This window comes from Schistocerca serialis, chromosome 1, assembly GCF_023864345.2.
Source record: "Schistocerca serialis cubense isolate TAMUIC-IGC-003099 chromosome 1, iqSchSeri2.2, whole genome shotgun sequence".
Lineage (NCBI taxonomy): Eukaryota > Metazoa > Arthropoda > Insecta > Orthoptera > Acrididae > Schistocerca > Schistocerca serialis.
The window spans coordinates 863336208-863480386 of record NC_064638.1 but is presented as its reverse complement, the minus strand read 5'-3'; positions in this window follow the sequence as shown (position 1 = coordinate 863480386).

Here is a 144179-nt window from a genome sequence, read left to right as displayed (position 1 = left end):
TTTACTGATGCAGTCATACTTATATCTGCGGTGTGCCTCACAGCCTGAGGTGATGGTCCTCCAAACTGCTCGCCAAAATCCCAGGCACTTCTATCGCTACGTTGACGATACTTTTGTGGTTTGGGAGCGTCGTAGGCAGGCACTGGGTGAGTTTCTGGACCACCCTAACAGCATCCATGAAACATCGCCTTCATTATGGAAATAGAGGAGGGAGGCTGTAACCCATTTCTGGTTATACTAACGAGGAAGAAGTCCATTCAGTAAACAGGAAGAAGACAGACCTGTACATACATGCAGCTACCTCCCACCACCCAGAGCAGTGGCAAATGGTTCTGTCCACCTTGATACACAAGGTGGACGTCATATGTGACGATGAAAGCCTCATAGATGAACTGTAGCACCTGAAGGAGGTATTTCGCAAAAAATGGTACAGGGAAGCGCAGATTAGGATGGCGTTCAAGACGAGACATGTTGCGGAAAATCGGGAGAAGAAGACAATAAACTCGCTTCACTTCCGTATTTGGACAGCTGTCGGCTGAAATTGGGAGGCTTCTGGAAAAATCGAACATAAAAACCGTCTTTTGACCACCGCCAAAGTCGAAGGTCTGGCCTGGCTCTGCATAAGACCCCATTAAACTCGACGTACCAGGAATTTATAGCATCGCCTGCGAACGCGGTAAACAGTACATTGGACAAACCCAGCGATGTATTTCTAAAAGCTGCGAGGAACATATCATGCATGTGCGGCTGGAACAGACGGAGAAATCGGAGACAGCAGAACACAGCAACAAGGAAGACCACACATTTGACTTCCGGAAGACCTAGGTGCTGCCGGCTATTGGAACAGCGTCATAAAAGAGTCCATCGAAATTCGGATTCACGAGAATCTAGAAAACAGAGACGAAGGATACCAGCTGACTGCACCATGGACTCCAGCGTTAGCAGCAGTTCGTCGAGAGCGCTCCCGCCACCGTTCTCCTCGTTAGACAGAGCAGGTATGCTCTCACAGAGCTGTGAACGGAGCGCCCGCTACCCCCACCACAGCGACTTCAACCCCTACCCCTCCCGCCGGCCTTTCTATGTCAAGCCTCCTGGAGCCAGGTGAAGGAGGGACACACAGCAGATATTAGTAGGACGACATCCGCAGTATTTCGACAGTTGCCAGAAAATGATGAGTATGTCACTTTCCGAAACGTCGCTGTTTTGTAATACTGTCACCAGGCTGGTTACCCGAGAGCTTTTCATCAACTATACAGGGTGTTACAAAAAGGTACGGCCAAACTTTCCGGAAACACTCCTCACACACAAATAAAGAACAGATGTTATGTGGACATGTGTCCGGAAAAGCTTAATTTCCATGTTAGAGCTCATTTTAGTTTCGTCCACCTACGCTCAATGGACCACGTTATCTTGATCTCATACGAGATACTCTACCTGTGCTGCTAGAACATGTGCCTTTACAAGTACGACACAACATGTGGTTCATGCACATTTCAGTCGAAGTGTTCGTACGCTTCTCAACAACAGATTCGGTGGCCGATGGATTGGTAGAGGCGGACCAATTCCATGGCCTCCACGCTCTCCTGACCTCAAACCTCTTGACTTTCATTTATGGGGGCATTTGAAAGCTCCTCTCTACGCAAACCCGGTACCAAATGTAGAGACTCTTCGTGCTCGTATTGTGGACGGCTGTGATACAATACGCCATTCTCCAGGGCTGCATCAGCGCATCAGGGATTACATGCGATGGAGGGTGGATGCATGTATCCTCGCTAACGGAGGACATTTTGAACATTTCCTGTAACAAAGTGTTTGAAGTCACGCTGGTACGTTCTGTTGCTGTGTGTTTCCATCCCATGATTAATGTGATTTGAAGAAAAGTAATAAAATGAGCTCTAACATGGAAAGTAAGCGTTTCCGGACACATGTCCACATAACATATTTTCTTACTTTGTGTGTGAGGAATGTTTCCTGAAAGTTTGGCCGTACCTTTTTGTAACACCCTGTAGATAGTCTGTTCAAAATTGGTTTAGGGTTGACAGCTACGAAAGAAGTGAGTGAGGTTCAGGTTAACGAGATGGGTACAGCACATGATTCAGCCAATCGCACAAGGCATGTAGCGGCAGCAACCTCCCGCCGTCGCCAGTCTCTTACCCTATCACTACAGGACTCGCCGTGTGCGCTGTGTTGTGATCGTTTGTTGCTCGGTGAGATTTTGTATGTTTTCTTTTTTTACAGTTGCCGTTTACTTGTTAATAATGTTGCTTTATGTATGTAGCGTGGATCTGAAAAATGTCAGAAGCAAATTTCATTCAGTGGAAGGGTTCGACATCGGTCTCGTGACCAGAGATTGCCGTACGAGGTCAGTGGAGAGAAATATTTTCCACTTTACATGCCCACATTGTCGACAATTGTTCTTGATAGTGCTCTAGAACACTCTGTTCTTGTTGACAAAATGTCCAGCATAGCGAAGTGAAAGAAGGCAATGATTGGTTTCAGCGTAAAAACATCGAAGTAAGCGATGTATATAAAAAAAGTGTAGCCCACGGATTATAGTATACTCCATAAACATTTGAGGCAATACTGACATTACGGCTTATCTTAGAAGAAAGATTAAGGAAAGGCAAACCTTCGTTTCTAGCATTTGTAGACTTAGAGAAAGCTTTTGACAATGTTAACTGGAATACTCTCTTTCAAATTCTGAAGGTGGCAGGGGTAAAATACAGGCAGCGAAAGGCTATTTACAATTTGTACAGAAACCAGACGGCAGCTATAAGAGTCGAGGGGCATGAAAGGGAAGGAGTGGTTGGGAAGGGAGTGAGACAAGGTTGTAGCCTCTCCCGGATGTTATTCAACCTGTATATTGAGCAAGCAGTAAAGGAAACAAAAGAAATATTCGGTGTAGGTATTAAAACCCATGGAGAAGAAATATAAACTTTGAGGTTCACCGATGACATTGTCATTCTGTCAGAGACAGCAAAGAACTTGGGAGAGCAGTTCAACGGAATGGACAGTGTCTTGAAAGGAGGGTATAAGATGAACATCAACAAAAGCAAAACGAGGATAATGGAATGTATGGCTCAAATGGCTCTGAGCACTATGGGACTCAACTGCTGTGGTCATAAGTCCCCTAGAACTTAGAACTACTTAAACCTAACTAACCTAAGGACAGCACACAACACCCAGCCATCACGAGGCATAATGGAATGTAGTCGAATTAAGTCGGGTGACGCTGAGGGAATTAGATTAGGAAATGAGACACATAAAATAATAATGGAGTTACGCTATTTGCGGAGTAAAATAACTGATGATCGTCGAAGTAGAGAGGATATAAAATGTAGACTGGCAATAGCAAAGAAAGCATTTGTGAAGAAGAGAAATTTTTTAACATCGAGTATAGATTTAATTGTCAGGAAGTCGTTTCTGAAAGTATTTGTATGGAGTGTAGCCATGTATGGAAGTGATACATGGACGATAAATAGTTTGGACAAGAAGAGAATAGAAGCTTACGAAATGTGGTACTACATAAGAATGCTGGAGGTTAGATGGGTAAATCACACAACTAGTGAGGAGGTATTGAATAGAACTGGGGAGAAGAGGAGTTTGTGGCACAACTTGACAAGAAGAAGGGACCGGTTGGTAGGATATGTTCTGAGGCATCAAGGGATCAGGAATTTAGCATTGGAGGGCAGCGTGGAGGGTAAAAATCGTAGAGGGAGACCAAGAGATGAATACACTAAGGAGATTCAGAAGAATGTAGGTTGCAGTAAGTACTGGGAGATGAAGAAGCTTGCACAGGATAGAGTAGCATGGAGAGCTGCAACTGCAGACCACAACGACAACAACCATATACTATGGTTCTCTAGATACGAAAACATGCGTGTGTAGTCATTAGTCTGTCACTTTTCACTGCCATTTTAGTTCTTAGAATTGATATGGCCCCATGGCAAACGTACGTTGGCCGCAATAACAGTAAATAAATAAAAATAAAGAGTGCAATAAGCTGTCTATAATTGACGCACTTTGTGGTGAAGCCATTGGGAGAGTCATCTTCCAGCAATAGAAGAAAGCCTTCAGTCATACCCAGTGCATCATGGAAAAGCGTAACAAAATGGAATTATCTGAAATAAAATCGTTACAGGAAGTGATACGTAATTACATAACGACAATGACAGTGTGACTGCCTCGATGTGGGATGGCGACGCCAATAATGTCAATAGAGTTTTTCCAGTATCGTCACAAAATAAGTGCACAGGCAGATTCGGCTGAACATTTAGTGAATGCGGTCTAAAAAACTGCAGAAGAAAACTACATTTCCTTAAATTTTGATTGCTAATAAGAAGGCTGTTTTCAGAATCGAGTCCAAATGAGGCTGCTCTCACGGACGTAGTCTTACTTACACGAAATAAATCTCTTTCACTGGTTACATTATAAATATTTCAACACTGAGACAGTGTATTTTACTACTATTTTTCTTTTGAATGAAACAACAAGTTTACTGTTACCATTCTCTGTTCGCTTGTATCGACAACGTGTTGAGGAGGTTTAAACTTCAATCACCAGGTGGATTTACGTGTGTTGGTATGACATATGTGGTAGTGTGTTACGATTTTGGGCTAACGTATGACACTATCTAGCGGAGAAACAAAACACTATTTCAGTTCTTGCTGTTTCGGGGACTTTTGATTAAAAACTAATCGTATACCTAAAGGCGAAAATAAAACAACTGAAACAGAATACCGCCAGTGATCACAGGCTCCTTTCTTTGTCGTAACAGATTACATGTATTGATTCCTCATAAGATAATTTTCATCATTTGCAGTAACAACGATAACATTTTGTTACGTCACAAATAATTAGAAAGTTTGACCAGAAAACGTAATTACCGGTTAATTACACAATTAGCGCTCTGTTTTTCTTTACATGAAAACAAACGCGCGATCACTGAGACTTTGGCGCGCGTGCACAGCGTCATTTGTCACATAAAACTCAAACTGCTTACAAGGGAACCTCCCCATCGCAACCCCCTCAGATTTAGTTATACGTTGGCACAGTGGATAGGCCTTGAAAAACTGAACACAGATCAATCGAGAAAACAGGAAGAAGTTGTGTGGAACTTTGAAAAAATAAGTAAAATATACAAACTGAGTAGTCCATTTGCAAGATACGTAACATTAAAAAAATGTAATCCCAAGAGCGCAGTAGTCCTGTGGTTAGCGTGATCAGCTGTGGAACGAGAGGTCCTTGGTTCAAGTCTTCCCTCAAGTGAAAACTTTAATTTTTTATTTTCAGTTTATGTGACAAACTCTTATGTTTTCATCACTTTTTTGGGAGTGATTACCACATCCACAAGAAAACCTAAATCGGGCAAGGTAGAAGAATCTTTTTACCCATTCGCCAAGTGTACAAGTTAGGTGGGTCGACAACATATTCCTGTCATGTGACGCACATGCCGCCACCAGTGTCGTATAGGATATATCAGACGTGTTTTCCCGTGGAGGAATCGGTTGACCTACGACCTTGCGATCAAATGTTTTCGGTTCCCATTGGAGAGGCACGTCCTTTCGTCTACTAATCGCACGGTTTTGCGGTGCGGTCGCAAAACACAGACACTATACGTATTGCAGTGAACAGAGACGTCAATGAACGAACGGACAGATCACAACTTTGCAAAAATAAAGAAAGTAAAATTTTCAGTTGAGGGAGGACTTGAACTACTCACGCTAACCACGGGACCACGGAGCTCCCGAGCTGAGAGCACCCTTGATGTTGCCTGTCTTGCACATGGACTACTCAGTTTGTATATTTTACTAATTTTTTTCACGGTTCCACACAACTTCTTCCTGTTTTCTCGATGGATCTGTGTTCAGTTTTTCAAGGTCTGTCCACTGAGCCAACTTATAACTAAATCTGAGAGGGGTTCGATGGGGAGGTTCCCTTGTTAGTGTTAAAAGTTTGCGAGAGGGTTCCGTTTGGAGCCAATGAAAATTTTATATTGATATGTCGCGCGGCTGGCGCCAGTACCTCTTTCTTGCAGTGTCATCTTAGCCAACGATTTCGTTTAGGCCGGGCGCGAGTCAGTTGGTCATAGCGGCTTCGGCTATTTAAGTCTGCAACGTCGAGGCAGCAGCCCTCACTGTGTGGTCTGTCGGTTGCGGTCACAACACGGTCGGTAGGTTGGGCCTTACTTGGTGCGCATGATGTTTGCGCGCGGTGTTACTGGAGTGCTGCGGCCGGAGACGGCGGAAAGGTTTTCGGTTCGGGCACGAGGCGTTGTGTTTGGCTTTTCTCCCCACGCAGTGAATGCTGAGAAGAAGAGTTTGCCGAAGCGTCGCCTGGCATTAACCGTCCGCCTGGGCATATGGTGTGATTGAAACGGGTGTAGTTGTGTGCTTATATATATATTGAGAGGCACCCACATGCCTTGCTCATACTGTGGCATCAAGCAGTCAGGCCTGCAAGATGAGTGGTCTGCCAAGCGAGTGGATTCATTCTTAATTTATCGAGTAACATGAACTCTCGTACTCACAATTTAAGTTACAACTTATCCTCCTATATGATTAATACGCAACGGAAACACGCATCTGACTATCAATAATTTGCAGAACTCTGACTGTACACTACGCACTGGCAATACCAAATTTTCTTTTTTGTCTTTTATTTAACGGCTTTTGTCAACACGTGGCCACCGCACACATTATAAATTCGGGACATTATGACAACATACAATTCGAAGGAAAAGTCCACCAATCTTTTTCTTTTCACTATCTTATTTATTCTGATAAATTCTCTAACCTAAGCACACAAATTCTACAACCTACAACAATAACACATAAGAAATTCCTCCCAGTGGACATGGCTTTACAATGGTGAATCTCTATATTATGGTCTCGTAATTACTTTTAACGCTACAGTGCACTTCCTGGATAGGATGGTGGATCTTTTATTATACCTTACACTTCGACTCTCACAATCATCATCACTAAACTTTCCTCCAGACCGAGCGGTACCGAAGGAATAAGCATAACCCACTAATCTTTTGAAACTACCTCGCTACTCTCCCATGCAAACCACACATACCCAAATTACATGACATACACCACACTACAACATGAAATACTACACAGAGAATAGTCACAACATTATCACTTTCAGCTTTCCCACTTCAATTAATATTTATCCCAGTTTCACACGACACTGGCCCACTTTGTAATTCTACTTTCCTACTATGAACTCTGGAGATAGTTGCACGTCTTCCTGTGCAATGCAAGCCAAGTGGCGTTGCTGGATAGACGGCCGACTCACCCTGCTTCTCTCTCAGAGTTTGAATCAAGTGTCACACGGAATCATATCACGCAAAGCAACATTAAGAACATCACACACGCGGGTCCTCAACTGATACCATGGACGAGTACTTCTCTTTATCCTTTGTCTCATACACAGATTGAGACTCACACAGTACTCACCACGTGGAAGTACTCGTCTCTAATTTCAAGTCCTGCACACGCTATTTCTTAAATATTTCAACTTATGGTACACACGCTATTTCTTAAATATTTCAACTTATTGTACACACAATTCAGCTTAACTTAAGCACACGGAAGTATTTCAACTTAATGCTACACGTGGTTTCATTGTGACCGTTGGTCACTTCCGAAGATTCCTACAATCCCTTTAATATTATCTGCCTGACATTTAATTCTCCCCACAAAAGTTCCTGAAATAGAGAAATTATTATTTCAAACTACTCTTAAATATTCCACATGCATACCATGTCTCCACTCTCTCATCATTACGAAGCACAACTAAAACAGGTCTTAACAGCACAAGATCCAGCGGCAAAGTGCTGAAACATGGCCGTTCTCGAGGTCCTCTCCCATCTCTGTCGAGGTGGGGGAAGCACCTTGCTATCGTATTGGTCAGCCACATTTCAGGCGCTCAAAGCTCTGGTAAATTTCATCTCTTTGGTCCCACCAAAGGTGGCCAAAGGATCGTCTCAAAGATGATCATATATTCACATTCACTATCTGCGGTTAGCAGACGACCATACGTTCATTCATTTCACAGATCTCACCAAACTGGATGTAGGGATTTACTTTGTGGGAGTGCACATGTGATCAATTAAATAAATAAATTGTCATTCTTTCCCACACTGGTATCCGGCTTCGCTGTATTAATTGAAATTGAGCTAGTTTTACAAAAAAAATATGTTGTTCTGACAAAAATAATGAAGTATGTTGTACCTATTTTCAATGTCGGGCGGTACTGTACCCTTTCACCACCGGCTACCCATGCAGAAAAAAATGGCACGGTACTATCCTTGCAATGCAAGGGTAGTTTCGAACATTTTTTTAAGAAAACTGTAGTAGAACAAACGTAGCAAGTCATCAAAATAACCAGGAGGAGACCTTAGCCCCTGGTGACCTCAAATAGCCGACCAAATGCTGTTACTTTACCAAAGTATTGACACAATTGTTCCATTATTGTACTCTCCACAATCCGGAGTAATGTGCACATACAAGTTTGCAACAATCCACATGACAAATAAAACATTACATCCCACAAATAAAAAATAATGTTGAGATAAAAATTTGCTTAGTTACTGGGATCTTCGTTATTTTTATGAGTAATCCAAACTCCACTAATTCTATGACAAAAAAAAAAATACTAATTGTACTCATGAAATTGTAAGTAGTTCACCGTCCAAACACAGAACAAGTAATCTGACATTCATAAATTGCGTTGTAATAATCTTTACACAGCAATGTCTAAATACAAAACAAAATCAACAAAAGAAAAAAAATTGCGTACACTAGTTACATGTAGAAGTCAGGCTCCATATCAATACACGCAGTAAATAGTTTAGCAATAAGTGCTTGAATCCACCAGTAGCTCTCGTATCTTACTCTACTGCTCATTTCTCTGTTGTCACACATTTAGACGACAAGAACTTGCATTTCGACTAGCCTTCGTTACACTTTAATGTGAAATATCACCACTGTGATAATAAAATAAGTGGCTTCAGTCAACACACCAACAAGATCATTACTGTCCACGACATCAAAATGCATCAGTTAATTCCTTGTTGTGCAATGCAAACTCTTGTCCCCTGTGACAACCTTACTGACCAATGCAACAAGGGCCGCTACGTTACTATTACACCACTGGCTAATAATTAGAGCATCATTGTACCAAATATTCTAATAAATATGCTACGTGAACTGATAACCCAGAACAAACAAAAAAAAAACACTAACTATTCTAAACACAAATGCTAATAAAATACAATTACACTTGCTGTCCCTTCAGGAATGAAACACATAAAAAACATTTACACAATAACAAATACATTATTCCCTATCTTGCGAGTCACACGGAAACATTTCATTCTGTGATTTTCTTGGGGTCAAAAAGTTGGTGATAGTTTTCCTAGAAACACTGTCTCGGTGTCAAAGCTCTCCCATGGTTACCCGGACGAAAGTCTTTAAGTCACTCAAATCGGCATTTTGAACACGCACTGAACAGTAAACTGTATCTCACATTATACACAAATGTCATAGTCACACTCAGCGTACCATCCACACGAATCTGGTCGTCCAGAAATGGCCCTACAACTACTATTACCCACGGTTCTGTCCTTTCAGTTCATGGTGTAATTAAAAGTCGTAAGTTCCAACAAACAGCACTTATTCCCACACCAATTAAAGAAATGTCTCCTACTACAGACGCAAATGTCAATGTCCCACTCTAGTTTCTTGCGTTCATACAATAATTTGTCACCAAACGAGAATTGTCCTCTTCAAGAATACCAAGCGTCCCACATGCAATTCACAAAGCACACTTAACAAGTCACTGCCAAAAGTTTAAGGATCCCACCGTTCAGTGGTCAAGACAAGACAAAACGATCGTCCTGTCTGCTAAAGACAAAATCTTTTCCACCACTCACAACGTGGGAACACCAGTCTTTCACTTTCCACCTTATGGAGACATACGAGCAGTCATCTTGCTTCACGGCTTCACAGTCCAGTACTAGTTAATAGTTGCTAGTAACAAATGCCCGCCGGGCTCTGCCGCGCGTCGTGCTTTCTGCCGTGGCGCCGCTGCGCGCGCCGTTGAGCAGAAGAAACCACCCGCTGTTGCCTCCGTGGGATACTTTCCCCAGTCGTAAGGGTGGCGGAACTTATGAATGGCCAGTGGTACGTGCGTGTCGCCCCAGGCCGTTGACCTGCTGCAGCAGGCGCGTGGAGTGTACCCCGTCCGGCAGTGGAGTGGGGAGTGCCGCAGCTCTGTCGCCCGTCGCCATGGCTACGTCAGCTCGGCCCGCTAGCGGTATGGGCGTTACGACACCCAATCGGTCAGACCCTTCCATGCATCTCGCAACATTACAGACAAAAGGATATATTTAAATACTCATTGATTACATGTATGATCTATTAGATACATTGGTAATAAAAGAATCTTTGTTCTAATAAACATAAAACTATACACCCTAGTTTTCTACACATACATCAACATTTATCCCTTTTCTATATACAGCTCACACTTGCGCTATTGATTGTACCTGTCGTCCCTCATACAAAACATGAAAGTGTAAAAAAAACAAAAGGAATAATAAACAATCTATACAACTCATAATTACAATATAAAATAGTAGACTACTCTAACATCCTATCACAGTGAAAATATTAGAAACTGTTGATTCTAAAACTACAATATGCAATGTACCTTTGTGCTTGTGACGGACTGAAATTAATACCCCTTGAAAGTGTTCTAACAAAAAAAATAAGAAATAATCTACACAGTTCACAATTACCAACCACATGTTATTAAATAGTAAACTACTTTAACATCCTAACACAATAAACATTTTAGAAACTGATGACTCTAAATCTACAACATACAATGCACCTTTGTGCTTGTGACAGACTGAAATTAGTATCTCTTTACATATTTTACCTTTTTTTTATTATATATAACAACATTTCTAGGACACGTATGTACCATCCACATGATGTCAGATCCTGACCTGCCATCGAGGTTCATCCAAATCAAACAATACACAATAATGTTTTAGTTACAGATCGGTAGCATCCCCTTTACAGGAGTGTGCGCATTGATCACACTACTCTACGACTCTCACTCACCAGACATCACATTTTCCTTCTCATTCAATCCATTAATACACTAACAGAATAGGTCTAGAAGTCAGCTAACCTTAACACCACCACACTCACGACAACATACCATACCTTTGCTCCCTTATACTCATAACACCACCACACTCACAGCATACCATACCTTTGCTCCCTTATACTCAACCACATAACACATGAAGCCGTTTCGGAGATAGCATTTCAGTCTCCGAATTCGTCCTTTCACTCTGGCACCTCTCTCCATCGGCTTACCTCTGCATTCGCTTTACCGACGATTCCTCCGGCTAAATATCACTTTAGAATTGCGACATTTCATCTAAGAACAAAAATACGCAAATTATTCAACCTGCAAAATAACTGTACACATTCTTGGTACCGTTTTGATTAGTTATACTGGTACCAGGCTTCAACAACAACAACAAATATTATTTTTGCCAAATCGCAAATGTTATGCTAAGAATTAGATCTACATTTATATTACATCTTACGTCAGTATTCCACAACGTTCACCATCTGGATCTCATACTCCCTTTATGTCCTTTCACATTGTGCAGTTGTCCTCATCTCTTCATTCGTATTTCGGCTCTCCGTCCGTCCATTACTCCATCATTTCCTGGTCTTCCTTCGCCATTGGCATCAATCTCTATTGCAGCATACACAGACCTCTCTGTAACATACATCTAAGACATCTCCACATTATTAATTCTACTCACCTTTTATTTACCACTGTTTCATCACGTCGAATCTCTATTTATTAATCACACTGCTTCACGTCGCTTCTCTCCTTAAATATCACCTTTATCCACTACTATTTATCACGTCGATTCTCTATCTACCATCTTTATCCACTCATTAATCATCACGTCGTTTCTACTTGATCCTTATTCGTATGACAAAAAATACGTACATACACCACTCTGTCGACTCCTGTTCATGACTCATTCAACCAGTCTATTCCGTCATACTTCCTGACATCCCGCCTGAAAATTCTTATGTTCGATTTGACCCTGCACAACGTTACACACCACAAATAAATACGCTGACTATCTACCATAAATCGCCTACTTTAGATCTATCCTTAACTTTTCCATAATTTGATGTTAGAAATGTGATGAAGCCCACGAGATTGTTTTCCCTTGATCGTCTCAATCAGCACAGCATTTTCATGGACAATCCGCCTCACTCTGAATGGTCCACTATACACAGTAAAGAATTTGCTAGTTAGGAATCTAAGTTTATATGAAAATTAAATGTGTGCAGAGAATATACAAGCTGGGAGAGATGGGTAGCCCAAGTGTTAGAAACTTTGGTGCTAGTGGCCTCTTTCACTAACACCAGATTCTGAACAACCATAGACAGCACCTCACTATAACTGTCACCACGACTATGACATACTATAGATCAGATGGCATCTAATTTAAAAAACTTCGGTCACAATGTTGACCTTTTACATCACGTGTTAAGTACCTGCCATAGTCAAATCGCACTATTTAAACTGGACTCATTGGCATTATTACATAACATTTTTAGCATCTGGTCTTTGAGGAAACAGTCCTTTTACTTTAGTGTTCCAAATAAAAATTTTCAAATTTTTGCTCTGAGAGACCAGCCTAACAGATTCCATTACTGGTGTTTTATTCTCTGATCAGAAGTATGGTATTTGCACTCCTACATATCAATAGAGTATGTCCGCTACATAGACAATTTTCAGTGCCAGCTGCATGTGTTTTAAGGCAAGATGCTAAGGGCTGATATGTTGGATTAGTTTCTCCTATCCTTCAATCCATTATGACAAGAATGAAATGCCAGGATTCCATGCTCTCCTGTCATTCTGATAGTTTCTACCGTTCCTATCCTCGACTCTGTCTGACCTATGAGTCGTGTCTCCATTCACAATGTTGCTCTCATTACCCAGTTCCTGTAACAAGTGTTGAAATGACGTGGAATCGTCTAAGCTTCTGCCTGCTATCACTATATCTCTGCGCAATTTCACTGGCAACTTCGCTATACAGATCCTAATGAGCTCCCCAGGTTCGTATGTCACATCCAAATACCTATTTCGTCTCAGCATTTCCTGATAGCACGACACTGGATCTCTTATACCACCTTCGTTACAATTTGGCATCATCAATATGCTTTGCTTAACCTGGTCCTGCTTACTTTTCGACCAGAATTCATTTAAAAACTTGTCACAAAATATCTCGTAGCTACTACACTCTTTAATAACTTCCTGCATTTTCGCTCTAGCCTCGTCCCTCAAATGGTTACACACAAACTTCGTTTTGAGGAGCGGTCCCCACGATAAAGGTAATGAATCTTGAAATTGAGACAGCCTTGGACTATACCCAGTTGGGTCTGCCACCTGTTTTATCCGACACAACCGTTCTTCTGACTCTCTGAATTCGTCTTCCTCTTTCTGCCTATTTTCGTTTTTTGAATTTATCTCACTCTCCCTCTGCAGTCTACCTGGTGGTGTTTCACCTTCACTTCTGCACGCTAATTGCAACTGTGCTAGTTCTTCCCTATGTTTCCTATTCGTTTCTAATTGTGCCTCTTTAAACTGTATTAATGATTGTATCTCCTCCTGGTCGGCATAAACCTCTCGCTGCGTACTGTCAGAGCCTGTTTCGCCTCTTATACTGATCTTTTCTACATCTGCGCTAATCGTATTCATTCTGGCCACTACCTCCGCAACTTCATCCCTGTCTTTATTTAGCGCCATTTCCTGCCGTGTGACTTGAGCTTCCACGCTGTCTAATGCCCCTTGTTTATCAGCAAGTAAGTCCTCCACTATCTCTTTGATTCGCTCATCCGGCCACACACCCCTATGTTCTGTAATATCGCTCTCTATTGCACCTATTCGTACCTCCAAATTATTGGCTTTTTCTTTCATGGCATCACATACTTCCTTCACCGCACCCAGATTCTTCTCCCCCTCATCTAACCGATTATTAACTGTGGACAGACGCTCATCGATAACTGTGTGTAGCTTCCTCATTGCCTCTTTATTTCCCTTATCCATTGCCTCCAATCTTTCCTTAGTCTCCCTATCTCTCTCCTTATTATCTCTATCCATCGCTTCCAATCTTTCCTTATTTGCTTCCAATCTTTCCTTAGTCTCCCTATCCATTACTTCCAATCTTTTCTTATTCCCCCTATCTCTCTCCCTATCTCTCTCCTTATTATCTCTATCCATCCTCTGTAAAAACTGTAGTATCACATTGTCATTTGCTACTTTCGACGCACTCACCTAGTTCGCCTGAGAAACCGTAACCTCGCTAAGGGTAGCTGCACTTTCAGTGCATACCTGACCTAGTCCCAGCTCGCCCGCGTCGTCGGGAAAAGCCCCCGATTGTGAACAAAGCCCGCCGCATAAAGGATCACCTAGCCGCGGTCCGCTGAACAATTCAGCCCCTTCTGAGTGCTTGCCGTCCCCGCTCATTAACCCGTGGTCAACAGCTACTTCCTGCTGCACTGCTACGTGCACCCCAGAATCGCTATTCTCCATAGTGGCTACACTTTTCGGCTGCGACCTAGTTACTACGGACATTACGCAAAAAAATTATACCACGACCTTCCAGCCCTGGACGATATAGCAATTAATTACATAAAAAAAATAAAAGATCCTCACCAATCCAGAAAGAAATTGCAAACAGACAAAAAATTTTACTTCCTATCGCTATCACAATACATTGCATAAAAAAATTCTTAACAGCAAAAAACCTAACAGCAAAATATCCTGCCAAAAACGGTATCCTGGCAAAATATCCTGGCAGAATATATCATGGCCAAATTATCCTGGCATCAAAATATCCTGGCAGGGTCGAAATTATGAGAGGCACCCACATGCCTTGCTCATACTGTGGCATCAAGCAGTCAGCCTGCAAGATGAGTGGTCTGCCAAGCGAGTGGATTCATTCTTAATTTATCAAGTAACATGAACTCTCGTACTCACAATTTAAGTTACAAGTTATCCTCCTATATGATTAATATGCAACGGAAACACGCATCTGACTATCAATAATTTGCAGAACTCTGACTGTACACTACGCACTAGCAATACCACATTTTCTTTTTTGTCTTTTATTTAACGGCTTTTGTCAACACGTGGCCACCGCACACATTATAAATTCGGGACATTATGACAACATACAATTCGAAGGAAAAGTCCACCAATCTTTTTCTTTTCACTATCTTATTTATTCCGATAAATTCTCTAACCTAAGCACACAAATTCTACAACCTACAACAATAACACATAAGAAATTCCGCCCAGTGGGCATGGCTTTACAATGGTGAATCTCTATATTATGGTCTCGTAATTACTTTTAACGCTACAGTGCACTTTCTGGATAGGATGGTGGATCTTTTATTATACCTCACACTTCGACTCTCACAATAATCATCACTAAACTTTCCTCCAGACCGAGCGGTACTGAAGGAACAAACATAACCCACTAATCTTTTGAAACTACCTCGCTACTCTCCCATGCAAACCACACATACCCAAATTACATGACATACACCACACTACAACATGAAATACTACACAGAGAATAGTCACAACATTATCACTTTCAGCTTTCCCACTTCAATTAATATTTATCCCAGTTTCACACGACACTGCCCCACTTTGTAATTCTACTTTCCTACTATGAACTCTGGAGATAGTTGCACGTCTTCCTGTGCAATGCAAGCCAAGTGGCGTTGCTGGATAGATGGCCGACTCACCTTGCTTCTCTCTCAGAGTTTGAATCAAGCGTCACACGGAATCATATCACGCAAAGCAATATTAAGAACATCACACACGCGGGTCCTCAACTGATACCATGGACGAGTACTTCTCTTTATCCTTTGTCTCATACACAGATTGAGACTCACACAGTACTCACCACGTGGAAGTACTCGTCTCTAATTTCAAGTCCTGCACACGCTATTTCTTAAATATTTCAACTTATGGTACACACGCTATTTCTTAAATATTTCAACTTATTGTACACACAATTCAGCTTAACTTAAGCACACGGAAGTATTTCAACTTAATGCTACACGTGGTTTCATTGTGACCGTTGGTCACTTCCGAAGATTCCTACAATCCCTTTAATATTACCTGCCTGACATTTAATTCTCCCCACAAAAGTTCCTGAAATAGAGAGATTATTATTTCAAACTACTCTTAAATATTCCACATGCATACCATGTCTCCACTCTTTCATCATTACGAAGCACAACTAAAACAGGTCTTAACAGCACAAGATCCTGCGGCAGAGTGCTGAAACATGGCCGTTCTCGAGGTCCTCTCCCATCTCTGTCGAGGTGGGGGAAGCACCTTGCTATCGTATTGGTCAGCCACATTTCAGGCGCTCAAAGCTCTGGTAAATTTCATCTCTTTGGTCCCACCAAAGGTGGCCAAAGGATCGTCTCAAAGATGATCATATATTCACATTCACTATCTGCGGTTAGCAGACGACCATACATTCATTCATTTCACAGATCTCACCAAACTGGATGTAGGGATTTACTTTGTGGGAGTGCACATGTGATCAATTAAATAAATAAATTGTCATTCTTTCCCACACTGGTATCCGGCTTTGCTGTATTAATTGAAATTGAGTTAGTTTTACAAAAAAATATGTTGTTCTGACAAAAATAATGAAGTATGTTGTACCCATTTTCAATGTCGGGCGGTACTGTACCCTTTCAATATATATATATATATATATATATATATATATATATATATATATATATATTGAACATCAGAGTCGTCAGTGAAGAGAACATTAGTTAACCATTAATATATATATTAATGGTTAACTAATGTTCTCTTCACTGACGACTCTGATGTGTATATATATATATATATATATATATATATATATATATATATATATATTAATGGTTAACTAATGTTCTCTTCACTGATGACTCTGATGTTCCAAGTATGCCACACGTGGCATGATAGTGGGGCTTGGGCTTTCCATCTTAGTTTCCTACCATTTGGGGAGGGATCTGCAGCTATATATAAGGAAACTCGGTGAGCTCCTTATTACTGAGTGATGGTATATCTAACATAGTTGTAACCTTGGTGATGAAGAACCAAAATTTGCACCTTAATTAACGAGTAAAGAAATACTGTGTTGCCTCGTTAACCTACATCAGATTCCATGAAAGTGTAGTTCAGGTGGGCTCATGCCCATGTAAAGTAGTACTCAGATGTTGCTATTACGTTTCAAGGAACAATCTTGTTTATGCGTGTTTTGCAGTGTTTGAATGAATTATTAAGTGTTGAGTTTAAGAAAAAATTTGGTGAGCCTTCCCGTTTAATGTTGTTTTATTCTTTAATGTAATATGTATGTGGAATTGCAAGTGTGCTGTTGTAGGTGATTCATGTTTCGGTTGTGCGGAGCGCAGTGTATTTCGTCGGTACAGTGGGACGTGGCATCGGGGCTTGACGACATTGCCGTTGCCAGTGGAATTGTGTTTCATTAGATTGGTTTTAATTTGCGTTTGATAAAATAAGAATAATACTTTTGTAACAGGTAGCATACCACTGAACTATGGTAGAAATAGTCTATGACGTATCGCTGTGGACTTAGGTAAATTGTGGCTGCCAGTAATGCAAGACGTAGTGAATGAAATCTAGCGTATCCGTTGGATGATGCAAGGCGCTCTCCACAGTTTCTTGTTTTCTCTGTCGGTAAGACGCCGCAGTTGTGTTTGTGAACAAAACGTTTGAAACTGTACGATATGGAGCCTGGGTAAATACATAAAACCTATATTCCAGAGCTATGAGGTTCGTAGAGTCAGATCATTCTCATTTTAGTTTTCTGCTACTTTCCATAGTTACTTCGTGCGAATACTGGAATGTTTCCTTCATCAGATTATGGCCTATTCTCTTTCTATCGCTATGCAACTGAGTCTTTACGCCATTTTTTGTGATTCGATATGTAAGCCTCGTAACGCTTAAATTTTGCTACCCTCCTTCATGACGTTTGAATTCAGAACTCACTTTTTCATTTCTAGGAAATAACAGCATACGAAGCTTTTCCACCTGGCGTCGTCGTTTCGTTTCAGAACCTGTAAGTACTGAATTTCGTAAAGATATATCTAGGTAATCCTGAGTGGTAAACACTCATTCCTATACGAAACACTCGTTTATCTCAGAATTTCACGCTCATTGCAGTTCCCAAGAGCAGGAGCTGTAGCAAATATGTCAGCCTCATGCTCTACCTCACTGACAGATTCCGTACATAATTACTGACATTGTAGAGTAAATATATTGGGATGAGGTTTCTAGCAATCGACGAATGTAAAACATGAGATAAAGGAGATACTGTTATGTACCTCTGAAATATTAAGGATTCACGTGGAGCGCATTACTGGTAAAATATAAGTGATGCTCATATGATCCATGTTAGTGAACCGTACCTGTACATTCTTACCACTTCACGGTCTTCTTTGCTACTAGGTATGGAGATGACGCCACACTGGCGCTCAACATGGAACCAAAATACACAACATTATTGTAGTATTGTAAGTATTTCAATTCTTTACAGGTGTAGTGTACCGCAACAAAATATTAATACGTATGTTATTTTCTTTTCATGTATGAATCTGACACGGAAGATATTACAAAAAGGTACGGCCAAACTTTCAGGAAACATTCCTCACACACAAAGAAAGAAAATATGTTATGTGGACACGTGTCCGGAAGCGCTTACTTTCCATGTTAGAGATCATTTTATTACTTCTCTTCAAATCACATTAATCATGGAATGTAAACACACAGCAACAGAACGTACCAGCGTGACTTCAAACACTTTGTTGCAGGAAATGTTCAAAATGTCCTCCGTTAGCGAGGATACATGCATCCACCCTCCGTCGCATGGAATCCCTGATGCGCTGATGCAGCCCTGGAGAATGGCGTATTGCATCACAGCCGTCCACAATACGAGCACGAAGAGTCTCTACATTTGGTACCGGGGTTGCATAGACAAGAGCTTACAAATGCCCCCATAAATGAAAGTCAAGAGGGTTGAGGTCAGGAGAGTGTGGAGGCCATGGAATTGGTCCACCTCTACCAATCCATCGGTCACCGAATCTGTTGTTGAGAAGGGTACGAACACTTCGACTGAAATTTGCTGAAGCTCCATCGTGCATGAACCACATGTTGTGTCGCACTTGTAAAGGCACATGTTCTAGCAGCACAGGTAGAGTGTCCCGAATGAAATCATGATAACGTGCTCCATTGGGCGTAGGTGGAAGAACATGGGGCCCAATCAAGACATCACCAACAATGCCTGCCCAAACGTTCACAGAAAATCTGTGTTGATGACGTGATTGCACAATTGCGTGGGATTTTCTCTGCCTCGTGGTGACTGGGTGTTGTGTGATGTCCTTGGGTTAGTTAGGTTTAAGTAGTTCTAAGTTCTAGGGGACTGATGACCTTAGATGTTAAGTCCCATAGTGCGCAGAGCCATTTGAACAATTGCGTGCGGATTCTCGTCAGCCCACACATGTTGACTGTGAAAATTTACAGTTTGATCACGTTGGAATGAAGCCTCATCCGTAAAGAGAACATTTGCACTGAAATGAGGATTGACACATTGTTGGATGAACCATTCGCAGAAGTGTACCTGTGGAGGCCAATCAGCTGCTGATAGTGCCTGCACACGCTGTACATGGTACGGAAACAACTGGTTCTCCCCGTAGCACTCTCCATACAGTGAGGTGGTCAACGTTACCTTGTACAGCAGGAACTTCTCTGACGCTGACATTAGGGTTATCGTCAACTGCACGAAGAATTGCCTCGTCCATTGCAGGTGTCCTCGTCGTTCTAGGTCTTCCCCAGTCGCGAGTCATACGTAGGCTGTAATGTTCCGTGCTCCCTAAGACTCCGATCAATTGCTTCGAGCGTCTTCCTGTCGGGACACCTTCGTTCTGGAAATCTGTCTCGATACAAAAGTACCGCGCCACGGCTATGCCCCTTGCTAATCCATACATCAAATGGGCATCTGCCAATTCCGCATTTGTAAACATTGCACTGACTGCAAAACCACGTTCGTGATGAACACTAACCTGTTGATGCTACGTACTGATGTAGTTGATGCTAGTACTGTAGAGCAATGAGTCGCATGTCAACACAAGCACCGAAGTCAACATTACCTTCCTTCAATTGGGCCAACTGGCGGTGAATCGAGGAAGTACAGTACATACTAACATGGAAATTAAGCGTTTCCGGACACATGTCCACATAACATCTTTTCTTTATTTTTGTGTGAGGAATGTTTCCTGAAAGTTTGGCCGTACCTTTTTGTAACACCCTGTATAGATATATTTTATCCGAAATGTTGCAAGAAATAACTAAGAACAATTGAGCTCTGCTATCCGCCAACCACCCGAGCTAAGGTAGGAACTGGGATACAATTTCAGTCATCGTGCTTCATGAAATGTTTTATTTGTAAGTTTCTTTTAGATCATTAACATCTGTTGTGAAATAAATGGTTCAAATGGCTCTGAGCACTATGGGACTTAGTTTCTGAGGTCATCAGTCCCCTAGAACGTAGAACTACTTAAACCTAACTAACCTAAGGACATCACACAACACCCAGTCATCGGGGATTCTCACAAAGGGGCACTCGCGCGCAAGGTAGTCACTCGCACCGCAACGAAAACAACGCTTGCGACCGGACCACTCGGATTCGAATCGTCATTTGTTACCACGCGGAATAAAAGGCAACGATGGTAGACTTCCACTTGACACACGCTGGCCGTCAGCAAAGGTCAGTGCCTCGGTAGGCTCTAGCAATTCCCGAAATTTATCAAAAATAGTCGGACGGCGCGCAAAAAGTAAACGAAACCGATCATCTGGAAGCATGCCTTCCAAATTATTGGAGACACTGTCAGATTCGACAACTCCCATACTAAGTGCTGACGCAGCATACGCACTTGTTCAACATACGGGCCCAGTGGCTCGGGAGCTGCCTGCACCCGCTAATAGTACTTCCGCTCAAGCTCATCGTGCATACGCGGCGACAGCGTCACGTCTAGGATTCGGGCTCTGAGCTCGTCTATGATGTTCTGAAGTCTCAACGTTTCAGGGACCAAGATACTCAATGTCTCTTTTATTAATAGATAAAGCAAAAAGAGGATTATTTATTGCGGTATGTGCTTGAGACTAAAACCGGACAAGCAGCACTTGTTTTACTCGATGCAAATCATCAACAGACGACGCAGATACACAAAAGAAGGGGCACATAATAGGATTGGTCAGTTTAGCGAAATGATCATGAAGATGCTGATTATGACTTTAAACTGCCTGCTCCGACCCCGCACTCTGTAAGTCCCTTACCAGATTCAGTAACTGTGTAATCCCTTGTCTCTCGGAATCCTTATGTTCAATATGACTGAAATCCATGAAGCTTTTCCCCCAATGTGCTAGATGTGCCTGGATTCTACAAGACTACTTACAGGTGGGTTGGATACCCTCTAGGAAAGACACATTACAGTGCACATCATCTAACGTGGCTGAAAAAACAGGAAAAGAGGCACCTCCATCCCAAATGGTACCCGAAGAAAGGCAAAGGGGACTGCCCACCACTGCGCACAACGTGGCTGCCAGTTTTGGGGACGGTACCTGCCACAAGCACCACAAGCAGGCGACGACCCTCGAATTCACACTGCAGGTGCTCCCTCTTAAGATGTGAAATCCGGGGCACTCCTTGGAGTCTGTGATACACAGTGATCTCCTGAAGAACAATCAAAACTATTAATGTAATAACTCAGGTAATGACAAATGTATTAGCACAATGACGCAAAAGAACGACAAATGACGCCAAAGGGTAGACAACTCCACCCCCCTACCAAATAGAACGTAACCATGCTGTGCGGCTACCAATTGAAACGAAGAACAAGGATCGGGATTAACTTATGGAAATTACGTGGAAGAGTGGGCCAACTTAATGCGTCATTTATCATTCCCAAAGAAATTTTTTGTTTAATAACAATTCAACCGTGATTCTTGCGGAATACATACAAATAGTGGGGAGGTTTAAATTAAATTCACAGTGTATAAAGACATTTGCGGTATATGTAAAATTACAAAAAATACTCAAAATATGAACTGTGGAACACAATGGTGGCACGACTACAAACAATTAATTAAATAACCTACGGTGGCGCTCTGTCTACAGCAGAACTTGAATATAATTTCAACAAACATAAAATAAAAACATTAAAATTCGCACATCTGCAGTGGTTACTCTGCTCTCATATAGACAAGATAGGCCCAAGCTGACCAAAGGTTACTCACAAGTAAAACTGAAGCAACAGTAGTACTTCACGGATTGGCCACAAGCCTCTTACACGTACACCACGTTCAGTTCTTAAACTAGCGGACCTCTAAAACATAATTAAAATGATAATGGCAACTAAACCCTTAATGTTTTGAAGGAATCAAGAGGTCAGTTGTCAGTTTGCCGAACGACTTTCATCAGACGCCCACAAGAGTCTTACAATAAACAGAATTACTGAGTCAGTTACTTCCCAATACGGCTACACCCCACCGTGGCACGATACCAAAAGAATAAGTTGAGGCTGGAACGGAAGATCGGCAAAATCACGTGTGACCTGCCAACAACTAGACCTCGTAACGATGACAGGAAAGCCGCCGAAGCAGAAGGAAACGCGTCCCTGTCGCGGACCAGCAGAACAGCGACGCGTGGACCGCTGCCGATACAAGGCTTTCAACAAACACCAAATAACAAACAGCGAAACAGGTTAGATAAAAATTAACAAACAAATCAGTACTTAAACGGGAAACTGAAAATTCAACTATTAAAATTTCAATATGGGAGCCGTCGGCTCATAACCATCCCAGCAATAACAAGAAGTAAAGTAAAAGGTCATTTTTAAAAAGAATAATTACATAATAACTCAAACAAGAATTTTTAAAAAAATCAAGGTATACCTTTACTGGGTCCTCTTGGGGGCTAACAGTCACAGTAGTTGGGATACTCACCAAATGGCAGCTGGATGATTAAACTGTACACCTGTAACTCGAAGGTCTTCCGAACACGGAGTAAGAGAGTGTGCAAATACAAGTCGCATACACACATGACCCACACGTGCGTATCTCTAGGCTGAGCACACACGGCTTTAGTTACAGGCCAAATCCAATAACTCACCCCAGGAGGGGCCACGAGGTCTATAATAAACAGAAATTGCAATCAGCAGTATCAAATACTCAATAACAGCAAACCATGATTTCAAGTATAAAATTAATATTTCAAAGTACTAGCTTGGCGCATACAGATACATCCAGTTTGAGACATACAGCCCCAAAGGGGTTACCGAAAGGCATAAAGAATTGGATTCCTGACCAGTTAACACAGGGCAGAATTAAAAGTCTTTAAGTACAGTACTTACTAAACAGTCTTCATACAGGATTTCAAACAAATGCCAAGGAAGCCGATGGCTTCAGCACTCCAAGCAAGCACTGGATCATAATGCCCTCTTGCTAACAAGTTGTTCAATACATTTTGGCGTATTTAGCACACCGCAATTGACTGATGCATGTCGTAACCAGGTGGCACGGGACGACAGTCGCTACGTGCCCACTAGATTGGCCAGTAGCAACAGTCAACGCTGCAGGAAAACGGCCAACGGTATTACCTCGTTGCAATCACCAGGACGCCGAATACCCAGGCACACCCGTCCAGAGCCTGTCCGACAGACCACTCACCACCACAGAACCCCGGAGGAAACACATAACCCAGCAAAGATGATACGACAAGCGCCTGAGTCGATGGAAAGCGCGTACAAGTGAGGCCACTAAGAGGACGCGCAAGTCCTCACGGAAGCCGCCACGGCTCAGTGCTCCAAGCAGAATACGGCGATCCTCCCGTGCGGTGGTCGGGCGTTGTCGACCAGAACGTTGACAACGGGTCAGGCCGCTCTCAATTCACAACCAGTACATCATCGGGCCACCAATACGGCAAAATGCCCCCCCCCCCCCCCCTTCTGAATATGGGTATTGCACTGTTCGACAAGCCGGCCAAATGGACACCCGCAATGTGGCCCCTTTCAATCTCAATCTCACTTGAGTGCGCGCCATCTGTGTGTGCTTCACCATGATCGCTCAACATCCGATGCAGTTCACTAGTCTTACATACCCTACCAGGGCTGGTAGCAACACCACACATGAACAACACTAATACGCTTGGTGGTTGATCTACCTGTCACGAAGGACTGCAGCTCCAATCATCTAGATAATCGCCTATGATGCATATGAATATGAATTTACAATTTCATCGAAACATGTCTTCTAGGTGCTTATCATTTTTTCTCAGTCACTAGATGATGAAGAACACTATGCATAACATGTGCTATAACGGAATTAAACTACACAATGCGTCTGAAAAGTACAGCAGAATTATGCGGTACAAGATGTAATACTGAATTAAACATCTTCAATGGTGTATGCCTCTGTTTGGACCTCAGAGGCATTAACAGTAAGTTATAAGTAACATCATTAGCTTTATAGACTTTTTTCCAATTATTAACTCGAACTACTGAGTATTATCACACCTGATAGGTACGTCTTTCTGTCATAATATTACTGCCCACAGTTCCACTGTGAACCCGACTTCAGTATAAGTCGCATTAACTCTCTGGATATGCAACAGCAGTATTTCTACTTTATCTGCATACTACGCTGTGTTTCGCTGGCTCTGTTTTGAGTATATGGACAACAGTTAACAAAGAATGTAATTCTTTATGAACCTTAGAAAACATCTCACTGAAAATGAATGACAATAAAAACGAGAGTGTCTGATCAAGAATGAATCGCGTATTGTCTTGTTCGTCCTGCATGACAACTGAAACTTAGGTGACAGCAAAGATATAAGTGTCAAGTGAACACATATCTGATTCCAAAAACAAACAAAAAGATAAAAAAGCACAAACGCCAAAGTGAATCATGCAAATAGAGAGTTACATTTTTATAAAACGTTTCAGCCTTAGGTCAGTCAAATGGCACCTTAAGTTAAACGATCTGTAAGCAAAGTTTCTTGATCGTTCTCTTTCTCTTAAATTTCATTTCTGGGCTGCAAAGAGCAGCAAGTAATTTCTTAAATAATTGTACACGAAATCGGAAGACTAGATTTAGAAATTTATGCATATTTATTGTCACATATTCTCGCGATGACGATCATATGTAAGTTAATGTTCATGCTTTCCATACAACAGAACAGTAAACTCACATGTACATTGCAATAATACTTTGCCTGTACAAAACTGCTGTTCAGTGTATGTGACTGTGTACAAAAAGCTCAATAATATGTTGGCATACACTGCTGGTAGATGAGTGAATACTAAACATGAACTGACTGCATGAACCTTTACTTAATGATTATGTCGACATACATGACTTGAAAGAATAAAGGTGATGACACGGAATTTAACATGATGCCTACTAAGAAACAACTGAGCTGACGCAATGTTTTTACTCTTTGAATACTATCCATGGCATGACTGTGCCTCAGTGCACAACATCTGTTTAAAGATGCGAGTAGGACAGTTATCACTAAATATTAAATTAAACACTTACTATATATGAGATCGTAACTTTAGTGGCAACAGAAGTTTTGTGTACACATACACAATAAGCATGTAAGTTACTTCGATTAACAATTTGCTCAATGTCCTCAAAAAGGTATAAATGAAAAGTTGTCTTTTAAAACACAGAAGTATGAGCACACTTTAAGGTTAACAAAAGCCCATCAAGATTTTTCTAGAAACTAAAATTTATCAACTTAAATATTTTCCTCAAGTTACAGGTTATCCAGACAAAATTATACTTATTTGGGAACAGAAAAATTAGGTCTAAGAGACTGGGACACTGCATTTTTTAAAGGATTGCTTAATCAGTTTCGAGAATTCGGGAATTCTTATAGCGATAAGAATTTTTAACGAAGATAACTTTTAGAATACATAGTTTTCAGAAAAAATAATCTTTTTATCCGAAAAATATGTATTCTCTGTAAACAAGACAGTTAGGACTTTCAAATAAGGTATACTACTTCCAAAACAGAGATTTATTTGTGTGTCTGAATCCTGCAATGTGCATGGTTCCCACAACTTGCAAATTTTGAATAGTTACTCAACTGAGAGCTTTCTACATGAATTATTTCTAATTTTGCTGTCGGTGGTCTGTAATCCATACAAAAAATTACATTTTAAAAATTGCAGTATAGGTAAGAAATAAGAAATGTCCTATTAGGGCCATTCAAAAAAAGACCAGCAGAAGGCTGCAAAATGAAAACTGCGGAATGATCACAATGTCATTGCTTGCGAAATGAAATGTGATCTCAACGAGAACGATGTGATATCATACATACGAAACTTGTAGCTAGTGGGACATGGGCGCACACCCATATGACGACAGCTGATAGAGGGAGCACTTGGTGTTGTCGACTGTCCACTGCATTCCATTTTAATTGTCTTGGTAGCAATAATATATTACTTTACAACTGATTACTGGTTTTGGCCGCCAAACAACTATCTTCAGATCACTCACACTAGAGACTCTATGTCTACTGACTAGTACACTGTGTCCTAGAATTTCAGTCATCTGATAGTGAATCCCAGAACTATGTGAATAAATGGAAAATACCATAGTCACAAATGAGCCAAGTTTTCAATACACTGTCAGTTAACAAAGAAGTTACAGTCTGCCATTCTGAGTGTCGTTATTAAGAAATGCACATGAGTACAAAGCTAACACATCACGAATTGTAATGCACTTTTTATATTTTACATTTGTACTCATGTACACTTCTTAACAAGCAAGGTACACAATGACGCTCTGTATCTTCGTTAGTACAAGGAACAGCGTTCTGAATGCTTGACTAATTCCTTATTCATGGATATGAAGTGAGAAAGTGTTCCTGAACTGTCGGAAGGTAGATGGATTTGCGATTAAGCCCGATTAACAGATGTGACAGGGCATCTTTGTGACTTGTCTGTGTTACTTCAAGGGAAGGACATTCTCACCAACCATTTCTGTGGAAAAATGACCAGAAGGTTTGTGTAAGTTCTTGCTCACTTTGACTCACTTCGTGAGCCAAAAAGTTCACTATGTTTTAAAAAAGTTACCCAGAACCTACACTAACTTATAGTCCAATTTTCAGGTCTAACTCACTTATTTTCAGTTAAAAAAAACCTGTTATTCTAAATACTTAGAAAAATGACTACTTTTTCTTATCACATTCACTTGTTACAAAAAAAGTTTCCTCACTAAACCTGAACATAAAGAAATAAATTCAATCTCAAAAATTCTAAAACAAACTGCACACTGTCCTCAATTTGGACTCCTCTGACCCTATATACATAGTGCTACATGAAGAGTACTTTCTGAATTAACAGAACTGTTTCATTTATACAGGCTGTTATTGAGTACATATGTGAGGTTGTTGTTTGTTGTAGCCAAAGGCTAGCTCTCTTCACACATTTTCATTCAGTGAACTCCGATAATATGCACTCTCTTTTGTCAAGTAATTTTTGATGGCTTTTTCTGGATGTAAATAAATTATTTTCATCATTTCTCATTATTTATTTGAAGAGATGAAGTGTAAATAACATATAATGATAGTTAAAATAGTCAAATTAACATTGGAAAAAATAATTGAAATTTAAAATCATGAATGTTGATTGATTTTCTAATACAAAACATGTCATAACAAATTCTACTGAGTTATAGTAACTTATGATATCAAGTGTAACGTTCTTTAAACAATTATTGTATGAGTGCATGACTGAGGAATGATACATAAGTGAAGTTTTTGTGTAGTGTGTTGTAATTGCAAGTGGTGTACTTACTCTGTGTTATTGTTAACAAAAACATTATACAAATGGATTCGGCAATGCATGTTCCAGTACTGATAAAGAAATACAGTCACTCCAAAACTTCTAATGCAGCAATGGAGGATTGCAATATATTCTGGTCTCTCTCTCTCTCTGCCACTCTCTCTCTCTCTCTCTCTCTCTCTCTCTCTCTCTCTCTATATATATATATATATATATATATATATATATATATATATATATATATGAAAACATTTAGGAGTTATTCATTGTGTTTGAAAAATATACTTTCTTAATAGTGAACTTGTATTCGAACTTAAGTTTCACTTTTCAAAACATCTGACAACTGAAATTACATTAATTAGAATTATTACATCCTTTTTTGTAATGAGATTTATACAGCAAGACCTGTCAAACCCCACTAAAAAGGCATAAATAAAAATCATCAAATTACATATACTAGAGTTAACATATCTTGGAAACATTAAAAGAGGGAAATATCCAACTAGCCCTTACATGAACTCTATTCATGTACATTCTGGGGTACTCAACAACTGCAAGTTAAGGCCAGCTCTTCACACTAATGCACTGGCAAAATGTTTTACTAACATTCCACAACTATTTTAAAATCTTTATTAATTAATTCAAATGGTACTGTTTTTTGTAAGTTATTTCCAACTGGTTTTTGACTTATTTCAACAGTCTGTCCACTAAACTCTAATACACTTCCAATGCTATCTTTTTTATATACATACAATTTAACACCATTCTCAGTAACAACTATATTTAAAATCTCATCACCTTTAATGCGTATATTCGTGTTTTTTGAATGAATGGGTTTTCCCAAGTTTTTCAGGCTATATTGACCAGCAGGTATTTCTATTATTTCTTTATCACAATACAGCTTGTTATTTTCTGGTGTAACATTTGGAGTGAAAATGTGGAGTAAAACTGACTAGTGCAATATTGTTATAACTTTCTTATATAGGCACAGTCAATCTATTTATGAAAACAGATGACTTACCAGTCAACTGAAACAGATGAGCTATTTATTAATATATTTTTATGTAAGTAAATAAAACCTGATTGCAAACCAGAAATAAAAATTCCAGAAAAGAAACAAAAATAAACATGGTAGTCTTTCACCAAATTCTATTCAATGTTCCATCATAGTACCAAGTGCATGAGGAAGAACGATATTAATGATAGATAATTATACTCTAGCTCCAGAGTAGTTGAACTTGAATCAAATTCATCACTTGAACATTTATTCAAAAATTTAGATCAACCAAAATGCTCACAGTTCATAAAAATGTGTAAAAAATAGAAGACAGACACAGTGAGAACATTACTACTTTTGTTGAAAACAACGATTAAATTATACCACTAGATCAATGTCGACAAAATTCAGTTGTAGTTTTCAAAGACTTTGTTCGTAAAAATCAAGGTGTAGTTTGACAATATTTTACTGGAAGAAGATATAAAGGGAATAGATTGTTTTAATTAGCACAAACTTATTCAAAAATACCAAAAAAATTGGTAAGGGATAATATTAATTTTTTAAATATTTTCAGACAAGGTGTCACAAATTTAAATCGTATTTATCATCAGTTTGTTGGAGGTGATTCAAAATTTGATGATTTTAAAGAAATATGTAGTAAATGTTAGAATAATCATTTCGGATTTTTTATGATAGGCATGGCTAAAAAACTGAATGAAGGCAAGTTGAGAAATAAATTCAGAATTTCATAAAGTGTCAAGGGGACACTCTATGTCCTATGCCACAAATGTGAAATTATCGAATTTTGTAACCAATTAACTTGGAAACTTTTTAAGACACAAATTTACAATTTTCCATAACTATTGAATGCATCTTTCTAGATACATTGCTCTAGAATTATTAATAAAATTGTGTTATGGGGCATGTAATGTTTTTTTTTTTCAAATACTCAATTTCTGGACAGAATTTTCTAAATAAATGAACATGAAAACAAAACAACTTACAATATTTTAATTACTCTAGTTGCTTATGTGTTGAATCTCAGACTTGGCATGCTGTGTAAATTTCGTGTCTCTGCTATCAGTACTTTTTTCTTAGAAAATGGGTCATTTATTGCAAAAATGTACTTCAGAGGTATTGAATTTTAAAACTACTTTATTGCAAACTATTATACAGACTTATATTCCTGCAGCTTTTATGCACTAGAATTGCCCTGACCTGTCATCGATACTTTAGAAGTAATTCACGGTGAAGAATCAGCTGGGAATAAAAATTATATCGAGAAAGCTGGAATAACACAGATATAAACAAATAAATTTTGATATTTTATAATCGATAATCCAAAAGAAATTCTATATTTAATTAGAATTTTGAGTAATTTACCACTCACACAGTTTCAAAATGTCTAGAATATGGAAAAGGTTTAGTAACCACTTTGATTAACAAATTACCATTCGAAATATATCTTCCTGACTATAATGACAGTGGTCCTGGAACGAAATTAGAAGACTGATTATCTAGAGGTGATAAAGGAATTAATCAACTAGATAATGTACGTAAACCACATCACCATGCACACAGAGATAACAAAGATTTAGAAAAATGACGAAAGAGTCCTTTTCTTTTATTTGTTATTCCATATGCTGGATTGGGGGAACCTGAAATTTCATAATGAATAAAACATAAAATCCCATTATTAATCAAAACATTTTTTACTTGAATAAAGGAAGCCAAATATCTTCAAACCAACTTCCTAAAATTAATTCATAACTTTTCCCTGAATAAATTAAAAAATATTCAGCACAGATGAGTGAATTAGACGTACTAGCAATAGCTGCCATTTATTAAAAGAAATTTTTACTAGATATATATCATATAAAATTAAATTAGTTTTTATCTCTTTTATTTTCCTGGTGAGTGGGACACTACTCACTGACTAAAACATTAAGTCTATATCACTGTACATGGGTAAAAACTTACATCTTTTATGAGGCTAATAATAATTATATCTAATAAATATTGAGTCTAAATAGTCGAAAAGACAAAGAATTAAAAACCAGTGCTAAAGAACGAGGACTTGAAAGTTATTCAAACTAAACAAACAACAATTTATTGAACTTATTTATAACCATAATATTATCGACGAAATGAATGTATCAAAACTAAACAAAAACAATTTAATGAAACCATTCATCTTCTGTGTATAAATTTATATTTTAGACAATTACATAAGTTGTATTTAACACATGAAACAAATGGTGATGTAGTAGTAGATCATATTAAACAGAAATATCCATTTTGTGAAAATGAATTTAAACATTTAATTTCAAGATATTATAGTACATCTTTAACATTTATAAGACAATTTCCATGACAAATAAGAAAGGGAATTTATACTAAGAAATCGTTAAATATCAAAATATTTTATAAGAGCATTTCAAGATCAATTAGATTGGAATAATATATCAAGATACAAAAAATTTTCCAAAGATTTCAGGAGAGAATAACAAGATAAAGTAAGTTGCAACTATATATATATATATATATATATATATATATATATATATACATATAATTTTAAATTGTTGTGTAAAGATTTTTACCAGTATTTAAACATAAATTAATTTACAGCAAAATATCAACTGATCAAAGATTATCTAAAGATTTTATGAGAGGATTTCAAGATAAACATTTCAAGTTATCAAAATTCATCTCAAGATTTTATGAGGGAATTTCAATACAAAGTTAATTGGAAATATATATCCGGTGGACAAGAGTTATCGAAAGATGATATGAGAGAATTTCACGATAAAGTAGACTGGAAAGAAATGTCAGGCAGGCAAAAAAATTCAATCGAAATTCTTAGAGAATTAAACTGGGGTTATTTATCAGTGTTTTAGCATATACACGTGTATTTTATGAGAGTATTTCATGATTAATTTGGTTGGGATGGAATATCAAGTGATCAAAAATTATCTGAAGACTTTATAAGTGGATTCGAAAATAAAGTTTATTGGGTATGTTTTGAAATATCAAGAACTATCTAAATCATTCTTAGAAGAATGATTTAAACCTTATAAACTACCAGAACAATCTGAAAACAATGCTTGTTCTAAATGCTTAAGTAATGAAAATCATCAATTTCTGAAAACAAACTGTAACCATGTTTTTCATAAAGATTGTGTTGAATGGATAAAGAAAAATATATGAAATGTCCATTGTGTAGAAACTTACTAATAGAATTCAATGCCAATTTTGAGTGAATAGTAATTATATCATTATTTTTTCTTGTGTATAGTCATCAAAATAATAAAATAATTATATCAGCAAACAATTCTTTCATTCTTTGGTATAAATGTAGTGTGTTAGATTTATAATTGAGTATTAAGATTCCTTCACCATTAGATTGTCTATCTTCGATTCTGTACAACCACTTTCCTATATTTTGTCGTAGAATTCTAATGAACTAATAATTACATTCACAGCCCTCACTGAACAATTTTAAAAGAACATAGGTTGGTCTTAAATTTCATAACCTCTCTGAGAATCAAAATGAGGTGATATTATTTCTTGTTTCTATCTTGTATTTTATCTAAAGCATTATCAACTGTTTCAGTTAAATGATCTATATGAATATCTCTAATTTTCATTCCATCAGCTTTAATTTTGTTTATATTTTCTATATGTGTTATTTGATCTTTCATTTTATATTCACCCATCTTTCTCATTGAGGGAAAAACATCATGGGTAACCTATTTTTTAAATTTTTTGCTATTTCTTTTTTAGATTTTAGCATTAAATAATACAGTCCAGATTAATTAGTATTTCGTGAAGATTTTTCATTATGTTTTAACCTTGCAATTGAGGTAGGCATTAAAGTATCTTCGTATTTTATTTTATTTTATTTTCATTATCTTCTGTTTTCAATTGCTATATCAGTGTCTTTATATTATTATATATGAGCAATATCTTTTCCTTTAAACCAGGGAACATTATTTTCATCAATAATCATTAATATTTGCTAGCGGATATCTGCAAGCTTCTTGTTCACAAGATATATGACTGACTCCATTTATTATAAATCTTTCTCATTAAATTTTTTATTTTAATTAGAATAAAATGAATAATATTAAATATTATAATACTTTAAGAGTATATACTGTTTAATAGAGTTACTTCTGCGATTGTTGTTATGGAAATAATAAATACTAATGATAAAAATTATGAGGGAAAACATTTATTTGATTTTGGTTATTTCAGTATTCCATCAACAACTGAAATGTTTCAAGTGAGTGATGATTTATTAAGAGAATCATAAATGTTATTTCAACTGACACATAGTCTTCAGATAGCAAGTGAGCTAATTGAAGAAAACTGAAAATTTTTGAACAGGCCTAGAGGTGGTGTAAGATATTCATTTCGTAGTTATAGAACTGGTATGCTTAAATGGAGTAAGAAAAATGCGAAATGGAATTACAAAGGAGGTAATAAAAGAACGTTAGAAGAAACATTTCATTTATGGCAAAAATATGTTGTTATTCAGATTGTTTGTGATGTTAATCGCAATATGTTAATCACAAGTAAAAGACGAATTCATACTTATGAAAGATCTGGTCATCAATGTGCAAAGGGTCTAGATGGAAAAGGCAATGTGTTAGGTCATGCACTCTTTCCAAATATGAATAATGATTCTGTGGGAATACATATGGATAAAGTTGAGATGTGCTATACATAAATGGAGAAAATGTACCAAACTATAAAACAAATTTATTTGAAGTTTTAGCTCACGAAATTGGTCATGCACTGGGTTTTTATCATTCAGATCTTTATGAATCTGTAAGCCATTTATATTATACTTGTTAGAATTATTTCAAGATGAGATCGATGTTATTTTAAGTTTGTATAGTAAAAAGGTAACAACACAAAGAACTAGACCAAAATCTAAATAAATTGTGCCAACAATTATTTCAAATGAATCAGTCAAAGCATTATGTGAAATTAATAAGTTTGATGTCTTAGTAATTAGGAATGGAGTTTTGTATACTTTTATTAGAAGTGGGGATGGGTAGGTGATGCTATTAATTTGCAATTAATAACTAATTGGTTAAAATTTACAAATGGATGGGTATATCAAAGACTAAGTGGTGAAGTTGTGTTAGTTTTTGACAATATGATATACAAGACAAATATACAAACATCACAATTAATTTTGTGGTATCAAAAGTCTTTATCTGGGACAGGAGAACTTATTATTAAATGGTGTAGTCAACACTTATTCAAGCAGTACATTCTTATTCTGTAATGAACTGTTCTATGTGGAATTAACTGAATGTAATTTTACATACAAATTATGAGAAGTTATAATAGGGAACTCAGGGTTACCAATGAGAATGAACTATGCATTCCGATACACTAAGGAATTGTTGTATTTTTCAAGGATGGCCCTTTCTATGAAAATACAAAATTCTCAAAAAAGTAGTTGGAGCTGGAGCATTTGATTTATCTTTGTGTGGTACTAAATGTACAACATTAGTTCTTTTGTTGATAAATATAATAAAAGATACAGTAGAAAACTTAGAAAATTTTCTTTTTCACATTTCTAATAAAATTTTTTCTATGCTAATTGAAGTAGTCCATACCAAATAGTGTAAATATTGTAACACTGAAAAGTGGATTGATAATTTTACTTCATAGAAATACACAGAACATGTTTATAGGATGATGTGTAGTTAATGTGTAAATGAATATCATGTCAAAAATTACATCAGTAGACAAGTTCCTTGTGTATGTTAAAACAATATTTCTATGTGTTATTATAAATATCATTTGCAACAAATTTCAAGTGAAAACTATTCGAAAATATTATCATCAGTGAAGAATGATGAAAACAAGAAACTGACACAAATTGAAAGAAATGTAATAGTTGTCTAGAAATTATAGATTTAACTTGTTTTTGCATAAATCCTCCACATAAAGATACACACAATAATGAATGTAGGGATTTCTTTTACAATATATGAAAAATAAGAATGGAGTATCATCTTGTACTTAATTTTTAAATATCTGTTAAATAAGAATCACTTTCGAGTGTGCAGGGTGCAGTTAGCTGCACATTGTTGCACAAGTTGGCACCAATGATGCCAGTCATCAGGGTTCCGAGGAAATCCTTGGGTCCTTTAGATGGCTGGCTAAATTGGCGAAGGCGGCTTCCATTTCTCGAAGGAATGGAAGCCAAGCTGATGATTCGCAGCATCATACCCAGGATGTACTGGGGTCCTCTGGTTTGGAATTAAGTGGAGAATCTAAACCAGAGGCTACATCGACTCTGTGACGAAACTGGTTGTAGATTCCTCGACCAACGCTACAGGGTGGAAGGTTGTAGGACGCCCCTTGAGAGATGAGGGGTGCACTATACACAGGAAGCAGCTACATGGGTAGCACAGTACTTGTGGCGTGCACATGGTTTTTTTTTAGATTAGTTTCCTTCTCACAGGAAACAAAACATTAGCCTGAAAAACTAGAAGTTCATGACACTTATTTGGGTGTGCCAGCTGTAAAATTTGTTAGTTCGCCTAAACAGATCATTACAAAGGATTTAAACATGCTAAATCTCACATTAGTAAATTGTCGAAGTGTCTGTAGCAAGATCCCCGAGTTACTCTCATAAATAAACAGTAGTTATACCAATATTTTATTTGGTACTGAAAGCTGGTTGAAGCCAGACATCAATAGCAGTGAAATTTTGAACTCGGGTTGGACAATGTTTAGGAACGTTAGGATTGATGCCATGGGAGGTGGTGTGTTCATTGCAGTTAATAGCTGTTTAAGCACTGTTGAGTTCGATGCTGGGTCGGACTGTGAAATAATCTGTATTATAGAGATGTTCAAAGTCGTTCATCCTTGGGAATTAGTTCACCGGTGAGCGTTCGTTTTTGGGAACAGTTCATTTTTACTAGTTCACCTTCATTGTGCTTGGTATAAGGTTCTTATGATAACTGAAATTTAGTAGCATAGGTGACTGAAGATGGAAGGCGCCAAGAGGGGCACTTGCCTTCCCCCTTGGAGTACAGAGATTTTGTTCATAACAGAATTCCCAAACACTTGTACTTTTCGTGATTCTGCAAAACATATCGTTTAGCCAACTGCAGCGTTCTGTGGCTGATCGCAGTGAAATAATATAAAGTGGTGCACGAAAAACCGGCCCCGAGTACAGACTGCTAACCAATTACGCACGATTTGTTGACCACTACGAGCAGAATAAATAAACATGTAATGATTACTCAGTGAAGAAAGAACAAATAAGCTAATGCAAACAACTTCGAAACAGTAGATGACGATTGGTAAGCTACAATGAGCAGTCTAGTACTCGGGACCGATTTTTCGTGCGCCACCCTGTACCACTGAAATAATAGTGTGGAGTTATCATATTCTCTTTACAAAATGTGTAACCATACACTCTATTACGAAGCGCAGGCTTCATTCGGTTCTGTCTGCCTTCCATAACAATGAACATGTTCTCTTACCTTGGATCAAAAAGAGACGGAAAATGGCCTTTCGTTTGTAGCGTGCCGACGTCCTTTGCATGTGTACTAACAAAAAATCTTGCCTTTTTACACGTATTTCTTCTGCTGTTTATCGAAATAGTGGAGTAAGCTGACACGCCGTTTTGTTACCTGAAAAGATGTATGTATTACCTACCACATTATTTTTATGTAACTGCAGTAATTGCAAAATACATGTTATTTACCGATCGTGGACGCTGAATAGAATACGAAAAGAACCAGAAGTTCAGAGTTCAAAAAAGGTTTGAAACAGATCTGCAATGGGGTTCCGAAGCGAACGAAGCGAACAACAACTCGATAATGAACTAACTATGAGCAATCGGCGGTGGAATTGCGACGGGTGGCCATGGGAAGGACTAATCCGGCAGAGCGAGCTCGAGACCGAGACAGACGGGAACGAAACTGAGGCTGGAACGACACCGGCCCACGTGCCGTTCGGGGACGAGACCTGCCGACGTGGCGTTCCCGGGAACTATAAGTAGAGGGCCGCGACCGAGATCGAGGCCGAGACAGACGGGAACGGGACTGAGGCTGGAACGAGACCGGTCGAAGTCCGTTGCGGGAAGGAGACCAATCGTTTCCCGTTCGCGGGAACTATAAGTAGAAAGCCGCGAACGAAGTGAACTATGAAAGGCCGTTCCTTAGAATTCGTTCCTCACTCGTTCCATTCTTCTTGGTGATCCGTTCCTTTGGACCCGTTAGTTCGCGAACGACCTATCTCTACTGTATAAAGCTGTCAATCAGACAAGAAGTGACCACTGCATTAGGATGTTTTTATAGACCACCAGCATCCGCAACAAACGTCACAGAACGTTTCAGGGAACGTCTTGATGACGTAGGAAGTAAATATCCAAATTATCCATTAGTTATAGGTGGGGACTTTAATCAGGTGTCCATTGTCTAGGAAAACTACACGTTTATCACTGGAGGCAGAAGCAAAGAGTCGTGTGAAGAAACTGCTCTCAACATACATCCTTGGCAATTCGTTAGAAAACCAACTCGAGATGGGAACATATTAGATATCTTGGCGACAAACAGACCTGATCTTTTTGAGGAAGTTAATCTAGAAGAAGGTATTACCGACCATAATGTCGTTGTGGCTTCTATGCCTGTTGAAGTTGCCAAAAAAACCGAAGAAACAGCGTAGAGTATTCTTGTTTGGGAAAGCAAATAAAAGTGTTATTAATTAATATCTTCATAGTCGGCTCCAAGAACTCACTGCGGGACACAGAGGTATTGAGCATCTTTGGTCGGAGTTAAAAGGTATTGTCCGCCACGTGCTAGAGAAATATGTGCCTAGCAAAAAATTAGGAGAGGGAAAGGAGCCACCTTGGCTGAACAAAAATATTAGGAAGTTGCTGAGGAAACAGAGAATCTTGGTCAGTCGTTTTAAACGTAGTCACTGCCCCGCTAACAAACAGAAATGATGCGAAATGACAGCAGCTGTCGAAAAGTGAATGAGAGAATCTCTTAACGAATTTGAAAGCAATATTTTATCTGCAGATTCTAAAAATAACCCCAAAAAATTTTGGTCGCACGTAAAATCTATGAACGCTACAAACAATTCAATACCTTCTCTTGCTGACAGTGAGAGTAATGTAACAGAAAATGATAAAGAAAAGGCCGCTTTCTAAACGTAGGTTTCAAAAACTCGTTTACGGTTGAGGACTGCAGCACCGTTTCCCCTTTCAACTGTCGAAAAAACGCAAGGACGGCTGACATAGTGTTTAGCACATCTGGGATTGTCAAACAGTTAAGATCCTTAGATGCCAGGAAGGCATCTGGCCCAGATGATATCCCCGTAAGTTTTTATGTTGACTATGCTACGAACATAGCACCATTCGTATCCAACATCTATCAGAGACCATTGGAAGAGCGGAGAGTCCACGGGACTGGAAGAAGGCCCAGGTCATAGCAATCTATAAAAAGGATAGAAAATCGGATGCACACAATTACTGGGAAATTTCACTGACATCGATTTGTTGTAGAATCATGGAACATATTTTGTGTTCAGTCCTAATGACATTTCTAGACTCTGAGAAGCTCATCTGCAGAAACCAGCACGGTTTTAGGAAACAGCGGTCACACGAGACACAGCTGGTCCTCTTTGTGGATGATATACAACAGGCTCTAGACACCGGCTCCCAGATTGTTGCCATTATTCCTCGACTTTCGCAAGGTGTTTGACTCAGTTCCTCGCTGTCGCTTACTCCAAAAAGTGCGCGCTTACTGTCTATCCGATGACACATGCGGTTGGATAGAAAGTTTTCTAACAGACAATGAGCAGTATGTCGTCCTGAATGGGGTGACTTAATCAGAAACAAGCGTAACTTCAGGTATGCCCCAGGGCAGCGTAGTAGGGATGCTGCTTTTTACGATTTACAAAAACGATCTGGTTGATGGTATTGGCCACGGCATTAGACTGTTTGCCGATGATGCTGTAGTCTGCAGGAGAGTAGTATCACACGAAAGTTGTGAACAAATCAAAGAGAATTTGCAGAAAATTAATGAGTGGTGTAATGACTGGCAGTTACCTCTCAATATTAGTAAGTGTAACCTACTGCGTATAACAAGGCGAAAACCCCCATTAATGTATGAGTACAGAATAAATGCCCCGTCTTTGGAAGCAGTAACATCCGTCAAGTATCTGGGTGTGACTATTGGAAATGATCTCAAATGGAACGATCAGATTACATAAGTAACGGGTAAGGCGAGCTCTAGATTGCGGTCTATTGGTAGAATCCTGAAGTGATGCAGTCCTTCGACAAAGGAAATTGCTTACAATACTTTAGTACGTCCAGTCTTGGAGTATTGTTCGTCTGTATGGGAGCCTTACCAGTTGGGTCTGATTCAAGAGATTGAGAAGGTCCAAAGAAGAGAGGCAAGATTCGTGACTGGTGTATTTAGCCATCGCGAGAGCGTTAAAAATCTCATAGAAAGTTTGAAGTGGAACACACTTGCAGATAGATGACGCGCTAAACGGAAGAAGCTGCTCACTACATTCCAAAATCCAATTTTCGCCGAGGATGTAGAGAATATACTATTACCACAAACTTTCAAATCGCGCTATGATCACCATTCAAAATAAGGGAAATTAGAGCTCGTACTGAGGTGTTCAGACAGTCGTTTTTCACTCGCGTGATCCACGAGTGAAACAGAGAGGGGAAATATGACTTTGGCGCGAATAGTGCCCTCCGCCATACACCGCTTGGTGGCTAGCGGGGTATATATGTAGATGTAGATATAGAGGGCCTATAACACGTCCTTGCGGAACGCCGGATATTACTCCCGCTTTAGTCGATCAGTTTCCGTCTATTACTACGAACTGTAATCTTTCTGATAGGAAATCATGAATCCAGTCGCACAACTGAGGCGATATCCCATAGGCACGCAGTTCTGTTAGAAGACACTTGTGAGGAACGGTGTCGAAAGCCTCCTGCAAATCTAAAAATTGGAATTAATTTGATATCCCCTGTCGATAGCACTCATTACTTCATGAATATAAAGAGCTAGTTGTGTTTCACAATAGCGATGCTTCCTGAATCCGTGCTGACTATGCGTCCATAGATCGTTTTCTTCGAGGTAATCCATAAGGTTCGAACACCGCATACGTTCCAAAACCCTACTGCAAATCGATGTTAGTGATATGGGCCTGTAATTCAGCGGACCACTCCTATTTCCCTTTCTGGGTATTGGTGTGACTTGAGAAATTTTCCAGTCTTTAGGTACTGAACTTTCTGTGAGCGAGCGGTTGTATATAACGGCTAAATATGGAGCTATTGCATCAGCATACTCTGAAACGAACCTGACTGGTATACAACCTGGGTCGGAGGCCTTTCCTTTATTAAGTGATTTAAGCTGCTTCGCTGCAGCAAGGATATTTACTTCCATGTTTATCATATTGGCTGTTGTTCTTGATTGGAATTCAGAAATATTTACTTCGTCTTCTTTGGCGAAGAAGTTTCGGAAAACCGTTTTAATAACTCTGCTTTAGTGGCACTGTCATCAGTGACTTCACCATTGTTATGGTGGACTGAAGGTATTGATTGCTTCTTGCCATTGGTGTGCTTTATGTATGACCAGAATGTCTTTGGGTTTTCTGCCAGATTCTGAGACAAAGTTTCGTTGTGCAATTTTCCTACAGGGTCCCACTACGTGCCTAAAGTTGGAGCTCCCAACTACCAGCAAACCCACCCTCTGTGAATGCCCAGATCTTAAAGGCTGAGAACCTCCCTCTGGAACGGGCTGGATGACTACATCTGGCTCAGAGACTTCATCAGCCACAGATAATGCCCGAAACCTGTTCGTCAAACGAACTGGGGAGGCCCTATGATCGGACCCTCAGAAAGTCTTTCGCTGCCTAAGGCTTTGGAATGATCTCCCACTGACCACAGGTGAGGGGTTAACCTCAGTGCAGGCAGTACCTGGGGCAGCCACAGCAGTGGACCGATTGGGGGACGTGTGGGTCATGTTCGACGTCCCTTGCATGACCGCATCCGCTCCCCCCCCCCCCCCCCCCCCCCAACAGTGATGCCTCTTAGCAGTAGCCTCAAGCTGTGTGACAGAAGCCAAAGGAGCCTGGAGCTGTGAGTGAAGGGTCACCAACTCAACTCGCACATGTACACAGCAATCAGAGTGTCTATCCATTAATGAAGTCGCTCCTGTTTGAAACTCGTAAAAACATGTAATTAACGGTGTACTCGTCATATTAGCAGCAGGAACTCTAGCAGCTCTGTCACTGACAGTCTAACTGACACTGAGCTGTTCTAAGCAAAGCAAACGAAAGCCTGTAATACATTAAATTAAAAGTTACATGTGAATGTAGCAGAACTACTGTCAAGAAATCATTTGGGAAAAAACATAAAAATCAACATTTCATATCATCATTATGGCTGCTCAAGGAGAAAGAATAAGGAAAATTTTGGGTGAAGAACAGAACATATAAAAACCGTTTTTATTTATTCTCTGATGTTCACCTTCTATAATAAAATACAATGAACTTGTGAGCCAGTAAATCTATGACAAATTGCAGGTATGGAGTAGAACATGTAATAAAATACAAACAAGTTTATCTACTTTGTTATATTCACAATTTTTCAGAAAATATTGAATTTATTTTCTTTCGTGCTAAACATTAAATCTATTTTCCTATATTCACCTTTTTTGAAAAAGAATAATTTTTTTGTAACAAAGAATGTACGAGCAATAAGTCAATATAGGCTTTTTTTCTTCATTTTTCCAAGTAATTTATAATAAAATGAGAGTTTTATAAATGAAAATGAGTGAGTTAGACATGAATTTTGGACTATAGAAGATGGTTTGTGTAGATTTTACAAGATAGTGAACTTTTTGATTCAAGAAGTAAGTGAAACAGTGAGCTAGCTTGGAAAAATGTGAGCTAGGACCTACACAAACCTATTACTAAAGTAACCGCATTCAAGGTGAAACTGTCGCTCTAAAGAAGGCTCCTGGAGGCTAGAAACTGCTGTTACTCTCCGAAACTGTTAGAATTAATGAACGCTGCCAGTCTTGCAGATTTTGTAGAATATGTAGATCTTTTAGAAAATTGCGTACTGAATTTGAAACAAGATTCACTGATAGTTCACGCTTTCGAACAGATTTAGGAATTTTTGTTATTTTGTACTCTGTGCACATCGATTCTCTAAGCCACACTCACCAAATGGTCTTCAGTGCGATTACGAATTGAAATATAGACATCAGAGTAGAAAGACTTACAGTGATTTTTACAAAACATTTGACACTGAAACGTTACCCAAAAGTTCATAGACATGCAGCACAGATGCTTAGTCTGTTCGTATCAACCCACAACTGTGAGCATTTCTTTTCCATAATGAAACTGTGCAAAACACGACTGAGATGCTCCATATCAGATTATCATCTGAAATGTTTTCTGAACCTGAGCTGTGCTGAGTCAGTCATTCCCAACATTGCAGATCTTACTCAAAGAAGAGTAAATAAATGCAGAAATCAGCAATAGAAAGCTGAGGTGGATTGATTTCGTATATTTTCTTTGTGATTCAGTTTCCTTGTTTTGCCTTCCAGTTTGCCATTATCAATTACCTTTCAAACATGTTCAAATGTGTGTGAAATCTTATGGGACTTAACTGCTACGGTCATCAGTCCCGAAGCTTACACACTACTTAACCTAAAGACAAAAACACACGCCCATGCCCAGTCCATGACTGCAGCGCCCTAGACCGCTCGTTAACTTTCAAATTCAGTGTGTATTTACATTCCTATTCTCCTTCATTTAACGGCAGTGTTTTGTTGAAATCGAAAATCTCTTTGGTATTAATACTATTGTAATTAGCGTCTTCACTAAATGTTCAACATGTTTAATGAGAACTGTAGCTCCTTTTTACAGTTTCTTTAGTGCCCATATCCCCAAATGTTCACGAGAGCATTGATTTACTTGTGACTAAACAATTTCAAATGCTGTCTTCTATTTGTAACGCCACAGCCTTCTACAAAAGCAGAATAGGCAGTTTTACGCGGCGCCTCTTGGCTGTCACTGTCAAGCGAGCAGCCAAGTGCTCCGCGCTGCCGCTCGCTCAGCTACGACGTAGCAGAAGCAAGTAGCGGCATCACGCTACTCCACAGAGCGATACTTCAACAGCCCTGGTCTGGATGCTCGTTCGGAGCCTCAGCGCTCTTGCAGGAAGCACATCTTCTTCCTATGGTCCCCTGGGCGGTTTCCATTTTACAGTCTCCAGCTTGTTTCTTTCTGTATTGCCGTAATATATGTAAATACAATCGGAATATTTAAGAGAAAATAATAAATACAGTACTTTTATTAGGACTGACATTATTGCATGTCGAGGTATACACCTGGCTATTCTTCAGTATCATGAACCGTTTCCACTTTTTGCCTTCATCTAACGAGTGATGTTGTTGTTGTGGTCTTCAGTCCTCAGACTGGTTTAATACAGCTCTCCATGCTACTCTATCCTGTGCAAGCCTCTTCATCTCCCAGTACGTACTGCAGCCTACATCCTTCTGAATCTGCTTAGTGTATTCATCTCTTAGTCTCCATCTACGACTTTTACTATCCACGATGCCCTCCAATATTAAACTGGTGATCCCTTGATGCCTCTGAACATGTACTACCAACCGATCCCTTCTTCTAGTCAATTTGTGCCACAAACCACTCTTCTCCCCAATTCTATTCAATACCTTCTCATTAGTTATGTGATCTACCCAACTAATCTTCAGCAATCTTCTGTAGCACCACATTTCGAAAGCTTCTATTCTCTTCTTGTCCAAACTATTTATCGTCCACGTTTCACTTCCATACATGGCTACACTCCATACAAATACTTTCAGAAACGGCTTCCTGACATTTAAATCTATACTCGATGTTAACAAATTTTTCTTCTTCCGAAACGCTTTCCTTGCCATTGCCAATCTACATTTTATATCCTCTCTACTTCGACCATCATCAGTTATTTTGCCCCCCAAATAGCAAGACACCTTTACTACCTTCAGTGCCTAATTTTCTAATCTAATTCCCTCAGCATCACCCCACTTAATTCGACTACATTCCATTAACCTCGTTTTGCTTTTTTTGATGTTCATCTTGTACCCTCCTTTCAAGACACTAACGTGTGATCGCAGGCTAAAATGTATAACAAAAAGATTTTACAAGACTGCCACCGTGTTTCTCGGTGACAGTACGTCCACTCATTCAAAAAATGGTTCAAATGGTTCTGAGCACTATGCGACTTAACTTCTGAGGTCATCAGTCGCCTAGAACTTAGAACTAATTAAACCTAACTAGCCTAAGGACATCACACACATCCATGCCCGAGGCAGGATTCGAACCTGCGACCGTAGCGGTCACGCGGTTCCAGACTGAAGCGTCTAAACCGCACGGCCACACCGGCCGGCTACGTCCACTCATTCCAAACGGTTTAATTTTGGTCGTAGTAGGAAGCGGAGTGATATGAGATTTTCGAGGTAGGTTTCTCTCTCATCAAGTGAAATGTCCCATTGTCCACATCTATATTCTTAGCAACGCGACAGTGTCTGAAAAAAGAACGGCGATGAACATGAAACTTATAATTAAAACTGTGACGGCCATAGTTATTGTCAGCCGTTGTAGCACAGGAACTTATCGTCCGAGGCACACCATTACGATGAAAACGGTAAGTAGTGGGAGAAAGATAATAAGTGCCAGAGGTGAATACATTGCAAGAGTTGTGCCGGCGTAACTCTGCGCTTTGGCGCAAGTTCCCCGACGCGGCCGGCACGGGGAGGCGAAAGGTATTTCAGCTCAAAGAGAGAGCATGGCGTGCCATTTGCCCCGCCCAGGAACTCCCGCCTGCATCAGGTGCGGAAATTGAAAGTCAAATGAAGACCGGATGCGCGCTGCGTTAAACTTTTACATTTAGCCTCTTCAAGGGGCGGAGTCCCAGTCCAACCGTTATATCTGGCCGGTACACGCTGTCCTGTAAGTTGTGTCTGTGCGTTGGAAGACGCTGCTCTAGTGATCTGGAGGTAGACTGGAAGGTATTTAATTATGGGGCATCGTCTGTGTCACAGTAACAAATATGTTATATGAACTACAGTAAAGAAGGATACTTTCTCTGCTGAGATTGCTTAAGTCTGAACAGAACTAATTTTCATGAAAAATGGAAATATTTCTAGCGAAACGTAATATAAGGTGATACGTTGAAAACGATAAAATAAATGTGATCTAGTTCTAAAATTTGTCTTATATTTTCAGACAAGGAAAAATTATACACTCTAGGACAAAAAAGACGAGGCACCACCAAGAAATTGTCCAAACAGGGTGGAAATCGTTACATATGATGCACATGTACAGACAAACAAACCATAATTTCAGGAACATTGGATGATTTATTCAAGATGACTAGCTTCGTAAATTGAGTAAGTCAATAATGCGTTGGTCCACCTATGGCCCTTATGCAAGCATTTATTCGTCTTGGCATTGATTGATAGAGTGGTTGGATGTCCTCCTCAGGGATATCATCCCAAATTCCATCCAACTGGCACTTGGATCGTCTAAATCCAGAGCTGGTTGGAGAGCCGGGCCCCTAAATATCCAAACATTCTCAAATGGGGAAAGATCCGGCCACCTTTCTGGCCTAGGTCGTGCTTGGCAAACAAGGAGACAAGCTGTGTGTGGGGTTGCATTGTCTTGCCGAAACGTAATCCCAGGATGGCTTGCCATGAAGGGTAAAAAATGAAGTGTGCTACAAGTGTGCCACGAATGACAGAAAACGGATCCTGCTATGAAAGAAATGGCGGGCGTGTATAGGGTGGTATCCCACTTCGTCCATGGCGTCTCCAGACACTTCTGGTGACCCGGGCTTTATTCGAAGCTAGAGTTACGCCAAAAACATTATTATCCTCCAGTCAATGACTTTCCTGACCGAACGTGCTCTACACCATTGCAAATGGGCATATTGGGGTACAGAGGTCAACAGTAGCTAGCGCAAGAGGTGTCATCAGCTCAGCCATCTTTCTGGGAGATGCCTATAATGGTCCTTGTGGTCACTGAAGCACCAGTTGCACGTCGGATGGATAATAATGATGGATTGGGGGCTCCCAGTGCCTCTCTGACGATTTATCGGTCCTCGCGTTCTGTCGTCTCTCTTGACTATATATTCGGCCGTGGCTCTCTCATTCCCGCCAACATCATCGGATAGAGGCATCGGTTCTTTTGAAATGTCTAGCGGTACACCGATTACTCCAACCGGCTTCTTTAAACATAACTACACATCTTCTCTTGTATGCAGACATCAGCGTATATTGTTCACGTGCGTCTCTGCAAGGCATAGTTATTGTCCAGCTGAGTATACGCAATGAAATTCGCAAAGACTTTATGTCCCGATATCGACATGTCCTCTGTATATTGTCCTTGCCATCTGTCCAAGTGAAACCGTGTTGCAGCGTCACACATTCTTCCATAGGCCCCCAGAGTTACAATTTTATATTCTCCTTCGACAACTGTATGAATATTGATTTCTGGCCAATTTTCATAAGTCCTTCGTACGTTTTTCTTTGTCTTAGAGTGTGTGTATAAATGGAATAAATAAATGCTCACAATGAAATCAAGTGAAAAGGCATCGTCTTAGTAGATGACACTTCTATAAATGAATCTGTAACCGACGCTTGTATAAGGCGAATCCGAACTTCCACAACAAAACTTAGAAGGAGGTTCACGGATATTTTCTAAGAATTTTGATACAAGGGACCGCTCGTCTCCAGTGGCCCGTACAGACCAGTTGCATTTCGTTTGATTCTTTGTCACCACACTGCAAGTGCCCATAGTGCGCGCTTTGTGCGTCGTTTGGAGACAAACTTGTTCCATTCAATTACGGTACCTGCTGTTGATCACGTAATCGCCACTCTGCAATTCGACTTCAAGCTTGCCTGCAGCACCGCTCAGTTCTACCTCTGGTTTGTTTATTGTAACAACGGTACTTAACCGTATGGATGGATTCACTGATGAACAGAATGCCTATATCCATGGGTTCACTGAATATAGTGGAAGAGCGGTAGGACGACCCTTTTCTCAGTGATCCTCCAGCGACTGTAACCACATCGCAAACTTTTCCAGTTGATTGTTGTTTCAATTATCTGTGCTTTGTGTTATACGTTTTGCTAGTCCATATTACTGGGATTTTCACAGCTGTGAAGCTACTTTTAAGAAAACTAAGCTAACTTGGGTAGGAAATATAGTATATCATAGGTATATTGTTGCTCTCTAAAGAACCACTGGAGCCCGAGTGAGACTTGTACCAACATACTCGCGAAACATATCGCTGAACATCCCTCCAGATTTTGTCATTTGAGTTTAGGTCCAACGTGTACATAAAATGAAAGCGAGAACTCGTCTTTACTTTAAAACTATGAGAATTAGAGTTGAGGACCATCTGTTAACAAAGCTGAAATCACAATACAGCTGAATAAGAGATTTATACAACTAATATCAGTAGCTAATTTAAAGTAGCTAATACACATCAGTTAAAAAGCATCTCTCACCGCATATCTCACTACACCTGTTCGATAACTTACCATTACTGTACAATTCACACGGCAATTTAAATATGTTGTACACTCACGCGCACGATAAAGAGCCGCCCAGCGATCTACCACAAACCATAAGTACTAGAAACACGACCAGAAAGGGAGCTAATCTGCTATCACATCTTTGGCACCAAAATTGCTGACACAGCAAGAGGTACAGTAGCAATGGCACTGCTGCAATTCAATGACGGAGGGTTCCGACAACATCTCTACCCTCTACCGCCTCAACATGATCACGTTTTCTTCAAGCAAATCAGCCCGTGAGGAAGATATTAAGCAATTTCCTTTGGCAGCGACACAGGATATGAAGAAACTATTAACATAAAGCAGTGTATGGTGTCCTTCGGCATTGCTTTACCAACAGACATTATAACTCTTTTGGCAGCAGGGAACAGAAAAGCGTGTGGACTCCTATACGATTTTATAAGTGAGGGACAAATAAGAATATAATGTAAGTTTTATTTTTAGTACATGAATGCATCTCAAGCTGTTTCTTAGAACAATAATTTCATATTAAGTGGAGGTTACCGATAGGTATTTTTTCGTGGTTCTTACTGTTAAAAAATTCAAACTTTAAAAACTAATTTTAAAGCTGGCTGTATAAATGAAATAAGAAGTGAATCGTCTTCTGCTACACTTTGGTGGATTTAGACATAATCATACAGTTGCTGCAACTGTTACTGTTACATAACTCATCCACAAAGGAGGTCGCTTACGTACCTTCCTTGATGGAAAACGTGGGACGCTCATCACATAGCAATAATGGAAAGGAATGACAAACTGTTATATGATTGGTAATAGATGCTTTTACCTAGTGGCGGGTCTTCATGGAGGTGCAGTGTAATGGAGGGAGTGCAAGAAGGATGTACATCGCGATTACACATGTCCTGAAGGTTCCACTGTAACGTCGCATGTTTGATGTTTCTTCTACATGTGCGGCGCTGGTGTTTACATTGAGATGAACGAAATTCCGAAAACACCGTGTGACGCCTCTAATGACATTCTAATACGTACAGTCACAATACACTCTTGTGTGAAAGTTGTTACCGGTTGACAGCAGGAACGAAACTAAGGCTCCAGATAGTGAGAAAGAAGACACTGACATGCATAGTGTTCATTTCTAATTATATTTTACTTCATTAACGAAACAGTTCTTAAATTCTTGCGTTCCAGGCGTTAGTAAATTACTAAGACACACGAATTATCCTGAAATACATTTAATAACATCCTAATCACACTCACTAAGTGACATGTGCTACAACTTGTTCATGCTGAAATACTTTCGAATATGTGTATATTTGCAGCTTATTCCGCTGAAAGCAAGGAAATATAAACACATATTTCATGCATAAGAAGCATTTATTTCTGTTGTTAACTGTTGTTGTTATCGTAAGCACTTTCTGTGACAATTAAAATTTTAATTGAAATCTAGTGATTGGCCCATTCTTACACTTCACTCGACTTTCTAATACCGGAGGGTTTTTGTAAGTGTAACTAGTTTTGCTTCAAAAGCGAATGTGTTTAAGACTCTTGCCGTTTGTGGCTCACTTTTAGCAACAATTGTGGGACTCGTTTCCTCTGTGCTGGGAAACAGTTTTATTGTTTTTGGCTAATTATTATCACGTCTGTGTGGTTTTCTTATTAAGCTACAGTTGTGGTGGCTTACTTGGTACATTAAATTATGTGGGTCTTACATTCCATATACGTTTCCTCCGTCCCACATTCATTGATTTCGATAAAAGGCAGTGGACAAAACAGTGCTATGTTGAGTAGATGTATGTGGTCTTTCTGCAACACATCGGATCTTGTAGTATTTATTGTCAATTTTTTTGTTATTAAAGCAGAACGACATTATTCAGAAAATGTCTTGTACGTTACATAAAATTCGTAAATAAACTGTCCTGTGATGTATCGTTTCGTACCTCCAAAGGTACTTAGAAAACTATTTAATGATAAATGTGGTGTCGTTTTTAAGTTATTGTCGATTTTTATGGCACTACACACACTCTCTACAGTAAAAATTACTGTATGTTACAAATCAATACAAACGTTAGCATCCGCACTCGTATTCAGAAGTTTCACTTGCTGGCCGCTTGCAGCACTGCTATCGCTGTGGGTAACCAAAACAAGATGGAGTGTCGCGACTTATATTAGACTGTGCTGTGAGCTCTGTTGCGCGCAGTGCTCTCTCTGGACTAGGGGTACAAGCAATTAATGAAATTAAATAACTTCTTCTGGTATTAATTGAACATTGAAGTAGATATGTACTGAATTTTGTACGAAGCTAATTGAATGTGTTCTTGAAAGTCAGCCGTCTTGTCAGTTTTGAATTCTTAAAGCTGATGAATTGATAATGTCGAAATAAGTTAAATACGAATGCTAATTCCTGCTGTATAAGAAGAGTGTGGAAAAATACATCATTGTTTAAGATGAAAAGGTAACTGAGATTTTATTTCTGGTGATACAGTGTATATGAATCCCGACGTGTGCACATCGGAACAGAATGAATGTTAGAACAGATTGATTTCAGTAGGAAATTCTGAACCCTGTGCATGGTTAGAATGTTACTGGTGGAATTTTTATTTAGCGTAAAAGTGTTTCCCTCCTTTTTGAGGGTTTCCTTGGAGGAATAATGCCTACTAGATTCCAGTCTAGATACGTTCATTGCTTAGACAAATTCCGAACGTCCTATTGCGAGGACTCTAGTCTCTTTTATAGCTATAACCTAACACGAACATAGCAGCAGGACGTCGGGTGGCGGAAGAGTTACTTCGCCCAGTTTCAGACGGCAGCTACTATAAGTAAGTTCCACTTAATAAGCGTACTAATAACTACAGAAACATTATATAAATACTTAGAACATTATCTTTGATATTGTAAAAACGTTACGGATAATAGATAACATGAATTAAATTTAAATAGACTTTTTACGATATGTCTAATACAGAACTGTCGTTCTAATACACGTTAGGAATCCTGATAGGGCTTCAACATACATCTCGCGTAATACAGTCTGTTAAGTAATATCGCGGTCGTGTTAATGAGTAGAAAAACGTGTTTGACAACAAACTAAAGCATACACAGTGCATATATCATATATCAACCAAAGAAAAATGCATTTACAAATGATAATACCTTAATTGACCTGCAGCGTCGATAATTGGTTGGCATCTCCTTGGTACGATTGAAACCAAGTTTTCCGCATATTTACGTGGAAGACCTCCAAAAGTGTCGAATCTGCATTTATAGCTGTGCCAAAATAAAGATGTTTTTTCGTTGCGCCGGCCGCTGTGGCCGAGTGGTTCTAGGGGCTTCAGTCCGGAACCGAGTGACTGCTACGGTCGCCGGTTCGAATCCTGCCTCGGACATTGATGTGTGTCATGTCCTTAGGTTACTTATGTTTAAGTAGTTGAAAGTTCTAGAGGACTGATGACCTAAGATGTTAAGTCCGGTAGTGCTCAGAGCCATTTGAACCATTTGGTTTTATTTTTTCGGTGCAACTTCTTTTCGATGTAAGACCATACATTTTCAACAGGATTAGCGTCAGGCGGCTGTGAAGGCCAATCCAGCACCTACAGACCTTTCTCCTTTTTCCAGCTTCTGCAAAGCCTGCTGCGGTGCTTCGGATCTTTGTCTTCGTGCTGTATGCAATCTTCATTTTTGTCGGTGAACCAACATTTGGCAGTCGGTATGAAACATCTTTGATAAAAACCACACGTTAACCCCACTCATGCCACTTCTTCTGCATTTCAGTCAAGAATCCAGAGTAAACTAATACTTTATAGACTTTGCATGAAGGACAAAGGTTCTTTCTGTTGGGTTGTGAAGAACTGAGGAAATTTCTTTCACCGTCTCACTTCACGAACTGTATCCATTACTCAAAAAGTAAGTAAATATGCAATACGTGGTACAGTAAAGACAGAAGTTGTTCTTATCCAGCAATGTAAAAAATATCCGCAGATGTAATTCTTGAAGTTTTCCCTGCATACTGAATATTCTGTGAGTTCTCGGGATTGCAGCCGGATCATGTTTACTTCTTATCCCAATATTTCGGCTGGCAACCGTTAAGCCATCTTCAGGTGAGAGGCCAGTGTTATTCTAACAGTGAGAGAAACATGGCGAATATGAAACAAACATCACGAGTGTAATAGTGGAACCTTCAAACGCTATAATGGCAAGAACGAATTATTGCATTCCACAACAAGTGTTTATTTACGATTTGTATGTGCGTACAGAGTCCGTTCTGATTGTCCAAAAACTGAACAGAAATTTCCAGGTGTTCGAAATCCGAAATGCGATGCAGTCCACAAATTAGTGAACAAATTTCATGAAATGGGGGGTGTCGCTGTCAACAAGCATAATCGACGATGCACACTGCTCACAGAAACTCATCTCGATGACACCACATACGGCCTGGAGAATTCCTCTAAAAAGGATCTTAGACAGTTTTCAGATCAAACGCAAATGTCTTGCAGAGCCGCCAAGTTACTTAGGCTAAGGCCCAGAAAGTAATAGTTTTGCAATATCTTAAATCTGGTGATCCCACGCCCAGTGTTACGTTTTGCGAATGGTTTTTGAAACAAGTGAATGATGGTGAAATGGATTACTGCCTCATTCTGTTTTCAGAGAGGTTTGGTTCCATTTACACGGGTATCTTGATTCACAAAATTGTTGACATTTTACCGCCGATTGACCTGTCCTGCTTCTTGAGGAAAGTCTTCACGGTGAGAAAATAAGAGTGTGGTGCGCAGTTAGTGCTGACAGAATAACACAATTATTTTTTAATTGACACAGTTAACAGTGAAATATACGTGCAAAGTATTTTGCAATCGTTTTTAATGAACTGAATGAAAGTGAAGCTTCTTGTTTTCTCAACAGGGTCGGGAAAGGATCAAATGCCTGCTGTTTCTTTGCACACATTTGACATAGTGTTCAATGACAGTATCATTAGCAACAGTATTTGGCCCTCTCACAGTCGCTGTTTGATCCCTTGCGATTTATGTTTGTGGACAGCACTAAAGGATAAGGTGAACACAACAAATCCGCACACTATACGTAAATTGAAGATAGGGAAGCGAAGGAAGGAAAGGAAAGAGGGGCGGGGTGGGATCACTGCTGTTAGCTGCATCGCAAAATGTCGCGGAATCAGTGACAACGAGTTAAAATATGTATCGGAGCTGGAACCGAAACCGAGAACTCCCTGTCACTAGGCAGGTATGGTAACACAGCATTCTTGCAACTACACGGACCATCTCGACTCGCCTCACGGGCGATCCACAGTCCCTTCGAGCGTCACCTATCCGCAGCCTCTGTCCATTCCCTCCATATTCGCTCTTCCGAGATTCCAACGGGAGGTCGGACGTATTTGTGCATCCGCACTGAAGAAGGTGGATGCATTGCCCAGCTAGGCCCATCAAATTATATGAATGCGTTGTGTCTGTTCTTTCGGATATGTCCGCAACATGTCCCGATGCAGCTGACAGCAGTTACACCATCCCTGTACTTCCCATCCCTCCCCTCTCCACCTTCAGCTTACAAGTAATGTATAATAGCTGCGGATTCTGCATGTTATCTGTTCTTTCGGACATGTACGAAAGAACAGATACCACGCATTGATATAAATCCACACACGTTACAGGAACTCAAGGATAATATCCGCGAGTCAATTAATTCAATTTTTTCAGAGAGAATTTCATCGTGTGATGAATAATTTCTTGAGTATATGTCAGAAATGCGTGGAAAGAATGGCAGGCACTTCCAGCATCCCTCTCCATGACACTGACAAGTACAACACTTATTTGTACATATTTAGTACTCCTTGACCAGGCAACGGCGAGCTCATTGCCGGCCATCTACTGCATACATACAGTCATTAAACAAATGGAACACTCTGCATATGGCAGAGGTAAGAGGAAGGTGCGGTAGCAGTACGAAACTGTGAACCCTCCAAGAATCGAACCGTGGATGCGTAACTTTATTCACTCCTGGAATTCAGGAAACTAGCTACTAAAATATCTCCGTGTCGCTGTGATCAGTATAATTTTTGTCTTGGCAGTTCCTGTGGCACCGACAGATCGGGGACTATAGTATATTCCTAGATTCCTCACTTAAAACCGCTTCTTCAGATTTTGAAAGTTTCCTTAGGAATGTGGTTGACGTTTATCTACACGCCTCTGTCAGTACAGGCTTTCCAACATCTCCGTGGCGCTCTTCTATGTGACAACCCGGTGACAATTTGTGCTCCTTCCTGGTATACGTTCAACATTCCGTGACAGTCCTATTTGCCGCGGTCCGCACCAACTTGAGTAGTATTCTAGGACTGACCACACGAGTGTTCTGTAAAAAGTCTCCTTTGCAGACAGACTGCACTTTCTCAGTATCCTAACAATAAAATATAATCTGCCATCTGATTCGCTTATGACTGAGTCGATTTCGTCATTCCTTTTGATGTCCTCACAAAATAATTATAATCGGCACCCTACTGTCATTTCACATGGTATCTTTAAAAAACCTTTTGGTCGCTCAGTTCATAATTCTGAGCAGTTTCGAATGCTTCTCTTTTCACCATGCTGAAGGGAGAAAATGCACATCAGTAGCAGGTGATAGTATGACGCATTACGAAGAAAACAATCGCGTGACGACACGCCCTAATGTTAACTATTTCCGACGTAGTTCTATCTGAATCTGCCAGGAAAGAAAGGGGACAGATGCAGTAAAGTAATAGATCATTTCTCGATGTGCCCTCACTGGCAGCTGTTCTATCAGCTACTGTAATTCTAAGACTAAAACCTTAAAGAACACGAGTCAGTATAAACGTAAGGTGTGTTGCTGAATCTTTCGCTCTTTAGGTAATGTGTGACAATGCTGTAGGTCGTACCCGCCTTCACGGGTAGACCAACGGACAGGGGACGGCCACATTAAAGCATCAGCCTGACTCTGGCTTTTACAATTCCTCTCAAAGCTGTAGGAGGTATGTCGCGATGCTGGAGGAAGTGAACAGCGTTGAGTAGGCATGTGACGTGCGCTCGTGGACGGACTACCAGCTACAGGTATTCCGAGCCAAGTCCCGTTCCGGATCAAAGGCCTGTAGTGTCAGATTACGAACTTTTCGGCAGTGAAAGCTGTCTGTTGTGTCAGCTACTGGTCAGTGATAGTGTTGGCCATAAACATGGACGAGATTTTGAGTATTGTGAGACAGGCGCACCGCTGTATATTCCCAAATTTTATATTATGGATGCTATTTAATCTCACATGTAAATAAATACACACTTTAACTCTTTATTTCCTCTAACATTACTGTCATCAAACTGCTCTTTATTCTAGATTCTTAACACGACTTTAAAATACTAAGGAAAAGAAAGAATAATCTCATTTGGAGAAGTACTGACATAGACGTCAATCTTAATATCAGCGAATCGTCTGCGATACTGTACCTTTATAAGATTTTGTGTTGTAGAACAATGTAACAACTGTCAAACACTTATGATTATTTAATACATCAGATGAAATGTAGTCGCAGTTGTGAATTACGCAATTTCCCTGCAATGGAGGACTCTTTAATTGAAAATTGCTGTTTGTATGGGAGCGTATATGTTTAGAAGAACGATGCAGTATTCCTTCGGACACACACAGCGGTGTAGAAAGAGGACCTCTCCATATACCTTTAATGTTCCGATACTTGAAAAGAGCAGCAGCACTATTATTGTTGTTATGCTAAAACAGCTTTGCGAGTAAAGCCACGCTCGCCTTATCCAGTGCTATTCAGACTGTCTGCAGCTGTAATGCACACTGATTCTTGTGTTTCATCCCTACGTCACCGTATCAGTACCGACGTCAAACGTTAAATCACTACTGACACTATTATCACAGCTAATACTGGAGCACAAAGTCTGAATAACATTCCCATAAAGTTGTGTATCCATACGGCAAATAGTTTTCCGTCCACACCGAATCATATAGCGAATGTTTATTTACAACCAACCTGTGTATTCCTGTCACATGTCTTTCTGTGTCCCTCAAATGTTTTGCCAAATTGCTTCCCAGTTTGGACTACGTAATAAGGACATATAAAACATGGGATTTGTATTTCATCACACCTACAAAACACTGATCCGACCAATGCTTTCCTATGCAAATGTTGCATGCATCTTCACCCCATCAAAAATCTATCAGTTCCTCCAGATCCTCGAACACCATCCTTTCAACATCAGTTTCCCTTATTTCACATCGTTCCTGTACCTTCCCATCACATTCCCACCTCTCCTCACACATATCCAACACCTCTGCGTCTCCTATGCTATCCGCAAACTAGATTCCAATAACCCAATTGTCTGCCCCCTGATCATCAGCACTGGTATGCTGCCACGCCTTTCAAAATACGTCCTACTGTCGCTACACTTACATACACTCCAGATCCCTCACAACGCAACTTCAACCGACTCCATTTCGCAGACAATGAAATCCGTTCTGATATTCATCCACACTCCCAGCTACAGCCTCCCCCATCTATTCTCACCCAACATCAGTGCTCCCCCTCTCTCCTTCTTCCCCATTTCACTCTCTGCCTTCCTCTCCCGGTACCTCGGCCCTGCCTACACACCAGACACATCATTCCTTTCCTTTTTTTCCAATACCCACCTTACCGCCTACACTCTTTCTACAGATATCACCCAACGGTTTATAAATATAAAACTACCATCATCCAAGGGATTAATCGTCACACAGCTTCTTCATCCAGCCGTAGATCCTTCAGCACTTTAATGAAAGCGCAGTGTTCCTATTTAACGAATGTTGCCATTTAATTTACATTTTAAAGTGTTGAATGATCATTGTTATATTTTTATCTTTACCTGTCAGACGCTTTATTTTTTCTTAAACTTTAAACGAAGAAAAGCACTCTGTACATTTTTAATCAACCCTACATTGTTTCTTAAAGTCTTTTTAAATGTTTATATCCACAAATATTTTGTTGTGTCTTCATTAATTTTTGTAAATGATGTAGGCTGGACCCCTCTCCGAGCATATGGAGCGAAGGGTACGAAATATCAATAAAGAAAAAATTCATCACGACCAGAACTGTAGAGTTACGTTGCCGAGGCTGTAGGAGGTACTTGATGGGGACGGACAGTGTGTCTGTTGGCACTGCTAGCTGTGAAGGTCCGGACAGGTTGGTAATCCTTGTCTCAAATAACGCAAGATTTATTCATGTGAAAGATACTTTTATCAGAAACTACTGCGAATAAAAATTTGTAAAAGTCTTCTGGGTTACACAGCTCTAGCCAATTGAACAGAAGGATTTCTAAAAGTACTGATTAGCTTTAAAATAATAATAATCACTTTTGTAAAAAGCGGACATAAAAAAGAAAGTATCTACATTTTACTATGTTCGTAAGGCTTTAATTTCTTTGAGATTTATAACATATGAAAATCCCTGGAATGAGATTTTCACTCTGCAGTGCGCGCTGCTTCCTGGTAGATTAAAACTGTTTGCGGGACCGAGACTCGAACTCGGGACCTGTGGCTAAGCCATGTCTCCGCAATATCCTTTCTTTCAGGAGTGTTAGTTCTGCAAGGTTCGCAGGAGAGCTTCTGTGAAGTTTTGAAAGTAGGAGACGAGGTACTGGTGGAAGTAAAGCTGTGAGGATGGAGCGTCAATTGTGCTTGGGTAGCTCAGATGGCATAGCACTTGCCCGCGAAAGGCAAAGGTCCGGAGTTCGAGTCTCGGTCCGGCACACAGTTTTAATCTGCCAGGAAGCTTCATTAAAAGGCCTGTTTTAAAACGTGCAAAATACTCATGTTAGTGTATCCTGTAATTCTGAACAAATTTTGGCACGAAGCTGAGGAAAAGTACGCTTTATTCTCAAAAGGCACAACTTACGGGAAACAGCCGTCAAAGTTGTCAATGTATTTCAGCTATACAAGATGGGTTGACTGCATTCTCTTTCATCTCATCTTGCAACGTCCTGTTCCCTGCTCGTCTGCGTTGTCTTCCTCTTGTTTCATAATCTCTAATAGCTCCCTCTGAAACCCTAACTCTTTCTTCATCTAAATTTAACATTTGTGTCACTGTGAAACGACCAAAAGTTTGTAGCAGTCTTTTCAGGACGTCACACTTTGCAACATTTCCTGTTGTTGATGGACTCCTTAGGATTCTGCGTGCGGCCATGAAGACATATGTCCAATAGTCTAACGTCTGGAAGATCTGTGAAATTTTCTCTCAAGACCTCCATATGACAGAAGGTGAATAAATTTTTCACCAGTTTGCTGGGCTTTCTTCTATTTGCGTCACTCACTTCCTGGAGGGAATAAGCCGTGAATGAATATAGTGTCTGTTAAGGAGGGGTGAAACAAAACGGTTATACAGCTTTTATCATGTCTTCTATGCGACTAACCTTTTACCTGATGGCTATGCCATAATAATTTTGGCTTTTGCGTGTGATAGATTCTGTGAATCTGTTTTTATCATCTAATCGTCTGCCCTCTTCCAATTTCTTTCCCTTGAATGCAGTTTCCTGTCTTCACAGCCTCTTAGCCATTCGCCTTTGCACTGGACCTATGCACTCCAGTTTAGTAGTACATATGGCTTCTCTTTCTCAACTGCTTTGGAAGCTTTTGGATTGCTGTCTCCTAAATAGCTGACGAATCTTACCTTCTTCTACTCTTCAGATTCTCGGAAAACGGTCACACACACATACGGAGTTTTGTTTAAATGAATGAACGAACTAGAAGTAAATGTACTATAGATCATTGGAAAGGGGGAATTCTGTAGATTAAAATCAATGAAAAAAGACAATAATTGAAAGCTTCAAGATTTCAACTAGTAGCCTACGCAGCCCCTTAAAGTTTTAAATCTCACTGTTTTTTTTTTTTTTATCTTTACCTGTCAGACTTCCCAGTTCCTTCTTAAACCTTAAACGAAGAAAACCACTCACTATATTTGTAGTCATCTCTACACCCAAAAATGTGTTTCAACATTTCTTCATTAATTTTTGTAAATGCTCCAGACCGAAGAGCGGAATATTGTATCGCTGGTAGCCCATCCCGTGCCCCAATGGGCAAGGGGCTTGCAATAACAAAGAAAAATAGAAAACAAGGGCTTCATCATGACGAGGACTGTAGAGTTAGGTTGCCGAGGCTGTAGCAAGTACTTGCTGAGGACTAACAGTGTTTCGCCTGGCTACATGCTGGGAGGTGGCTGGAGGAACGCAAACCGGCTCTCAGCTCCCGGCTACCGCCCCACCCCAGTCGGTTTCTCGACGCAATTCCGCTAAAGCGCTACTCACACCGCAGTCGCCTTTTACGGCCGGACGCGGGGGCGCATACGTGGAAAATTCAGTTGGGTTCCCACTGCGCAGCGGCTGGGTGCGTGCGCGTGGGTCTGCGTGAAAAACAGGCGCTGGTCGCCAGCCGCGGAGTGGGCGCTGCTGTAGGTATGCGTGACGCACTTTGTCTTTCCGGAGCACGTAGCCGCACGTGTTGCCGCCAGTTCAATGGGCCGGAAATGCAGGGGTTTACAACGAACACTGTCGCACTTTCGGAAAATGCATTCGCCGCATCAGACTGAGAACACTGGTTCCGGAATACTGCATGGCGGCTTGTTGTTTTAAAGCGTTGTTCTGACTCTTCTCTCAGGAGGAGGTATATTGGTGCGCCTGAAAACCTAAGAACTGGTACCTGTAGCATGTCTTTCATGTACGTTACTGAAGATTAACTTCTTTGCCGGTAATAATAACCTTTATTTTCGATAACCGGTTTCAGCAGTCAGTATACCATCTTCAGATCTAGAAAGCAATTATACAGTGTGACTACATATGAAACAATTGTCATTTATAGTATCAGGTAGAATATATAAGTGGGGTCGCGTCAGGGACATGAAGGTCAACTACGTTGTTTTTTTGTTTTTCTTTTTTTTTCTTTTATGGGATGCTATAGTTCGGTACGAAGTGAAGGAAGGTTAGAAAGGTGGCATGAACTTCCTTTTACAGAAGGTGTTCGAAGTGATGAGCATTGGTATGATTGCAGTGCTGAAATCTTCTTATCATGGATTGAGTGGTATTCCTTATCACTGCGGCACTTATCGTAACACATGCTCTGACAATTCACCCTCGTATATAGTGCAAATATTAAATATTCGCCGTATACGGCATATCCATCTAACGTACCATTGACATGCAAACTCCGCAATACAACACTAATAGGACCCGTAAGACTAGTATCGTTGAATCAAGCGAATATAAATGATGCATTCCTTCGAAGAACAAGTCGATATGCTTCTCATTTACGGAGAATGCCAGAGAAATTCAGTGAGAGCTAGGGACTTATACGCTGAAAGATATCCTGTACGTACTCACCCTACACGTCGTACATTTAAATATGTGTACGATAAATTGAGAATAACTGGATCTTTAACGCATCGGAAACATATCCGGCAAAGGAAAGTTACTAAAGAGGAAACTAAAATTGATACTCTCGTCACGGTGTTTTAAGATCCTTGTGTCAGTTCGCGTCAAATCACAAGTGAATCTGGCATGAGCCAGAGTAGTGTTGTTCGTGTTCTGCATAGCCATAAATGTCGTCCTTACCATATCAGTCTCCTCTAAGAGTTAACTGGTATGGATTGTATGCATCGCATTGAATGCTGCCGATGTCCTCAACTGCAGATTCAGAGGGATGACACATTTATTAATTTGATTTCATTTACTGACGTGGCTACATTCACGAACCATGAAAATGTTAATTTGCATAACATGCATTATTGGGAAACTGAAAATCTATGTCGGCTGCGGCAAGTTGCACACCAATAGCCATGTCGGTGAATGTATGGTGTGAGATTCTGGGGGACAGAATTACAGGCCACTATTTCATCGAAGTGAATCTTAATGGTAGGAAGCACACCACATTCGTCCAACAAACATTACGTCTGTTATGAGAAGAAAAACCTTTAGGAACAAGGAACAGAATGTGGTATCAACACGATGAGTATCCCGCACATTTTTCGCTTATGGCTAGAAGGGAGTTGCGAGACAATTCCCAAATCGTTGGATTGGATGCGGAGGAGATGGCCGTGCCCAGCTCGTTCGCCAGACTTGACGCCTCTGGATTTTTTATTGTGGGGATTCGTAAAAGACATTGTTTAAAAAGACGTTCCAACTACACCTGAAGATATTCGAGAGAGAATTGTCAGAGCTTGTGATTCGATAAGTGCCGAAATGATGAGGAACACCACTCAATACATGGTAAGATAATTGCAGCACTGCACTGATACCGATGGTCATCACTTCGAACATCTTCTGTACATGGACGTTCATGTGACCTTCGTTGACCTTCAAAGACCTTAGTGTTACATATAATTGGATCTGGCTCGATAGCTGCTATCAGAAAAACTAGAGCATCCAATTAAAAAAAAAAAAAAAAAAAAAAACAAATTTGACCTTCATATCTCTGAAGCGACCCCACCTAGTAACAAAAAGCCAAACTCATATTATGGCCCCCGTTGTCCCATGCAACATTTGTCCCACGAACTTTTCAGCTACTATCATACTTTCGGGTCTGTTCTAGGTGGCAACAGATAGCGACTAACCCTGTATAAAAAAAAAAGTACAACATACCTCGACATCACATATTTCTTAAAGTAAAAGTAAAAGAAGTCTTTCCCATGTACGTAACAGACTAGAAGACTGATGCAATGACGTGCCAAACTTGAAAAAGATATATACACAGTTGTTCACCACATACATCTGCCTTATGTCACATTAGTGTGCTAGCTAAAACATGCACGAAAATAAGTCTGATCATATGTTTACAAAATTATTGTCAATAATTTATTAAGGTGGACTCCAAACATATATTCTTAAGCGTTAATTGTGCTATTTACCTACGTAAATGCTGAATTTATAATTGGTAAATTACCGAAAACTGATATAAAATGGATTCAAAAACCAAAGACACACTTAAAAGGCCATTAAAATATTTAAAAATTATCTTCTCTAAAGTACTAAGACAGATCGCCCATTGCGGTTCAAAATGAGCATGCTAAAAAAAAAGTCTCTCGCTTACGTTGTTTGTTGTTCACACTGATTTTCAACCAACCATTAATGACAGAAACTGTAAATTAATAGTAGCAGTTGTAAGCTGAAATGCTACTGGTTTGGTAACTCTGATATGCAAAAAAATATTCGTTATTTTCCTTCACGCATATGCATTTCAGTCACTCCCCTTCCCGCATTAAACTGTCCTCTCCCACCTTCCCATTACGTGGTTTTATCTAAAGGAAGAAACTGTTCGGTTCGTTTCGTTAGGTTGAAAGTATTACTTTTGTACTTGTCAGGTGACTGCTACATTTCTGACAACGAGAGCACACAGTGATCAGATTTTTGTGAGTTTTCTTGTATTTATGGTAGACGAAGTTCAGACATAATCTTGTAAGTAGGCTGTTTAGGTTTTTATATTGGTAACGCCACATAGCGCTCTGTACGAAAATCACTGGCTGTGCTGTGTGCAGTGTGTGGCTGGTTAGCATTGTTGTAATAGTCGCTATTGTAGTGTTGGGCAGTTGGCTGTTAACAGCGCATAGCGTTGCGTTGTTGAAGGTGAGCCGCCAGCAGTGGTGGATGTGGGGAGAGAAGTGGCGGAGTTTTGGGAGCGGATGATCTGGACATGTGTTCATCAGAGACAGTAAATTTGTAAGACTGGATGTCATGAACTGCTATACATATTATGACTTTTGAACACTATTAAGATAAATACATTGTTTGTTCTTATCAAAATCTTTCATTTGCTAACTATGCCTATCAGTAGTTAGTGCCTTCAGTAGTTTGAATCTTTTATTTAGCTGGCAGTAGTGGCGCTCGCTGTATTGCAGTAGTTCGAGTAATGAAGATTTTTGTGAGGTAAGTGATTCATGAAAGGTATAGATTATTGTTAGTCAGGGCCATTCTTTTGTAGGGATTTTTGAAAGTCAGATTGCGTTGCGCTAAAAATATTGGCTGTCAGTTTAGTGTTGATCAGAATAGGTAAAGAGCGAAATGTCTGAGTACGTTCGGTTCTGCTCAGCTGTTTGAAAATCAAATAATGTAGGAGGTTTATTAGCACAGTGATTCATTAATTTTTCTTAGGGGACGTTTCAATCTTTGATGCCTGAGCTTCATGTATCATCAATATAAAAAATAAGTAAATATAATTGATATTTCTCTCCCATAGCAATGTGATGTCAGTTAGAAAAATTATCTAGAAATTTTACTTTGAGATTTACCGAACGAATTTAATATCTTGGCGTAAGGTCTATTTTTCGACAGGCGGTATAGTTCTGTGGAAGTGTGCTCTCTTGCCCAATGAACTGAAGCAAATTTTTAAACAAAAGTACATGTTCAACGAGCATTTCCGTGAAGTGTAAAATACATGAAGATGGCAAAAACGTCAGTAGCTCTGGTATGAGTCTCCTTCCGGTAATAACTTTTTTCTTTGTGAAGCCTGACATTGTCAGAAAAGAAGATTGCGGTCTAAAAGTGAATTAAAAATTTAACAACAATATTTATCAGAAATATTTGCTGTGTACACCATGATTTACATTACACAATTAAAATATTATGACAACTTTCTGTTGTATATGGCCATCATCAAATTTGTGTACAAGGAGAGTAAGAAATCACTTCATAAAAGTTATTAACAAAGTAAGATACGGTTTTAAAATGTTGAAACCGAAACAGTATACATAGGGAGAGCCTATTCGTTAGTAAAATAAGCATACATCACAATCTACTTTACATTGCTGTATGAATAATTGTTTACTGCTTTCATAGTAACCTACCATTCAAATATAACTCCAGATGAACATGCATTGAACACTTTCAGTATAGAACATCATGCAATAAATACGTAATGGTACTAAAAAACAACTAAAGTAAGACAATATTAATATCAAAAGCACCACGAAGGGTGGCGAAGGACGTAGACCAGCAGAAGTAAACATCAAAGATAAATCCAAATAATGTTGCCGTTTTAATGTAACTGAAAATGATAAAACTCGGAAGTTGTCCTGTATGACAACATACCACGTATAGATCACATATTGTATGTAATTGCTAAATGACATAAACACATTTAAATTTTAATGTGCCGTCAAAAATATAAACAGATATCATAATCTTGCGAGACACTTGTAAAAAACGGGGTGGGGGGGTGGGGGGGGGGGACAGCTGCATTAATATTGTGTCACTCATACAACAGGTAAAACATGTAATAGAGTGAAAAATCCTTATTCAGTGGCAACAATAATTACAAACTTTTCCAGGTTCCTTTCCTTCATTTCCTTCCATTCAGTATGTACATCTAGTAAATTTAAATATAAAATTCATTAAATATATGCTAATCGAGATACATATATAATAATCATTATTGGAAATCAACCTATGACCAGAGACAGAAGTAATGACACTTTCTACAGTACCTGACCATCATTTTGCAGCACAATGCTTAAACACGTACAGTGCAAGTGTTACTGATTTGTTTGACTGATGGGGCTGCTAAGTGCTGTACTACCTACAGCACTCTCCTGACTTAAGCCCTCGTAAGTGCAGCTCGATTTCTAAACTGAAGAAAACACTTCACGGCATTCGCTTCAGAACTGCTACAAATTCGTCGAGCAATAGACCGCGCCACTCGAACTGCCATCACAACTGGCACTGCTAACAGTATCCCACATCTTCCACATTGCTGACAACGGGTTAAACACAGTGCCGGTGACTACACTGAAGTTCAGTAAAACATTGAAAAATGTTCATATGTGGGTGAATTCCCAAGGGATCAAACTGCTGTAGTCATCTGGCTCTAGACTTACACACTACTTAAACTAACTTAAACTAATTTATGCTAAGAACAGCACACACACCCATGCCCGAGAGAGGACTCGAACCCCCGGCGGGAGGGGCCACACAGTCTGTGACATGGCGCCTCAAACCGCGCGGCCACTCTGCGTGCCACAACTTTGAAACACGTATCTATTTTCTACGAGCTGTAAATAAGTAGTTGCCACTATTAAAGTTCCAACCCCCATAGTTGTGTAATTAGAACCAATCTTTATGTTTAATTACATAATTAGAACAGATCCTTACTTACCGATAACCTAAGGTTTCTGTCCTGCATCTGGACAGTTTCCATGTTTTAAGAGGGGTGGGGGGGGGGGGAGAAGGCGGGCGGGGCGGGAACTCAGAAGGACTGGGGTTCAGGTCCTAGGAAGTGCACCACTATTTTTAATTTCCAGCCAATTCCTGGGAAGCTGGTGGGGTGGAACGTCAGCACAGCCCAGAGACTATGAAATTGCTGTCAAAATTCGAAATTCTCAAAAATAGGTTAGTAGGGGGAGAGACGGGGAGGTGTGGAGAGTCGTTGCGGATAGGGTCGCACGTCGTGGCTGAGGAAAACACATGATGTCATCTGGGGGTGGGGGTGGGTAGGGGCAGGAGGGGAATTAGTTGTTGAATTTAATTAATTTGCGTGTTAATTTGACATCAAAATTGCGCTCACGCCGCCCTCAGCTACTACTTCCGTCAGACTTTATCTGCATAGAGAATTTGTATAATTATATAGGTTATACTTTGAACGAATAAATTCTCACCAATCTGGTCACAGTGTGGCGGAGTTTAAAGTAGCGTGTTCGTTTGGTTGGCAGGTGAAAGATTTTTGATTTAATTCTATGTTTCTAGATCGTTGGTGCAATGTGACACATGAGAATGCTGCCCTTCTTTACTCTATGCCAATGGGAGGGGATTCTCAAGATTATTCTTTTTGAAGATGTCTCTGAAGTAACTATACAGGCAAAATTTTTAAAATAAAATAAAAGAGAGAACACGACGTTAGGCTTATTTAAAAATAATGTCACTTAACCATCTGAGGTCATCCTCAGCCCATTGTTGCCATGGAACAGAAGTTCCGTGTCGAAACAGTAAAACGGGTGGGGGGGGGGACCTTAGAAAAACGGAAAAACACCATGTCGTGACAGGACACCGAAAGTCACCACAATCATAAGACTTGTACGATGCAAGAGAAACGACAAACACATTGTGTGGAATTAATTACATGAATTCCATAAAAATCATTCCTCTGTGCAATTACTATCACATTTATTTGATTTTGCTGAGGGGAATTTAAGATTGTATGGCGTTCTGCTTTGTTCTTATTCAAATGCTTTCTTGAACTACACTCCTTGTGGTCTGTTAGAGAATGAATATAACCTTTGTGTGCCAATTTATAACTTTTTCTGGATAATAATACGAAGTTATTGAAAATTTCTCTTAATTGTTTTAATCACTTAGTCATTTCTGAGGATTATCTATTTACGTGGGCTGTTCCCATGTGATTATGTATTCTTACTTAAATTGGTGGTTAATGGGAGCATGATTTACGAAACAGTTTCTGTCTTCAGCAGAGTCGTTTTTAAGATAAGATGCCGTCAGCAGTAACGTTTTCAATTACTTGTAGGCATGTTAAAGCGAACACGAGTGTAGGATAGGTTTGTGTTGCTGAGAATGTTGCCCCTCAATATGTTTGCAGTAATTGTTGTGATGCTGATGCATTGCGAATAAATGTTACTAAATCAGGTTTTACATCCTCAATAATTGACCTATCTTCTCTCGCCTGCTGCAACATTCGCATGACGTCCAGAAGTTCTCTGCACATCTCACCGGAAGCTAAGTTACTTTCTAGTAATTATTAATTGGTGTAGCGGAATTGTTTGTAGTGTAATTTGTATTGTTTGTATTTGTGTTTTTCATTGTAGTGTAATTTGTATTGTTTAATTTGCCGTCATGTGTGACAAATGTTGAAGTTGTCGTAGATTAGTGAGCACGGGAGTGAAATGTCAGGATTGTGGGATGGTGTTTCACTGGGGTGATTGTAGCGGAGAAGCTGTTATAGTGCCAGATGAGGCTCGCCAATGGCGTTGTTGATTATGTAGCCGTGACACGGAAATCGTGTAACAGGGAAAAAAGATTTGTGCCCTTCAGGCTGAACTAGAAATGATGTGCTTCGAAGTAGACAGGTTGAAGGCGCAAAGAGACAATGGCAGCTGGGAACAGGTAACAAGTCGTAGTCACAAGGAGGAAACCCCATAAATCACATTTCAGGTTCCGGTGAGCAATCAGTTTGATTTATTACTTGAAGTAGAAGAGCCTCAAACAGTTTTTTGAGCAAAGTAGGTTGCAGCGGACTCGTGGTAACATTTGTAATGCTAGGTCGGGAGTAAAGTCAAGCAGAAAGAAAAGAGTCCAGCTGGTAGGTAGCAGTCATGGGAGAGGTGTAGACCAGTTGCTACAGGATAGGCTAGGAGTCGAGTACCAGGTCACAAGCATTGTGAAACCTAGTCCTAAGCTTAGCCAAGTTACAGAAAACCTAGGGGCTTTGTGCAAAGATTTTGATGGGGAGGATCATGTTCCCATAGTAGGAGGAGCTGGAAACAGCCTGGCTAGCAATTCGCACCACAGTATTAGGTGTGACATGGATGTAATAGGAGCAGCTACAGCTAACACTCATGTGGGGTTTGTGGATGTTTTGCAACGTATGACCAGCCCTGGGTTAATAGGGCTATCAACCATGTTAACAGAGAGCTGGGGGTTGGGGGGGTGGGGGTGTCACTGTTGGCAGAAACTAAATCTCATATCTGATGCAATTGGGAGGTGGGGTTACACTAGTCATCGTCTGCACCTGAATAGGAGGGGGAAGGATAGATTAGTTGACCTTCTTGCCACATGCACACAAGACAAAATACCTGTGATTACTGGAGTCAGAGGGACACATTTTTTAGGATAGAGTCGGGTTACAGACAGAGAGCATTGAAAGAGATTTAAACAGAACAGTACATAATGTCTGTAGCTGTACCCAAAGAAATAAAATTTTTGTGTTTCTTTAGAACATTAGAGGATTGAAAAATAAGATAGATGAGCTTCTTGTATCCCTAGAAAATGTGGTAAATTGTGAAGGTATAGATGTTGTGTGTATCTATGAATACCATGTAACCGCAGGGATGGAGAAGTTAAATTTAATGGATTACAGATTAGCATCTTATTCATGTAGAGTCAATATGGAAAAAGGAGGAGTTGTTACTTATATAAAAACTGGACACAAAATCAAAAGCACTGAAACAAATAGTTTTTGTGTAGATCAGATCCTTGAAGCATGTGCTTATGAGTTGCTACTGCAATATACCTCTATAGTAATTGTAATAATGTACAGATCCCCTGAAGTTAACTTTAAGCTATTCATGAAAAATCTAGAGGCGTTATTGGGCTACCTGTCTGACAAAAAGAAGCAGTTAGTGGCTTGTGGCGAATTTAATGTAGATTTCTTAAAAGATACAGGTAGGAGAAATGAGCTAGAATCTTTGTTTGGTTATTTCAATCTAGTATCTGTTGTAAATTTTGCAACTCATGTGCAGCACGGATAGTAGGTCACCTATCGAAATCATTTTCGTACACAGTGCTCAGGCAGAAACAATTAATGTGTACCCAGTTGTTAATGGGCTAACTGATAATGATGCACAGTTAATGGAAATAACACATATATCACCTTACAGGATTCAGGCAGGTTCAAACAAGGCAGGGAGGTTTATTGATGCGAACAGAGTTTTAAGAGCAGCCTAGAGGAGGTAGAATGGGGTGATGTATACGCAGCAAATGATATTGATGCTAAATTCAATTTATTCCACCGTAAATTTGTCTCAATATTTCCGAGTTGCTTTCCTGAAATGTTATCCAAAAAAGCCATTAATGGATTACTAAATGAATTAAGATATCGTGTAAGAGGAAGAGGGAAATACATGGACAGGCCAGAATAAGTCAGAATCCGACGTTACTTGTTTACTACAAAAGATACTGCAATATTTTAAGGAAATCATTAAGAAGTCGAGAAGCTTATGTGTTCTGACAGAAATTTATAATGCGGATAATAAGATTAAAACTGTATGGAACATAGCCAAATGGGACATGGAGCAGTGCACAGTGCACAGCATACCATAGCAATAAAGCTAAGTGATGATGTCGAAACTGATAATTCACAAGTTGCAAGTACTTTTAACGATCACTTTCTGAATGTAGCAGCAAAAATAGGGTTAAAGGGTTCAGTTAAAGAAGCAAAAAAATATCTTAAAAATGTCATTCCCCAAGACTTTAATCCTTTAGAAATGAACTAACATCTCCCAATGAAATTAAGGGAATTATAAATATATTCTCTGAAACAAAGAAGAAAGGCCAAGGAGAAGAAGACCTGGAGAATTATGTACGTATCTGGAGTGGGGTGTCAAAAGCGGTAAGAGCCAAAGCTGGACTCCCCATTATGATAAAGAAGTCATGGAAAAAAAGAATCACAAATTGGACATTCATCAATCAACGTATTATAACTGTTGAAGTGACATTATTTGCTAGGGAAGTTGTGATTATTGGCGTATATGCACCCACGAACGACACAAATACATTCTGGGCCACCCTCAGGGAGACTATTGAAAAAATCCCAAGAAGAAAGGAACTTATCTTGGGAGACTTGAATGGAAGAGTAGGAATTAGAGAATCTTATAGAATAGTAGGATAACATGGAGAGGAAGAATATAAGGACAATGGGGAACGACTGATTGTAATTACTGAACAATTTGATCTAAACATTACCAACACATTTTTCAAACAAAAGGACATTTACAAATATACTTGGCAACAGAACACTAAAGCACTTCATTCTATAATAGATTATATTATCATTAGGCAAACAAGTAGTTTCAAGGCAGTAGACGTCAGATCTTACAGAGGAGACCAGTGTGGATGAGACCACTATTTAGTAAAAATGAAATCTTTTTGACTGTGGATGAATGCAAGGAATGATACAAGTAACATAAATAAAACGAACCAGACTGAGAAAGATGAAAATTTACCTTACAATATTGACAGCCTACAAGACGAAAGTATCAGAACACTCTTTGTGGCCAGGATGGAAAGGAAACTGGTTGAATCATTTGAAGGAAGTACAGGCGAAGTATATGAATATATAAAAGGTGATGTGAAAATCATAGCAACAGAGGTGTTGGGTAAAAGAGATAACAACCACAACTGTGCTGCTGAGTGGTGGTCAGAGGAAATAGAGGTCCTCATTAGAGAGAAACGAAATGCGTTCCTTTAGCAGTTGAATGATAAATCAGAAGAAACAGGATCAATATACAAGGAAAAGAGGAATGAAGTGATGAAAAAAATAAGGATGGCAAAAAATTAAGCGTGGGAAAGAACATGTGCCAGAGTTAATAGCAAATTAGGATTTGGAAGCGCAAAAGAAGCATGATCAGTATTAAAAGGGCTTTGACAGGATACAAAAAGCAAAACCAATCTCCAACTGATAACATAAAAGGAATGAGAAGAGTATTTCCAAAAATTATTAAATGAGGACCGAGAAGAATGTCTAGAAGAAGGAACACTGAAGAAAATGGACATGTAGATGAAGCGATCCAAATTTTAGAAAGTGAAGTACTTCAGGTGTTGAGAACAGGAAAGAATGGTAAATCACTTGGACCAGGCAATATTAATCTGGAGTGTCTGAAATATGGTGGTGACAAAATTGTGACACTGATAACACAGCTGCCGGCCGTGGTGGTCTAGCGGTTCTAGGCGCTCAGTCCGGAACCGCACGACTGCTACGGTTGCAGGTTCGAATCCTGCCTTGGGCATGGATGTGCGTGATGTCCTTAGGTTAGTTAGGTTTAAGTAGTTCTACGTTCTAGGGGATTGATGACCACAGTAGTTAAGTCCCATAGTGCTCAGAGCCATCTGAACCATTTGTTTGATAACACTGCTCTTCAACAAAATGATACATGGAGACTAAATACCCAACGAGATGAAGTAAGGCTGCATTAATACCATATTTAAGAAATGGGATCGCAAAATTTGTTCAAACTATGGAGGAATTTGTGTTACAAGCACATTACCGAGAATTTTTGAGAATTAAAAAACTAGAAACCCGCCTCGATTGCGAAAAAAGCACATAGTATTAACCTAGGTTTCGGTGTAGATCACTACACCTTCTTCAGAACAATAAAACCCACAAGTGTCTAAGAACACCTTTGTCAATGATTAAAACAACACCATAACTATACATTTATGAAGGAAAAAAGGAAAACACAAACAGTACATATGTACAAAGTCAAAACCACTGCTTAACTTTATGGTGTACGCTCCACCTCACACCGGCCTATGTTCGATGGGCCATGACCCGCCATAATGGCGGTGTTTTCCTTTTTTTCCTTTATAAATGTATAGCTATGGTGTTCTTTTAATCATTGACAAAGATCTTCTTAGACACTTGTTGGTATTATTGATCTGAAAAACAAACAGTATATATGTACAAAGTCAAAACCAACATTTAACTTAATGGTGTAGGCTCCACCTCACATCGGCCTATGTTCGATGGGCCATGACCCACCATAATGGCGGTGTTTTCCTGTTTTTCATTATAAATGTATAGCTATGGTGTTCTTCTAATCATTGACAAAGGTCTTCTTAGACACTTGTGGGTTTTATTGTTCTGAAGAATAATCAGTACATATGTACAAGTCAATACCACTACTTGGGGTCTTGGCCCATCGAACATAGGCTGGTGTGAGGTGGAGCGTACACCATAAAGTTAAGTAGTGATTTCGACTTTGTACATATGTACTGTTTGTGCTTTCCTTTTTTTCCTTTTATAAATGTATAGCTATGGCGTTCTTTTAATCCTTGACAAAGGTCTTCTTAGACACTTGTGGGTTTTATTGTTCTGATGAAGGTGTAGTTATCTACGCCGAAACCTAGGTTAACACTAGGTGCTTTTTTCGCAATCGAGGCGGGTTTATAGTTTTTTAATATTTTAACCAATGATTGCTAACACGCTGTGATGCTGAAGGTTCTTAATTTTTTAGAAAGTAATTAAAACCCAACTGGGAAGAAATTTTAGAACCCAAGAAGAACAATGTGGTTTCGAGACTGGGAGATCATGTGTAGACCATATTTTCACGTTACAACAGATTTTGGAGAAACATAGGGAAAAATAAAAATAATGTAGGATTAATTTTCATAGATCTAGAAAAAGCGTATGATACTGTTCCAAGTCCGCAGCCGTGGTCGTGCGGTAGCGTTCTCGCTTCCTACGCCCGGGGTCCCGGGTTCGATTCCCGGCGGGGTCAGGGATTTTCTCTGCCTCGTGATGACTGGGTGTTGTGTGATGTCCTTGGTTAGTTAGGTTTAAGTAGTTCTAAGTTCTAGGGGACTGATGAGCATAGATGTTAAGTCCCATAGTGCTCAGAGCCATTTGAACCATTTGAACCATACTGTTCCAAGAAAATTACTTTAGAGAACGCTACGTATGGCCAACATAAACCCTTCCTTGATTAAAATGATACAACAGATGTATAAAGATAACATTTGCGAAGTGAAAGTTGGTAATAAACTTTAACAGAAATTTAGAACAAGCAAAGGCCTTTCACAGGGCTGTCCCATGTCACCATCACTATTTGTAACCTATATAGATACTGACATTATATTGGGATTACTGATTAACTACCAAAAAACAGAATACTTAACTAATGATTCAGATGAGCTATACATTGAAGGAAAGAAAATCAAAAAGATAAACACTTTCTGTTATTTGTGATCCATTTTAGAAATCGAGGAAAAATCTGAGTCAGAAATAAATAAAAGAATTAGTAGCGAACAGAAGGCCACTGGGATGCTTAACTAAATCTTATGGGAACAGGAATGTAATGAGCAGAACTAAAAAATTAACGTACACATCTACATTAGAGAGTGTGGTTCTGTATGGAACAGAGACCTGGTCAGTTAACCCGAAGCACATTAAAAAATTACAAGCTCTAGAGATTGAGCTCTGGAAAAGATCGGCAAGACTCTCCTGGAAAGAGAAGATAAGGAACACCAAAATAATAAGGAGAATGGAAATTAAAGGAAGACTATATGCTGTAATGGATAAGGAGAAATTACAGTGGTACAGGCATGTACGACGAATGGAGGAAGCCAGAATACCAAAATTGATAGTGGAGTGGGAACTGGAGGGAAGGAGAAGAAGAGGACGACCTATGACCACCTGGCTCCAAAATGTATAGCACACAATGAGGAGAATGAGCGCAGAGGAAGAGGAGACGCAAGATCGAACACCTGAACGAATATTTTGAAAATATAGTACATTCTTTGTATAGTAATTTCCGAGTAAATTATAAAGTTGTACTTAAGCCTTTGCAATGAGAAAAAGCTCAAATTAAAAAAATAAATATATTCCAAAACAAGAGCTCGTGTGGTCTTGATGGAGTCTCTGACAGAATTTTGAAGTGTTGCTCTAATTTAATAAGTTGAGTCCTAGGTGATATATGTAATGCTGCACTGGCATAGGGAATCTTTGCAGACAGATTGAACTACACAACTGTCAAACTGCTTCATAAGAAAGCGAACAAGAGTAACTTAAATAATTACAGACCAATCTCATTACTGACTTCATTTTCTATAATATTCGAAAAAGTTTTGTATACAAGAGTAGTCTCACATTTAAGTGAAGATGATTTACTCAGCATGTCACAGTTCGGATTCTGGAAGGGTTACTGACTTAGAATGCTATCTACACATTTGCCCATCAAACAGTACAATCCCTAAATAACAGATTATCGCCAGTTGGTATTTTTTGTAATCTTTCCAAGGCATTTGACAGTGTGGATCATGTCACACTCTTAGAAAAACTCAGGTTTCATGGAATTGAAGGCTATATGCACATCTAGTTTGAATCATACTTAACAAACAGAAAGCAAAAAGTTGTGCTGAATTACACAAATAATGTTGGGATGGTGGTAAATACAAGTGAATGGGGAGTAATCACAAAGGGAGTCTCACGGGGTTAAATTCTGGGTCCTCTGCTGTTCCTTATTCATGTGAATGACCTCTTCCTTAACTTTCAGCAAGCAGAACTAATACTTTTTGCAGATGACACAAGTTTTATAGAAATGACATTCCAGAAAAAGGAGCTGAAGACATTGTTAAGGATGTCTTTCATAGAATTATTAAGTAGTTCTCAGAAAATCGGCTCTCCCGTGATTTCGAAAAGACTCGCTATATTCAGTTCTGTACACTGAACAGAGACATACCAACAATTGATGTACCATATGAACAGGGCTCAGTCAACATGGTAGATTTCCCCAAATTGTTGAGTGTTCACAGTGATGACAACTTGAACTGGAAGAAGCATATTACTGAGCTTCTCAAACAACTAAGCTCAGCTACTTTAGTTCTTCATATAATTGGTAGTCTTGGTAACAAACATATCAGCCTCCTAACGTACTTTGCATATTCCCACTCAATAATGTCTTATGGAATAGTTTTCTGGGGTAACTCATCAGTTAGACAAAGTATTGATTGCACAAAAGAGAGCAGTGAGTATAACTAGTGATGTTCACCCAAGGAAGTTACGTAGGCACCTATTCAAGAGTTAGATATTTTAATTGCACCGTCAGACTATATATATATATATATATATATATATATATATATATATATATATATATATATATATTCATTATAAATAATCAATCTCAATTCACGAAGAACAGTGATGTTCATACATACAACACTAGAGAAAAAAGTGACCCTTCGTATCCAAGCTGTCAGTTGCTGAAAAAGGAGTACATTATTCAACAAAAAAAAATCTTTGATTATTTGCTCGGCAACATAAAGTGTCTGGCAGGTAGCAGATCAAGTTTTAAATCTGGCTTAAAATCATTTCTTTAGGACAACTCTTTCTATTCCATGGTCGAATTTTTGTTTCAGAACTGGTAAAATAATTTTACCTCTAAATGTAGTTGCATGTGTAGAACTAAAAATTTCAGTAATATTAATATTAGCAACATTCTTGTGTGTATATACATCTTGTAATCTGATTTGTTCCACGTCATATCGGTAAATAATCGTGAAAATGATCTACAGAACATGACAAAACTGAGCTAAACTAATCTAAGGGAGGACACAGGTATCCTTTCAGATCTTATGAGGATAGAGTGTGTTGATCCTAATGTTGCATTCACTTAGACACATGCTCAAGTTCTCCATAAAATTGTTTGTGGCAGTGTGAAAGTCTTTCCTATTTCTGAGAGTATCAATCAAACAGAGTCAGATTACATTGATTTTCATTCATGATTTTTAGGGAATTTTCGCCTAAGTCTTGCCAGTTCCATACTTAGTTTCAATCAAAAAAGGAGTAGTAGGTCTTCATTAACGAATCATCTAAGTACATGTAATATGTAAACCGCAGTGTCTCGAAAAATGCATACATTACTTGAAAAAATTTAACATGCAGTGTCTGCCAATGAAAGTAAAGCACAGTGGCGATTCTCGGTTTTAATGGTTCTAGAAACAATGGGTTCATTTAACAATTAGCCCAACATCTTGTTCTTGTGCACTTTACACATAATAAAATTCTGCCTATAGTAAACTGTCCATTGGGAAGGCGCCTAACACGCATGATCTCCAATAACACTAAATGAATAATTCTTGAAAAGTATTTTTGTGACACTAAAACGTGAATGTTACTTCCTACCATTATAAATTTCAAAATTCATAGAGCAAATAGTTCAATCTCAGAAAAATTCTAACACATTTCATGCTTTGAATGAGGAATTAACTAGAAATAGATGCAAATTAAGTTCATCTCTCAGACATACTGATTCTTTTAGACGTAAATAAAATCGTGAATTCCTAAACAAGCAATCTGGATTATATTCTGAAAACGATGCCTCAGATGCATGATTCACACTAAGATTTTTCTTTGACTTTTGTATATACGAGGGCAGTTCAATAAGTAATGCAACACATTTTTTTTTCTCGCCCAATTTTGGTTGAAAAAACGGGAAATTTCTTGTGGAATATTTTCAAACATTCCCGCTTCGTCTCGTATAGTTTCATTGACTTCCGACAGGTGGCAGCGCTGTACGGAGCTGTTAAAATGGCGTCTGTAACGGATGTGCGTTGCAAACAACGTGCAGTGATCGAGTTTCTTTTGGCGGAAAACCAGGGCATCTCAGACATTCATAGGCGCTTGCAGAATGTCTACGGTGATCTGGCAGTGGACAAAAGCACGGTGAGTCGTTGGGCAAAGCGTGTGTCATCATCGCCGCAAGGTCAAGCAAGACTGTCTGATCTCCCGCGTGCGGGCCGGCCGTGCACAGCTGTGACTCCTGCAATGGCGGAGCGTGCGAACACACTCGTTCGAGATGATCGACGGATCACCATCAAACAACTCAGTGCTCAACTTGACATCTCTGTTGGTAGTGCTGTCACAACTGTTCACCAGTTGGGATATTCAAAGGTTTATTCCCGCTGGGTCCCTCGTTGTCTAACCGAACACCATAAAGAGCAAAGGAGAACCATCTGTGCGGAATTGCTTGCTCGTCATGTGGCTGAGGGTGACAATTTCTTGTCAAAGATTGTTACAGGCGATGAAACATGGGTTCATCACTTCGAACCTGAAACAAAACGGCAATCAATGGAGTGGCGCCACACCCACTCCCCTACCAAGAAAAAGTTTAAAGCCATACCCTCAGCCGGTAAAGTCATGGTTACAGTCTTCTGGGACGCTGAAGGGGTTATTCTGTTCGATGTCCTTCCCCATGGTCAAACGATCAACTCTGAAGTGTATTGTGCTACTCTTCAGAAATTGAAGAAACGACTTCAGCGTGTTCGTAGGCACAAAAATCTGAACGAACTTCTCCTTCTTCATGACAACGCAAGACCTCACACAAGTCTTCGCACCCGAGAGGAGCTCACAAAACTTCAGTGGACTGTTCTTCCTCATGCACCCTACAGCCCCGATCTCGCACCGTCGGATTTCCATATGTTTGGCCCAATGAAGGACGCAATCCGTTGGAGGCACTACGCGGATGATGAAGAAGTTATTGATGCAGTACGACGTTGACTCCGACATCGACCAGTGGAATGGTACCGTGCAGGCATACAGGCCGTCATTTCAAGGTGGCGTAAGGCCGTAGCATTGAATGGAGATTACGTTGAAAAATAGTGTTGTGTAGCTAAAAGATTGGGGAATAACCTGGTGTATTTCAATGCTGAACAAAACAATCCCTGTTTCAGAAAAAAAATGTGTTGCATTACTTATTGAACTGCCCTCGTACTTCAGGTACAACTGGTGTCTTTGCTCACACTGCAGGTTAATCCGAATCTACCTTGTTCTTATTATAGAATAAACAACAGAAATCCATTAACATTACATTAAGTAAATATTTGAATATTCATAACACCACTCTTCCTCTTAAGCAGTAAATAAGTAAATTTGCTAATATGCCTAACTCGCCTCAGATAATTAAATAGTGCATAAAACGTATAAATATTACCAAAACCGCACTCATAGTAATGTTTCATGGCCACCCCTTCACGAAAAATTACTGCTACTATCTGGATCTGGGCAATAAGCAGGTATTCTCTCCCTTCATCAAATGATTAATTTCTTTCTTTTTTACTGAGTAAGTTTAATTCGTTTAGCATCACCGGCACCTTATTTGCTTCAGTACCAGTAACTTTCATTTTTAAACTGAAGAGCAATTGAAAAATTAAATTAGGTACAATTTATTCATAGGTTTGAACCTCCTCTAAACATTCATTCATGTTTATATGTTTGTCACCAAACGCTCTAGCAGAGACACTAACAATTCTAGTTTCCAGACTTAATTAACGAAAAATGAGTTCAGAACTTAAATATTAATCTAAATAATGACCAAATTTCAAATACTTCTCACCATCAGCTCTGCGGTGACTGTACATCCTTGTATGTTCACAGGAATTTATTTTTAAAAACTAACTGAAAATTATCATACGTTTGTAGACATCTTGGCAGATAAATGCCTATGTAGCAGCATCACCTCTTAAATATCCAACAACTACTCCGATATTCTTCACCTTTGAATAGCTTGTACGAAATACTCAACGAAGTGATGTTAAAAATACACCTGGATGTTGATCACCAGCGGGATTATATGTTGCCGCCTTAGGTAGCATTAATTTTTTGTTTATTCATCTTTTTGCACCATCGCCCTTTTGAACACTGGTGTAACTCGTTAAACTCTTTGTATTCCGTTATATTTACAACTTTAATTGCTATAATTAACCCACATAATCTAGTTTTGTGCATATGGCGAAAACATTTTTCAGCCTCACCATTAGCTACTACAGAAACATGGACACAGCCCCTGCTCCAGAGGTCTTACCATTTGTCAAAAACTCTACAAATATTACTTTCCCATACCTAGCAAATACATTCCGTCGTTAACGGCAACAAACTACTAATCGATAAACATCTGATAGTGGTATTATTATAGCCTAATCTGAAAATAACAGACTCTAATTTGATACATTATCATGTTGTTTGTTCTGTATTGGCCCACCACTGAACATCCTTGAGTGATGGTGGAAATTCCTCCATGGTGCCTGTGGCTCCAACTTATCTTCATAGACAATGAGATGATAAAACTCATGGGACAGCGATATGTACACATACAGATGGCGGCAGTATCGCGCACACAACGTATAAAGGGGCAGTGCGTCGGTGGAGCTGTCATTTGTACTTAGGTGATTCATGTGAAGGGGTTACCGACGTGATGACGGCCGTACTACCGGAAATAACGGACATTGAACGCAGAATTCTAGTTGGAGCTACATGCATGGGACATTTCATTCAGGAAGTCATCAGGGAATTCGCTATCGCAAGATTTACAGTGTCAAGAGTGTGCCGAGAATATCAAGTTTCAGGCATTATCTCTCAACGTGGACAACGTTCTGGTCGACGGGCTTCACTTGATGAACAATAGCAGAGGTCCAGAATGACATTTTCACTCTGCAGCGGAGTGTGCGCTGATATGAAACTTCCTGGCAGATTAAAACTGTGTGCCCGATCGAGACTCGAACTCGGGACCTTTGCCTTTCGCGGGCAAGTGCTCTACCATCTGAGCTACCGAAGCACGACTCACTCCCGATTGGAAAGTAGGAGACCAGATACAGGCAGAAGTAAAGCTTTGAGGAGCGGGCGTGAGTCGTGCTTCGGTAGCTCAGATGGTAGAGCACTTGCCCGCGAAAGGCAAAGGTCCCGAGTTCTAGTCTCGGTCGGGCATACAGTTTTAATCTGCCAGGAAGTTTAATAGCAGAGGTATTTGCATGGAGATGTCAGTGCTAACAGACCAGCAACGCTGCTTGGAATAACCGCAAAAAACAGTGTGAGTCGTACGAAGAGCGTATCCGTTAGGACAGTGCGGCAAAATTTAGCATTAAAGGGCAGCAAACCACAAATGCGAGTGACTTGCTAACAGCACGTTGCAGACTGCAGTGCCTCTCTCAGGCTCACGACTATATCAGTCGGAAACTAGACGACTGGAAAACATTGAATTGGTCAGATGAGTTTCAATTTCGGTTCGTAAGAACTGACGTTAGCATTCGAGTGTGGGGTTCGAATGTTGCGCACATCACACGAAACCACGGACCCAAGTTGTCCACAAGGCACTGTAAAAGCTGGTGGTGGCTGTGTTTGTACGGAACGAACTGGATCACTGATTGGAAGTGGGTAAGTTGGCTACTTGGAGACCATTTGCAGCCATTCATGGACATTGTTCCCAAACGACAATGACTGACAATGTGCGATGTCACTGGGCTACAATTGCTCGCGATTGGTTTGAAGGACATTCTGGACAATTTGAGCGAAATGTTTGGCCGCCCAGATCAACCTACATGAATCGTATCTAACACTTGTGGGGCATAATCGAGAGGCCAGTTCGTGCAAAAAATCATGCACTGGCAATATTTTCGCAATTATGGGCGGCTGTAGAGACAGCATGGCTCAATACTTCTGCAGGGGACTTTCAACGACTTGTTGAGCCCATGCCACGTCGAGTTGCTGCACAACACCGGGTAAAAGGAGGCCCGACACGATATCAAGAGGTATCCCATGACTTCTGTCTCCTCAGTGTATGTCTAGTACTGTGCCAAACTGCTACTGCCTTGTGGAACAGACTTGGGCTGGAACATGACCTCTACTGCCGGAGACTCAGGAGTTATAGAGTTTGTAGCCAGACGGTGAAGTGCCAGATGATGTCATTTACGTGACTGAGAGTGAAGTCGACATTCACATTGACACCCTCTGTAATGCATTGTCAGATCCTCGCCTAATGACTGCTTGAGGCAGTGTAGCTCCTCCTCCTGATGGATTGTAGACCAACTAGAACAAAATAAAAACTTTGTGTACCTTGCAAGTAACTATCGTGACGTCTGTGTCCAGCTTGAGGTGTGTGCAGTCAGCTTACTTATTTCCGTCTGGGCCAGATTTCTGTAGGCCACCGACATTTGTCAGCTGCCACAGTAGATGGACTGAGAGAGAAGTTGAGCAGCATCTGAGACTTTCACATGCAAACTGAAATCACAGCATTGGTATTCATTATACAAGTCTTCCATTAAAACTTAACCTCACTAAAAGTCATGTTTGAAAAGTACTAGCCTAGCAGAATCGTCGTCAGTATGGCGCTTCTGGTTTTTAATGGTGCTGCAAACAATGGGTTCAATTAAGGACTGTCTCAATCTCCTATTGCGAAGTTTTTCACATATAATTAGTTATGGTACTGGTGAACTGCCCACCGAAAAGGGGCCCAATAAACAAAATGCCCAATGACGTGCAAAGGGTAATTCTTTAAAAGTATTTTTGTTGCCTCAGAACGTACATCTTCCTGACAATGAACGACACATTAAAATATAGTTCATGTTTCCATTAATCAGCTATGGCTTCTGGACCCTCCTTGGTGGTTGGACAACTGTGTGGTTCCTGTCACCACCCACATTACATGTTACCAGGTACTCTGTTCAATGGCTAGATGAAATACTGCGTGGTGGCCATGACATACATGAAAAATTTTCCACGTGTATTAATACAAGGATTATCTTCTCAATCTTGTTGCTCAGGAAATGTAATTTCAACATCGCCCTAGCATTATCACTCTGCAAGAGGAAAAATGGACGATGTAGTCGGAACACCTCAGTACACAGGAACGTGACTGGATATTAATGTAACTTTGTATACGTATATAACATCGACATATATGTAAATGATGAGAGTTGGAATTCTCTGTGACAAGCAGATTGACCACCAGAGTGCATTAGTCTTTTGTTTGTGTTTAGTGCTATCACCAGGCCTGGTAGGATATATAGAAGGTGTGAACAGCCTCAGATGCTGAGTGATCACTGTGAAGGACACGAAGATGCTGCGTACCATATGAGACAGCGTTATCGACACCTGGCAGAGTTTGAAAGGGGTCTGATTGGAGTCTTCATTTGGCCAGCTGGTGGAGTCGTGCAGTATTCAGATTTGTGGGACATTCTGATGAGACAGTGGCTAAATTTTACACAACATGGGAAGGAGTGGCTGGGACACCCATCGTTAAGGTTCCGGTCGAGCACGTCTCACTACCATACGTGAGTATCAACGTATAGTGCACCTTCACATCTGCTCCTGCGATACGAGAACAAGTAAAGGACACCTCACAATTTTCAGTGTCATCTCTCAGCATTGGTTGGAGACTATTACCAGCAGGAACAGGGAATAACCGTCCCATACGTAGGCTGCTATTGACACCATAACGCAAATCACAACATTTGGTGTGGTGGCGTGACCTTGAAGTATAGACTGGTGACGAATATTGTCGTATTGTATTCAGCGATGAACTACGGCCTTTCACTACCCTGGATGACCACCGTCGACGACAATGGCAGTGACCTAAAGAGAAGTTCAATTTTCCGAATGTTTTGGAGAGGCTCATGGTGTTACTTCTGATGCCATGGGAGCCATAGCACAGAAAATACGCCTTCAGAATTTTAAATCAATATATTAATCACAATTATCTGCTTCCATTACCTATATCATGGCCATATGAGATAGGTACTTGACATAAAAGAAGGAATTACTGTGATCTAATGAAATAAAGTAACCTTGTACTAATTTGATGGGACCCTCATTACGATGCTGTTAATGTGAATGGCATAAGTTATGTATGTAGAAATAAATAAAGAATCCTTACTTGTGTACAGACCGATGGAAGTTTTTTTCCTAAAGACAATATAGAGAACGATACAAACGACAAGCGTTTGCAGTCTCTTAAAATTTCTATCCCGGAATAGCTGAGATCTTCATCCAGATAGCAAAGACATACTGCTTTCAATGGATGCAAAATGCAGTGAAGTCAAATAACGTGCAACGTTTATTTCAACTCATCCACGGTGATACTTATGCAACTAGTTCTCTTTCGTCTTCTTAGAGATGTGGTACGTCTACGCTACTAAATGAAAGGCGTTTTGTTATGTGTCATACGCGTTCCGCTGCGATTTGAAACATTTTCAGTGACTATTATCTGTTGTTATCATACCATATACCTCCTTGTGGAGTTTTGCTTACTTTGTCTGTGAACACCTATATTTACGAACACTTTTCAATCGAGGACTTCTTTCTCTTTGTGTTCTGGTCGTGTCTATTTAAATCCTGATATGTAATATACAGTGAACACACACATCCAACAAGCAGTGAACCTGACGTATTTAACTGAAATACATCCAAAAAATACGAAAACCGGACAGACTGGTGTACGCAAGCCAACTAAGGACAACTCAACGACCAAACATATGGTATAACGGCAGAAAATAAACAGCCTTTAATTTAGTTGTTTAGATGGATCACATGTCCAAGAAAATACGGCCGACGAAGAAAGGACGAAACCAACGTTAGTACAGAATTAAATAAACCAATAAGAGTAAAGAAATGGCTTTCTTTACTCTGACTATCAGAGTGGAATTTCGAGACCCAGCTTCAGCCACAGAGTTTCGGAACGTGTGTTACAGAATTATTAGACGATGAGGAATTCCATGCAAGTGTACGCAATAAAATGCGATGTGTGAAATGCAATCATTAAAATATGTGTCATATTTTCTTCATGCATTTTTCATTCGTCTGTTTTTATTTTTGGAAATGATTTTGATGAACTTGCTATGTTTTCAGCACAACAGGCCTCGCAAACGTGGGAGCATATTGCTACATTTCGCGAGTTCCGTTCCATTGCAAAAAAAATTATAAAGAAAGAAAACTACCCATCGCTTTATTTCATGTAAAAAAAATTCTGAAGCCTTTTATTAATACGAAAGTGTAATATAAACTTGTGGGAGACAAAAGTCTGCTACTTATGATAGCATCCATTGAGAATGACACTCATACAAGATATGTATAAAAATGGTAAGCAGGACGAAAATGAATAAAATTTTTCTAAATACCGAGCTGAAAAGGACTAAAAGGCCATCGGGGGTAAAAAAAAATTAATTAAAAATTTTATCAGACATTCCTCTAAACGGCTATGCAGTTTCCTTTTATAAATAAAACCTGGTAAACTTTCAGCGTGGCTACACTTTGAATACTGAATTGGGTGTCTACCGGCATTGATGCTGATACTGTAGTAAACAGTCTAGTCTGATGATTAAACAATTAATTAGCTGGTCATCAGGTGGATGTATCTGTGCATTGATTTGTGTTTCGTTGGCTGTCCACATTATACTGAAAGCCACGCAACAAACGCTACGTATGAGGGGGCGCCGCGGTTTGTGTTGTAAAAGCAAATCCATGTAATAGAACCGGCTTAGCTGAAAATGAGAAGATACAGGTGGGATTGAATTTCTATTTGAATGCGCTTATAGCAATTTTCCGCTTAATTACAATTAGTTTTATCCGTTCGAACGCACACCTGTGCGTAAGCGAATCACCCGCGGTACAGCCCTGCGGTCCTTAATATTGCAGCGGCGGGTAACTGCCAACACTTTCGCTGATGCTGGTAACCCGTATTGCTGCTGACCAGTCGTTGTAACAGCCGCGTTATACGGTAGATACGTGGAAAGGGTGAGCGGAGATTACAGAAGCAATCGCTGTAGTTAATTCTTCTATATTACTGGTATCTTTGAGGAGATTACATTCGCTCATGCGGTCTTCAGATCGTTAACAAGGTCACAACACCAGATCGTAACTAAAATCATCCAAGTGCCCTGTAGACGGTCAACAATAATATTTCCGATATTGCTCGGATGTACGATAATGTTGTCAGTGTAGGAGAAAGATGGAGAGATTGAGTAATAATATTGAGAACTTCAAAAATTTTGGAAGTTTATTGAGCTGGCTAGAAATAGTGTATCATCTGTGGACATTTTTGACAACGTTATTGACAATCTCTCGTGTACTAAACACCCCTAGGAGGTTACATTTATTGTTATTGTGTGGAAAATGAGTTCAAAACAAGACGAAAGAGCGTTGTTATTACGGTGCATCGAAAAGTATAAGTCATTGCCGGCGTTGTGGGGTGTTAGGAGAAACGAGTACAAAAACAGAAGTGTTAAGAGGATGAGTCACGTTATCTCTTACTCATAAAATATGGAAACTAAGATGAAGGGAGACGTTTCACAAAAAGTTAATCATTTCAAAGTGATGAACAGAAGTATGTATACATCTCTCTGTATACATCTCTGTGTATACTTTAGTTACCCGAACATCATAATGTACTGCACGCCTCATTGCGCGACACGTTCCCATAATTATGTCTCAAATGCTGTAAGCTGAAACTGCACTTGTAAATTTCAAGTCTTCACAAAATTGCCAGTAGCAAGGTACATACGCCCTAGCTTTATGGAACTGCGCTTTCATTGTACTGGGCCGTTACAACTAAACTGCCGGTGGTGCAAGTGCTGCAGTGCAGGCTGCATACATCGCAGGGAGCTGAAACATCGCAGGTATGTTCATTAATCGGTGTGCTAGCAGAGTACGCTGAAAAAGTTAATAGTTCCACCTTCTGTCACCAGGTGAAAATATGGTACAGTAAGCATTCAGAGGCCGCGTGGTGTGACCACGCGGTTAGAGGCGCCATCTCACGTACTGCGCGACCCCTCTCACTGGAGATTCGAGTCCTCCCTCGGGCGTGGGTTAGTTAGTTAGTTTAAGTAGTGTGTAAGACTAGGGATCGATGACCTCAGGAATTTGGTTCGTTAGGAATTCACACACATTTGAACATTTTTAAACATTCAGAATGTGAAATATTTCCTGGTTCGACGTCAATATATCTTTTTTCGCTTGGTGACGCTTGTTAATTTCTTCTGTGACGTGACTGTTGGTGTAAAAGATTAAGAAGGATGAAGTTTTCAATACGAAATGCAATGACTATTGAGAAGAAAGAACGTGAACTGCTGGTAAATTTGTTTTTTAGAAAGAGAGCATTATCAGCTCCGCATCGCAGGAATCTCACTGACAGAAACAGATGCTAAGAGTCCCCATGTCAATAAATGGGCTAAGGAATATGATCAAGAAATCTGAAAAGACAAGTCAAGTAGGTGGTGCAGCAAGGAGAGGGAGGCGCCCCATTCCCATGAGAGTTGTTCATGATGTTGCTGTAGCTATTAACGACTGTTCCGCACGTGCTTCAAATTCTGCATGTAGCGCTAGAGCTGTGATACGAAAATTGTCTCAGCACTAGTCAACAATTCATAAGATTTTGCGCCAAATTTGACACTGATACCCCTACAAGGTTCAGAAAGTGCACCAAATGAAGCCCAAAGATAGGCTACAACGCTGTCACCCCGCTCCCCTCCCCCTCTTATGCTGTTCCACTCCGCCACAAGTTGTGTAGGAACATCCACTCTGATTATATGACTCTGTGGTGTGGTTCCACAAGATTCTTTATTCTCGATCAGCTTTTCTTCGAAGTTATGACACTTCTCAGGCCTATTAGATGTACAGTGACATCTGCACGCTGTATGTATCTCCTCATGCAACAAGTGATTCCAGCTTTGCAAGAACGCAAATGCGTCTACACCACTATTTTTACGGAAGATGGGGTGACTCCAATGTCGCTTGCCAGGTGAATGACTTGCTTCGAGAAACGATGGGTAACGGCCGCACTATCTCTATGCAGTTTCAAGATGTGTGGCCTTCCAGGTATCTCGACTTCAATCCATACGATTCTGGGATATCTGAAAGACCCTATCTATCAGTAATTATCTGAACTCTTCCCGATCTGAAAGTAGCATAAGATGATATATCGGTCTGATTACACTGGGTGTTCTGCGAGCAGCAGTCGTCAGTGGTATGTTACGGACTCAAGTCTGTTGCTGAGTCGAGAGACCACATTCAACGTAAGTTGCAACGTACCACAATGATCTAATGAACGTTATCATGTGTTTGACCGTTCCTCTCATTTTCCTACACCTATTTTTGGCAGCGTACTCTATGAGCGTACCAATCAATGAATATAGCTACGATGTTTCAGCATCCTGTGATATGTACAGTCCGCACTGTAGCTCTCGGAACTCCGCCCAATGTTCTACATCTACATCTACATGCATACTCTGCTTATCACATTTAAGTGCCTGGCAGAGAGTTCATCGGACCACCTTCACAATTCTCTATTATTCCAATCTCGTATAGCGCGCGGAAAGAACATCCATATCTTTCCGTACGAGCTCTGATTTCCCTTATTTTATCGTGGTGATCGTTTCTCCCTATGTAGGTCAGTGTCAACAAAATATTTTCGCATTCGGAGGAGAAAGGTGTTGATTGGAATTTCGTGAGAAGGTTTGGTCGCAACGAAAAACGCCTTCCTTTTAATGATGTCCAGCCCAAAACCTGTATCATTTCTGTGACACTCTCTCCCACATTTCGCGATAATACAAAACGAGATGCCCTTATTTGAACTTTTTCGATGTACTCCGTCAGTCCGATCCGGTAAGAATCCCACTCCGCACAGCAGTATTCTAAAAATTACGGAGAAGCGTAGTGTAGACAGTCTCCTTAGTAGATCTGTTACATTTTCTAATTGTCCTGCCAATAAAACGCAGTCTTTGGTTAGCCTTCCCCACAACATTTTCTATGTGTTCCTTCCAATTTAAGTTGTTCGTAACTGTAATACCTAGATATTTAGTTGAATTTACGGCTTTTAGATTAGACTGATTTATCGTCTAAGCGAAGTTTAACGAATTCCTTTTAGCACTCATGTGGATGACCTCACACTTTCGTTATTTACGGTCAACTGCCAATTTTCGCACGATTCAGATACCTTATTTAAATCGTTTTGAAATTTGCTTTGATCTTCTGATGACTTTATTAGTCGATAAACGACAGCGTCATCTGCAAACAACCTAAGACGGCTGCTCAGCTTGTCTCCCAAATCGTTTATATAGACAAGGAACAGCAAAGGGCCTATAACACTACCTTGGGGAACGCCAGAAATCTCTTCTGTTTTACTCGATGACTTTCCGTCAATTACTACGAACTGTGACCTCTCTGACAGGAAATCAGAAATCCAGTCACATAACTGAGACGATATTCTATAAGCACGCAATTTCACTGCAAGCCGCTTGTGTGGTACAGTTTCAAAAGCTTTCCGACAATCCAGAAATACGGAATCGATCTGAAATCCCTTGTCAATAGCCCTCAACACTTCATGTGAATAACGAGCCAGTCGTGTTTCACAAGAACGATGTTTTCTAAACACATGCTGACTGTATGTCAATTATTTTTTTGCAAATGAGCAGGGCAATAATCACAGCAGCAACGTCTTTCTCGCCCAACATTCCGAACCACAGTATTATTGCACAACATTATTGACAGTAAATTGATAATATTATTGATCAGTCTATGCAGAACATCACTAATATTGCACAATGTTACTGTGATGTCCCAATTGCGGCCACGCCCACAATCCATGCTCCCTCTGCGACGTGCAGTGTGTGATAAAAATATAATCAGATGTCTTTATTGGTAGACACAGACCAATTCTCCCCACTGTTCTACTATTAAATCAGTCGAAACGACGGTCGTCAATCTTGCACGCACCCAGACAGGAACTGAGACTGTCATTGTCTGTGAGTACACAATAAGATGGAACTATAAATACGCTACATAACAGGAGGTGAAAAACGAAGCCAACATGTGTGCAGTATAAATACAGAAAATGTATTGGGTGTTTCACTAAATGTGTTTGCGTCTTTTAGTTACGAAGCAATAGGCGACGGAAATATTTATTGCGGTAGGTCACCATAAGAAACGTTACACTGCCTATGGAGTTGTGAACATAGTTTATAATGTTTATACAAAGAGTTACAGCAAAAAGATACAATTTTTAAATGGAACAGTAGTTGTTTCTATCATGCACTGGAGTCAGTAACACCAGCTGTGTATACATCAATACAAATTACATGCCTATCACTTTTAATTTGAAAGTTTCAGGTACAGATACCACACACGCTGTGCGTAACGCAGTGTGCCTTCTAAACGTGGTGCGGCCGAGTTGTAAGTTGTAACGTCGCCGGCGTCACGGAGCGAGAAGCTTCCTCGATGCGCTGTTAGACTGCCGACTGTCACCGGTAGGCTGGCATGTTGCTGATGCTCCGGGAGTGCCGACACGACGGGAGTGCCACTGAAGCAGCCAAGGCGTACGCCGTGAGATATCCTAGGCGAAGAGCTCTGGGAGCCATTACGTTCTTACGTACCGAACAACGACTTCGGGAAACAGGCAGCTTGGTAATGCGCCGCAGTAACAGATGAAGAAATGCAAGAAATGAGGAGACGGAGGTGTTTGTCTTAGCTGCAGTACAGCACGATCCTCATGTCAGCTTACGAGCCGTTGCTGCAGTCCCTGGTGTCAGTGTCACCTCTGTGTGGCGTATAGTACACGGCCACAGGTTTCACCCGTACCGCCTGTCACTGATCCAGGAGCTGCATGGGAGCGTTTTCTGTGCTAGAGCTACATTCTGTGTATGGGCCATGCGTAATTTCACTCTGGAGTCTTTACAAGGTGTTATAATCTCTGATGAGTCCACGTTCACAAATTATGGTGCAGTGAATTGCCATAACGTGCACTACTGGGCCGCAGACAATCCTCGGTGGGTACGACCTGTCGACTGTCAACGTAGGCGGTCTATTAATGTATGGTGTGGAATCCTTGGGGATGAAATCATCGGTCAACACTACTTCCCAGTTACAATGACAGGTGAGTTATATCGCGCGTTTATAGCCGACACTTTGAGTGGTCTCCTTGAACACGTGTGCCTACACAAGAGATCCCATACATGGTTGTAGCATGATGGATGGTCACCCAGCCCATTCCGCGTGCTGTTGTGGAAGAACTAAACAACAGGTTTGCAGGAAGGTGGTTGGGGCTCCATGGTCTTCATTCATGGCCCGCAAGGTCGCCCGTTTTAACACCATTAGATTTCTGTTTGTGGGGATATGCAAAGGATTGTGTTTATGTCACTGGGCCCACATCCCCAGATGATCTAAAACCGTGCACCGAGGACGCATGTTGCTCCGTGACACCGGCATTCTTACATCTGATCCGCAGATCCTTTAGAAGACGCATTACATCGTCCATTCAGGAACATGGACACACATTTGAACATCTCATTTAAATCAACTTCCCACCGCCAGAACAGCCATCACCCTCCACACAGCCATGTATTAAATACAGCGTGTGTTATCTGCCCCTGAAACTTTGAAGGGCTGTAGCTCCCAAAATAAAAGTGATAAGAATGTAATTTAAATTGATGTATACACAGCTGGCGTTACTGATTCCAGTGCATGATACAAACAACTATTGTTCCATTTAAAAGATTGTATTTTTTTGCTATAACTCTTTGGATAATAACACAATAAACTATGTTCATACCTCCTCAGACAGAGTAACGTTTCTTATGGTGACCTACCGCAATAAATATTTCCGTCGCCTATTACTTCGTAATTTACAGAGGCAAACACATTTAGTGAAACACCCTGTATATTTTACATTGGATTTTTGATAAGTAATGTCAATTGATAAAAAAGTAAATCTGTGGTGGGTTCAAAACATATAAACCCGATAATATCGTCACAAAAATAGTCGTGTCGTGATAATAAATGTGTACAATTCAGTCCATTTAGATTTTTGAGATGCTTCACCTATAGAAGGGGTTAATAGAGATATATCAGAAATTTCAGATTGTGTGCTTTTACAATGGAAAATTAAAATTAATTTCTAGACTGAACAGAAACCTAAAATAATTGTAGAGGACGGTACGTGTAAGTCGAGAGTAAAGTTAAGGCCTTCTACTGTGAGCAGGCAAAAGCTAAAAAGGGAAAAGTAGAGAGCGCTAGCGTGTCTTCGGCGCAACGTGGACTGCTTGCAATAGCATGTTTACTGATATCCATACAAAATGTAACTGAGAACATGCGAGTATCTTTAAATCACGTTGTCAATAACGGGCAGCAAATGTCCAAGAAACGTGTTTCTTAGAGTGCCTTGGCAGTTGAGCGCGCTCTCTATCCTGGATTTTTTCAGGTGGACGTCAATTTCTAATTCTTTATGTATGTCCATAAAGTATCCCTCCTTTGTCCTATGAAAAATTAACTTTTCGATAGTGTGTAGCTTGAGCTGTGGATTAACTTAAAACGCGTTTTAAAATTCCTGCTCGATGTAAGTATCCTTCAGTCAGGGCAGTAAATTTTGTATGTGCCACCGTTTTGTGTTAGTGTTGCGTTGTGTTGAAGCCATGTGTTAAGAGACGTAACACATAGCATTGAGATTTGTACGTGACGTGTACGTTACGTGTTTTTAAAAGGATCCTTGGGTCTATTTGAATGAAACCTGCAGTGAAAATACTATAAGGCTTTGCCCAGATGTATAGCATAATATCTCGAATATGCCAGTCGATTGTGTCACGTCGCATTTTTCAGTTCTGAGTGCACAGCGACCACGTTAAGATACCTAGAACGACGCATTCTCCCTCTGAGTGTGAAATGCGTGCTATCATTCGATTTTTCCATGCTGACTGGTTATGCCTGATTTGATGCAGCTTAACATTAAGTGAATGTCGTGTGTGACAGCGAAGTGCGGCAGTGGCACAGGAACTTTGAAGTACGTGCAGTCGTTCAAGATGCGAGGTGTCAGGGAAGGAAGCGACCTTCTCCCGATGACCTTGTTCAGCGAGTGGATTAGGAAAATCGTCTACAAAAGGCAATTTAGAACAGCGAAGAAAAATATTCCCCTCAACCACCGTCTGTCTTCGTGACAATGCTCCGCCGCACACTGCAGCTGCAACAAAGAAGATACTGCAGAGGTTTCGATGGAAAGTGTTTGATTACCCACCTACAGCCCGGCCTTGGCTTCTTCTGATTTTCATATCTTTGTCCACGTGAACGTCTGGGCATGGGGCAGCATTTTGACACAGACAACAGGCTGCAGACCACCGCAGAGAATCGGCAGGAAGCACATGTCGCTACGTTCTGTGACGAGAGTATCGGAAAGGTGGTACATACGCTAAAACAAATTTCTAACAAGGGAAGGCCCCGGATGTGGCCTACCGATTAGTCTCATATTTTGCAGGCCCTTCTTCACAATCTAAAACGAAAGCCTCTAAGACATTTTGTCTGAAAAACCCCGTTTTTAGAAAAATATCCCTGAACTTCACACGCGCAATCGACTCAGAATTGACAGGGCGGTTATATATTTGAAAACAGAACTTTTTCATCTACATAGTAGTATATAGGATCTGACAACGCAAATTTTCCAATAAATTGAAGAAGGAAAGTGTTTCAACTGTTGCTTACGTAACCATAAGGTAAGCGCTGTTTAACGATAGTGCCTCTGGCGTAGTGACTAAGGCACCTGACTGGACAACACAAAACCAGTGCGCGATTCGCAGTTGCACTCTGAAGTTGTTTTATTTGTATATTTTCCGTTTCGTAATTGGTTGGCGTAGGAGTGTTAATAAGGTAAGTAAATCAATAGTGAATAACAGTAAGGTAGACAAATAAATCTCTCAAACGAGTTGGATTTGTAAAAAATTAAAAATTTAATTATGGTCAATTTTCAATGTCTCTTTCACACATTTACATGTTCTCAGTTTCCATCGAACAGCTACATGCGTGGTACTTGTCACATAAGCATTCGAAGCTAATAGACTCTCTGCACCAAGAACATCTAACGAATGCTATCTCCGCACAACTACATCGCTCCTTCCGACGATTCAGAGGAAAGCAAACTAGGTTTAAATTTGAAAATATTTCTATTCGGGGAATTAATTATGACGCATACCGCACATCACGCATACGATGACAATGTCTGAAAAACGGCTCCTGAAAGCTCATCGTGAGCTACACTGTGAATCGTTATTGCATCCGCTCGGACGTGCAATTCTGGCAGGATTTCCAGAAACTGATTGAAATTTTGAAGACTGGAGACAAACTTTTGAACTAAGCGATAAAAATAAACATCACATGGCTGCAACAAACGTGTGCAGTTTCGCTCTGCCTTGCAAGACGATTGACACTCGTCAACTATAAGCACGCTATCATCAGGACGATGTTAGTTTGACCACCAAGGGAGTCCAGTATCAGATAAAACATGTTATCAGGAACGTATGGCTTTATAATGTCCTCAGATATGTTTTGTAACTTGAATCCTTCTATTTCCCAGGTCTGGAGCAAGTGAAGTAAACATTTTACGACGACTCGGTTAAACGACTCAATTCTTCTATACGCCGAGGACCAAAATTAAACATTAGTTTCCTGTAAGCAGGAGAGAACTTTAGGCAATAATTTTACAGACGCTGCGATGGAATGGTACGCCGTTTACAAATGCGTTGTTTTATGTACACTACCTACTGCGACAAGGCTTAAGTTTTCTCCCTTACGCAATAACGTGTGTCGAATGCTCGTCTTTGCAGCAATCTTACTTGGAATTCTTTTCAAAGAACGAGGCTAGAATATTTAATTCTGTACCAATCCATCTAACCGAAGTTGTTTCCGAACGTCGTTTGGCTACTTTGATATTATTCTTTATTGATTTGCTTACCTTATTAACCCTTCTATTCATGCCACTTTCTATCGGAAAAACAAAGATGGCTTTGAGGATGCAACTGGAAACCCGACACAGGTTCTCTGCTGTCCAGCCAAGTGCCTTGGTCGCTACGCCATGAGCGCTTTCGTATTAACAAAATGGTTCGAATGGCTCTGACCACTATGTCTTTACAACATAGGAATGACATGGAAATTTATTGAGATAACTTACAGAATCGGTAGCTGTGTCATTTTGTAGCAAACAACGTCAAGTTTCACATAAAAGCATCAAGATCCGTTTTCGTTCAATGTGACTACCATTTCTAATGCGGCAAGGACCCCAAAGATAATCAATTTCTTCCCAAACTGGTTTCAGCGAATGGAGCGTAACGAAGTTTATCAAAGTTCTGTGCCAAGAGTAAATTGTAGGTATGCTTGGAGGTTCTTTGGCGTATTCGATGGGAAATTTAGCCTGAACGGTTGTTGCAGAGTTAGTTTCATGAAACCAAAACACACATTGAGCATACTCTGTACCAGTGAAAGCAGCCATTTTAACAACGCACTGCGCTTGCGCTCATCGTGGTGGAATGGGGTGCTGATGCATTACGTGAATCAGATTTGAGGTTGTTTCCAACAAAATAACACAGCTACCGATTCTGTAAGTTATCTCAATAAATTTCCATGTCATTCCCAAGTTGTAAAGACTTGTTTGACTCACCCTGTATTTTGTAACCAGTTAAGTTCCCTTTCTACTTCGTCCTGCAGTGATAGTTTGAGCTCTTTTATTGCAACACGGAGGAAGCCTTTTTTGTATTGCTCAAAATGACATGAAAGGTCAGGAATAATGACATCGGAAGAGGTAGGCTTACGATAAGCTTCAAAAATGTGTGTGATTCAGAGCAATTTATTCATTTATTTATTCGTATGGCTAGGACCCCCCCGTCGGGCAGTCCGTTCGCCGAGTGCCGGTCTTTCAATTTGACGCCACTTCTGCGACCTGCAGTCGAGGACGATGATAGGTTGATGATGAGGACAGCACAACACCCAGTCCCTGGGGAATCGAACCCGGGCCCCGAGGACTGACGATCCGTCACGCTGATCACTCTTTTATTTTATTTTTTTCATTTTGTTCGTTGTTGATCGTTGTGTTTGGTCGTTTCGGACGACACATGACATTCGTTCAAGTTCGATCCTTGCACTCAGTTTTTTATTACAGAGGCCAACCTGCTCTTTGACCGAACACGCTGAGCTACGGTGCGGGCTCATTTTGTTCTATATTGTTCGTTGAATTTGTTCGTGGCGGACGTCCGATGACACCCGTTCAGGTTGTTCGTTGATCCATTCTCTCAGTTTTTTTTATTACAGAGGGCAGCTAACCCTCTGACCGAACACGCTGAGCTACCGTGCCGGCAACCATTCAGCTATCGGGGGCGGACATTCAGATTAATGGAAAAGTTTCAAAAAAAATTAATGGTGTTATCCTCATGATACTCGGTTGTGAAATTAATATTATTGCACATTTTCCGAAATTCATTTGCAAACTGGTCGATATCATCCAATAAAATTCCAGCACCAACAATAGTTCCATGATTTAATTATGCCCTCGTGTCTTTGAGGAAGTAACTTTATACCCCACCGAGAGGTATCATTCCCTGCAACTAGATTAGACCTATATTAAATATAAAAATTATTTTTTGCGTAGTGTTGGTAAAACACAGAATCTTAAATTCCGGGCATATCCTCTTAAAGCTAAGGGACGCCTATAATGTTAATGTATCGAACTAAAGAGCATATTTCCAAAGTGACGCAACTCCATTTTCGTTATTTTGTGAGTTAGCCATGGCACAATGTTCGTTATAAGCTAGTTTATGTTGCAAACGTACGTATGTACGTGAAACGTAAGCTCCGTCCACAGGCCCTGGCGGACCTAGCGGTACGGACCTCTGTGTCATCCTCAGCCCGCAGGCGTCACTGGATGCGGGTATGGAGGGACATGCGGTCAGCAAACCGCTCTCCCGGCCCTACGTCGGATTCCGAGACAGGAGCCGCTACTTCTCAGTCAAGTAGCTCCTCAGTCTGCCTGGCGAGGGCTGAGTGCACCCCGTTTGCCAACAGCACTCGGCAGGCTGGATGGTCACCCATCCAAGTGCTAGCCCAACCCGACATCGCTTAACATCGGTGATCTGACGGTAACCGGTGTTACCACTGCGGCAAGGCCGTTGACCACTTTACGTTGTAGTCATAGTTAAATTCCTAAAACGACGTAAATCACTGTATAAAGTTCATGAGTAAAAGGTAGTTATTTCCAATGTGACGCATCTCCTAGCTATTTCTGTTTCCAAGTAAATCTAGCTTTTAGCATGTGATCACCCAGCAATACTGGCCGCTACATTTTGTTGAGGTTAGGAGTTCGCGTGTTATTTCCTCAAACATGTCGAAATTTCTCGTTTACGTTAAACAAGTACCGCGTCTACACGCTAGAAAAAGGCAGCCTGAACTGTCGAAAGGACAAAAAAATAAAGAAAATGTGCGGAGCTGTGTGAGTGGCGGTGACTAAGCGCAGATTTCGTGCAAACGTAAGGATGGGGGTTGCAGGGCAGCTACCTTACAAGCTCCTAATTATAGAATGATTATGAATTGAAATCTAAGGTAGATGAAGATAATTTCGTTATTAATGCTGTAATCGTCAAGAGAAGTGAGAGACATAGAGGACAAGATCAAGAACGACGAAAGTTTTCTACAGAGTATTTTATTCAAATTGTGCTGGTGTAACAACTAGAACGGCTTCTGATATCAAATGTAACAGTTGTGTTACTAAATGTGACAGTTCTGTCACTCAATGTAACTGGGTTTTCTCTTTTGATGCTGTCAATTGTCAGAATGAGCATTCTAAAGCATTCTGTCAGGGTGAAAATATTAAATAAATTAACTTTTCTCTCCTAATAACATGTGGGCAGGGTGGGTTCTTCCTTGGCTCGGGTATGAGGTCGAATGAAACATCATTTTTACATAAGATAACTTTTATTGAAGATTTATACAAATGTATCTTACGGGATGTTCTGGTTCGGAGAGCGGCAGCCGTGTCGTTTGCGTAGCCTTCTGCTGCGGCAGCGGCGGCGGCGGCGGCGGCGGCGGCAGCGTCTGATTACGCGTAGCGGTGTGTATCTCGTGTCGCCGTCTCGCCCAGCTGACCGGAGACGCGCAGCACGAGGTGGCCCGTTTAATTATTGCGAGCGACGTTGTGCATCGGATGGTGATACCTTGAATGTGGCGTCCCAGTGTTTCTCTTCTCTAAGCGGCCGCGTGTGTTGTGCGTCGACCAGCGGAGCGGCGCGGCGGGGGAAGGCCAGTGTCCCGAATTCGAACCACGGACTCCCGCTTGCCAGTCTTCGGCTGTCAGGTCTTCATCCCAGCTCACAGGTAACTACTGATGTGAGGCCGTCTCCTTCCCGTCCTCACGAGTCACCCGGGTATGTAAAAACCAGACTTCAAATACCTTTTTACTTCTGTCTTCTGGCGCTGCAGCTGCTGCTTGCTATTCCATTACAGTGGCGGACTTGGTGCGTCTGTGCATGATACAGTCTCTTCTTGCATGACGGTCTTCAGCAGCGAAACTGACTGAACACTACTGCTACTCTTCTTTTCTTCCTTCGTCTCTCGTCTTCATCTCCGTTCCCGTCTCCGTCTTCGTCTTCGTCCCCATCTTCATCTGTCTTCCTCTGTCTTCATCTGCCTTCATCTGTCTTCATCTGTCTTCATCTGTCTTCATCTGTCTTCAACTGTCTTCAACTCTCGGGCCCACCGCGTCTCGCGTATTTATTCACTTCAGTTCACTGGAGGTGAACGACTTCACGGCCATTACCTCTTCTGTCACGTTGAAAAGCTTCTCGAAGAATCTTCTTGACCTGGGTCATTGGCTCTTGGAATGTAGGCGGGGGCCTCTGATCGCATGTGACGACTGAGAAACACGTGAGCCGGTCATTGCCTCTTCTGTCACGTTGAAAAGCTTCTCGAAGAATCTTCTTGACCTGGGTCATTGGCTCTTGGAATGTAGGCGGGGGCCTCTGATCGCATGTGACGACTGAGAAACACGTGAGCCGGTCATTGCCTCTTCTGTCACGTTGAGAAGCTTCTCGAAGAATCTTCTTAACGTCGGTCATTGGCTCTTGGAATGTAGGCGAGGGCCTTTGCTCACATGCGACAACTGAGAAACACGTGAGCCGGTCGGGCGATGCCCTGACGGCTGAATCGACAGCGCCCGCTTATGTGGAACTTGCTGACTTCATATGGTCATTGTCTCTTCTGTTCTGCCCGCTGAATGCCAGTATGTAACTCTCTAAACTAAACCAAGTTTTCCATTTATATTCTAATTTCCAGTTCACTTTGATTTCACTAATTTATTTACTTAAGTACCACTCAACATTCCTCCACCCTTCGGAGAAATTCGCCCTCGAATTTACCACTCAACATTCCTCCACTCTTCACACGCCAAAAGCACAAACACTGAAAACTCTCGAGTTACAAGATTACACACGCTTCACATTAAGTACGTGGAAAATACTTTATCACTTTACAAAAGCACTGTACGGTCATGAATCACATAGTTCTTACATAAATGGTTGTAATAAGTGTAACATATCTTGATGACAATGAATAAACCAAAAATAAATTGTGCACTTAGAAAATTACTGAGCAACAGCTGTTTAATCTACCCTATACTAATGCGAGAATATATATTCTACAGTATTGTTTATGTTAACAAGAGACTGTTTAATAAAGAATGAAGTACAATAAACAAAATTAATACATTAATGCTCAAAAGTAACTGCTGAAGTACACCAGTTAAGAGTGTGGTATCCAGTTAACAGGGATTTGATGAAGTGGTATATTATTATTTGGCTTATTTTTTCGTCTTAAATAAAAGGAAGCTGTACAAAGCAGAAACACCAACACAAAGGTTGCAGATTTACCCGTTCCTAGCATTATAATTTTAGTTTTGTGTTCACCTTTTAATTTTAAGACATGTTGCATCATAACATTGGCATCAATTTTGCCTTGCTGTGAGTTTATGACTTCAGAAGGGAACTGTCAAGGGAGTCATTGAGGTAGGATAGGTTTTGTGTAGGAAATGCTTGCATGGCGTTTTCTGAAAAAAGCAAACAACATGGTTATGAACCTACCAACCTAGTAAAAACAAAAATAAAGAAAAGAGGAATACATTGTTAACTACAAGATCTACATGTTTCTACGTTCAACTTTTCTTTCTTAAAAAAATAAACCATTATCATTTATTAATTATTTACATATGTATACTGTCCACAGTCTACTAAGATTCAACTAGGACATTCGCACTCTTGGTCGAAGATTGTATGGTGCCATGTCTGTATGTTGTGCCGGCGTGGCCACTCTTTTTCCTTTACGGGAACTTCCTCCACCCTTCGGAAAAGCAGACACTATTGTTGAAGGAATTACATCTGGAGCGCCCTTAAAAGGTTTTAAACGACTTGCATGGACAATGGTAGTTCGGGTGGGCAGTTGCAATTTAACGTTGACTGGTGACGTGATCTCAATAATTTGATAAGGACCTCTGTAGTTTGTTACAAATTTCTTCGTTTTTCCTTTCGCTATGTAAGGAGTTGAAAGCATAACCCACTGACCGATTTTGTAATTTGGATATTTAGCTTGGGTATTACCTAATCTTTCCTGTCGTTCCAAAGCCTTTGTATTAGATTTTTGAACCTTTTTCCATACATCCTTCATCATTCGACTGAAATCTCTTACTGTTTCTCCAACTTTTCCGTTTTTCTGCCTGATTACATCAAAAGGGGACGGCCTTTTTTTCCCATAGACCACTTCATAAGGTGACATGCCAGTTGCTTCATGCGTTTTGGCGTTGTATACCGACACGATTATTGGTAAATACGTATCCCAATTAGAATCTTGTTCGTTAATATAATAACTAAGCATCTTGCCAATTGTCCGATGAACTCTTTCTGTGCGTCCGTTGCACTGAGGGTGTAATGGAGTTGTGCGTAATTTGCGTATTTTTAATAAGTGGCATAGCTGTTTCATTAATTCAGACATAAAATTAGATCCCTGATCTGTGATAATAGCTTCAGGTACTCCAAATTTAAGTATCCAGTTGTTAACTAAAGCTTGGGCAACTGTATTTGCTTGCTGATCTGGGAGACTCACCATAGCTAGATAGCGTGAAAAGTGATCGGTAATTGTAAGAACATACTTATTACCAGCAGGTGTTTTATGAAATGGCCCGTAGAGATCGACTCCGCAGATTTGAAATGGACATGAAGCCTCGGGGAGCCTCTGTAAGGGTATTTTTGAACGAGAAAGTTCAGCTCGTTGTGCGCACGCAATGCAATTACGAACGTACTGCGCAACATCCTGCTTTCTGGTTTGCCACCAAAATCGCTCTGCTACTCGTCTTTCGGTTGTCCGCTGTCCTCCGTGTCCTGCAAGGATATGATCGTGGGCCTCTGCCATTATTTCTTGTCTAAGGTGTTGGGGAACAACAATTCGCGGTCCAAGTTTTGTATTACGGCATAATACACCATCTTCAAAGCAAAATCGTTTTTGAGTTGCGTATTTTTTACATTCTGTATCCTCATCTTGTGCCTTTCTCCAGTCCTCAGTATCTCGGCCTGTTGCTTCCAAAAGTGCTATTTTCCGACTTAGGCAATCTGCATTCGTGTGTTTTTTGCCTGGTGTATGGATAACTTCGAAATCCATTTCGGAAAGACATAGGGCCCAACGGGTAAGACGACTAGATGGATCCTTTAATCCAAGCAACCATTTTAAAGCTGCGTGGTGTGTAATGACCTTGAATTTCCTACCATACAAGTAGCATTTAAAGTATTTGATACCATATATAACACTTAACAATTCTTTCTCCGTTGTGGAATAATTTCTTTCTGCTGTTGTTAGTTGTCTCGAAGCATAGGCTATGGGGTGTTCCGCGCCATTAATATTCTGACTCAAAACAACTCCTACTGAATGACCACTTGCGTCACAGGATAAAATAAATTCTTTATTGTAATCTGGGTAGGCTAATACAGGACTGTGTGTTAACTTATCTTTAAGGGTTTGAAATGCAGATTCACAATCTTAAGACCAATGAAATTTTGCACCCTTTTTCAATAATTGGGTTAAGGGTCGGGCAATTTCAGCAAAATTTTGAACATATTTTCGGTAATACGATGCGAGACCAATGAAACTTTGTACTTCCTTAACGCGTTGTGGTGTTGGGAAGTCCTTAACTGCCGAAATTAATCGAGGATCTGTTTTAATTCCTTTTTCACTAATGACATGCCCTAGGTATGTAACCTCTGTCAATGCAAAACTACATTTTTCCATATTTAATGTTAATTTAGCTTTTCTAAGTCTCTGAAAAACATTACGCAGACGCACAGCATGTTCATTAATGTCTCTGGAGAATACAATAATATCGTCTAGATATACACAACATTGCTGAGTTTTGAGTCCTCGCAATATTCCATCGAGTAGTCTTTGAAAAGTTGCTGGTGCATTCTTCAAACCGAAAGGCATTCTTTTAAATTGCCAATGGCCTCCAGGGGTAGAAAATGCTGTTTTATGCCTATCTTCAGGTGCAACATCCAATTGATGATATCCGCTACGTAGATCAATTGTTGAAAAGTATTTACTGTTACCCAAACTGTCAATGATATCTGTAATGTTGGGGAGAGGATAAACATCTGAGGTAGTTTGTTTGTTAAGGTGTCTGTAGTCACAACAAAATCTATATCGTTTCGTACCGTCGGGAGACTTCTTTGGAATAATTACGATATTTGAATTATAAGGCGAATCAGAATATTCTATAATTCCATCTTTTAGATGCTGTGCTATAAATTCATCCAGTACTGGCTGTAAGTGATGCGCAACTCTATAAGGCTTCCTATAAACTGGGGGGCTATTTCCTGTTGGGATCCTATGCTGTGTGATGTCTGTTGCTGGCAATGGACCTTCTGCATTAAATAAATCTTGGAACTCAACTAAAACTGCTTCTATCGTGTCTCTATCCTTTCCTTTCAAATGCTCAATCTTCTGGCGCAATGCGGTTTTGTAGGCGTCTGGTTTCTGACCATCAGTAATATCTGACCAAATGAAATCATCTTCTTCAAAAGTACTGACTGTAGCCACTAATATTCCCTTATGCAACTCTTTGTCCTCCACTCCGAAATTGTCAATATGTACCGGTACTTTTCTTTCTCCCTCAACGTCTTGAACCCGTACAACACTCCTACGTACAAAACAATGTGATACATCTAATTCCTCATTTTCCTCTAAAGGCTCTATTAGACACACTGTATCTGTAGGTACTTCGTGGTCAACGGTCATCCAGAGAAGTTTTCCTGAGCCAGATGGTATCTGATCCCGCGAATCAACCTTCAAGGACGTTGCACGCAGTATAGTTGATTTCGCCTTCCGGTTAGGGAAATCTTGCGGCAGAGGGCCCTTTGCAGCGGTGTCACCTAGCTGAAACACTATTCCGCTAAGTTCTACAGTTTGCTGTCTGAGGTCGATTTTAGCGTGATGTTTATTCAGGAAATCCAACCCTAGGATCGCGTCGTACCCGTCAGTTACCTTTGTTACCACTTCTACATCTTCTTGAAATTGTACACCGTGAATATAGAAAATCAGTGATGTACATCCTAATGACTTCACTGTGCCTCCTCCTACTCCACTCAATCTATACCTTGGAGGGTCATATTTCTTTTTTCCAATACATTCATTACTTACTATTGACACGTTTGCGCCTGTATCCACCAGTATCCTTGCCTCTTTATCCTGTATGGTAGCAGATAACCAGCATTCCGCCTTCACATTCGCCTTAATGGCATGAAATTTTATTGGGAACGCCTGGCGGCGGCTCCGACATTCCCGTTTGAGTTTAACTGATTTCCATTTCCAAAAACTTTCTTAGACCTGCATTCCTTGAATGTGTGACCTATTCTTTGACAATTAGTGCATTGAGGTTGTCTGCAATTTTTTGCTATATGTCCGTGTCGATCGCACCTAAAACATCGTACTCCTGCTGAAAATATATTTCGCTTCTCCTTGTATCTGGTGGCAATGTCAATTTCTTCAAAAGCTGTCGCCACAGATACAGCTTCTGCTAAATTTTTAGGAAACTCTGCCCTGACACGACGGGACGTTTCAGGTGGTAACCCACGTAAAAATGTATCCAGAGCTCTATCTTCCGCCTCTTGTAAAATAACCTTATTTGCTTCATCACTACTTGTCAACTGATAGGTGTTAATATTAACTTTTCTAATCCTATCTACAAAGCTTTCTAACGACTCGTTTTGCCTCTGAGTGATAGTGTTTAATTGTTCCCTATAAAATCTACAGCTGTTCTGTTTTTGAAAAAACGTTTAAGCAATCGTTTCTTCAATTCCTCAAATGTTGGAGCATTCCGTAATTCTTCATGGTATAAGACGTGTGCTTTAGCCTCTCCTGTCAATCTTAACTTTGTAATTTGTAAGAGCTGTTCATCTGACCATGGTCCTAACTTTGCAGCTGCTACTAAATCATCAAAAAAGGCTGTTATGTCCTCGCCAGGTTTACCTGAAAAAGGAGTTACTAAGGCTACTGCTGAGGAATCTAGGGTGGGAAGGATTGAACTGGTTTGCCTAACCTCACTCAACTGTTTAAATAATGCATTATTATCATTTTTAAGCTGTGCTATTTGATTAACTAAGCTCTGAATAGCTTCATCAGTAGAAACCGCTTGTGGTGCTGACTCTGACTTTGTACGATTTCGTGTCATCATTTTACAAACTGTTAGTTACACAATCTTCCTATACTGAATTTAAAAGATGTTTAAATATTTTCGACAAACTCTTAAAATTATGAGAGAAAATACACTTCGAAATAAAGAAAATATTACGACTGCTATGCAAACCTCTATCCTTTCACACATTAAACAATACTAACTGTGGACCTTTAGTGACTGTCATTCACACCTCATATTGAGCCAAGGGTTTTTTCTCTGACACCAAATGTAACAACTAGAACGGCTTCTGATATCAAATGTAACAGTTGTGTTACTAAATGTGACAGTTCTATCACTCAATGTAACTGGGTTTTCTCTTTTGATGCTGTCAATTGTCAGGATGAGCATTCTAAAGCATTCTGTCAGGGTGAAAATATTAAATAAATTAACTTTTATCTCTTAATAACATGTGGGCAGGGTGGGTTCTTCCTTGGCTCGGGTATGAGGTCGGATGAAACATCATTTTTACATAAGATAACTTTTATTGAAGATTTATACAAATGTATCTTACGGGATGTTCTGGTTCGGAGAGCGGCAGCCGTGTCGTTTGCGTAGCCTTCTGCTGCGGCAGCGGCGGCGGCGGCGGCGGCGGCGGCGTCTGATTACGCGTAGCGGTGTGTATCTCGTGTCGCCGTCTCGCCCAGCTGACCGGAGACGCGCAGCGCGAGGCGGCCCGTTTAATTATTGCGAACGACGTTGTGCATCAGATGGTGATACCTTGAATGTGGCGTCCCAGTGTTTCTCTTCTCTAAGCGGCCGCGTGTGTTGTGCGTCGACCAGCGGAGCGGCGCGGCGGGGGAAGGCCAGTGTCCCGAACTCGAACCACGGACTCCCGCTTGCCAGTCTTCGGCTGTCAGGTCTTCATCCAAGCTCACAGGTAACTACTGATGTGAGGCCGTCTCCTTCCCGTCCTCACGAGTCACCCGGGTATGTAAAAACCAGACTTCAAATACCTTTTTACTTCTGTCTTCTGGCGCCGTGGCTGCTGCTTGCTATTCCATTACAGCGGCGGACTTGGTGCGTCTGTGCATGATGCAGTCTCTTCTTGCATGACGGTCTTCAGCAGCGAAACTGACTGAACACTACTGCTACTCTTCTTTTCTTCCTTCGTCTCTCGTCTTCGTCTCCGTTCCCGTCTCCGTCTTCGTCTTCGTCCCCATCTTCATCTGTCTTCCTCTGTCTTCATCTGTCTTCATCTGTCTTCATCTGTCTTCAACTGTCTTCAACTCTCGGGCCCACCGCGTCTCGCGTATTTATTCACTTCAGTTCACTGGAGGTGAACGACTTCACGGCCATTGCCTCTTCTGTCACGTTGAAAAGCTTCTCGAAGAATCTTCTTGACCTGGGTCATTGGCTCTTGGAATGTAGGCGGGGGCCTCTGATCTCATGTGACGACTGAGAAACACGTGAGCCGGTCATTGCCTCTTCCGTCACGTTGAAAAGCTTCTCGAAGAATCTTCTTAACGTCGGTCATTGGCTCTTGGAATGTAGGCGAGGGCCTTTGCTCACATGCGACAACTGAGAAACACGTGAGCCGGTCGGGCGATGCCCTGACGGCTGAATCGACAGCGCCCGCTTATGTGGAACTTGCTGACTTTATATGGTCATTGTCTCTTCTGTTCTGCCCGCTGAATGCCAGTATGTAACTCTCTAAACTAAACCAAGTTTTCCATTTATATTCTAATTTCTAGTTCACTTTGATTTCACTAATTTATTTACTTAAGTACCACTCAACACTGGTGACAAAATGAAAGTATGTTGTTATACATCCCGTAGCATTCTCAGAATACACTCGGAGAGTCTAGCATTTTATTTTGCCAATGGAGCTGCAAGACGAGAGAGGCGAGATGACAATCGGTTTGATAAAAGAACTGACTTTGTTAATAGCTAATACGACAGCACACTCTGAGCTTCAAGTGTACTGAGGGACAATATGGCCGGGATAAGAAAAGCATTGTAATACTAATATTTCAAATAACCAGACGACCAAACGCAAAAAACTCCATTATAGGCCTACATACTTTATTTATGTGTAAATCTCTTACAATTTGAATTGGTCCGTTAAAATATGACATTAAATTCCATATAATTATATTTTCTGTGCCTGATATCCTTACTATAAATTAACTTCAGTTGTACAGACCAAGTTTTATATGTAAAAATGCAAATTTTATGTTATTATTACCTTTTGTTATACTTCGAGACTCCACATAGCAAGTATCTTCCATCGGACCTACCAATTAGGTCAATGTGGAGAATGTTCCGTGAGGTCTATGTTGATAACGAGGAAGTTAAAGGCTTCAACTATCGCTTTTGTTATGAAATCGTCACTACTGACTTCAACCTAGGATTTTGCACTCTTAGAACTATCGTTTGTGGCTTTAGCGAATAACGTAATCAGTAACTGGAAAACGAAGTTGATGATGAAGTGAAAAAGGAAATCGAGTGTGAACTCTTGGTGCCTAAGCAAAGAGCAAAACAGCTCTACCGTCTCATGACTGATTCACTAACAGCACTAGGTGTTTTGTTTTTGACATGATGCAGAACCAGCCACTGTCACGTACATCTTTAGTGAAGGCATTTCATTCACGCTAGGTGTGGCAATTTTTCTTGTGCATCATTCAGCATTATGGTGCTAACCCAAAGCAGAAGCATGATCATGTCCACTTTCATACCTGGAGCGAATATTAACTTATTTTGTGATGGCTGTAGTGCCCAAAATAAGAACAATGTTTCGTTATTGGTTTTAGCAAGCTTTCAGGCTTGTATCACGTTACCTTCTACATCTACATCTACACCCATATTCCGCAAGCCACCTGACGGTGTCTGGCGGATGGTACCTTGAGTACCTCTATTGGCTCTCCTTTCCATTCTCGTATTGTTCGTGGAAGGAAAGATTGTCGGTATGCCTCTGTGTGGGCTCATCTCTCTCTGATTTTATTCTCATGGTCTCTTCGCGAGATATACATAGGAGGGATAACTTATCCAGTTTGTAAACAGAGCTATTTGCTAGTTGATAGGGTTTTTGGGAGAGTGGAGAAGATGATTAAGAAAGACCGAACTGTTTCTTGTTCCTGAGGATTATAACGTTATTTTTCATGGAATCGTTGTAGTTCATATTCTTAGCAACGAAGGGCAAATTTTCGATTGCAAAAATGCTGTCAATTTGTGTACTGAATCAAAATTAGATTTCAAAATATCTGAAATGGTGGTCAAGAATGTTACCTCAAAATTTGTCGCTTGTAAAGTCAATTATTCTGAATTATTTGCCGGCTGCGAACACAAGCTATTAGGACATGCCAGTAAGTGATCCTGTCTTGTTCCTAAGCAATCCGTGTTAGGTAATCCTTCGAAGAAGCAAAACATCGAGGACGTAAAGTGCCTTCTTGAAAAACTTGCAATACATGATGGCAATCCTGCAATGATATTTTACTCCAAAGTATTACAGTGCAATAATGAATAACTTCATTCCTTCTGTTATTGCTCCGTACATTAATAAAGTGATAGTAATAAACACTCTTGTCAGTGATGGGCTTAAAAGTTAGTCTGGTATTTCAAAGTTGTTTTTTTTTTTTTTTTTTTTTTTTTGTTTTGCTGTACTGTATTCACTGAAATATAGATGTATTAAAGTGTTTCTTCTTACACAGAAAATTATTATGTTGACACACAGAGAGTCATGAACATAATACAGATCCGGAATGAATGATTTACTTTCCTTTTATGAAGCCCTTTTGTTTCAAAGCGATTTAACTCCAGTGCAAGTTGTGTATTTTCTCGAAATGTTTTTATCCTGAACTTTTTTTACTTTTGCACATTTATTTACAAATATACAACTAAGTTACATAAAAAGAATTATATGGTTCTAAGCACTCTTATGGCCGCCATCACATTTTGCCATTTCTCCGAATTTCATATTTTATGGAAATATGTCTCTTTGGAAATAACTCTTCAATTCTTTGTAATCATGACACGACCATTTTCCTGACGACATCATAGGGTACCTAACTATTAAATCCGCAAAACTTATACGATATAGTCACTTGATATTGCATCTCAAAACAACAGAGTAACTCATATACTTTTTTTGCACTTACTCTGCACATAGGGAAGTTTGATTTTCCATCTCATGTCCACTTGAAAATGAGCTGATTGTGAGTCCCGAAATCGGTCGTGGACTTACGTTTACATAAGGTCACTCTTCAATAACTAGAGCGGCCTTTCACTAACTGATTATGCAGTCATGGGATGACAACACTATGCAGATGTGGAGAAACTAATTAAGGGTGAAAACTGTCAATACCTCTGTATTAATTGCAAACGCCCTGCCGCACTTTAACTGTTTTCAGGAATATTCCGAAACCCAACTAGGGGACTGGAAAATGTGGACTGCTACACTACTTTCAACAGACCCCTAGCAGCTTTTACAACTACACTGAAGTGCCAAAGAAACTAGTATAGGCATATGTATTCAAATACAGAGATATACAAGCAGGCAGAATACGGCGCTGTGGTCGGCAACGCCTATACGCGTATAAGACAAGTGTCTGGCGCAGTTGTTAGATCGGTTACTGCTGCTACAATGGCAGGATATCAAGATTTAAGTGAGTTTGAATGTGGTGTTGTAGTCGACGCACGAGCGATGGGACACAGCATCTCTTAGATAGCGATGAAATTGGAAATTATCCGTACGACCATTCCACGAGTGTACCGTGTATGTCAGGAATACGGTAAAACATCAAATCTCCGAAATCACTACGGCCGGAAAAAGATCCTGCAAGAATGAGAACAACGACGACTGAAGAGAATCGTTCAACGTGACAGAAGTGCAACACTTCCGCAAGTTGCTGCAGATTTCAATGCCGGGCCAACAAATGTTAGCATGCAAACTATTCAACGAAACATCGTCGATATGGGCTTTCGGAGACGAAGGCCTATTCGTGTAGCCTTGATTTTTGGTGGAATTTGTCAAGGTAACCAGCGCATTCGCAAGAATTACACGTTTGTTGGTCAGAGTTATTAACCGAAGGAAATCTTTAACATTCAGATAACCACACTGAAGCGGCAAAGAAACTCCTACAGACATGCGTATTCAAATACAGAAATATCTAAGCAGGCACAATACGGCGCTGCGGTCGGCAACGTCTATATGACGCAGTTGTTAGATCGGTTACTGCTGCTACAATGCAGGTTATCTAGATTTAAGTAAATTTGAACATGTTGTTACAGTCGGCACACGAGAGATGGGATACAGCATCTCCGAGGTAGGTATGAAGTGGGGCTTTTCCCGTACGACCATTTCACGAGCGTAAGTGAGTATCTGGAATCTCCAACATTGCTGAGGCCGGATAAAGATTCTGCAAGTACGACGACTGAAGATAATCGTTCAACGTGACAGAAGTGCAATCTTTCCTCAAATTGCTGCAGATTTCAGTGCTGGGCCATCAACAAGTATCAGCATGCGGACCATTCAACGAAACATCATCGACATGCGCTTTCGGAGACGGAGGCCCACTCGTGTGCCCTTGATGAATACACGACAAAAAGCTTATGCCGTCTAGGCCCGTCAACAGCGACATTGGACTGTTGATGACTGGAAACATGTTGCCTGGTCGGACGAGTCTCATTTCAAATTGTATCGAGGGGGTGGACGTGTACGGGTATGGAGACAACCTCATGACTCCATGGACCCTGCATGTCAGCAGGTGACTGTTTAAGCCGGTGGAGGTTCTGTAATGGCGTGGGGCATGTGCAGTTGGAGTGATATGGGACTCCTTATACGTCTAGATAAGACTCTGACAGGTGGCACGTACGTAAGCATCCTGTCTGATAACCTTCAAAAAGTATTCAAATGTGTGTGAAATCTTATGGGACTTAACTGCTAAGGTCATCAGTCCCTACGCTTACACACTTACTTAACCTAAATTATCCTGAGGACAAACACACAAACGCGTGCCCGAGGGAGGACTCGAACCTCCGCTGAGACCAGCCGAACAGTGCATGACTGCAGCGCCTTAGACCGCTCGGCTAATCCCGCGCGGCTGGTAACCTTCATCCAACCATGTCCACAGTGCATTCCAACGGACTTTCAGAAATATGCGACACCCCACACGTCCAGAATTGCTACGCCATGGCTCCAGGAACCCTCAAAAATGGTTTAAATGGCTCTGAGCACTATGGGACTTAACGGCTGAGGTCATCAGTCCCCTAGAACTTAGAACTACTTAAACCTAACTAACCTAAGGACATCACACACATCCATGCCCGAGATAGGATTCGAACCAGCGACCGCAGCGGTCGCGCGGTTCCAGACTGCAGTGCCTAGAACCGCTCGGCCACCCCAGCCGGCCCCAGGAACGCTCTTCTGAGTTTAAACACTTCTATTGGCCACCAAACCCCCAGACATGAACATTGTGTGTGTGTGTTTGAATTTCTATGAGACCAAACTGTTGAAGTCTACGGTCCCTAGACTTACACACTACTTAAACTAACTTACGCTAAAGACAACACACACACCCATGCCCGAGGGAGGACTCTAACCTCCGGCGGGAGTGGCCGCCCGATTCGTGACATGGTGCCTCTAACCGCGCGACCACTCCTCGAGGCGACATGAACATGACTGAGCATATCTGGGATGCCTTGCAACGTGCTGTTCAGAAGAGATCTCCACCCCCTCGTTCTCTTATGGATGTATGGACAGCCCTGCAGGTATCATGGTGTCAGTTCCCTCCAGCGCTACTTCAGATATTAGTCGAGTCCATGCCACGTCGTGTTGCGGCACTTCTGCTTGCTCGCGGGGGCCCTACACGATATTAGGCAAGTGTACCACTTTCTTTGGCTCTTCGGTGTACATCTGCATGACTACTCTGCAATTTATACTTAAGTGCCTTACAGAGGTGTCACTGAACCACTTTCACACCATTTCTCTATCGTTCCATTTTCGAACAGCGTTCTCAGGAAATGAAAACACGTAAATCTTTACGTGAGCAGCTGTGACTTCTTTTACTTTATTACGATGATCGTTTGTTCCTGTGTTGGTGGGCGTCAACAAATTATTTTCCCATTCGGAGGAGAACTATGGAAGTCTTACATTTCATGAAAGGATCTCGCCAAAACGAAAACCTGTTTCATTTCAATGATTACTTCTCCAATACTAATATCATATCCGTCACATGTGTGTCCTAGTCGCGGAAACACAAAACGAGATTTTGAACTTCCTCGATGTTTTCCGTCAATCATACTTGCTGTGGTTTCCATATTACGCAGCAGTAATCTACAAGAGGACGGACAAACATAATATAACCAGTCTCTTTTTTTGGATTTGTTGCATTCTTCGGTTTCCCTTCCGAACAACATTAGCTATGTAAGTGTTCCTATCTCAGTTGTTCGTAGTTCAGTTCCTAAGTATTTCGTTGAATTCACAGTTTTTAGATGGGTGTGATTTGTACTGTACCCGAAATTTAACGGATTCCTTTCAGCACTCATGTGAATGACCTCACACTTTTCGTTATTTAGGGTTAGTTACAAATGCCGAAAGCAATCATTTTGCAATGGGTTTTGAGCTTCTGATAACTTCTTCTGTTTTGAACTTCAGCTTACTCTTCACCATTACTACTTTGTGATCTGTATCTGCTCCTGGGCACGCCGTACAGTCCAGTATCTGATTTAGGAATCTCTAACTGACCATAATGTAACCTGACTGAAATCTTCCCTTCTCGCCCGGTCTTTTCCGGGTATACCTCCTCCTCTTGTTATTCTTGAACAGAGTATTCGCTATTACTAGCTGAAATTTGTTACAGAACTCAATTAGTCTTTCTCCTTTCTCATTCCTTGTCCCAAGCCCATATTTTCCTGTAATCTTCCCCTACAACTGCATTCCAGTCCCCCATGACTGTTAGATTTTCATCTCCTTTTATGTACTGTATTACACTTTCAATATCCTCATATACTTTATCCTCAGCTTGCGACGTCGTCTTGTAAGCTGGAACTATCGTTGTCTGTGTTGGTTTGCTGTCGATTCTGACAAGAAAAACCGTACCACTGAACCGTTCACTGTAACACTCTCTGGCCTACCTTCTTATTGATAACGAATCTTACACCCGTTATACCATTATCTGCTGTCGTTGATCTTACCCTATATTCATCTGACCAGATATCCTTGACTTCCTACCATTTAACTTCCCTCCCAGTACATCTAGATTGAGCCTTTGCATTTCCCTTTTCAGATATTCTAGCTTCCCTAGCACATTCAAGCTTCTGACATTCCACGCTCCGACTCTTGAACGTTGTCCTTTCGTTGGTTATTCAGTCTTCTTCTCATGATCACATCCCCCTTGGCAGTCCCTGCCCGGAGATCCGAACAGGTGACTATTCCGGAATCTTTGGTCAATGGAGAGATCACCATTACACTTTTTTGAATTACATGTCCTGTGGATACAAGTTATGTGTCTTTAATGCAATGGTTTTCGTGGCCTTCTGCATTCTCACGCCGTTGATCATTGCTGATTCTTCCGCCTTTAAGGGCAGTTTCCCACTCCAAGGACAAGAGGGTGCCCCGTACGCTCCTCCACCCTCTTTGACAAGGCCGTTGGCAAAATGACGAACGAATGTAGTATTGTCTCCAAGTACATGAACGACAAGTGGAATACCGCCCTCAACAGGCATGACTGCTTGCCGCGTGATCCTTCATCTGGTATAACGCCTCTGCTTATACAGCACGTCCACCCTCAGTAACCTGCACCACTCAGCGAGAATACTCTTAATCTCTTAATGAAAATATCACACCCGTGCAGAAAAACGAACTTTCAGGTAATTGGAGCCTTTTCCTATATGAAAACTAACTTGGCTGATCGCTAACTGGCGAATTCGAAAATACACCTTGTAACACCACCTTTGTCCTAGAGAATAGAATATGTCCTCCTACATCTCACGAGGTCAGCCAGTCGCCTTCCCTTCCGCGAGCTTCGAACAGCTTCACAAAATTGTGTTAACATTCAGGCCTTCCTGCCGATCAGCCTCAACAGCTGGATGTTTCAATAGACAGGCTCCCATTAAGTACACTGCCTTTTATAGTGCTGCTTCCCATCAGATACGCCCAAAAGTTTATTTTCACACGTCCGAGAAACACTGACTGATTTGACAAAATCATTCACCCTGAGAAACAGAATAGCAGGCATAGATCACAGCCAACAAGGATTACGGGAAGACTTTCCAATCACTTCTGGGGTAGAGAAAAGTTTTCTTACCGCGGATTCCTGAAGCCGGAAATGGCATACACAACAGTCAACGACCGAAAATGATGTATTGAACTGTAGGTAGGGTGCTACTTCCACACCCCGCTTTGGACAAAGCACATGCTAGTACTAGTTGTTGCAGTCTATATGCAGTTGTCAAGTATGAAGGGTGCTGTCTGTGAACTGTGGCACCTCGACTGAGAGAGCTATGCGTGCTACAGCAACTGCTTTTTGGCTGGATTTCCTGTGAGGTTCACTTTTCACAGTATTCAGGCAGGCTTCCCCCGTGAGTATACACGGCCTGAATAACAAGCTGCCTAATGAGGAATAAACTCCCTCCGACCTGCAGCCCCCACAAGCGGCTGTTTCCCTCCTTATCTCTTGGCGTCAGTCCCACGCATCTGCCAGCACTTGCTGCAATAGCTCATTAAGAGTCTCTGGGCAGGCTGTCATACAAAATACGCACACGCACACACACACACACACACACACATACACGTACGCACGCACGGAGCTGAGCAGCACAAACGCCACGAGCCTAGCTACCGGGTTGCCATGTCAGCTCGTATCGTGCTGACTTTACTCTGATCCAAAAGACAGCCGAATGGTACACAAGTATTCACCGACAGCTTTTGGATACTTGCAGGTGCTGTTATGTCCCAGGCATAAAATTACTCCGTATCGCAAAATTAAAGCGTTAAATACGGCTTTTTGTGGAAATATCCAGACCAAATTAACGCAAGCAAATGAAACAAAAACAACAAATTGTGGCTGTCGAATGGCTGTTTTCCGAAAAAAATATTTAGCTTGAATCGCGCAAGGAAAATGCTATTACCAAAATAATGGATATGAAGATGAGAAACCTTGAATAAGCGAAACGTTTCAGCCGGCCGGAGTGGCCGTGCGGTTCTAGGCGGTACAGTCTGGAACCGAGCGACCGCTACAGTCGCAGGTTCGAATCCTGCCTCGGGCATGGATGTGTGTGATATCCTTAAGTTAGTTAGATTTAATTAGTTCTAAGTTCTTGGCGACTGATGACCTCAGACGTTAAGTCGCCTAGTGCTCAGAGCCCTTTGAACCATTTTTTCTGAAACGTTTCAAGATCGAGCAATTTATAAAATTAAAACACCATTGACATATTTATCAGAATAACCCATATGCTCATCAGAATTACTCGGTGATTTTTCACATTTGTTCACACAGCAGGTAGCTATGGTTTTTTTTTTTAATTTATAATAGAGCACACTTATTCTATACGATGTTCAACGCAAAATATTCGAAATCACTCTGGGATACAGTATCAAACATTTCGTCATTCTACATTAACAGACGTAAGCCATTCTCATACGAGATGTGAACTTCGAGAACGACGAGATCTGTGACGTTCACTGGACTCGCATTCGGGAGGACGACGGTTCAATCCCGCGTCCGGCCATCCTGATTTAGGTTTTCCGTGATTTCCCTAAATCGCTCCAGGCAAATGCCGGGATGGTTCCTTTCAAAGGGCACGGCCGACTTCCTTCCCCGTCCTTCCCTAATCCGATGAGACCGATGACCTCGCTGTCTGGTCTCCTTCCCCAAAACCAACCATCTGTGACGTTATAGAACAAAATTCCAATACGAACAGCAAAGAATAACACGTGTGGGATCTTCATAACGGGCTAAGAAATGTGGACGAGTTCTACGGCACAAGTAGAACCTAGATGACGTCGTAATGAAAGACATTTTAAAGCTAAGGACTCGTATTTTGTGGTTTTTCTATCTGCCATGGAAATTCGTAGTTTCAAGGCAACGATACATTGACGGGGTGACGTACAAGAGAATACACGGGTACATATAAGCTAATGAAGCCTTTACTGTTTGAGAGATAATTAAACCAAATTTTTCTTTCATTTCTTGTCTTATGTTATTGGCTACAATCTGGTTCAAATGGCTCTGAGCACTATGGGACTTAACATCTATGGTCATCAGTCCCCTAGAACTTAGAACTAGTTAAACCTAACTAACCTAAGGACATCACACAACACCCAGTCATCACGAGGCAGAGAAAATCCCTGCCCCGCCGGGAATCGAACCCGGGAACCCGGGCGTGGGAAGCGAGAACGCTACCGCACGACCACGAGCTGCGGACTGGCTACAATCTGGGCTGTTTATCAATTTGTTTTCTCAAATAATTTCTCCAGGACGTTTCTGAATACCTTTAGAACACACACTATCATATGAGAACACTTTCAAAACGTGGTAGGTTGTTCCTAGCAATTAAATAAACAAATTTTTGTAGAACGATCTTAATATCAGTCTTAGAACTTTTGAAACAATTTTCAAAAATTTTTTTAGAAGATATAATCGCCATTTGACTGTAGAACAGGCTTTATTTCACAATCCAGATTTTGGCCTTAGACAATTATCAAGTATTGCAAGCATTGTAAATCATTAGAACCCAAGTCGTGGACAAAACATTGGTCTTCGGTTAGATAACGAATTTTGTCAAAAATAAATGCGAGAACATTAGTTTAATATGCTAATTTATTGGGAGTTAGCATGACTCGTTTGATATGGATGTGGAAAAATAGATAACCAAATCACAGTTTTTAAATTTTGATGCACTGTGTCTATGCAGCCCCTGACATAAACATAAACAAAAATTTGAATAAATGTCACAGTAATTCACTCAGAAAAATTTTGTACCGCAGGATGTTGTTACAATATGTACACATTTGTAGCAAATTTCACCTTTTTTATCTTCAGTGTTTCAGTAGAAAATGTTCCTTATACGCTTAAAAATAAAAGTTCTGTGAAATGTAGAAAAAGAATTTATTAGGATCTATGTCAGAAATCAGTACTTTAATGTTGGCCATTACTATACATTTGGTCTTCATGTAGCTCTTTTCTTAAGTCTGATCCTTCTCGCATGCCCTTTTGGTAATGTCCTGCATTGACATTTCACAACTTTCAATACGCACATCATCAACCTTTTTCAATAGGTTTTCACTGAAGTAACTTGCTTCAAATGCTAGTCTCTTAAGGATCCAGATTCGTCCACTGTCGCCATCAATGAACACCACACAACTATCATATGAGAAAAGTTTAACAACACTAGATTAGCAAAATGTTTTCTTTGGGCGTCTCTCCTAGATGAGCTTTCATTCGAGTTCTGTGTTCCACCATATGTTAATTTCTTTAATAAATCGTAACTAACCGCATCGTTAATGGGGTCACAGCATTCTATACTTTACAGATGTCTTTTCGGACGGCAAGAAACAATAAAATATCGCAAACAAGGGCAGAGTCGTATTGAAAAGTGGCCGTGGCATGGAGCATTGGTTTAAACAAGATGGCCTCTACATCATTTGTAGCACGAATTAAATTCTGAAAGCCGGCCTGTGCGGCCGTGCGGTTCTAGGCGCTTCAGTCTGGATCCGCGTGGCCGCTACGGTCGCAGGTTCGAATCCTGTCTCGGGCATGGATGTGTGTGATGTCCTTAGGTTAGTTAGGTTTAAGTAGTTATAAGTTCTAGGGGACTGATGACCACAGGTGTTAAGTCCCATAGTGTTCAGAGCCATTTGAACCATTTGAAATTCTGAAAATTGGAGACAGTATTTCCAAAATGCTCTAGAACTATCTGGTTGCAAAAAAAAAAAAAAAAAAAAAAAAAAAAAAAAAAAAAAAAAAAAAAAAAATTCAACATTTTGCCCAGTTTTACATAGGCTACATCTCCCCTTAAAAGTAACTCAGAAACGTGTAGTTTCGGGTACGATTTGTTACAGTAAAATGTCGGGAAATTGTGCATCTTCTAAGTTGCTATCGTACCTCTAATTGCATATACACGCTGGCGTGGAAAGTTTTAAGACGAAAGTAACTTTTACATGATATGTCACTGCCAAGTAACATAGCGCAATGAATGTCGCAACATACGCAGAAATAACTGCTACAGTACAGTACAGTACAGCATAGTATAGTATAGAAAGTAAGGGAAAGAAATACGCAGTTCGACGAACGGAAATGACCCTTATATTCGACGACAGTGATTTCACAGAAGTCACCACGATTTACGATGGTCTCCAGGACATTCCAGAAGGGGCCCGTCGAGGTTATTAATCTGGTGTGTGATCACCACGGACATCAGTACATTCTCTGCAATGTTGGAAAGGAGCTTATGTGTAGTACACTCCATACCTCTACCAAGGCGGTGGACAGCTGTTGGGTGGTCGTTGGTGCATATGGACGTGCTGCAGTACATTTGGCCAACGCATCCATCACATGCTGGATAGGATCTAACTCGGGGGAAAGGGTAGGGCAGTCGATTCGCCGAATATCCTCACGTTCCAAGAGCCCCTCCACCTCCGCTGCTCGATGCAGTCGTGTTTTGTCATCCATAAAGGTGACGTTACGCTCGAATGCATACCTGAAGGGACCCACATGGCGGAAAAGTACTGTGTCGCAGTCATGTTGACCGGTGTACGTGTTCAAAGGTGTGACGGTCGAACACAATATTACGCTGCCCCACACCGGAACACATCGACCAAACAAGGGACACATCAACAAGCACGTTCGGAAATATTAAAGGTGCAACACCTTCTGTCGTACAAATTTATCTATAAATAGATCTGAAGTCATAGACGGAATACACTTCAAATAAACATTTTATTCGGAATGACTGACGATACATTATACGGAAGTAGTTTACAAAGGAAATGTAATTTCATACATCAAGCATGTGCTCAAATTGTTTACTATCGACTGCAACACACACTTGCAATCGCCATTAAAGAGATAGATGAAAAGATGAAACTCCATTGGATGACATGCAGATGGTCACTGTGGCGATTCGACGGCGCACATCGTCTGGTGTACTTGAGGTTTCGTGATGTATAGCATCTTCCAGTGCTCTCCATAGAAAGAATTCAAGAGGAATCGAATGAGGGTACCTGGAAGCATTTCGTCCTATCCAACGAGAAGGAAACTTTTCATTCCGTATTTGCGTTGTAACACGGGAAGAGTGAGTCGTGAACTCTTAGCGTTGGAACCGCATACATTGTCGCTTATCCACTGGTACCTTGGAAAAACAAGTAGAACGTTAATAAGAATGTGTGCATAAGCATTTTCATTTAACGTCCCTGGGATGAAGTAAGGAATTTCCCGTGATACCTCACCATACGTTTACCCTCCACGGTCGTTGCTGTTGTACCTGACGAAGTTGTACCTGGACTTTTAGCGGCACTTTATTCCATGTTACGTAAATTTACGTCACCGTAAGTCGTAAAGGTTGCTTCGGCCGTAAAGAATACACATTGGAAAAACGAAATGTCGTTTCGCAGGAGCTGCAGAGCATAGGAACAAAATTATGTACTACGTTCGAAACACGTTCTCCGAGTGGCTGCTGCGGTGGCAGATGATAAAGGTAGAGTTTATGTTGATGCAAGATGTGAATGAGACTTGTCTGGTTGATCCCACATTCATGGCAATACGTCTCGTTCCATCAGATAGATTGATAAACTTCCAACCGGCCGGTGTGGCCGACCGGTTCTAGGCGCTTAAGTCCGGAACCGCACTGCTGCTACGGTCGCAGGTTGCAAATATGTGCAAATATCTGCTGAAACACCAAAGAAATTGAGGCTGACGCCTCTTGGGAGGGAATATATATATATATATATATATATATATATATATATATATATATATATAAAAACTGGGTTGATAACGGCTTCCTCAGTATTGGGTCATCAGCTAGAACAATTGGTAGTATACCAATTCACTACTTCGTCCTCAGTTTAAGTGCCTGCCGGTATTCAGGGCAGCAGTCGTAGAAATCCAAGACGGCGATGGTCGGAAATTTAAAAAAAAATCTGAGGTAACAAGTATAACCTACTTGCCATAAGTTTAAAATGGCAGCATACCAAAAAAATACAACTTTTCGGAACCATCCCGTTTCTTCTAAGTTTAAAATGACATTTTATGAGCAATTAAAATGAAACAGCCAATCTCACTCCGCGGTATTTTACCAGCCATTGAAATGAAACAAGCCAATCAGTACATAACCGCCATATTGGCCCATGGTTAAACGATTTCAGATGATCTTAATTTAAATAAATTGGCCTGATGTTCAAAAGTATCTGAATGATCTTAAATTTCTATCAATAATTTCCATGTTCGGAACAATCTGAATAATACGAATTTTTGTAGAGCTGCCTCCACGTTCAAGAGTACTTGAACGATCTGAACTTCTCGTAAATCTACGCTATGCTCAAGAGTATCTGAATGTTCTGAATTATGCACTACGCTCAAAAATATCTGAACAACCTGAAATTAACATAAATTGGTAGCATGGTCGAAAGTATGTACACAGTCCGAATCATTTATTAAAAAGATACATAAAGAGTAAAACTTACAGTATTTCTATGTCTAAAATATGCAAGCATTGCCATCAAAACACACACACACACACACACACGCACTCACACACGTACAGCGATTAACTCAATGTTGTTATCACAGCTAAACTGCCTATCAAAATATATGAAGCACGTATCTTACAGTATCTCCATGTTTAAAATTCATGTCAAAAAGTACATCAGTAACACAGATACAGACAATTTACGTCAAGTGTCACAATACTAATACCATATCTGAAATGTCTGTAAAAATATCTAAAAGTGTGACTCATAGTATTTCCAGGTCTAAAACGCGAAATAAAAATATCTACAATCTGTAAGTTACATTCAAAAATGTGTGTTAATTAAGGAAGGAGAAACTTACAAAATTCACTTTTGTGTATTATTTACCAAAATATCATGACGTTTATTGGCAACACAGTCTTTCTTTGAAGAGCCACAATGTAATTGTGTCAGAACATTTCAAGACCGTGACTTACAGTATTTCCATACCTAAAATGTATACAAAAAATTCATCAGAAACATACACGCAATGTTTATTTCAAGTGTCACAGTGTTATTATCATACCTAAAATGTACATCAGAACTCATAAAGAGTGTTTTGCTCTATAATTATACGAAGCGAATGTGCCCTGATTAAGTAAAATGCTAAGATCGCAGTTGACTTTTCGTCCTAGACACAAATGAAGCTATGCACGAAAACGAATCTGACCTAGCAACATTTTATAGCAGAAGAAGATTTCTCATCAAAAAGATAATAATCAATGTTATTGAATGTATAAACGTGGTACCACATATTTGCACAAAATCAAAAGTGATAGAAATAAAGTTATGTTGGACTGTGAGTAACGTTAATTATTATTTTCTTGATGCATTACCTTTCTCCACACTAAAATGGTACTTGGTCAGATTCATTTTTAATTATTTCGCGCTGTGTTGCTAGTCTGTTAGCATCCCTAATTGTAGTTAAACGCCGTTGCTCTCTGTCGTTAAGTGAAGGCTGCCGGCCACTGCGCTGTTCTTGTTGTACTCTGGGCACACTCTCTCGGAATACTGAATTCCCTAAAGACTTCAGAAATGGAATGTCTCATGCGTACGGTCCGGGTCTAACTACCATTCCGCATTCAGAGTTTGTCGGAAACTTTTCACATGAGTCACCTGAGTTCAGTTGACAGCTTCGGCAATGCACTGTCCTTTTATACCTCGTGTACGCGATACTACCGCCAGCCATCTATGTGCATATCGCTGTCCCATGCCTTTGTCTCCTTGGTGTGTATCTGTCCTTTAAGGGCGGCCTTTGTCACGTCCAGTAAGAATTACTTTGCAACCCAAGGTTATACAATCTAATTGGTAAGTGCTATTAAGTCTGTACTTAGAGGTTCTTTATAACAACCCCGATTACGTAAGATCTGAATGATAAACGATGCAGTGAAGGAAGGTGAATGACTTGTGTTGCGACATGTGTCTGACATGTACGCCTATAGTGTCCATGATTACTGTAGAAGCTTCAGTCCGGAACCGCGAGCCTGCTGCGGTCGCAGGTTCGGATCCTGCCTCGGGCATGGATGTGTGTCATGTCCTTAGGTTAGTTAGGTTTAAGTAGTTCTAAGTTCTAGGGGACTGATGACCTCAGTAGTTAAGTCCCATAGTGCTCAGAGCCTTTTGAACCATCACTATAGAAGTATCACCTTAAACTTCCGACCCACGTCCGAAGCCGAAGTCGCTAACGCACGTTTATAGGGTGGCGCTCGAGTCTAAGGTAATCGGTTCGAATTCTGGAGGTGAATGAAATTTCTACTGCCAGAATTTGGCCGGCAGGGGGCGAAGAAGTGGTAGCGTAATGCTCGAGATCACTATCCTTTGCGCCAATATTCTGAATTAAATTTCAATCATTTCTGCAGTCTCTCATGAAGTGAGAACACATGAAACTTCTAATAGTTTCGGTCTGTCGGATGGGGCGTTAAGCTGGATGGCTCCTTTGGTGTTATTTGAGAAGAGAATGCTATGTGCCGCCATCATATTTCAACTTCCCACCTTCTCTCGTCATCATCGTCATATGGCACAATACTAGAGTATTGTCTCATCCATTACACTCACCAACACCGTACAGATACACATAAGCCACCCCGGTGTCATACCGAGCGAGGTGGTGCAGTGGTTAGCACACTGGACTCGCATTCGGGGGGGACGACGGTTCAATCCCGCGTCCGGCCATCCTGACTTAGGTTTTCCGTGATTTCCCTAAATCGCTCCAGGCAAATGGCGGGATGGTTCATTTGAAAGGGCGCGGCCGACATCCTTCCCTAATCCGATGAGACCGATGACTTCGCTATCTGGTCTCCTCCCGCAAACAACCCAACCCAACCCCGCTGTCATATCCGCAAGGAAAGAGACAAATAACCACGGAGGAAGAACAAGCTGCCCGACAGGTGGCTGAATCCTCCCCGTAGGACATAACAGCCAGTAATATCAAAGTACATTTAGATTTACATTGACACTAACTGCACTTCAGCCTCCTAGACAATGACGTCAAGCGTTTTAGCATGTGGAAGTAGGTAAGTCTACTATGGTGCTACAAGTAAAATAATTCTCTAGTTGATGTTCCAGTGAGCTGACTGGTAGTCCGAGCCTCTAACTAACCCTAACTCTTTCTAGAGATACACTTGACTGCTGCGTTGTCTGTTATGTAGGCACTCACAGAACTTTGTCAACTATGGCAGACCACATTGCCTTCCACCGCTATAATCTATCAATCACTAAGTAATCTGATTCTAACTATAGTGGATGTTCAGGACATGCTCATGGGTTTCGCTGAGTTCATGTTACAGGTGAGGAAGTTTCAGAATTTTACCAAGTACCCTATCGATCGTCAGAAACAAATCACAGGAAGAATAAACGTTTATTTTTTCTGTGCGCCGTTACGTGGCTTTGTTCTCCTCAGTGAGCTTACAGTGAGGGAAATGTTTCTTTCCAGTGTAGGGCAACAGTGTGCGACAGCTCAGGTCCTGCGCCGCATCGCCCTCGCCGCTTATAAATAATGCTAACGAGGCTTAGCGCGGGTAATCCCTCGCCACGGTGTGAAGGCCGTCACACGGTGCACACAGCATGCAAATCCTTCAGCGCGCGCTACGCGGTGGCAGCAGCAGCGCGTGACGTCACAGCCTAGGGGTACCTCGTGTGAAAGACTGCTCTCCGACTTACTCGTGAAGATAACTCACACTTCACACTTTACTTCCGTTCTATTTTATTCAAGTCAAAATTAGAAGGTTTCATGTTTCCTAGGCATCCACAAGCTGAGGGCAAAATACATTTTAGAAGAAAGGAAAGGAACTATACGAATCGGTAAATGCAAAAACAAGTCCACTTTTTGGCGAAACTGAGTTATATGCAGGGTGGCATCAGTGAAACATAGCTGCAGCATCTGTACGGAAATCACACATGCCCTCCACGTATTAATTCTTTTACCGTCGTACTGTATTTGTGTTCTTTGCAGAAATCACATGACTCCTGGACTTGTATTATTATTGCAAAGAATTGTAAAAACAACATCAGTCTAGTATTTGTGCGGTTATTAAAGTTTCTATCAGATGTCACTGGTGTCTGTGCACTAACATATTTCAGGCGTAAGAAATTGTATTTCAAGAGGATTTTTTAACATAAACAAGTAGAGAAATTCAGTGATTTTCATGATTTTGACATTACGAACACACAAAATGGATTGTATGGATGATTGCTAAAGAAGACGTGGTGCGCAAAAGACCTCGGAAAAGCGATAGCCAGCCTAAGCAAAAAGCACTAAATTATCTATGCCCCGTATTAACTGGAGATGCCGGATGGGACAGAGTATGTAAAGGGTCGCTTTTCTGCCTCTTTGTCATTATAAATAAATGTGGGCCACGAAATGTAACTGTGCGAAGAATAATGTTCAACCATATGACAGAAGAGGATGTGCTACGTCAAGCAATGCAACACCACAGTCGGATACATTAATAATTGAGGAGCATATTGAAACTTTCCTTGCGAGAATCTCGCATTACTGTAACGGAGAAGTGTATCCCTTAGATCCAGAATTGTCAGCAAAAACTGTGTATGGACTGTTTATGGAATATATTTAAGGGTTTTAAATGAGGTTCTTAATTTACGCTTTGTATTGCTACAGATCGACATTTGTTGATCTTGTGAGTCACTTACAATGAAAATTAAGAAGGCAGCATTGAAAGATACTGCTGTAGCGAAACTAATGGTCCATAAATGGTTCAAATGGCTCTGAGCACTATGGGACTTAACTTCTGAGGTCATAAGTCCCATAGAACTTAGAACTACTTAAACCTAACTAACCTAAGGACATCACACACATCCATGCCCGAGGCAGGATTCGAACCTGCGACCGTAGCGGTCGCGCGGTCCGCTCGGCCACCCCGGACGGCAATGGTACATAAAAGATGGAATAAAGAGATTCTATTTGTAGTTGGATATAGTAAATACGAATGCAGAAAATGAACAAGTGATGGGATACTGTTTCGATTACATGTAAAATCTGCCGATTTATAAGCTCCCAGTACAGGAAGCATTTTATTTTCGGCAAGTTAACATTAATATATTCTGTACTACAGACCTAGTAAACAACAAATTCATGCTATATGTGTACCATGAAGGTACTGCTCACAAAGGACCTAACGAAGTATGTTCGTTCTTGGTGGATTACATCAATACAGAGATTCATAAATGCGTCACTGAATTACACTTGTTCTATGATGGTCGCCCTGCACAAAACAAGAACACAATGATTAGAGTATTGAACTGCCTTGTAATTTCTGGCATATTCAAAGATGCGTTCCAGCATTTTTCTGTTCGTGACCATGCTTTTCTACGATGTGATCGTACATTTGCTTACATAATAGGGGTGATAAGAAAACAAGACAGAAATGTTCTGTGTAGGAGTATGTCGAATATATCGTCACACACCTCTGAAAACAAAATATTAAAGTAAATCTTATTAACACGATAGGGATTTTGGACTACAATAAATGGTGGCCCAAATTTTATAAGCGATCACTTTTTTCGGACGACAATTATGGAAAGTGTGTGGACCAGAGCAATAAAGTTAAATTCACGGCGTCCTCTTTTGTGAACTTCCATCACAATGAAATGTTCGTGGGAAAAGTTTAAGATCACTGTCATGTTGATAGTCTCACAAAATACCGTTTTTCCTTTCGATAATCGTTGCAGACAAAATCAGAGTTGCGTGCAGAAATTGCATATGACTAAGTAGCTATCAGCGTCAAAAAATGGAAAGATATAGGACAACTAATGCACTACATTTTGAAGAGCGCGGATATTTTTTTGTCCGGAATCGGCTTTCCGTGCACACTCCTGAAGCTGATTCATACAAAATGTATTATTTAATCTAATCTTTTTGTAGTATTCAACCATGATTTTGCCATTATTCTGTTAGGTGAAATAAGAAATTCAAGTCCTAATGTCACGATTCATATTGTTATATCTTCAATCTTTCCTTAATCTATGCACATACTTGACAGTATTTCTGTCAATGCTTTTTGTAAAAACACTATTAGTCTACATGTAAGGGCATACTAGACGAAATATTGTATGTTAAATTTATAGAATAACGTAAATTTTGGTAACACAAACTTTGGTATTAGAATTTTAGTCCACAATGTTCATCCTGCAATAGCAATAAAGTTAATAAAATTTAAAAAATCGTACATGCAACGTGGTAATTTTACAGTTCTTTATTTATTGTTAAAATTTATCTAAAAGATACAGTTCATTTAAAAATTAATCGATTTATCCTACACTTCATCACAGCCTGTATCCAGTTTTTTGCTTCTCTGGAAAATTTACTTTTTCAGATTAATGTTATTTTTGCAATAATCTTTTCATATGCAACCTTGTTAAGTTATTATCCATGTTTTAACTCAGTGTGACTGAGTCTGCTATCTAATACGAATCAAGTTACATAACTACTACAGCCATCTCATACTTAGTCTAACGTGACCAGAGTAATACCTGTCGACGTATGAAATATTTGAACTGATGTATCACGTGAACTAATTCTGGAAGATGGCGTTTCAAATTTCCATCCATCCAATCACCGTATGTAGACTGTACGTAGTTCCTGTAAACCACTGAAGGCTTCTGATGAAGTGGGAAACCACGAAAAATCCGCATGGGATGTATGGATCTAGATTTATATAACTGATCCTTTGTATTACTACTGCGACCAGGCAGTTCATAATGCTTTTTGAAAACACTTACATTTCCATTACCTTACTTTCGAGCAGTTAAAGGCTCATCGTCAGAAGGTAGGTATTCACGAGCACTTGACATATTACGATAGGTGTAGCAAATCACTGAGATTGTGTCCACATTATGTAATTCCTGAAGTTATAAATGTAGCACTTTAAGACCATTCTTACAAAAAAAAAAAAAAAAAGTGGGAAACACAGCACGCAGTTTAAAAATTTCTGATCTGAAGCCGTCTTCTCCCCACTTCGGTAAAAACAGACTAGGAATGGAGACATCTGCATTGTTACGTTGTTAATAATAAAACATTTGGGAAGGGCCAGCTTCTGTCTAAGAAGTAGCTGCGGGATCGCATAGTGAACAGGTTGTTTAACGTTTCCATGGCGCGGTGGGGTGTTATATATCTTGTCGGCCGAAGTGGCCTAGTGGTTCTAGGCACTACAGTCTGGAACCGCGCGACCGCTACGGTCGCAGGTTCGAATCCTGCCTCGGGCATGGATGTGTGTGATGTCATTAGGTTAGTTAGGTTTAAGTAGTTCTAAGTTCTAGGGGACTGATGACCTAAGATGTTAAGTCCCATAGTGCTCAGAGCCATTTGAACCATTTTTTTGTTATGTATCTGACTTTGACATCACTGCTGGAGGGGGTGGGACGTGATGTAATTCCTACGGAAAAGAATGGTGCTCCTGCTTTCGAAAAGACACAACCGATTCTGTTCCACATTCCTGTCCAGTTCGAGGTGGCGCATTACAATTATACTCACGACGAAACAGTAGCATCGTGCCTTTCTAAAACTTTCCTTCACAGTCATTTCCGAAGAGCTGTTGACGCTATACACGACATTAGCCTGAAAAAATATAAACCGGATTGTAGATTAATTTCTAGACGACATAATTACTTAGAAGATAATCCGAGATTCCAATGGAGAAGAATCATGTTGGGCAAATGCTCTTACTATTGACATGACCTGCCTGAAGTTGAGTATTAGCCACTTAGAAGTACTACAGTACTGAACACCCGGATACCTGAACGAACGAACATGGCGCTGCAGAGTTGCAGTAGTTGTTGCTATCATATTGTGGATACATAAACAAAACTTCTATGGAATTTGCAGCCTTCTAAGTAATAAAAATTTCAATATATACATAATAACACCCGCAGGGACTTCAAAGTTGCATCTAATAACTGGGGATACACCTACCAAAACCAGGCTGGCTGATCAGTTGAAGATTTTACTGATACTATGTAACGAGGCTGGATGCAATAATGCAAGCCCTTTTGGCACAGCGATCTATCAAACAAACAAAAAGTCGAGGATCAGAAAAAACTCTGAAAATACGGAATGAAAAAGAAACACAAACACACACACACATACATATATACATACACGAGGAACAGTAGCGAGATGTTATCACATGGCGAAATGAAGCAGAAAACGAACAATGTGAAATTACAAACATGGGATTATTTCTTAAGTAACATGGACTGTAGAACTAGTAGCACGAAATCGTATCACTTACTGAATATCTTGAACAAAAAGAAGACATTGGAGAAAAGACAGGCTATGAAAATCGGACACATAGAAGTTCCATATCCAACAATAATAGATGAAGAGTTGAAGAAGTACCACGTTACATGATATACTCACAGCAAAAACCAAAAGAAATAAGAAAATAAATATTTGCAAGGAAAACTAAAGACATAAACGAACTAAATACTCAACTTAATAGTGACTTCATCATGGAACAATTAAACCAAAGAATAAACAGATTACAGACCATAAAATACCTGGACCAGAAAATTCTTTCACAGAGTTCTTAAAACATGTAGGAGGTGAACTGGCATTCATTCTCTTATGCATATGCAAGGAATTCTGTACCAACTGAATGGGTGAACACTGCAGCCATAGCAGTGAAGGCATCAAGTCCTATCGATCAATCGTATTAATTTTGAAAAAATTATATCTTCAGGATTCAGTTACTTCCTAGAATATCAGGAAATCATACAAGAAGGACAAGCAGTTTTCACGGATAACATTGCCACATGCTATTAATTTCCGGGGCTTACACAAAACATCAAATCAGGATGCAATAAAAAGCAAATGCTCGTTAGCAGTACTTCATTATCTCCACTGACCATGTGATTCGTATTTGGCGAGAAAGCTTATAAGTAAACTGAAAATATGTGGGAGGAAACGTGTTAAATTGAGTGAAAAGAAGTTCCTGACTCAAACGTGGAGAAAAACACGCTGGAACTAGGTACACTCGAGTTATAAATAAAGCGAAGCTGGACTATCTCAGAGAGCCGTCAGTAGATGCACACTTCTCAGTATCTACATTCATGACCTCATTAGAGCACTGAAGAACGCGGAAAATATAAATGTGAGCATGCCTGCAGAAGAAATCGTAATATGGGCCACTGATAAAACATTTTAAAACCAAAAGCACAAACCGGAAGAAACGATGAACAAAGCATTAGATGTTCTAAAAACAAATTCTTTAGACAATAAAATGATCATCAATAAATCAAAGCTATACAGCACTTCTTTTCTCCACGACATAATACCCGAACTTCAGTCTAAAGCTTGACAACCAAACGCTTCAAAAGAGCACCTGCACCAAAAACCTAGGTGCAGTATTAGATAATAAATTACGTTTTGCCAATATTAAACAAAACATTCATTATATATATGAAACCTGCTATTACATACGGAAGTGAAATATAGATTTCCACAACGCAAAAACAGATAGACTCTTTAGAGAGATGCAGAATAATGCACTTCGCCCCATAACCGAAGCAGTCAAAACCACAATCACTGGAGCCAGACGTCTATAAACAAAAAGTCCTTCCACTGTAGCAGAAAGCGAGCTGTGACGAACATAACAAAATGAAAACGTCACAGAGAGCAACCTGGATCAAAATCGGCTCTGAGATCACCTTAAAACCATAAACAGCACCAACCCAAGTATACAAAATTGTATTGGACAGTCTAGGTATAAATATAACTACAGAGAATGGCGACAAACTTGTCAGCCCTTTACATCAAATGGACATCAAAAACCGTCAGTTGACAGTACGGATCATTACTAAGGCGGAAACTCCAAATATGGTTATAAATGCGATGCAACAAACGTGCTACCCAGAACCACACTGATACCACATTACTGCTGCATCTGGAGTTGAGCTGCATTGCAAGTTGTTTTCTGAACACACCTTTGTTGGGGAACATATGACAAACTTTGAAACTTAAAAGCATGTAGTCCAACTAGCAGTTAACAATCTTATACATACAACCACCTTATTTTAAAAAATCTGTAACATTTGTTGATTCTGGACCAGTCGTTCAAACTATCTCAGCAAACCACTCCACTGAAACAACACCCATAATGGAAATGAGACAAGTCTTGCAGAATATCACTGTCAGATACGAATAAATAATGTTTCAATGGATACCTTCGCACGCATGAATCTACAGAAATGACACTGCTCATGAATTGGCCAAGATAGGAACATACACACATGCTAACAAGGAAACCATTCCACCTGATACATTTCAGATCACAAGACAGGTGTTGTTGTTGTTGTGGTCTTCAATCCTGAGACTGGTTTGATGCAGTTCTCCATGCTACTCTATCTGGTGCAAGCTTCTTCATCTCCCAGTACCTCCTGCAGCCTACATCCTTCTGAATCTGCTTCGTGTATTCATCTCTTGGGCTCCCTCTACGATTTTTACCCTCCACGCTGTCCTCCATAGACAGGTATGGAGTCCCATAGAAGAGACTTAACAAGTGAATCAAAAGAAACATTAGGCGAGAGATGTAAGACTACTGGGGGCTATTCAGGAATAAACTGAGGATTAAACTAGGAGTCACGATTGGCTAGCCTAACAGCTGAACAGGATAGGACTGCTGCTCACAAGTGAATGTTCTACTTGCAAAGCCGTTTTTCAGGATTCATTTCATCTTCTGACAGGTTCGGGTATGGACAGAGAAGCGCAAATGATAGCCAACATTTGCAAGTAAAACTAGGACGCCAGAAATTATATCTTCTAACTTTTGCAACCTTTGCTTCAATAATGTATTTACTTCTGTAAGTTATTATGTACAAGTCAAATTTTACTGGGATGCGAGATACTGTGTGCTATAACTTTTCCGTGACTTGTGTTTTATTATTATTAGTATTTATGAACTTAGTAATACTTTTATGTCGATATGCAACGATATAATGCATGTAAAATGGATCAATTTCCAACGAAATCGTACATAACAACAAAACATTGATAAAATTATATTATATGTATTTTTCAATATCCGCTTTTGTAGGAATGATGACACGCTATGTCGTAGTTTCGATAAATGATTACCTCCATCAAGCGTAATGAATTTCATAAAATTTTCCAGAGTAAACTGCTGTCTCTTATCTTATTAATGACTTATCCTCACACCATTTCCAAATTACAACATCCCACAGGAAGCACAAGGAGACACCTTACCCTCTTACTACAAAAAAAGTAGATAATAGCATGTATTGTGTTTGTATGTGAAAATAATTTTTAAGGAAACTCTTCAGTGAATGATGAGTCTTAGCAGGTCCCTTTCGCTGTACACTTTTTCTTAAAATTGAGATGTATGTACAAAAATTTTATATTTTTTTCAGTACTAAATAAGAATGCTGCTTGAAGTCATCTTGCAAGTTTGCTTTTAAACACAGACTTACTTAATCCGGACGTAAAAGTTAGGTACTTGTCTGCGACCAGTAAAGGTCAGATTAACCAATGAAGTAAATTTTCCTCGTCCAAGACATGATTTGCTTCCTTTCCACTCTCTTCCGAAAACATGAAATAGTCGATGTGTCATAACGCTGCCGACGGGCTGGCAGGAAGTCTGTTGGACATAAATCGCTAATTACTTGAACGTTATATTTACTGCGACGCCCTTTTGATCAGAGTGGGGTGCGTGCTTAAAATATTCATGAAAGCGAAATTTTTCTACAGGGAGGTCTTTCACATGTAGTCCGCGGAACAGCTCTCAGGCACTGTGCAGAGTTCACCAATTAGGCAGTCGGCCCAAGGCTGTGAGAAGAAAAAAAAATTGCTTTCCGTTTTTATATTTACTTTTTGAACCAAGTTATGCGGAGAGACACGAGTGAAAGAGGCAACTGGGAAAAAAATACATTTAAAAAAAAATACTTTCGTCGGTTACCCTGTTTGTTAGCAATTACCAGTACTTATTTTAATGTTAAAATTTCGAGAAAATAATGCATGATTCACATGTAAAATTTGCAAATGATAAGGTCAATATAATAAGAGCTGACACCACTCGCCAGTTTATTGTACCGCTTTTGTTTTAAACTGTCGCAGGTGGATAACATCTGGTGCGTTATTTACAGGGCCATTTTAAATGTGTGAGTGAACTAACAGCCCATGATAACCTACCCATACAATATCCAACACATACTTAGTTGACACATGCTAATGCAGTTGGCCCATGCATTCGTTTATTACACACCAAGGCGGTAAGAAAGGATGTAAATAAAACAGAGTAGTTATTACCGACCGAGTACAAGCTCAGTTAGAAGATATTAATGGACCACGTCTTTTTCAATGATAATCCCGCTATTAAAAAAGTTAATAAGGTCAGACTGGGATCTAAAGCACTGTTCTCTGGAATTGAAGTTTTGTTCAGTGTCATATAATTCGCTCGGTAAACAAGACCGCAATTTGAGACCGCAATAATTTAATCGATAGATTATTCAGTCCGAGTATTGTCACTAAGCCACAACACTCGCGATGAAAACCATCAAATGACTCACAGGGTGACAGTGCGAATTTCCCCTTCACCTGTAACGTATGTGTGCGTGGGGCACACAATACTCATTGAAGCCTGTGCTATGGTAAGTGAACAGAGTTCACATTATGAGAAAGTATTTTCGTATAGATATCGACCGCGTGTACCTGAATGGTGGCAAATCAGACTTACACCCACTCTGTAATAACAATGATCCGTCAAGTAAGTTCAAAATGCAACTACACGTCAGGATAGATCAAAAGCAACACTGAAGATGCTATCAGTTTAATAATGATACGGTCGCCAGCCTAATTAGGCTTTCCTGTACAAGTTGGTAGATATTCATGCAAAACAACAAGTAGTAACACTGCATAATATAGTAGAATTTTAGAACCAGAAAATCTATTGAACTGATAGTTTCACATTCTGTACTGATATGGAAAAACCATGAATACATAACACTACACTATAATGTATACTACAAAACTTCGTACTGTCTATTGATCTGATTAAAATCAGGCAAAGGTTACCTATCCTAGAAATAGCACTTTCGAGCCACACCCAAAATGTCAATTTTGATAAAGATAAAACACTGATAAATTTTGACTTTTATATTGACTTTGACTTTTGCTGGTCAAACCAATTTAGAACACTTCAGAATCCAAATGAATTAAAAAAAAGGGGGGAGGGGTTCTGAAACTGTTATGATCACTGTATTAAAAAAATTGGTTACTGAATTTATTATGCGTTCAAGATTTCCAGTATATAAGTTACTACTCTTTTCATCTTATTTACCGCTAATTTAAATACCTTTATATCTGTCTCGAAATAATTAAACTTCATTACTATAGCAATATTAAAGTTCTCTTTCAAGTTCGTTAGACCTTCGTTATTCATTTACTGGTTCATTAACAAAACAGTTCTTTAAACACCATTCTAACATAACTAGGTCTGCAAGTAATTATTATTAACACAAAATTTAATTTTTCATTTCGGGACACTCGGATTGCACAACATTTGGAAAGGACCCTGTCTAGGTTAGTTGTGAGGATAATTAAATGAGGGGAAAGTTCCGGTAAAATTTAGGTTATTATTGAATAGTTCACTCTCTGGTCCATACGAATACAGTACTAAAAGTTTCAACCTGCTTGTATCGATGCGGCGGTTGGTGGGCGGCGAGATGGCGAGGCACAGAGCACACATACAACCACAGCTGTGACTCTTAACGTATCGGCACTTCAATTCTTCTTAGCGCCGCAATACTTTTCCATTTACTGCCTATGGAATTTTGCCATGCTCTGTGGGCGTTGGAACGGCATACCCAAGGCTCAGTGAAGCTACGTGTTCCAGGAGAGCCTCCTCGCTCCAGAAGGTGTTGCTCAAACCAGTGCCAAACTCCAACTACTACTGCTGAGCCTGTTGTGCTGTGCAGTGCCCGTGCGCATTTTCCGGCGCTCGCCCGCCGTCCACCTTTTACCGCTCCCTTACAGACAGGATATTCACCCGAGGTTTTGCATTCTACATATCCTAGCACATTGCCTAGGTATGGACCAGACTCACAGTTACAATTTTAAACATCTTACAACAGTCTCAACATTTGTTACATTTCAATTCTATTACAATATTGCTTGACATTTGACATAAACACTACTTGTTTACAGTTTTCTTACCACAATGACATGAAACAAAAAGAATTGAAATCAGAACATTAATTACACAAGTTTATCGAAAAATGAGAAGAAAAAAAATACTTACTTGTACAACAGTACAGCTTTGTTGTTGTTACACATGCCCCTGTTTCCAGTAAATTTCACTAAGTGCAAATTTGATGGAAACACTGAATTTTATATTTATACAGGGGTTCTGAATCTTTGTGTTAATGTACCATCATAAAATTTTGTATCACTAAACTTCCTATCACTCACATTATAGAGGTCTATAATTTTTAATATATTGAGAACATTTACCTATCATTTACTTAAGTGCCTTTGGCACAGTTCAACCTCCTATCACAACATGATTTAAGTAGCAAATTACTCATTATTATTAAATTTCTCAGATAAAAAAATAAAAATTAGGAACACAAACACTTAACTACAAAGCATATACAAATAACTATATACACTATAAAACAATTTGTTGCTGCTTGCATTGAATTGCAGTCATTTCCTTATTTACTAATAAACACATAATATTATTTAGAAAAATCACTACACTTCTTTGCTGCCTATTATTCAGATTCGGGCAGTCCATTTCGCATCATTTTATCACATCACCTATAACACACAATTCTCTTTGGACTATTTATCTGTCCTCTTTGGTGTTTGGTAGTCCTTTATATCTCGACTCCTGTACTGCCCACTTTGATTTTTTGGCAGTTCCATCTTTTATTTGGCTTGCAGCATTTGCTTTTCTTTTCAGCCTGTTTTTCCATCGTTTTTACATTTATAGTGCATTTGGTAATCTGAAACTTACATAAGTACATTAACACACTGACAATGGTATACATACATTTACAAATACTTGTTACATTTAGAATAAAATAGTTTCATCGTAAAATACAGCACATTTACTGCAGATTGCCGTCTGAGTGTACTTAGGTCACTCATTTCTAGGAACATACAGTTTCAGGTCCTCAACATTTCTTACACATAAAGGTCTCTTGGATTTTGGGTAGATCAGGTAGTAAGCATTATCGTGTGGAATGTTGTGTATTATAAACGGTCCATTATAAATATATTTAAATTTGGAAATTTCATGGTTCAGTTCACTAGATTTTTCGTGGGTTTTTAAAAGAACATAATCCCCAAATTTAAATTTCGAAACTTTCAGGTTTATATCATGTATTTTAGACCTAGATTCAGCTCCTTGCGTTGCCCTTTTTCTGACTAATTCTTTCTTTTGACTCAACCCCAAGCTTGTACAAGGTGGAAACTTTAATTTTTCCTCAATTAAACTTTTACTTCTCCTGCCTAACAAAATTTCTTCTGGTGGGAACCCAGCAGTTTCATGATGTAAGGTGTTCATGACATTCTCAAAGTCCAATATAAATCTGCCCCAGACTCTAAATCATGCCCCTTCCTGTTTTTTCCACAATGCACCTTGGTCGACTGTGACATAGTTCCAAGATACGTTCCTGATCCGTGAACCATTTATATCTGGTGGCTTTCTCGGTTTCTGGAGTTCAAAGTCTTTACTTACTTGAACTCTTTGCAAAATAGACACTGAGTCGTTAGGTGGCTATTTTTTTCTGTGTTCAGTCCCAACATCTGGGTTTTGTTTTGAAACTCCGTCATCAGTAGGTACAATATCGCAATTAGCTGTATTCCCCTTATTTTCACTAGCACCAAAATACTCGTCGTCTGAACTATCGTCAGATTCCGACCATTCTGGATCACTTTCAGGTTCTAACATAAAAGCTTTTCTGAGACAGGCACTAAGTTCTTCCTCTGCATTTTCGTCAGGCTTTAATTTTAACTCAATATCCTCTTTTGGCAAAACGGCCTCATTATCAGCTTTACTCACATTCACTGTTATTTCATATTTAGTGTAATCCTCGTGGACTTCAGCTACTCGTAGGTAATTACCTGCCCCTTCCCCACGGTGCCTTTCGGTAACAGCTTGTGCTGTTGGCGGATCGTTAACAGAAGTTACTTCCTCGTCAGTGCTTAGGATTTCATCCTCCAATTCCTCCCTATCTTTAACCATTGTCCTATCGGCAGCACGCGTACTTTGTGCGGCGCTATTTACTCTCTCCTCCTTAAATTCTGGCCACGTCGCCTTATCGACGTCCCTACTATTTCCTTTTTCACTAATTAACCTCCTTGCGTCATATTCCTTCTTAAAATCCTCCCACTCACACTGCTTGAGGCCCTTGTACAGATCGTCGATCTCCACACGCCAGTCAGTTACTTCTGCTAATTCATTCTCGCCATTTACTTCATTGCTTACACTGCTAACCGCACCTCTCTGTGTATCCACTGTTCCATCTACTATTTCCTCCGCCACAGAATTACCACTCGTAATGTATTTGGCAGCTCTTATGGCAATGTTCGTACCTAATTCTGCCGCCTTGTTAGCGGCTTCTCTCTGAACAGCTGTTCTGCTAGGCTGGGCCGTTGCCCTCTGATGCTCCACTCGCCTGTTAACATGTATCGCACTGTGTGGCGAAGATGAATCATCTGCACATGCACCTGACGCTTGTTTCGCAACAACACGCTGCGTCGTTCCACGCCTGTTCCTAACATGTCTCATAACTTTGCTGTCAATCCGGTATTGTTTCTTAAATCGGGGCCGGTATGTTCTGTCCGCTTCCGTTTGGCCTGCAATGTTCTCGGAAATCAGTTTCCCGCATCGTTATTATTGTGCGCGGTGTACCCTCTATCGCGACCTGGATAACTCCCTCTTCCTCTTCCTCTGCCTCTACCTCTCTGTATCATGTTGACGCGAAAACCATCGCCGTCGTTCCTCTCATCGTTATTACGATTATTCCTGTTACTAAAATTCTGATAATTGGCACGACTTTTGCGCCAGTGATCTTCGTCTTCGACCCTTTCGAGAAACGCTTGGAAGCTGCGATGTTTGCTTCCCACATATCTCTTCGAATCTTCAGGAAGCTTTTTATATAGCTCCCAAACGATTTCAGAATCGGATTTTCTCCCTCTTAAATGTGTCAACTTTCGATATCAATATTCGCAGAAATCTTTCAAAGAATTCCTGCCCCTGTTATCATGAAGTTTGGTCATGATAAACTCGCACCACAAACGATCCTGTTTTTGTACGGACCAGTATTCTTCTGTAAACTTTTGTTTAAACTCTTCGAACGTCATTAGTTCGGTATTCAAGTTAATTCCCCAGCGCTTAGCGTCATCTGCTAAGGCGCTAATTACTACGTTTATCTTCTCCTGACCAGACAAGTGTTCAGGAAACATCCTCCCGCAATTTTTGATGAAATCCAATGGATACCATCCGTTATGTTTCTTGGCGGGATCGAAGCGCTCCTCAACTTCCAACAGCTTCGTAAGTGGCGTGCCATTACAGACAACACCAGGCCCGTCTTTGATTTTACTCTCGAGCTCGAAAATTTTGCCTTCAATTTTCGATGTACTTTGTTCACACTTTTGTACACATCCGGTAACTTTTTCGCCTAAATCTCTTTCAGTATCTGAAACTGCCTTTTTCAACTACGATATTCCATGTTGGCATTCGTTTACGATCTCAGTTTTAAGACCGAAAACTTTTTCGTCTACTTTTGTTTAACTAGAGGCTCTACTTTCTCTTGGGTGTTGAGAACTTCAACATCAAACCTACTGTTAATGTCGTCAATTACCTCTTGCATAGAATTCATATTTTTATTAATTGTGTCAATTTCAGATTTCATAGTATTTATTACAGAACTTAAATTACCCACTTTTTGTTCTACCTTTTCGATTTGTTTACTAATTTTAAGTCCTTGTTCTTCGACCTGTGCTTTAAGCTGACCAACATGTGTTTTGAGCTGATTACTTTGTTTTTTAAGCTGCTCGTCAACGCGTGTTTTAAGCTGATCATTCTGTGTTTTGAACTGATCAACGTGTGTTTTAAGCTGCTCATTTTGTCATGCAATTTGTTTGGTTAATCGTTCAAATAAGTCGTTCATGCTTAAAATTTTCACACTGTTTTATTCTACGGAATCGGTGTCTTCCGATCCTACTTCAAAATTTTCTTTCGGTTCTTTCTTTATCTGTGGTGAATCAAACATGTCAGTGGATTCGTTCAACGTACCCACTATCATCTACAAAGTCATCCTCTACTTCCTGTTTTATCCTTGCTGTGTTCGAGGTAACCTTGACATTTCAATCTGTTCGTTAACATGTTCGTGGTATTGTATGTATGCTAATTGTCTACCGCTAACGCCATCTGCTATCTGGCTGCGTAAACTCCTGTCATTGCCAGCCGCATCTTCCATTACGCTCGACACATCTACTATGTTTACGTTCTTATCCAAACCGAACGCGAATTACACCCCACTACAGTACTTGACGTTCACTGCTATTTACTTTACTGAATAATATTGCAATTCGTGCCACTGAACATCCACTGTTCGGTATTCACGTTAATTTGTGACCGACAACAACTGGATGTCCTGTCACAGGGAGCCACTTGTAACGTACGTGTGTGTGGGGCACACAATACTCATTGAAGCCTGTGCTATGGTAAGTGAACAGAGTTCACATTATGAGAAAGTATTTTCGTATAGATATCGACCGCGTGTACCTGAATGGTGGCAAATCAGACTTACACCCACTCTGTAATAACAATGGTCCGTCAAGTAAGTTCAAAACGCATCTAAACGTCAGGATGGACCAAAAGCAACACTGAAGATGCTATCAATTTAATAATAATACGGTCGCCAGCCTAATTAGGCTTCCCTGTACAAGTTGGTAGATATTCATGCAAAACAACAAGTAGTAACACTGCATAATATAGTAGAACTGATAGTTTCACGTTCTGTACCGATATGGAAAAACCATGAATACATAACACTACACTATAATGTATACTACATAACTTCGTACTGTCTATTGATCTGATTAAAATCAGGCAAAGGTTACCTATCCTAGAAATAGCACTTTCGAGCCACACCCAAAATGTCAATTTTGATAAAGATAAAACACTGATAAATTTTGACTTTTATATTGACTTTGACTTTTGCTGGTCAAACCAATTTAGAACACTTCAGAATCCAAATGAATTAAAAAAAAGGGGGGGGGGTTCTGAAACTGTTATGATCACTGTATTAAAAAAATTGGTTACTGAATTTATTATGCGTCAAGATTTCCAGTATATAAGTTACTACTCTTTTCATCTTATTTACCGCTAATTTAAATACCTTTATATCTGTCTCGAAATAATTAAACTTCATTACTATAGCAATATTAAAGTTCTCTTTCAAGTTCGTTAGACCTTCGTTATTCATTTACTGGTTCATTAACAAAACAGTTCTTTAAACACCATTCTAACATAACTAGGTCTGCAAGTAATTATTATTAACACAAAATTTAATTTTTCATTTCGGGACACTCGGATTGCACAACATTTGGAAAGGACCCTATCTAGATTAGTTGTGAGGATAATTAAATGAGGGGAAAGTTCTGGTAAAATTTAGTTTATTATTGAATAGTTCACTCTCTGGTCCATACGAATACAGTACTAAAAGTTTCAACCTGCTTGTATCGATGCGGCGGTTGGTGGGCGGTGAGATGGCGAGGCATAGAGCACACATACAACCACAGTATGGCTCTTAACGTATCGGCACTTCAATTCTTCTTAGCGCCGCAATACGTTTCCATTTAGTGCCTATGGAATTTTGCCATGCTGTGTGGGCGTTGGAACGGTATACCCGAGGCTCAGTGAAGCTACGTGTTCCAGTGCCAAACTCCAACTACTACTGCTGAGCCTGTTGTGCTGTGCAGTGCCCCTGCGCATTTTCCGGCGCTCGCCCGCCGTCCACCTTTTACCGCTCCCTTACAGACAGGATATTCACCCGAGGTTTTGCATTCTACATATCCTAATACATTGCCTACATATGGACCAGACTCACAGTTACAATTTTAAACATCTTACAACAGTTTCAACATTTGTTACATTTCAATTCTATTACAATATTGCTTGACATTTGACATAAACATTAATATTCACATTGAAACTTGTTTACAGTTTTCTTAACACAATGACATGAAACAAAAGAGAATTGAAATCAGAACATTAATTACACAAGTTTATCGAAAAATCAGAAGAAAAAAAATTTGTTATTTGTACAATTCTACAGCGTTGTTGTTGTTATACACCGATCTGATTAATTCTGACAAGGTGGGTAGTTCTCGCTTAGGACTTCAAGATATGTCCATTCAAGTACATGGTTTATCTAGAATCAAAGGATGCATTTAATCTCCCACCCATACGTGGGTTGTTCGCCTTGGCGTACCTATCGATGCATTGGCAGAGTGCCCCATGTATCCCTCGCTGAATGAAAAGAAGCATGTCATTATCGGTCAATAGTTCAGTGCTGCGCTTCGTTTTCTTGAGCATAGCGACCCAAGACAACGATGGTGTGGTGCAATAAAAGGTGGTGTCACGCCAGAAATGCATATCCTCCTATTTCCGTCTATTGTACTATAAATTCTTTTCCTTATTTTGTTACCTGAATATATAATATTTCTGTGTCTTTATATATTGTAATTGTTTTACTATTTGTATATGTATATACATACATACATATATATATATATATATATATGCATTTATGTCGATGTATAATTGGTTTGTTTTGTAAATATTATTTGTACTTTTACGCTTAGTCTGGCCTAGGGAAAATTATGGTATCGAACGATTACATCTAGGCCGTATGGAGAACCAAAGTGTTTAGGATCTTTGGTAGTGTTAACTCTGACGCATGGAGTGCGGGCAGAGGGAGTCTGGCTGCAGTAGGGCGGTGGAGCAGGTGTGTTGTGTGATGCTCCAGCGAGTTGCCGCGCTTTCGGGGTTTGGCAGCACGTAATTGCGCTCGACTTACCATGTTAGTTTCTGACATGGTGTCGCGGACGGGAAGCGTTAGCTGGCACACATCAAGAGCCCGTTTCAGCTGGAGACCGTGTCGAGAAGAAGGCGCGCCAACATCCAGCTTCTGCAACAGCTACGGCCGACAATGAGTGACTGTCGCCACCTCCTCGACCGACGACCTCAAACTTTCGATCAGCCAACAAGGAAGACTGGAAGCACGTAAAGTATTCTTCCATTTCTGCTCTTTGTTGCGTTTCGGCGGTCGCGTCTTTCATGCTAGCCGCCTGCCCCTGAACAGTAAGTTCCGCGGTGCGCGTTTCCCGCTGTTCGACCGATTTTTCCGTACCCAAGTCTACCAAATTCTGGTAATTGTTCCATTTGCCTCACAAAATTACAGCAACATAGCATGAACCTCTGTTGCTCATTGTCCCAGTTGCATTACCAAGCAGGGTCCCTTCCTTTTCCGAAATGAACCCGAGTGTCGTTGAAATTCAAACGCCAGCATTAAAGTAGTATCATTCGATTTCACTGTTTCAATTTCAAAGTTCAGTTAAGGTATTCACAGCTGGCTGCAATATTTAGATTACACAAGCAAAAATTAAGAATGCGAGTTTTTTACCATATTTTAGCTTACCTGTGACTGCAGCTCAGCTTGGTACGTACTAAATTTTACTATTGTTAATTGTTCAGAATTATTTAATTCAAGTTCAAAGTTAAATCTCTTATTTCTAAATTGCGTAACTTCAATTAGCTTTAGAAATGATTGTTGAGGTAATCCAAGACTAACCTTATTTTACTGAAATTCGTAATGCTTCAGAAACAAAGCTCACTATTAATTTCAGTCACGAAATTAACTTTCAATTTTCCGGTTTTAGCGAAGTTTATTACTTCTGACAAACATTCAGTTTTCACACAACACGTGGCAACTTTCAGTTGCCACGCTTTTAGTGCCAATAATATGGGCAATAACCTTTCTTTTTCAGTTATTATAGTAGTTGTCCATAAGACTGGCGACTGTAATTTTCGCCAAATCTCATAATTAACGCCACTTAATTGTTAACGTAACGACCGCACATTTACTTTATTTATTAATTTTACTCTTTTCTCAAAATTAATTTCCACCAATTTCATTTGCATTTTTCCTTTCATTTACATGTAACCCTTTCCTCCCTCTTTATCGACAAATTAACTTCGGTGACGATTGCTTTTCCCAAATTTCCATTAGGTGCACGCGGTTTAATTTTTCACTGTCATTAAGGTCGATAAGCGAGGGGGAGGTTACAGTGGAATCCAGAGAATATAAGGTTATGCATATACTCTGGAATTCCTCGAAAATGACCACAAAGCAACCTCACATCTGCGTCCACGTAAGACTGTATGTACTCTCTTAATGTGAAGGTATTGAATTCCCGCCAAACATTCACAGCATGGTCATACTCTGCATCCGTTATGGCATCGACTGTAAGGTTGCTGGAGAATGTGGTTCTGTCGGGTAGTCTGGTTTCTTTGATTTCTGCCTTACTATCCACATACTCATATGGGAAAATCTCTTTCCTAGTCACAAGTTGAAACTTACTCGTCGGAAAATGCAGCTCAGGTGATGTGCATATACTGCCGAGGTAGAGGTTCAACAAGTTTTTGGAGTTGTGCCTACACAAAACGGAACGAGTCAAGGAAGCGGAGCGTAATTTTTTGCCTCATTCGCTTGGAGAATGTAATATGTTTCTCAGCTCTCTCCGGCGGGACATTGACCTGACTTTTCTACCAGCCAAAATCGCTGAAGTGCTCAACAAGAAAGTGAGCGTCATATCCGCTTAAATTTTGAAATAAAGCTGGTGTGTGCATTGGTAACTGGTATTTCATGCTGCATGTGTTCTGGGCAGCGCTGCGGAAGTTCCCAGTTAGATGACAGTGGCCCCTATGAGGCGTTTCCGCTTTTCTGTCTAAAGGCAGCCCCCAAATTTGGCAATCAACCGCGTTATACTACAAATCTTTATTCGACTTCGATTTGGTCATGGGAACCTTGTCGCTGTAAAGCTCATCAACCTCACATGAAAGTTTTGGAAGCTCAGTGAGAAGCCAAACCACAGGGTTACCCCCGACATAAGATTTGTATCGGTTAAGACTCGAATCATAGGTTGGCGCAACTTCATACGCTGTCACATACGGTACGTGTTTTTCTGTGAAGGTACTATGAAAGGCTGGAGGATCACCTTCGCAGTGGGTCACAGGAGGGAGAAGACTTACACCACAAATCGGCATTGCTCCTGGTGGTGGCCATTTTTAAACTTTATGAATTCGTTTTTCTCAGTAGGCGTAATAACACGCGCCAGGACCTTAGAAGTGCAATCTATTGGGTGCTTTGATAATAACTGGTCTGAGGAAAAGGTATTGAGGTTCCGCTAGCAAATATGCATTTTATGTTCATGTTTGTTCAACTGAGAGAACAGGAGTTGTAATGTTGATGCATTAATTTGTTCTGAAAGTGGTGCTGATATTCAAGACAATAAAAGCTGGTTAAAAGATGTGAGCTATCTGGGGAAGTTAACCTTGCATTACTGAGCAACTGTTTCACCAGGTATCCAGTCTAGCTTACCAAATTCCCAACCAGACTAACATTAATTATAATCTTTTAATAGTCATCCTACGACAACCGTTGATATATATATATATATATATATATATATATATATATATATATATATAAAAAGAGAATTTAAACAAAAAGAAATAAATCAGTTTATAGTTGGACATTTATTTTAACATTGATCATTGTTCGGTTAAAATTTCAGCATATTAAACTTGATTCATAACTAAACTGGTGCCTTGTTTAGGATTGTGAAAATGTGAGTTTGTAATCTTACCAAACACATCAAATATGGAGCCAAGATTGGGAGGCTGCATACAACACTGCATTCATAAAATAACACACAATGAACGTTGAAACACATGCAAGAGGAAATTAACCACAACCAACCGATTCAATTTTCACCCAAAGAAGTTACGCTCGTAGCGCAATCCTGTCCGTCATGAAATTACCACACACTGGTATACTAAATTCATACTAACTCTCTGTGAAATCTTCCCGAAAAGAGTAGCTGAGGGCTACTTTGATGATTACACTACATGCTTCACGTGGTAAACTTGGTTTACACAAAGCGTGTAACTCCACAATAATTTTGATAATTAAAATAAATTACATCGAAACACAAATTACAATAGAAAAACCTCGAACAGGTTACTATCGTCTTACTATTAACCTGATGGGTCAAACAATTGTATAGGCACAAAATACACCCCACGTGATTTGAACATAAAGAAAAGTTGCTATATTGAAAAATATTGTCAAGACGAGACATTATAATCTCACGCACATTCGCACTTAAGATTGATGATCTTATTTAGAGTCACGGATCATCCACACGTGGTTCCACTTTACTCACAAAGTAGTAACAAAGCACCTACCGGAACATATTCTGCACTTCACACTCAAATTACACTGCGTTGCAATTTAACATAACATTAGATATTTTAGGGGTAATCCTGAAATAAAGGTGATTAAATTTTCACTTAGGCTGAACTTAAGAAACCCATTGTCCTACGGACTTAGCAGAGATGCGCTTAGCCGGAGATCTTACCACTTCAAACGCTCGCCGCGTACAGACTGACCTGGGCTCCTACCAAGGGTGCTTCCAGATACAAAACGGAAGTGACCAGAGAGGCAGCTTCCTATACCAATATGACAAGGGACGGACAGGACCATACTAAGAATAGAAACCTCTTTGCTTTTATAAAGCGTAGCTACCTGTTCCGACGTTGGTCCTACTGTTCTCTAGTAGACAGGCTTGTCTGCTACCATCAAGTATACAACTAGAAATACATTTGCTCATTCATCCTCTCACACAGAAGGGAAGGGGGATGACAGTATCTTATCATATACAGTGTATAAAAGAAAGCGGATGTAGGTTCCGTATGATTCTGTGTGACATGAATTACATATAAACTGTGTTTTAAAGTATAGTAGTGTGACAGACCGCTCTTGATTATGTGTAAAAGTAACACGTTCCACTGTTCAGTCTCCTGCCAGATAGTCAGAAACACCAGAGTAAATTTAGAAGTGGAATGTATGCCGTAAATGACAACAGATTTAAGAAATTAACATGAAAGGAATCCAACAGAGACCTTTCAGAGTCAGGACATGTACCTGATCCAGCAGTAATGATAATTGCATTTCTCCTTATTTTTATCATCTAAGAATAGCAGCATGTTTACATACAGTTTACGCTCACAGGAAAATTTTGAGAAATGGAGGGGACCGACGACTATATGTTTGTTCTGCTCATCTGACTTGCACTACTCGGCGTAACCGCGCGGTCTCGGGCGTTTTGTCACGGTTCGCACGGCTCCCACCGTCGGAGCTTTTAGTCCTCCCTGGAGCTTGGGTGTGTGTGTTGTCCTTAGCGTAAATAAGTTTAAGTTAAATTAATTAGTGTGTAAGCTTAGGGACCAGTGACCTCAGCAGTTTCGTCCCGTAAGACCTTACTACAAATTTCCCATCTGACTTGCGTTTCTCTAGGCTGTAAACATGAATCGAAGTTCCGGTATTCTGAGACTCAAATTTAGGTATCTCCTGGATCTTGACAGGGTTCTCGATACCATCAAATTTATAACTCTTATGAATATCAAGGTGTCTACAGTATCGAGATGTGTGCTGCGTATTTCTAGTGTAGTTTCTTTCGCAATCCAGGACTGGCCATTCAAAACCAGCCTGGTTGGTTTTATTTTCGACTTTAGTCCATGCGTTCTTATTAACTAGATCCTTAGGGAGCTTGTTATAACTGGACCCTCCATTTAGTGGATCACAGACATGCGTCAGGATGTCAACGTGTAGTAATCGGCTGAGTGCTTTAGCTGACCCTCTAACTTCAGTTAGAGACAGTTCACTGCATAGCACAGCGCTGCATCTAACAGTCTTGAATAGCTCTGTTCCTAGATGAGGAGGGCACACTTTCAGAAGCCCTACAGTGTCTTGACACACTCCTGCTAGATTCTCCCTCCTAGTGAACGAGACATGCTTCTCGAAGACGTCTGCAATCACCAAGTGCTCCAATTGCGGTATGGCATTGTTTATCTAATGTCCTTCTCCAAAAGGACGGGAGAGGGAACTGGCGCTAGCCACAGGCCGCAACTGTTTGACGATCTGTTGGCTGCACGGAGAAGCCGGGAGGTGAGGAGCAGGGAGGTACACGTACCTTACACTCTGGGCAAGAACGAGGTGGAGGAGGAGGTTGTGCGTTGCCCCAATGTGAACAGCGCTGAGCCATTTGCCGGAGGGAGGGTTCACCACGGACGCCAGAGCGGCGCTGGCGAGGGAGCGGGGGCGACTGCGGCTACGTGGCGGCTTCCCACGTAGTAATGAGGACCGTCGTAAGGCCAATTCACACTGACCGTCCCGTCACGGCACCGTCCAGGTTACCTTGGAGGAAAGTTTTGAAGGCTGACGTCATCCGTCCGTTGCTGATCGCGTTTAATCTTGGTTGGGTTCAAGAGCACTCCTGAGGAAACAACTTGTGGAACATCCA